The 144,179-nt window shown below is 44.8% G+C and overlaps 1 protein-coding gene and 1 long non-coding RNA gene across 2 annotated transcripts; one reads left to right on the top strand and one right to left on the bottom strand.

The window, feature by feature from the left end:
• Positions 1–53,115: 53,115 nt before the first annotated feature.
• UGCG (UDP-glucose ceramide glucosyltransferase) lies at positions 53,116–89,240 on the bottom strand. Its single transcript, XM_039543185.1, has 9 exons — positions 88,991–89,240; positions 67,288–67,429; positions 65,705–65,807; positions 64,377–64,478; positions 62,967–63,079; positions 59,842–60,020; positions 58,782–58,868; positions 58,085–58,274; positions 53,116–55,569 (listed from the first exon to the last, which is right to left on the bottom strand). The coding sequence occupies exons 1-9, from the start codon at positions 89,086–89,088 to the stop codon at positions 55,399–55,401; spliced, it is 1,185 nt and encodes a 394-aa protein (XP_039399119.1). The 5' UTR covers positions 89,089–89,240; the 3' UTR covers positions 53,116–55,398.
• A 14,534-nt stretch (positions 89,241–103,774) lies between these two features.
• LOC120407533 lies at positions 103,775–143,874 on the top strand. The gene is made up of 3 exons (XR_005600091.1): positions 103,775–103,791; positions 115,259–115,359; positions 143,843–143,874. It is a non-coding gene; the product is annotated as an uncharacterized LOC120407533 (long non-coding RNA).
• Positions 143,875–144,179: the final 305 nt, after the last annotated feature.

Here is a 144,179-nt window from a genome sequence, read left to right as displayed (position 1 = left end):
GGAGGTCATCTAGTCCAACCCCCTGCTCAAAGCAAGACCAATCCCCAGACAGATTTTTACCCCAGCTCCCTAAATGGCCCCCTCAAGGATTGAACTCACAACTGTGGGTTTAGCAGGCCCATGCTCAAGCCACTGAGCTGCCTGGGAACAGCCATGTATATGAATTTGCCACTTGTTTTAGAATAAATCCTGGCTAAAAAGGAGCAATGGATTAAACTAAGGGAGTTAGGTACCAGCAGAATGATATTGAGGTTTTCTCTTTATGGTGAAGGTTAAGAGATTACTTCTGAAATTGAAGCTTTGGGTTTCAACCAGTTATTTGGATTCACTTTCTTTTTTCAACAGATTCCACACTGAAGATCACATTCACTTACCCCCTCAGCTGATGATAGGATTAGCTAGAAGTAGAATCTGGCCCTAGATTTTCAGAGCTTGTATATATTTGACTCAAGCCCATCTCTATTTGTTCTCTATACTAGTGCTCTTTCAGGGACAAATCTTTGAGTGAGAATCCCTCTTGCAGAGGACACAGATGCTTATAATTGCAGGCATAATGGCCCCAGTCTGGAAAAGAGTAACATGAAGGTATTCATCCTTAGGGGCCAAATTCTGTTAAAAAAAACAACAACCCCCCTCCCACACACACACACACAGCTCGTGGTCTGGAATCTTTCCACTGCCTTCAGTGGGCTTTAGATCTGGGACTGCACATGAATACAGGCTCTGAAACTGTGGTTGGTCAATGCAAGGTGCCTACATCCTCCATGCATCATTGTAATGGCCAATAAATGTATGTGAGTCTCTTTATATGGTATTTATTGCTTGATAAAATAGTGTGGCTGCATATGTTACTTTTAGCAGTGACTGCTCTAATAGCTTTGCGCATTAAATATAATTGGATGCTTCTGTGACTCTGCATGTAGTTGACAGTGGGAAGGCAGTAACCAATGTCTCCTGAGAAAGGCTATACCAGCTGAGGCTGTTTGGGTTTGTGTCTGTAATCTGTGCTAAGATAGCTGGTGTGGATAATAAATGGGAGTGCTCAGTTTTGCATATTCTTTGGATTGCTGTCATTCTTCACTTTTTGCTCTTAGGGCAGGTCTACACTGGGGGGGATCAATCTAAGATATGCAACTTCAGCTATGTGAATAGCGTAGCTGAAGTCGAAGTACCTTAGATTGAATTACTTACCATCCTTATGGCGTGGGATCGACATCCACGGCTCCCCATGTCAACTCCGCTACCACCGTTCGCGTTGGTGGAGTTCCGGAGTCGACAGAAGCGCGTTCGGGGATCGATATATTGTGTCTAGATGAGACGCGATATATCGATCCCCGAGAAATCGATTGCTACCCACCGATCCGGCCGGTAGTGAAGACATACCCTTAGGCAAACATTTATGGAAATAGTATCTCACACTTATACAGCCCCAAAGACCTTTCCAGAGATGAGTATCTGCTCGCTCACAACTGAAATACAGTCGTGTGTAGGACAGAATGTGGCAGCTGTTCAACAGCACACAACATTGCTATGCAACAGTCTAGTGCAGGAAATGGAGAACACTCTATCTAACTGAAACTGCAGGGCAAATTTGAGGAGGGAGAATATAATTGCCCAAACTAGAATTTGGCTAACACCTCCACGCTTGCAAAAAGTGACATGGAATCTTTAATGGTCACAAGTGGGGAACAGGAGATTAGTTCTATGTCTTATCCAAAAGAGGACAACTCTAAACATACAACGGGCCAGATTTGCAAACGTGCCTGCGGGATTTACAAAAGTACCTAAGTGCCTAAGTCCCATTGATTTAAAACAGGAACTTCACAGGGTGGGAGTCTCCCTACAGCCTTGTTCACCACAGAAACTGCTGAGACTCTCTTCTTTTAGTGTTCACTTCACATAATTTATTCAAGTCCCCTGCCCCAACACCTGTAGAGTGCACTACAACAATTCTAGTACCTATGACCTTGTTACCTTCAGCCCCTATTTGTCAGGGCTCCTGAAGGAAAAGCACTACCTTCCTTGGGCTTGCTGACCCATCTGTAAGGCCTCAGCACTCTGTCACAGGGAGTTCTGCACCTAACCTCCTAAATGCCACACCCCTGACACTCATCTGAAGTATGGTTCTGTATTGACTCAATGGAGAGGATGGGCACATACTGAATTACCAGCACTGCTTTCTGAGAAGCCTGAGATCAATTTGGAAGGCTCCCATCCAAGAACTGACCAGGGCAATCCTCCTTATCTTATAGATTGAATCCCAAGGTTGTGGGGCTACCCCACATGACAAGGGACTACTGAAAGCAGCAGGGGAAAAGGCTGATCAACAAGAGACACCATCCCATCAAATTCAGTAACAAATCTTTGAGTAACATGGTGATTGTGACCAAAAACCTGTCCAAAGACTGTACAATTGTTAGTCTGCAAGTCTGTGGCCTATTATGCTCACTCATGCTGATGAATCTTCTGACACAGGAGGAATAAGAAACAGAAGGTGACTGTTGGGTTGCTGAGTGGGATGATAATGCTGAATGATTTGATGGTGGTCAGGGCTAGAAGCTGGGAATTTACTTGCAACCTTTTCCTCTACAAATCTAGGATTTGCAATGCCATTGTTTATAAACAGCTGCTTTAATATCTCCAAGTTCCAAGACAAAAAGCAGAACACAAATGGCACAACCCCTGGGAACTGACCATAAGTTAGCGTGACATCATTCCTTGCATGGGGTTACACTTGCTGATCGCATTTGCCTCTGTAGCAGAAAACCTACCACTGCACAGGACCCCTGCTCATTATTGTTATTTGTATTGGGGGGGCTCCCTCTAGGTGCTAGGGATGAGGATGCAGTCAGAGGTATGGTAACTTGTAGGGATACCTACAGCTGAAAGTCTGTTTGAACAGAGCATTTGGCTGAGAACATGTACATATAAAAAGAACAATCTACTGTAACTCTATAAGCATAGATCTAGAGGCTTTGGGCTTCATGAAATGACTACACCTGCCCTGTTGAATTCAGTGCTCCTTTGATGTTCCTGTTGGTGCCTTTAAATGTCCATCATCATTGCTGCTCTTCCATGGTTCATTTTCTCTTCTTTCGCCCCCACTCGATCTCTGCAAAGCTCCTATACATGCAAGGTGAACAGCTTCCCATTTAATAACAATACAGCATTCTGCGCTTCTATGCCACCCGCCGACTGAGGATCCCAAAGCGCTTACCAACACTGACTAATTTAGCTGCGCAACACATCTATGAAGTAAAAGTGTTATCTCCATTTTACTGATGGGGGAATTGAGGCGGAGAGAGATTAAGAGACTTGCCTATGATTGCACAGTGAGGCGATGGCAATGCCAGGAATAAAACCAAAAGACTCTGATTCCCAATTCTGCACTTCAATTTTTAGTTGGTTGCTTAGTCATTTACTTGAAAAAAGCTCAGAGTGCAATCACATGTCTAATTTGCATGCACAATTGCAATTGGGAGCACAACTATGTGTTTGCCTTTATTTCTGTAGGATGTATCTTTGGCTTGAATAACATCTCAAACGTTGCCATTTAACCATTTTATTTATTTTGTTACTTCTCATCTTGCTTCCTTTCCTGTTTCGGAGGTATGCCTGTCTTCGCTAAGAGCTAGGCGTTGCTTAAGTAGCCTCCATGCTGAGTCTCAGGATTTTAATTTCCTCAATGGGCTTCTTCAGCATCCTCAGATTTCCCTTAATCAAGGTTGGTTTGTCAGTCCTGGCAGCAAAATCACTGAGGACTGTTGTTGGGGTTCAAAAGTCAGTGCTTTAGTGATATCTGTGTGTTGAGAGGCTGAGATTACAGAGTGGAAATTTCTAATGAGTGTCAGAAAAACAGCAGTTGTGATTCTTCTCACGGAACTGTTCTTGCCTGAAGAGTTGTAGTAGCCATGCTGGCCCCAGGATATTCGAGAGATAGGGTGGGTGAGGTAATATCTTTTATTGGACCAACTTCTGTTGGTGACAGAGAAGATTTCAAGCTACACAGAGTTCTTCGGGTCTTTCCATCTGTTCTTGTAATGCTGTAATACTGTAACAAGGTGTGTGAATAACAGGAGGGCAGATAAAACAAAAACCTTGTACTTTGGCTTAACAACATGTAACTTTACCAGTTGTACAGGCTCACTTTTCTGATAAATGAAAACATGGTTAAACCTTAAAGAAGAAGAATAGAGCTGGATGAAACATTTTCAACTTTTTTTTTTAAATAACAAATGGCTTTTTGATTCATTCTGGGGGGGAGAGATCACCAAAAAATCTTATTTATTTTTTCTTTTTTTTTGTTTATTTACGTTTTCAACAACTGAAAAATGCTCAGTTTGGGGGATTTTCTTGACAAAAATCTGAAACATCCCATTAAAAAATCTTGAGGAAAACAAAAAAAAGTTGTTTCCTTCCATTTTTTTCTTGGAAAATAAGATACATTTTTCTACCAGTTCTAGTTAGTAAACACAATAATCGATCATATGGAATTGTCTGCAGTGGTGAGAAGAACTAAATAAGAAGAAATTGAAGTAGGTGTAGGTACCATTTTCTCTGTGATGGATTGGATGCAGTTAGGATTGATAGAGAGCACAAAGTATACTTCATTTTTGCAGAAATCCTTCATTTAAGAAAGAATTAAGTAGCTGAAGAGAATTAAGTCCAAAGAAATAACTGCATATGAAAGATGTTACATGAAATATGATTATTCATCATTTCTATAGCATCATAAATGTACGCATCCCTGTACAGTGATTAGTCAGTGCCAAAGAAACACCAGGATCCTGACTCAGAAGACATACAGTCTAAGGGCAAGATTTTCAGACTTGGGAGAATTAAGATAGGCTCCTAACCCCAAATATGAGCAACTTCATAAGTGGCCTGATTTTCAAACAGGCTTAGCATGAGGCAGCGTCCATGGAAGCTAACAGAGTTATTCTGGATTTATGCCCGTGCAACTGAGCTCATAATTTGGCCCCTATCGAACAAACAAGACAGATCACCCCAAAGTGGGAGTGGGGCTCCCATAGCTCCAGCATGTCCTGGAAGAGATGAGTTGTCAGTAGTGCCCAGAAGGTGGGAATGGAAAGAGATCGGTGTGCACTAGTGGAGGGTGGGAGGAGGGCTGCTCCACTCATATGGGGTGGCATGGCAAGGGGGGTGCAAATAGGAGGAAAATACCTAATCCAGTTCCCTTTCAGTAAGTGAAGAGACTGTCATTGATTTCAATGGGAGTTGGCTTGGGCCCTAAGGCAAGAAGCTTGGGCAGAGTGTGAGGAGCCGGAGGAGGTAACGGCACAGAAGTACATGGAGACAAGTTATGGAGCAGCCACAACTCCAGCTGGAGTCCCTGGCAGCTGTGGCAAAGCAGCACCTTTGAAAGCTGGCAGGGATAAAAGAGGAGCAGAGTTGCCTTTACAATATCACCAAGACTCATGACAACAGAGACCATGGGAGCACATACTGGTTTTAAGTACACACCTTCCCCTTGATTAGATCTGTATTTGGATATAATTGCCAGGGACCAAATACTCATGGAAGACCACAGAGCAAGGATTCAATATGTAAGCCTGCATATTTTGCATTCATCCAGACTTGAAATCCGCAGGAAAAGAATCATGCTTTTAAAATGTCATTGTCTGAATTGTGCTGATTATTGTTGCCATTGCTGGGTTGTCACCATGCTAATGCCATTGCTAAACATTTCAGTTCAGGAATCCCATCTGGTGAATTGAAGAAAGAAACAAAACCGGTGCAGAAAGAATGTGATGTCTCTTCTCATAATATCCTCACTTGTGGCCTGTTGGAAAATGAAATTGACTTGGAGTCTTGATCTCTGTTATGGTTAGAGTCTATTTCCATACAGCTGTGAAATACAGCCAGGTATTCTTTGCAGCACTGTCAGCTTCTTTGCAGGCCACTCTCATTGTAACACAGCAAGGGGAGGGAGTGATGATAACACATCACCATGCACTTTCCTTTGCTGGATTTCTCAATTGGGGTAAGGTTCTGGAGGAGTGACAGGAGAGCTCAGCTAAGCATGTGTGGGTGGTGACTTGGAGGGCTCCATGCCAATACCTAGCAAGAAAAAACAATGCACGGCAGAAATGTACCGACCAGAATACGGTGAAAACAAAAGCTGTTGCCAGCACAGAAATATTGTGTATGCAGACAATACAAATGCAAAGCCTGCAAAGATATCACCATCTGAAACATTGCAAAACAGAAATGCTGGGTGGGGAAAAGCACTGGTTCAATGATTGTTTGGAACACAACAAAGGTTAGGAGAGGCAATCAGGTTTATTAATTGCAGCCACTCATATCAGATGCTGTCATTGCCCCATCAAACAAATGTAAATAAATGATTTTCAAGGTGGAGATAGGGTTTAATTAAAATGCAAAGTGCATGCAGCTGAGGAGTGGTGGAATTCCACAAAGATAATAAAATGAGCCTCTGTTTGCGTATCATTATATATGCATAAAATTCTTTCCCGTGGCATCTCTGTCATTTCCTCTCCCAAGTTTTTCTCCCGCAATGAACAGTTGGACTTTACGTTCACTGAACAAAGACTTTGGCACAAAGTTATCCCTAGGGTACCGTCATTTCCCACCACACTGATGATGCACCTGGCTCTCCCGCCGCTTCTGCATCACATTCAAGCTCCATCTTTAACATTCTAGTATTATATACCTCTGCCTACTATCTCTCAGCTTTTGTTAATTCCCAGTTGCTTTCTTGGGCCATATACTTTGCTTTCACTGTAATGTTTCCTTCATTTTTACTTTCTTTCACCCCAACCCCAGTGCCAAGAGATGCTGCCTTCTTCTTAGGTACCAACCACATTCCACCTTCTGCTTCAAAATGTTCCTCTTTCAGCTTGCTGTCCACTGCTAATTCCAGCTTGGGCACTATCTGATCTCTCTGTGTCATTACTAATGGCAATTAAATAACAATAATAAAAAAAATTCAACATTTAAAAATACATACAACGTGTAAAGGAAAAACCAGGTGAGCACGAAACAACACACATTGAGTCATAGATTCTAAGGCCAGATGGGACCATTGTGATCATCTAGTCCAGGGGTTCTCAAACCGGGGGTCGGGACCCCTCAGGGTGTTGTGAGGTTATTACATGGGGGGTCGCGAGCTGTCAGCCTCCACCCTAAACCCCGCTTTGCACCCAGCATTTATAATGGTGTTAAATATATAAAAAAGTGTTTTAATGTATAAGGGGGGGTTGCATTCAGAGGCTTGCTGTGTAAAAGAAGTCACCAGTACAAAAGTCTGAGAACCCCTGATCTAGTCTGACCTCCTGTCTAACACAGGCCAGAGAACTTCCCCAACATAACTCCTAGAGCAGATCTTTTCGAAAAACATCCAATCTTAATTTTAAAATGGTTAATGATGGAGAATTGACCACAACTTTTGCTAAATTGTTCCAATGGTTAAATACTCTCACTGTCAAAAATTTACACCTTATTTCCTGTCTGAATTTGTCTACCTTCAGCTTCCAGCCATTGAATTGTGTTATACCTTTCTCTGCTAGCCTGAAGAGCCTATTATTAAATATTTGTTCTTCATGTAGATACTTATAGAATGTAATCAAGTCACCTCTTAACTCATGTTAATAGTTACATTTCCCTCCTTTTATTCTTGACTAATTGAGTCCTGTATTAGCTGCTCCACTATCTTGCCCAGGATTGATGTCAGGCTGCCAGACCTATAACTACCTGGATCATCCTGTTTACCTTTTCAAAAATTGGCACAACATTAGCTTTCTTCCAGTCTTCTGGAACTTCCCCACTACTCCAAGAAAATCAACATTAATGGTCAAATGAGCTCCTTGGCCAGCTCTTTTAAAACTCTTGCATGCGAGTTATCTAGACCTGCTGATTTTAAAATGTCTAACTTTAGTAGCTTTTCTGTTTACCATCCCCCATAGATACTAGAGGAATGGAAAGAGTGTTATCACCATATGATGAGACTCTATCATCTGTTTTTCCTCAATACAGAACAGCAGTATTTATTGAACACTTCAGATTTTTCTGCATTATTATTGATAATTCTACCATTTCTATCTAGTAATTGACCAATACCATTGTCAGGATTCTTTTTCTTCCTAATATATTTTTAAAAACCCTTCTTCTTATGGTCCTTAGCTCTTCTGGCCATAGATTTCTCCTTGTGTCCCTTGGCTTCCCATATCAGTTTTCTACAGTTCCTAACTTCTGATTTATATTCATTACTATCAACTTCCCCTTTTTTCCCATTTGTTATATATGGGAGTAACAAATTGTTCAGAATACTGGTGGACCTAGTTCTGCTCTCACTTATGCTGGTGTAAACTAGAACTAACTCCACTCACATGAATCTGGAGGAAATGAGAGAAGAATTGAACTACTCTTTTACACTTCCTAGAGCTATTTCCCATGTTCCCATTCCTTCTGTTTCCCTCCTTCCCACTGATGTGTTACTCTTCTGCTACCCCAATAGAAGGAAAACTTGGAGTGGTTTTCCTGCTTCTGATAGACTCTTATTTCTCCAAGCTTCACTCCAATACTGCTAAGTCATCCCAGCCAGAAGTGATGTAAGCCCCGATCATGCAGCTGACAGCATGGTCTGCTGCATCCACTTAACTCATTATTGTTTTACTGTGAAAAGGCCTGGGCACTGTTGAAAGACTGGAGTATAAAAAATACTTTGAAGATCTTTAGAATGAACCATCTTGCACCGAATCTCTTCAAAACCATTTCCCAAGATAGGCTACCTCTTTGTCCCTTTACAAAGTATTCATCCTCCCTCTTCTCCTTCAGCCAAATTACAAACCTGTGTTAGACTGCCACTATACTACTTTCAGGGTCAAAGTATTAACATATCTAGCAAAGTGCAGCTTAATGTAAGTCTGTTGCCTTTGTCCTTGCGGATGGCTGTGAGAGAGGTGTTTTAAATGAGAAAACAATGAAATCCAGTACAGCTCTCACCTCCTCTTGGGATTTACCTGTACATAGAAGTTGCACAGGTTTAATTTTTAGGCTCTCTCTATATAGGAAAGTTGCATTGGTGTAACCAAAGGTGTGAATTTAAACCTATATAGTTAAACCAGTGCAAATCCCTGTGTGGACACTATTAAATGAGTTTAAGAATGGCTTATTTTGGTTTAGCTTAAATGAATGAGGAATAGGTTTAAGTTAAACCAAAATAAACCACTCTTACACCAAAATACTATGGGTATCTGCATGGCCCCACACTATGCCAACATTTTTATGGCTGACTTAGAACAACACTTCCTCAGCTCTCATCTCCTAATGCCCCTACTCTACTTGTGCTACATTGTTGACATCTTCATCATCTGGACCAATGGGAAGGAGGCTCTTGAGGAATTCCACCATGATTTCAACAATTTCCATCCCACCATCAACCTCAGCCTGGATCATTCCACACAAGAGATCCATTTCCTGGACACTACATTGCTAATAAGCGATGGTCACATAAACACCACCCTATACCGGAAACCTACTGACCACTATACTTACCTACGTGCCTCCAGCTTTCATCCAGACCACATCACACAATCCATTGTCTACAGCCAAGCTGTAAGATACAACCGCATTTGCTCCAATCTCTCAGACAGAGACAAACACCTACAAGATCTCTATCAAGCATTCTTAAAACTACAATACCCACCTGTTGAAGTGAAGAAACAGATTTACAAAGCCAGAAGAATACCCAGAACTCACCTACTCCAGAACAGACCCAACAAAGAAAGTAACAGAATGCCACTAGCTGTCACCTTCAGCCTCCAACTAAAATCTCTCCAGCGCATCATCAAGGATCTACAACCTATCCTGAAGGACGATCCCTCACTCTCACAGATCTTGGGAGACAGGCCAGTCCTTGCTTACAGACAGCCCCCCAACCTGAAGCAAATATTTACCAGCAACCACACACCACACAAAAAAAACAGAAACCCAGGAACCTATCCTTGCAACAAAGCCCGTTGCCAACTCTGTCCACATATCTATTCAAGGGATACCATCATAGGACCTAATCACATCAGCCACACCATCAGAGACTCTTTCACCTGCATATCTACCAATGTGATATATGTCATCATGTGCCAGCAGTGCCCCTCTGCCATGTACATTGGCCAAACCGGACAGTCTCTACGCAAAAGAATAAATGGACACAAATCAGACGTCAATAACTATAACATTCAAAAACCAGTTGGAGAACTCTTCAACCTCCCTAGTCACTCAATTACACACCTAAAAGTCACAATACTCCAACAAAAAAACTTCAAAAACAGACTCAAATGAGAAACTGCTAAATTGGAATTAATTTGCAAACTGGACAGCATTAAATTAGGCTTGAATAAAGACTGGGAGTGGATGAATCATTGCACAAAGTAAACTGTTTCCCCATGCTAATTATTTTCCCCTACTGGTACACACACCTTCTTGTCAACTGTTGGAAATGGGCCATCCTGATTATCACTACAAAAGTTTTTTTTCCTCCTGCTGATAATAGCCCACCTTAATGGATTAGTCTTGTTATAGTTGGTATGGCAACACCCATTTTTTCATGTTCTCTGTGTATGTATATCTTCCTACTGTATTTTCCACTGCATGCATCCGATGAAGTAGTTTTTAGCCCACGAAAGTTTATGCCCAAATAAATTTGTTAGTCTCTAAGGTGCCACAAGTACTCCTGTTCTTTTTGCTGATACAGACTAACACGGCTACCACTCTGAAACCTGTCACCAAAATAAGAGTGTCTGTACAGATCATGACCCACCTGTCTCAAACCTGGGCCAACAAGGCTCATGGGAGCAGCCGTGCTCCAACCCTTCACCTAGTAGCCTGCTGGCAACAGTTGATCTGAGATTGGAGACCCATGAAGTCCAGCCCCAGTGTAAGGCTCCGCCCCTGAGGTCTGATTGGCCTGCTGGCCCTACTTAAGCTCTGACTCTGGCTCTGACTACTAGGTCTGGCTGCTGTCTATGACCTGTCCATGACAATACAAGGGTTTGCATCAATTTAACTATATTGGTTTTTAAAAAGTGATTGAAGTTAAACTGGTGCAACTTGTGTAGACAAGGCCTTACATCTGTTTTTAAATTGATTTAAGTGCTGCAGAGCCCCCTATGTAAACACTCTTATTTAGATTCAAGAAATGCTTTTATTTTTTTTAGTTTAGTTTCATCCACTTTTTAAAAGCAGATTAAATTAAATTTAAATAAGTCACTCTTAAACCAAAATAAGAGTATCTACACACAAACTCGAACCAGTTTAATTTAATAGGTTTAAAAACACACAGTTAGGTAGACCAGTGTAAGTGTGTATATAGACAAGGCTTTCACTATAGGGTTTATCACAAGATGTATAGGGAAAATTCTGCCAATCCTTGTGTTAAAATACTGATTCCCTTCCACTCTGGTGTATGGTCAGTTTTCATTATGTTATCCAAGTCCAATGGCAAGGCCAGAAGGCTTGTCTTTTAATTTATCTGGAAAGAGCCATGCACACCTATTTAATAATTATTATAAAGCTAGTTAGGCACATGTTTGTGGCTAGTGTTAAAGAATCACTACATCAAAAAGTGAGACACTACACTTTTCTGGTCTTGCATATTTAAAGGGACATCACCAACTTAAAATCCAGTCACTCTTTTAAAAATAAAAATAGTTCAGAGTTTCAGCTGATAAATTGTCCTGGAGTCCTCTGCCCAATCAATTTTTAATAATAGTTTTCTCTCCTCTGTTGCTGTGTGAACGCTTCACACAGATAACAGGGGCAACTGATTGACCATAAACTGTAAAGAGTGAAAATGACTACACACACAGAGTTGTCAAATGAACACAAACTGGAAAAATTAGAGGAATTATTTTATTTCTCTACTGTCAATTATGCTGATGTGAGGTGTTTCTTGTAAAAAACATAGGGAAAACTATTTCAGACAGAAATGTGAGGTTTTTTTAAGTTGATGGTTTTGCTATAAATTAAATTAACATTTAATTTAAAAAAAACGTGTATGGGTCCGTGACACAGAGAAAGCCTTGATCTAAAAGAAGATTCTCCTCTTTCCGACATTGAACCATATCAAGAGACATCATTAAAATGCATAACTTTTGTTTAGATAAAACAGTCGCCCTTGAACCAGACAAAGACTAACTATTCTACTGTCTGAAGCAGCCATTAACTAAAATGCCCCTGTAAATCCCCATCATTGTAAAAGCAAATGCAAATTGTGCAGAGCGAGCAATTGCGTGTAATGAGCTAAGTGTGGTTTGAAAATTAGAGTCAGAGAAATAGCCACTGTTCTGCAGGCACCAAAGCAGCAGTTACTGTAACTAGTGCACACTATTCCCACACGCATGACTGCAAATTATGATCATATTAACAGCTAAATGAGTGATCAGCTTTTTAGCTTTTAAGCAGATTTTTGTTATTTGCAATCCAGCAGCAAATTTAATATTAGCAATGATTGTGGCCGCAGCTGCCTGTGTGATATTTTTGTTTTCACTGTGACTCAGCAAATGCTCTGTCTACCATTTGAAGAGTGAAGGGCGAGGCCTAGGGGGAGGGGTGAAGTGGGGACAGAGCTTAGGGCAGAGCTGGGGGTAAAACACCCCCCCGCCCCGGCACTTTGTAAAGTCGGCGCCTGTGCTTTTTGGAATCTGAATTTTCCAGTCCATTTCAGGCCTTTATATCCACACCCATCACTGAACTGCCTGAGCACCTTATACATTTAGTTAGATGGATCCTTATCTTTGCTCCCCTTCTCCCCATTCCCTTTTGGTTTGTTATTCTGGGAGAGCTAAGCCATGTCTCTATTCAAACTGCCACTGGATTAAATAAAGGTGTGATTTTTAAATGCATTGGCTAATATCCACTGAACTTGAAACTGATATAAGCCGTGTTTTATAGCATGACATATTTTGCAGTCTATATTTTGTATGCTGCAGACTAACTTCTGAATTACTTAACTCGGGTAATACAATCAGAGGGGAAATGCTTAGTCCCTCACTCCCTTTTCACTTAACCCTTCGATGGCAGTTTTGCCTGAGTAAGGACAGTGATACCGAAGCACAAACCTCAGGCTCCGGCAGTAGGTTTTTCACTTGCGCTCTTTCTGAATACAAGGTCTGGGAGTGTTCTGATCTTGGACTTTGGTTTACGCCCAGCCCCAGTTACAACCTAAAGGCAAGATTGGCTCTTTTCCCCAAGCAGAGGAGTAAGGGCTACATGTGAGCGATGCACCCAGAAGGTTTTCGCATGGAGGGAAGCAGCCTCAGCAGGGCCATTTCTCTTCCCACGCAGGTGATCAGCATGTGGGAAGGGGGTAGGGAATGGGCAGAGCCTTCGTGCCAGCCTGTGCAGCAAAGCCAGCGCAGAGAGGGAAGTAATCTGTGACCAGCCATAGGTCACTTCTCCCCTGGAGCAAGCGTGAGCCAGGGAAAGACCAGTGACTTTCAGGGTCACACCAAAGCTCGAGTCAAATAAACTTACAATCAAGCCCTAAGCTGCCTTTGTATTTCAGGCTAAGGAATGGTGTACAGCAGCGGTTCTCAACCCACGGCCCCCGGGCCGCATGTGACCCAATTAGCACACGGCTGCAGCCCAGCTCAGTTGTGTGCTCAAGGCCGGCCTGCGTGCCGGGGTCTGCCAGGTTCCCAGCTGCCTGGCATGGAGGGGCCCGGGTCAGGGCTGCCAGCCCGCCCCGTGGGGCTGGGGGCCTGGGGTCTGGGGCAGCCATCTGGCTAGGGTGACCAGACATCCTGATATTTAGGCGTTTGTCCCGATATTTTGTGGCACTCCACTTTTTTTTTTTAACCACCGGTGGGCCCCCACCTCCCACATGTGTCCCGATATTTTCTTCCTCTCATCTGGTCACCCTACACCTGGCCTCGCAAGCTCCAGGGTCAGGGCAGCCAGCCTGCCCCATGGGGTCTGGGGCTGCTAGCCTGCCCTGCGAGGTATGGGGAAGCCACCTGGCCCCCACAAGCTCTGAGGTCTGGGGCAGCTGCGCGGCGGGAGTCTGGGGCAGGCAGCCGGCTGGCCCTGCATGGCAGGGGTCGGGGTCCACGGGTAACACATGTACCACTTTGACTGTCAGTTTAGAAAAACAACAGTCAAATCGGTGCAACCCCTCCAGTGAAGAGGCAGTTGTACTGAAATGAAGGTGCTTACACCTGGTATGACTGTATGACTGCTTCCGCACTAGGGGCTGTACCCGTTTAAATGTACTAGTAAATTAAAAAATCACAGCCCTAACACACACGGTTCAACTAGCAAAAGAACTGTGTGTAGCCGAGGCCTAAGAACTACTGGGTCAGGTTGTGCGTTGGACTGCAGGTCTCAGCCAGGCAATAAGAACTCCCCCCCACCCGCGTGAGCAGGCTACTCTGCTTGGGTTTAGGTGAGTCGGAGTACACAGGCGTTGCATGCCTGCTCACTCACCCTGGAGTGGGTGGGCAGGGAATGGATGACCTAGGCAGCTCCCCTCACTCCCAACTCTCAGGCCAGCACAACTGAGCTGGTGCGTGCAGGGGGGGTGTTGTAATTTGCTGCTGGTTTCAGTCAGCAGTTGGCTGCACATAATTACCCTGCCAGAGCAAGGAGGATGCACGGCTGGAATTGTTCCTCAATGGGGTGTCCCTGACTCTGAGGCACAGCGATTCTCAGGGCTACTGGAGATGGGGAGCGATGCTGCTTTCACACCCACCCTTGCTCAAGGCTGTGCCTAAAGGCACAATTAATGCATTTTTATTTTGCCTGCTCACTCCATCAGCTGGGAGCTGCTGAGGAGACCCTGTAAAATGTACAGTTAAGAAACAATCCCCATACACCTCGAGATAGTCCATCAGTGTAACAGACTACTCCCACCCATGAGACCTCCGAGCTTCAGCAGCATTTCCGCACTGGTCATGCTGTCATCCCCCTTCATCACTCCCACTGCAAACTCCAGGACATACATCAAGTGACAGAGTATCTTAGAGACCCCTCAGGCAGCAGCTGCTCTGCTTTCACTGGGCCAATGTCATTGGTATCCCCATTGAAATGATCTTGCAGAGATTAAATGTTACATCAGTGGGGTATTTTCTGAACCCCTTTGGAAAAGAATTACCTGTGTTCCATCCTGAGACAATTCTCCCTTGTGGTTTTCTTTTCAGTCCCAGACTGAATAAACACATGGTCTTTTGTGGGTTTAGTTATCACGCCCTGACCAGAACCTGCCCAGACCAGAGTGCTTATTTGGTTCTTTATTCACTGTCATGTTAAAGTAACCAGATGCTGAAGCAGATACAGAAGGGCATCTGAAAAATCACTCCCTGAAATGCGCTGGCAAATGAGTCAGTCCAGGTGGTAATAAACCTCCCAAAACAGATCAGGTGACATCAGTTCAGCCCCAAGCTGACTTGGGGTGGAAAGTCACATATAGGGGCCACGCCTGTAACCACTGAGCTCAATGGCAAACCTTGCCCTAACTGTGGTGACAGCAAAATCGGCCTCTCCTTTTCCTGGCGAGAAAGACAAAAATTCTCATCACTGATTTCATATTATTTACTCTTGCAATAGCCTTCCTGTTTGAATTCTTTGGCTTTCCCATAAGTGGGCTGCTGTTAAATGAATGTGCTCAATTGACAGGTTGGAGACGACTTAGGAGACACGGCATTCTGAATCAGTCATTCACCCAAGTACTGAACAACTCCGAACAACTGCAAGGCAGATTGATGTGTGGTCTTAGCCACCTCTTCTGTGCCGCCAGGGGCATTTAAACAGGACTGTTCTGCATCGTCAGCATGTCAGCCTGATTCCAGCCAACAGCTGCACTGGCAGCTGGATGAAACGTGTTTTATTGACAAGTCATAATTTATTTCTGGCTCATTTGATGAGGCGTTAGCATGATCCCGGTTTGGATCTATCCTGCTCTTATAGAGGCCAATTGGAGGAAGCCTGTATCGAAGTCAGAAGTTGAATCCAGATCACCTGAGTCAAGGTCCAGTGCCTTAACCCCAAGACCCTCCTTCTGCTTCCTATCATTAAGGCAACCATGTTGTAACCAGATGGCTGTAACCACTGGGTTCGTCTACATGGGGACACTCAGGAAAGTTAATTCAAATTAACTAAAGGATGGGAATTTAAAATGGATTCATTAAACCCATGTGGACACTTATTCAGAATTAAAGTGGCCTAAATTCAGTTTAGTTTAATTCACAAGGCCAGTTTATGAATTTTGAATAAGAGTGTACACACATGCATCTGAAGAAGTGGGGTTTTTACCCACGAAAGCTTATGCCCAAATAAATCTGTTAGTCTTTAAGGTGCCACCAGACTCCTTGTTGTTTTTGTGGATATAGACTAACATGGCTACCCCTCTGGTAATGGTCTTAATGCAGTTTAACTAATCCACTTGGAAAGCTAATTCAGATTAATTTTCCTGAATGTCCGCATGTAGCCAAGCCCTGTATTTGTAGCATAGTCAGAGAGTTAGGAGAAGCAGGGAGGAGACTGTGGGTGCAATTATCCATTGCATCAGTGCAAAGAGAATCTAAAATGCTATGCAGTCAGAATAACAGTGTTTAACACACACTTTACATTGGAGTAAATGACAATACAAAGTGCAGGGCACCAAAGAATTAGGATCTGTAGCTGTTTATTTAGATCAGCCAATGGATGCTTTAGTTTACCCCACCAAAACCAACAGCCCTGGATGACACAGTCTGCATTCCCCAGAGATCAGATGTGCTTCGCGTCAGGGGAGGCCCCTGTTTAAGTCAAACCAAGATGCTCTTTATTGCTGCTATAAATCAGTTCAGCACCTGCAAGTAAGTTTTGCCTCTCCACTTTCAGATGTCATCTTCCCTGCCACCACTGCTTCTGACAATCAGCCAGTTCATGGTTTCTGGCTTCTTGGATCAAAATCCACCTCACCTTAAGTAGTCATTGTTCACACTTCCCATATTAACACATGTATGTGCACTGCAGTTACCATAAGCTAGTGGTACACGAATACCAGATGGGATTTATATAACCCTCGCAGGTGGGCTGGAATCCTGCTGCTTAAGGGCTTGCCTACACGGGGAGTTATTCCTGATTATCTCCACATGTGGATGCTCTTTTCTGGAATAAGAGTGAGCATGCAGAGTTAATCAGGAATACTTAATCCGCTTTAAATTCATACCCTACTTAATTGTGGATTTGCTTTCATTTGTAGACAAACTCTAAATTCATTTCTGATATTATTTGTGTTATGGTAGCACCTAGAGATCCCTACCCAGACTGGGACCCCACTGTGCCAGGCACTGTTCCTACACCTGGGAGAAGGCCGTCTCTACTAGTGTAACCTTTTTGCCAGGGCTTTAACGACAGCCAGTGGTGACCCCGGGGGAGAGGGGCAAAGCTGGCAGCCGGGGAGTTGAAGGAGCAGGGCCAGAACCTCCTCTTCTGGCCACGCTGCCTGGTGCAGCATGCAGCAGCTGCACTCTCCCAGGCAACCTCTGGCTACACTGCTTGCCTGGGACAGTCCGTAGAGAGCAGCCGCTGCATGCCGCACCACGGGCAGCGTGGCCAGCGTGGCTCCAGGGTCCCTGGGAGAGAGCAGCCGCTGCGTGCCGCACCACGGGCAGCGTGGCCAGCGTGGCTCCAGGGTCCCTGGGAGAGAGCAGCCGCTGTGTGCCGCACCACGGGCAGCGTGGCCAGCGTGGCTGCAGGGTCCCTGGGAGAGAGCAGCCGCTGCGTGCCGCACCACGGGCAGCGTGGCCAGCGTGGCTGCAGGGTCCCTGGGAGAGAGCAGCCATTGCGTGCCGCACCACGGGCAGTGTGGCCAGCGTGGCTCCAGGGTCCCTGGGAGAGAGCAGCCGCTGCGTGCCGCACCATGGGCAGTGTGGCCAGCGTGGCTCCAGGGTCCGTGGGAGAGAGCAGCCGCTGCGTGCCGCACCACGGGCAGCGTGGCCAGCGTGGCCACAGGCTGTCTAGGAGAGGGCAGCCGCTGCGTGCCGCACCACGGGCAGCGTGGGCAGCGTGGCTGCAGGGTCCCTGGGAGAGAGCAGCCGCTGCGTGCCGCACCACGGGCAGCGTGGCCAGCGTGGCTCCAGGGTCCCTGGGAGAGAGCAGCCGTTGCGTGCCGCACCACGGGCAGCGTGGCCAGCGTGGCTCCAGGGTCCCTGGGAGAGAGCAGCTGCTGCGTGCCGCACCACGGGCAGTGTGGCCAGCATGGCTGCAGGGTCCCTGGGAGAGAGCAGCCGCTGCATGCTGCACCACGGGCAGTGTGGCCAGCGTGGCCGCAGGCTGTCTGGGAGAGAGCATTAGTGCTCCACGCATGCCAGGGGGACTGGAGCAGAGTTCCCCCCCACCCCCACACTAGGTAACGTGGGATGGGGAGGGGACGTGGAGAAGGCGGGGCCTCCAAGATGGGGGCGGGGCAGGGACTAGTCACATGAGGAGAGCATAAGCCCCACTTTAGCTGTTGCCCCCTTTGTGTCCCTCCCACTAATCACCTCAGCCGGGTTCAGTATATCTAGGGTACCACTGCTCAAGCCCTGACCCAGAAACCTGGGAGAGCTAATGCACCCTCCCTGGGTGCCCTTAATAGGCAGGACTCCCCCACTCACAAGCACTCCGAGTCTGTGTACAAACAAGGGAATCTTTGCTAGGGGAAAGGGAACACGGCCATAAACGTGGGAAAACCCAGCAATGGCACAGGTATGCAAATAAAGAGTAAAATATCCCACGCCCCCCAGTAACTTTGGCAGCAGTCCCTCTAACTCCCTGAGTTCCCACCCACCAGTGACAATGTCACTTGGCCTCACCCTTCCCCCAAACCCTACCCTCAGTTCATAGCAGCAGTCCCAGAGTCCCAAGGGAGCTCCTTGCCTGGTCCCACCTAGAGACACCATCACATAGTCCAGATTACCAATTCAACTTCATTAAGGTGCTGGGCAGGTAGGGCCTCAGTGGAGCCCACTCAGCTCAGCTACTGTCGTCTATGCTGTCTCACCGCAAAATTCTATTAGAAGGGGAACCAAAAGTGCTTCAGACCCTTGAACAGAATCCTGACAACTTGGAAATGAGCTCTTTACCAACAGATACGGTCGTCCCCCGTCCCCCCCCAACGCCCCCTTCAAGCCTCTCTTGGAGCCCACTGTCACCCAAAATCCAAGTTCATGTCTAGATCTGGTGACCTCCAAGTGTCACTAGTGGAATTGTGGGTAGGTAGCTTATGCAAATGACCATCTCTATGGCATCACTTTTACCCTTTTCAGCAATGGAAAGAGTAGAGGGTTCTTTCCTCTCAGACAAAGGGCTTACTGCTGTGGATAGTAAATGTAAATCAAACAAAGAGAGTGTTATTATCCCCATTTTATAGGTGGAAAACTGAGGCACAGAGAGGTTCAGGGCCAGATTTTCAAAGCTATTTAGATTCCTAAAGATGCAGATAGCTTCCCACTGAAATTCTTGAGAGTTAGGCACTTAACCTGCATAGGTGCTTTTAAAAAAACCACTAGGTACCTGTGGAGCATATTTAGGCACCTAAATAGTTTTGAAAATCTGGCTCTATATGACTAACACAAGGCAACATAAGAAATCTGCCCCCCCCACATGAAACAAACCCAGATATCCTAAATCCCAATGCAATGCACTACGCACATAACCATCCTTCTTTTGAATATGAAATGAGATAGAAGGGGGAAATTGTGTTCTCCCCAGATGGCACATGGGGAATTAATTACACACAGCTCCCATTAAGAAGAGAAACCCTAATAGCATTTGCCACAGTTCAGTTGCCTAGATAATCATGATGCATTGTCGTTACAGAGCAATCCGAAGGATCGAGGTAGTGGCATGATGACTTTACATAAGTAATGTAACAGACTGAGACTGAGTTCCACCTTTCACCACTCTTGTTAATTCCCTGCTGAAATCCAGGAATGTGAGCGACTAATGACGGGAAGCGGAGATGAACCTGTAAATAGATCGTGGTTGGAGAGTGGCTCCAAAACACAGGAAGAGTGCTACGCATGGCTCTGTGAATGCTGAAACCATGGCCAATGGTTTAATGTGCAGGGTGCTGCAGCCAGAGACAGAAAGGGACCTTTATCTTCACAAACTGTGGGGAGGATGGAAGGACAGAGACAAATCCTGACTGCTTCTCCACCACCAGGGAGGGCCGCAGACACAGCACAACTGGAACTCAATCCAATTGCCCCTGATGTCACTAAAAGAGTCCCAATGACTTTAAAGGGCACAGAATGAAGTACCTAGTCCCAGCCAGAAAGGAGGATCAAGTAGTTAGGACACTAATCAGAGATGTGGGTTTAATTCCCTACTCTGCCATAGACGTCCAGAGGGAGCCTGGGCAAGTCTCCTTGCCCCCACGGGTGTGGTGAGGGTAAACATATTAGAAGAGATTGTGAGGTTCTCAGCTACTACAGCATCATAACATCTTTAATAGGTGGTGGGGTTATTCTCCCCATATTAGCACACATTTTAGGAGGGACGCAGTGCAGCTATAGCAGCTCTGTTGATTCACCCACCATTGCCCCCTGGAGATAGGGGTACCAGAATTAACCGGGGCTAAAGTAGTCTTAAGGGTCAGTAGCAGCCATGCATTGCCCTGCTATTTTTCTAGGGGGTCAGGTTGTTCTGTGGGCAACATCGAATTATAGAAATGTAGGGCTAGAAGGAACCTCAAGAGGGCATCTAGTCCAACCCTCTGCAACAAGGCAAGACCAAATGTACCTAGACCTTCCCTGACAGGTGTCTGTCCAACCTGTTCTTAAAAACTTCCCGTGATGGGGACTCCACAACCTCCCTTACCCTTAGAAGCCTGTGCCTGCATGCAACTATCCTTATAGTTGGGAATGTTTTCCTATTATCTCACCTAAATCTCCCTTGCTGCAGATTAAGCCCATTGCTTCTTTTCCTAAATTCAGCTGACATGGAGAACAACTGATCACCATCCTTTTTATAACAGACCTTGACACAGTTGAAGACTGTTATCAGATCCTGCCCTCAGTCTTCTTTTCTCAAGACTTAACCATGCCCAGTTTTTTTAACCTTTGCTCATAGGTCAGGTTTTCTAAACGTATCATTTCTGTTGGTCTCCTTTGGACTCTCTCCAATTTGTCCACATCTTTCCTAAAGTATGGCACCAAAAACTGGACTCAGCAGTGCTGTGTAGAGCAGAGCAATTACTTCCTGTGTCTTAGATATGACTCTCCTTTAATACATCCTAGAATACACCCTTTTTTTGCAGCGGCATCACTTTGTCACCTCAGATTCAATTTGCGATCCACTGTAACCTCCAGATCACTTCAGCAGTACTACCACGTACCCAGTCATTCCTCATTTTGTAGCTGTGCCCTTGATTTTTCCTTCCTAAGTGTAGTACTTTGCACTTGTCTTTACTGAATTGCGTCGATTTCAGTGCAATTCTCTAATTTACCAAGATTTTTTGAATTCTAATTCTGTCCTCCAAAGTGCTAGCAACCCCTCCCAGCTTGGAGTCGTCTGCAGATCTCCTAATCATACTCTCCACCTCATTAGCCGAGTCATTAATGAAACTATTGAATTGTACCAGACCCATGATTGACCCCTGCGGGACCCCACTAGATATGTCCTCTCAGTTTGACAGCGAACCATTGATAACTATTCTTTGGGTGCGGTTTTTCAACCAGCTTTGCTCTCACTTTACAGTAGTTTCATCCAGACCACATTTCCCTAGTTTGCCCATGCAAATGTCCTGTGCAACAGAGTCAAAAGTCTTACTAAAATGAAGACAAATCACATCTACCGCTTCCCCCATCGATTAGGCCAGTAACCTTGTCAAAGAATGAACTTAGGTTGGTTTGGCATGATTTGTTCTTGACAAATCCATATATATTCCATATTCCTTATAACCCCATGCTCATCTAGGTGCTTACAAATTGATTGTTTAATTATTTGTTCCAGTTCTTTTCAGATTTTGAAGTTGGGTTGACTGGTCTATATTTCCCTGTGTCCTTTTTGTTCCCCTTTTTATAGATAGGCTCCATTTGTCCTGCAGTTCTCTGGAACCTCATCTATCCTCCATGAGTTCTCACGGATAATCACTAGCAGTTCCAAGATTGCTTCAACTAGTTCCTCAAGTACTCAAGGATGAATTTCATCAGGCCTTGCCAACTTGAATAAGCTGACTTACCTAAATATTCTTTAACCTGTTCTTTCTGTTCTTTCCCTATTTGGACTTGTATTCCTTCCCCCTTGTTAATATTAATTGTGCACAGCTCCCACTGAAGTCCATGGGAGCTGCATGGTCATAATTTAAGGGAATGATTGGTCATTTTAGGGAGCATTCATTCATGGATAGGACCCTAGGTCAGGACTCGAGACCTGGGGTTTACCCTGACTCTGCCACTACCTGCTGTGTGACATTGAGCCAATCGCATCATCTCACTGTGCTTCTGCCTCCTCTCCTTTCGTGTGGCTTGTCTATTTAGAGTGTTACTCTTCTGGGTAGGGGCTGTCTCCTACCATGTGTATGTACAGCCCCTAGCACAATGGGGCCCTGAGCTCAGTGTGCTCTACTGTAATAGAACCCATAATAACGGCAAGCCCCTGCTCCAAGCTCAGCTATTTGGTCTTGATGCAGTGAGAGAAAGATAGAGTTGAGGATAGGGGAGGAGGGGAATGCATTCTATCTTAACTGTCCAGGCCTTTATAGTCTTCTAGGTAATTTGCCATCTTTCTGTTTAGATGACATCTACCAGAGGTGGCAGTGAGGGCCAGCACTAACCAGCAGGATTTCACAAAGGAGCTCCTCTCGGCTTCAGCCCTCTGATCGGAATTTGAGGGGCAGCGCTTTGAAACAGGCAGACAGAACACTTTCTTGAGAGCGGAGAGTGACAAGAATGAACAGGAAAGAACAAAGAAACAGGGAATGAAGGGACAAGAAAGGCATCAGAAAGAACCATGCATGTGTGAGTGAGAGCAAGAGTGAGTGTGTGTGAGAGAGAGAGAAAAAAAGAGAGTATGTGTGGTGTGGGTGAAAGAGAGCGAGTGAGCATGTGATGGTGAGTGAAAGAGAGAGTAAGCGTGGGTGGTGTGAGCGTGAGTGAATAGGGGTGTGAACTTGTCTTTCCTAGCTACAGTCAGAGATGGTGGCCTGGCCCCTGATACTGTAGTTCCTCCCCCATGGGCACAACCCTGGGCCTACGCAGAGCTCAGCTGAAGTCCATCAGGACTTTGGCTCTCAAACCTCACTACTTGATGCTCAAAAGCTGCATCCCCAGCAATTTTAAGGACCCATCTCTGCCACATGGAAGATTACATTTAAAACCCTATTTCAAAGCCTGTTGGGGAAAAAAATGCACCGTGCAGTGTGCCCTGAAGGCCACCAAACTGGATCTAAAGCACTAAGGGAGGGCAAGTGATGTAAATGCTCTGCCACCTGGTCTTAGGGCCAAATTTGAGAAGTGCAAAACCCTTGCAACTCCCAGTAACTCTGGTGGAAATTGAACATGTTCAGCCTTTGGAGAAGGGGGGAGAATATAGGGTGACAGGCAACATGTCATATGCATGGGCTCAGGACCATTCAGGAATGCATGGCTTGTTGTAACCATGGATTGCACACACAACAACTAAAGGGATAGACAGTGCAGAACACTGGTGTTAAGGAGCTTGCTGTCAAACTCCTCAGTCAGGAAGTAGGTAGCAGAAATCTGCAGCAGCTGAAGCAGAGCAGACTGAGCCGACACTAATTCTCATAACCAGTTAAAGGCTTACCTTGAAGGACAGCCACCTTTTGGCAAGCCACGCTTGGGAAAATGAGCTAGGAGCCACGGATGCAGCTCAAGCACCTGGTCCTTTGAGGTGCCGAATTGAAGGAGGTGCTCAGCACCACACAGGATTGGGCCCTTACGAATCCCGTCAGAGGCTAGGTGGCCCCTGCCTGAGCTGAATCACAGTCTTTCATCCAGCTTCTAGTCTCGATCTACCTGAGGCACTTATCTGTGACTTAGACGATTTGCTGAAGGTCACACAGGAAGTATGTGGGAAAATCAAGAATGGAAACCTTGTTTCTCAATGCCTAAGGTAGTGTCTAAACCACTAGACCCACTTTCCTTTCCACTGCACTATCCTTCCACTGGTCTGTGAAGCAGAGAGCGCCTAGGAGGGCACGACGGCAATTACCACAGAATGTTTTCTACTTTCTCTGGCTGAGATTCTTTTAGAAAGTGGCTGCCTATAAGTAGGCTTCTGCAGCCCTACTCCAGCACCTAAATAAGAGGCTTGACAATGGGAGGCCGTGGCTGACAGTGAATTATTCATCGTTATTTTATCATTAATAATGTAATATCTTGTTTATTTATTGTCTTTGAGTCTGAAAAGCATTTTGCAATACATGTTTATGGAAGGCAATTTCCGGAATTAAATTTAGTGTGACCATTTGTTATTTTATATTTATTATGTTTTTATGGTCTTTGGCATTGTAAAGCTTATGGCCACAGAACAAGATGATAAACAGACTCTGTATTCTGCCTCAATACAACAGATCATTGTAAGCAGGCAGCGCCTGTCAAAAGAAATATATAATCTATGCATTCCTGCAGCTTTCATGGGAAAAGAAGCTGTTCCAGAAAGTGCAAAGGGGAGAAAAAAGGAAGGAGTTTGAAAGCCAAAAGAATTACAGGTGCTCCCTGGGTTACACAAACCTGACTTATGCAAATCCACACTTATGGAAAAAGTTCTGTAAGTTGCATGAGCTTTTTTTGTGTGTGTGTAATTGTTGGGCATACGTTCCCAAAGTATGCAATATTTGACTTACGCAAGGTGTTCCGGAACAGAACGCCTCGCATAAGTCGGGGAGTGTCTGTACTCAAAAGATTCCACCAGCCAGGACATGATGGTGTGTTATAATCAGCGCCCAAAGGAATGTAACAGTAGTTGAGTGAGCTCCTGTATGTAAGCTAGGCTCAGCTATGGACTTTGATTTTTTCCCTTCTGTTTATTACAAGTAAACAACGTGTGCACAAGAAGCAAAAGGAAGCGATTCTCTTGGATTCTGCAATGATTACCTGGACTTCACATAACCACCCAGTTTCAAAAGAAGTCATGCACTATTGCATGCATATCTTTGAGCAATTTATATACACCAAACTGCTGTGGACAAGAACAAATCAGAAGGCCAATCCTGCAGACTCTTCTCTGCTGACATGAGAGTGTCTAAGGGCTGCAGACTTTGGTCCAAGGTTTTTGTGTGGGGAGAACATGGCCAGCTAGGTGTCCTTGCAAATATCTGGTTTGCACTCACACGCCAGATATTTGCATGCCCAGTCATTTAGGTTCATGCACACATTACACATGTGCGAAGATATGCTAGCCATTGCTTGAAGGTTACCTACTTTTGTGATGAATTCTATATTCAACTGCTGAGCTGCTACCTAAACCACTTAAATTGAGTGCTGTTTTGTATGGGGAGTATATATATATATATATATGTATAATGCGTTATTGCCTTATTATATACAGGATTACATAAGGACATAAAATATATCCTTTTCCAGCCTTGCAGTTTGCATTTTAAATTGTTAGCAGATCGGTTCTCTCTTAAAACCTAGAATAAATGTTATAATCCAAGAAGGAAAACAAAAGATAAGGAAAGAAAAATAACAGATCGGAAGAGAGTGATATAAATAATGGATAGGTGGGAGTATCCAGCCGGAAACTGTAATTTTCTAAATTTCTCAAGTGATCAGCAGGTCAAACTCTCAGACACAGGAATGATTTATTGGTGTTCTAAATGAATCCCATGGAATTCTAGTATGATTTGCAATGTATGAATCAATACTTCACAGAAGGTCATATCGGACATGCACATGAACCAGTTTATCAATGTTAGGCTATGCCATCCATGCAGCCGGTTATTGGCTCACATTATTACAATTGCCAGCTATTTCCCCCCAAAGTCTTGCTATTTTGTGTAACACTGTGTGACCAGGGTCCTAGTGGGGAGCCAGCTATGGTCACTCAATTAGGATGAACTGCAAAGATTGGAGCGGGCAATCCCCATAAAGCTGGTGGATATTCCAATACTTAGATTTATCAAGCCAGCATAAAACAGCTTCTTTATTACCTTACTGGTTATTCAGATGTCCAAACAACACAGTTCCCTTAAAGTGATCCAGCCTCAATCATCCATCCAGGTACCCTGTCAAGGCTGAATCCCCACTCTGTCACTCCAAGTGCAGAAGGTGGGGGCCTGCAAGAATTCTAAAAATTAATACTGGACACTCCAGGCTGGTATTAAACTCCCAAGGTTACAGCTTTTCTCTGACCTTGGATTGGTAAATGCTGCCTCCACCCAAATGCAAAAAAACCCTTTTGAACCCAGGAAGGAGCACTTGCGGAATTCCTCCCTGTGGGGTATCCTCAAGCCCTTTCACCCCCCCCACCTCCTCCAGGGAAGAGCTGAGAAAAAAAACATCTGTGGCTATCAGCTAATCAAACAACATGCACAAACCTTTTAGGACACCAAAAATCCAATCTTGTTCTTTAAAAAGGTGAATTTTATTAAAAACAAACAAGGAAAAAATACATCTGGAACTCAGGCTTTTTGCTAGATCTTAAAAGAAACAATTACAAAAATTAAGCACCCAAAACAGTTTTCTTGGGGGTTCAGCTTAAAGGTTACAAGCAAACAAAAGCATCAGGGTTTAGCACTGAGGAGATCCACAAGCCTTAAAAAATAAACAGAAATAAACCTGATGGCGTCTAGCTAAACATTCTGACCTACTTACACATTTGGATTTCAGATAAATAGATCTAGGTATGATTTGATAATTTATTATCATACCTGGCTTAAAGCTGCTTATAGCATGGCTGCTCTGTCCCTCCAGCCCAGAGAACAATGGACAAAGGGAAAGTTTTTTCCCCATTAAAAAAAGTTCTAGCCTTCCCATTGGCTCTTTTGGTCAGGTGCCCACTTTTTTTTTTCTTTACCTGGGGGACTTTTTAACCCTTTACAGGTAAAGCAAATACCAAGAGGGATTTTACAGCTAAGTGGCTTGCTGGGTGTCCATCAAAGGGAGCTATCCCCCCACTTTATTTATCACATACCCACATTAAATATGATGAAAAATTCTGTAAATCTTATTTCATCATATAAAAGAAAAGTTTCTACCAATCCCAAAGGATTGGACACATCACCTCCCAGGTTATTGAATATTCCAGATCTTACCCAAATACACACTACAGCCAATTCTTATTAACTAAACTAAAATTTGTTAAAAAAACAACAGAGAGAGAGAGAGAGAGTATGGTTAAAGGATCAATATACATATAGATATGAGTTTAATTCATTGAGGTTCAGGCTTTGTAGCTGCAAAGAGTTCTTTCAGAAATAATTCATAAGTTATAGTCCAATGTCCAAATATCATATTCAGGGTGTACCAGAATAACTGGGACCTCTGTCTTGTGACTCAAACTTACCCTGATGAAGCCTAAGCTGATTTGAGATGTCAGAATCAGGACCTTTTAGATAATTTCACGTCTTTTGACAAGTTGGAGTTCAAAAGGAAGCATGACTTTGAAGGAGGTCCATCACCGGTACTTAGCTATAGAATTAACAAAGCTTGTTCCTCCACCATTCATAGATTATTTGCTATACATTTCAAAGAGAGATTAATACAGAGATATTCCGTGTTTATAATTAATTTAAATGATAGGATGTTCTTTTGACCTCTGAATTATCAGAATACAGCATAGACAGGGACTGTTGATTACATCCTTGACCCTACTCATACATATGTAAATATACTAAAACACAAACATTATTTCCCCACTTGTCTTTTGAGAGTTATTTATTTTGCAGGATGTTTAACCCTTTCTAGCCATGCGTCACACACGGAAATAACATAAATCTAGAGAGCGCCTCCCACTGCTGCATACCCAGTATATCTTCTTCAGTAGCTGTACAATAGGAGTTCTATAAGATCAGTTCAGAATGGCAAACAGACATCTAATATCACAATTCTCTCCTCTGGCACCTCCAACACACATCACTGTTTGCTAGGTCACACTGCTTAACACAGTGGTGGACTGGTCCAGGGTCCTGCAGATGCTAAGCATGTCCAGGCCTCTATAGCATAGAGCTTGTATATTTGGTGGCTGGGTGCAATGCACAGGGGAGCAAATCCATGCTTGCATGCACACACAACTGGGAGATCAATGCTTTTTTATTAGTATAGCTCCAGCAGTCTGCTCCACACCCTAACAGCTCATGCACTAGAGTCACTGCCAGGAGGGCAGGAATTCTCAGGTTACAACATGGTGGCCTTAAAGGGATGCCTAAATACACAGGGCACAATTTAAAAATGTGCCCAGCCAGTCAAAAGTATAGGTACCATTTACGAGACAGATGAAGAGCATGCATCCCAACAGTCCGGAGTTCCACAGGACTGTCCCGCCTTGCCTCCCCGACCCCCACTCCTCTCCCCAGTCCTGATTGAAGTACTCATTTTATGTAATCAGGGCCATCCAGGGTGGGTGTGAGGGAAGGCCTCCAAACTGAGTGCCTTTGAGACCTGGCACACTGGGAGGCAGTGCCACTCAGGTTTGGCCTGCCACCCCCCATGTCTGGCTAAAAAGGAGCAGACAGGCCAAATTTGAGTGGAATTGTTGCAATCTGGTGCACAGGGCCTCACACCAATCAAATTTGGCCCGGCCACCCCTCTGCTTCCATCTACGGAGGGGTGGGCAGGCCCAGCCTGAATGGCGCTGCATCCTACTTTAGCCACTTGAAATTTTGGGGTGTGTGGAAGAGGCCAGTTGGGTACCAACGGTAGGAAAGAAGCAGTTGAGGACTGGAAGGGCAGGAGAAGGCATTGTCTGTTGGGACTGTGCTTATAGAATGCAAATCTGACTTGTGGTCCTGTTAGTCTACATCTGGCCTCGTGCAAACAGGGAACAACCATTAAAATAAAGTCCCATCATCCCACATCATGAGGTGTTTATCATGCCGATCCCACCGTCCTTGACTTTCCACATCCCACCAGAGCAATCCCATGATATTATCAGCATCACTGAAGTGTCTCTAGGGCTTTCCTGGGCAACAGTGCCAGAGTTGCCACACAAGCTTTTTAAAAAGCACAAAGGAAAAAAAGAGTCTGTGGAGTGAGATGCTTTTTCTCTTCTACTTTGTGCAGTTTAATTATCAATAGAGTAGAATAAGGATTCCCACTAATGGAATTTTTAACACAAATGACCACTGGAACCATTTGAAGTCTGGCTATAGAAACGTAAGAAAATTTCATTTCTGTATCATAAGTGCTCAACTCAAAAGTCTGACTCTATAACCTGCCTCCTTTTGTTGAATCCTTTAATTTATTTCCTGTCTTTTATCAAATAATGCCCAAACTCTTTGCTCTTGCCCTCAAGACCCTCTTAATCTCTTTCAACCTCCGCTCTCATTTTCACATTCCTTCCTTTCTCTCTTCTCTCTTCCAATACTTTTGACTTATTTTGCCTTCATCTCCTCCCATTCTAACTTTCTTACTTCCTATGCTGCCCTCTACACTTGGAGCAATTTGTGCTTATCTGCCCAATATTATCTTCACCTTCCTATCCCTTTTTACAATCCAGTTCTTCCAGCAATGGCTTCTCATGTTCTTATCCCCATTGCACCCATCCTCAAATAATCCTTTCTCTAATCACCTCATGTTAAGGTGGATCTGGGCGCCGGGCACTTGATGTTAATCTGGTCCTGCAAAAGCCATAACTGGAGCCCATGAGATTAGAACTCTCACTCTTAAATCAAAAGAAAGGTCTCAGAATACAACAAATCAATTGTATAACCCCAGTTCAGTCTGATTTACACACTAGTGCCACTGAGGCTTATCTAAGAAATACACACTTAGCTAGAAGGGTGGTATGATGGTGCCCCCAATAAGGTTTTATGGAATATGCTTATGATTGTATATATTGTTTTAGGCTACATATGCCATGTAATATATCTATGTAAAGGTTATGATCTACTGAATTTATTCATCCTATTTGTATGCATGTGTCATTTTTGTATATGAAGTTATGAATATTGGCTGTGTACTGGCTTGATTTTAACTAGCCCTAGTAGAGCATTTGGTCAGCTTCTTGAGAAAAGTGCAAATTAAGTGCCCAATCAAAAACCACTTAAGCCAACAATGAATTTGAAGATGCCAATCCACATCGGAGCCTTCCCAGGAATGTGGCTTGGCTGGTAAAAACTGAGTCATGCAGGGACATGTGGCTTGCCCATGTGACTCCAAAACTCCATCTTGGAGCTGGACTTTGCTCCACCCACAAGAAAAAGTCTATTTAAACCCCTGGGAGACCCCTCCATTTTGTCTTCAGCGGGCTCAAGAGAGAGCCTCTCCACCCGTAAGGATACCTGAAAGAAACCGGAACAAAGGCCAGTAACTACAGGGGGTCTGAGTGATTGCTGGACCCAGACTAGAAGGAGACTGGTCTGTAAAAGGAAGCTTACTGGAATTGGTGAGGTTATATCTGTATTCAGTTTTCTTAGACATAGACTTGTGTGTTATATTTTATTTTACTTGGTAATTCACTTTGTTCTGACTGTTACTACTTGGAACTAATTAAATCCTACTTTCTGTATTTAATAAAATCTCTTTTTACTTATGAATTAACCCAGAGTATGTATTAATACATGGGGGGAAGGCAAACAGCTGTGCATATCTCTCTATCAGTGTTTTAGAGGGTGAACAATTTATGAGTTTACCCTGTATAAGCTTTATACAGGGTAAAATGGATTTATTTGGGGTTTAGACCCCATTGGGAGTTGGGCATCTGAGTGCTAAACACAGGAACGCTTCTGTAAGCTGCTTTCAGTTAAGTCTGCAGCTTTGGGGCACGTGGTTCAGACCCTGGGTCTGTGTTGGAGCAGACGGGAGTGTCTGGCTCAACAAGACCGGGTGCTGGAGTCCTACGCTAACAGGGCAGGAAAGCAGGGACAGAAGTAGTCTTGGCACATCAGGTGACAGTCCTCAAGGGGGGTTCTGTGATCCAACCTGTCACAGGTGGAAATCCAGATAAACATTCCGCTAGTCAAGCTTCAGCATATGGATTCCCAGAGATACAAAGATAGGTGAGATTTAACAAGCAAGGTAAATTGCAGAGTTCTAGCACATCAGATTAAGGTCCAAGTTGCTGTGTGCTGTGTTCCTCTTGCTGATTATTTATACAGAGTGCTAGGCACTTAATGAAGTGTATTTATCTAAGGCTTTATAATAGCTTCTACTAATGGATGTTTCACCCCTTGGCAGACAGAAGCAGCTCCAGACAGCTCTTCCCCATTTTTAACCTTCAAAGGCAGTGAAGGTTTGCTCTTTGTTTCAGGCCAAAAGAACAGAATATTAAGGCTGGTCTGTGTTGTGTAATTTAAAAAATGCGGGGGAGTGCTGTTTACCCATTTAATTTGTAACATAGGTTTATATATGTTCTAGACATTTATAGAATATTAAGCAAATTGCATTTAAAATCAGTAACTAACAGAAAAGGCCTCAAATTGTAGAACTATTGCAAAGTAGGTTTAAGGGGGAAAATCACTCTGCAGCATCCCAAAACAAACTCCCACAGCCAACTGCCAAGCATTTTATTCTACGTAGGTTCTGATACTGCCCATCACCATGGTATCTGAGCACCTTTAGTAGCTGTGAGTGAAATCTGTGTTTCCAGGGCAGACTAGACCCTTAATGCAGCCCTTCAGGCTTTCCAGCCACCTCAATCTCCAAGCTTCTGTTTCATACAGAAGGATGCTGCAAATGAACTCTATTACAGACTCTTGACAGAAGCTTTTGCCTCTCATTCTTCAGATAGCATCAGACTAACCAGAATTACAGACTAACCAGTGCAACACATGGAGCACAGGCATCACTAGCTCCCACAGTTGCAAACTTTTGGCAAGTCACTTCTGCAATGGTCTACACTCAGGGTTTCAAAGTTAGTCGTAGATAAAAACTACACTGTAGTAATCTGGTCTAAGTATTATCCCTTTTGGACTTGAGCAGTTGGCCATTTTTCTGCTGGGAGAAATTGATGAAAGAGTCAGGTATTTCTTTGATGCAATCCTGTGTATTTTCTGAAGACCTATTTTCTGAACACGTAGGAATCAAACAGTGGGAGATGGTTTTTGCTCACAGTTCCAAGGCTCTTTCTAGCCAACTTATTTGATGCATTTTTTAATTTTATATCTTTTTTTTTTTAAATTTCCAGTTGATCATGAATGAGCTGTTAATTGTGATTGGTCAGAAGTCAATGTTTCAATTTACTTGGATGAGCATGCAGCTGCTTCTGGTGAGAACACAAAGCTTGGTTATTCACCTGCCATAACCAATTGTGCCAACAAAGTGGAACATTTGAATTTTTGTAGAAAACCAACCTAAAAGGGGTGAAAACTCAAACATTTATGGGACTTTTGGGGGGAGGGAGAGGAGGCACATTTTTAACAGCTAGAGTAATTGTCTGTTTAAACAACTGACCAAGGGTTGTGCTGGATTCTCCATCACTGGTGATTTTAAAATCAAGATTGGCTATTTTTATAAAAGATATGTTCAAAAAGGAATTAATTCAGAAAAGCCTATGCCTGTTATACAGGAGGTCACACTACATTATCACAATTATATCACAATAATTATATTATTATCACAATTATAATCTATGAATATATGTCTATTTCCCTTTCAAAAACCTAATGCAGTGGAAAGTTAAAAGGGAAACAAAAATGTCTTGTCAGGATCTGTTCTGGAAAAGTTATCATAGCTTTTAAAGATGGCAGAGAAATGTTGAGCTCATACGTAGTTTCAATAAGGCATAATTTATTCCTCTATCTTGTTTGGAGGACTCTGACCTGGAGGACACATACTCTTCACAAAGGCTTCCTTTTCTTTTTCAGTGAATGGCATCCTGTACTATGAAAGCCCATGTTTGGGAGAGCTGTGCTCTTTGAAAGCGCTCATAGAATGTGCCCTTGTAGAGAGGCTAGAGGGAGCGGAATCTGTAGTTCCACTAGAACTTAATCTTATAACTACACCATTTATTGGAGCAGCAGCTAAGTTTAAACATTGCACAGAAGCATCAGGACCCGATAGACAAATGGATCCACACAAAGAAGAAAAGAGTCTCTAACCTGGCTGATTCCAGAGTGTTGTGCTGAACTCAAATAACCTTAGGAAAGCAGGCAATGGACTTCGGAAAGCATCTCTAGAACTGTGCCAGTGGACTGAGAAATAGTCCAAAATGGAAACAAAATTCTGAAACATGCCCAGAAAACTAGCAATTGGTTTCTTTCTGACTCTTCTCCCTCCAGCTGACAAGCCAGAAAAAATTTAGCTAAATCCATGTGCCAGCTGGAATTAATAGGTTTTTCTGTGGCCATTTTATATCCAGCCAGCTTGTAGGTGAATGACAGAGGGCAGGCCTATCTTTTTGTGGTCCTCCAGGAAACCAGATAAGCTTGTTGTAGGAACTGTGAGAAGAAATGTTTTTCTCCAGGTGCTATCATGAAACGAGATATTGTTCCTGACTTGGGTTTTATGTCCTTTGGACTGAGTTAAACTTAGGATTGCTAATGGTACTTAAGTGACCTTGGAAGAAATATTAAACCTTTGCTGGTTTTCTTTTTACAAAATGACTGGCGAGCAGCCTTGCCCTCTGTTTTATGTCTCTCTGCTGTTTGGAAATGGTTCTTTCTTTTACATATATCCAACACTGTTTGCTTTCAGTGGCAGCGGCATATCTTTTTCCCTCATGAAGCTAGAATGCTGGCAACTGCCCAGGGAGTAGAAGCCTTTAAAGATTTCATGTCTAGAGTGAAACACAGTATAAATAAATAAATGCATCATGCAGAGCTTCCTTTAACTTAAAAAGAGGGAAGATCTAAAGATTCGATAGAGCCAATGACTACCTGGCTAAGTCAATGTAACTAATTTGGAGGGGTTTACACTGTAAAGAGGCACCAATATAAAATCGGGAGAGATGTGAAGGAGACATGGGAGCCCTGCACTATACTGGGAACTTAGGAGGTAGGTGGTGTTGGTGTTTAGGCACAAAACCTATTAAAACAACCATTCTGTTGGGTTGGGGGTTTGTGCCATACAAGTATTACATGCAATTACCTCCACTGTCTTAAGCTATTGAGGTTGGATATTCACACTGCATGTATTAAGAAGTTTCTTTTCCCCACCCCTTTCTTCCAGCAGGTTAACAATGGAAAGTTTACGTATAGATTGTCATTGTTAGTGTAACTCTTTCTTGATTTTTGTAAGTAACTTGCCTAGTGAAAGGCTGTAAGTTTCATGTGGTTAATAATTATATAACATATTTTGGCCTTGAGAACTAGACTGTATTGCTGAACTAATTTTGTCCTTTTTATTAGCATGGTGTCCTCTTATAACTATAGATAAAGAGTTCATACACAGCCAGCGCTTGATCATTTCGGCCTTTTGGCTAAGATCTATTCTGGTAGTCTCCCATTGTGGAAGAATCTAGAGGTTCCACTTCCTTAGCCAGCAGCCCCCTGTGGGAGGCAACGAGTATCTGTGTGGCTGTCACTTGTCTTCCAACCCTATACAGTCTGTGTTCCTCTGGGTTGGCCTGACTGGCTGCCCTGGTAGATGCCCTTCTACATCGGTTTTCCAAAATGCAAAGGTGGATGGAAAAAATCAAAGTCCGTACAGCTTCAGATCCCCCTGTGTTTTATATTATTGGTGTCTGGATGGATGAAGAATCTGATAGAGCCCAGCTAACTCCTGTGACTCCACAATCTCCAACTCCATGGAGTGCCAATGCAGGGGCTTTTGTAGAGAAGGCAGGAGCATGCCGCGGAGGCAGAACTTCTGCCTTTCTGCAGCAGTAGGTTCCCCTCCACACACGTCCATATAGAGTAGAGTTTGGGTTGTTGCCCATCTACTGATTCCATCCATGAAGCACGAGAGGCTCCAATGTCCATAGTTGGGGATTTATTGTGCACGTTTTATCATTTTCTAAAACAGACTTGCTAAAATGTGTGAAAATATATTTGTCTAAATAGTATCTACAAAAGGGAGCTCTGAGAAGTATGTAAGGTTTATTGTTTAGAGTGGGGAGGGGAGACTAATTATATATTTTAATGAAGTCTCTGGAAAATTTTGAAAAGCTCCAGAAATTTCAGATAGCACCCCCTTTTCCCCAGAATACAGGCCTGAGCTGCAGCTTGGGTCTGGAGTCAGTTCTGACTTTTCCCAAAGTTTGGGAGTTTGAATTTGTGGATTTGGTTTGGATAGTGACATTACCTCAGAGCAAAATATTAGCAGTTCTAGTCTTGTAGCTTTCTGTGAAGGGTGAGGTTAGTAATCCTTTAATTTGTTACTAATACAAGTATTTTTGACAGAGTAGCTATTGTTTTCATCAGCCAAAGGACACTAAAGCCAAAACTTTCTTCTCAAATCCTTACTCATAATTTTTTAACTCTGATAGCCTACTCTCTGTGCGCAGAGATCCCACAAACTCCACACATGTAGAGTGTACATAAAACTGTGCAGGGAGGGAAGATCCACTGTGTGCATGGGAGTGAAAATTTTGCCCTAAAAGCAGACTCTATCTAATCCTGTTTGTGTGGTGTATAAAGTTTACTTCCTGATACTAGAAGGGAAAATTTCTCATTATCATCCAGAAATGTTAGGGTTATCCTAGGCACCATCCACACTGCAGTTATGATCATGGCTGAACAAATAGCATGGCAGTGGCCAGACCATAGCTGGAGTGTGTATGTGCCTAGATAAATAGATATCTCATTGCCTGTGTGGACAGAAGAAAATGTTACAGCTGGTGAGAATGAGGTTTGAATCCTGACAGAAGTGCACAGCCATATGTTACCGCCAGCATTTGTTGATAGCTGGTTCTTATGTGATTACAGTTAGGAGAATTTATCACCAAGCAAAGTGAGGCCCTGAACTCAACTTCATGGCATTTCTCTGTATGTCATTGTATTAGGTTGCTGACTCACCGCTGCAGTACCTCCTGCTGGTCATCAGGGAATTAGCTCAATTGCAGCACTCGGAGCACCTCCTGCTGGCCGGTGTCTCTCCTGCTTCAGGTCCCCCGTGTCCCTCCTGGACTCAGGTGCCCCTTACTTTGGGGTGCTGCCCCACAGCAGTGCCCCCACACTCTGGGTCTCCCTTCCCAGGGGAACCTCATCCCCCTATGTCCACCTTGCCTCAGTGGCTACTGCCAGTCATCATCTAGCCCCCTTTCTGTGGGGCAAACTGCAGTCTGTCGTGGCCACTCATCATTGGCAAGGGGGTTGGACCAGCTGCCTCTGCCTATCCCCGGCCTCCACCTCTGCAGCCCCAGTGCCTCTTTAGGCCTTTAACAAGGCCTCAGCCTGGGGAGTTGCCAGGCTGGAGCTCCCCAGCTTCTCTTGCCCATCCCCAGCACTGCTCTGCTGCAGGTACCCTGTGCTTATTAAAGAGAAGGTTCAGGGATGTGTGATGGGGTGTCCCTCCCACACAGGATTGGAAGGGGTTAAGATGGCCAGGCAGGCTAATTATCTCCCCAGGCTGCACCTAGAGGAGGAGCTAGGGAGCAGGGGTTGATTAAATAAGTCCCAGTTGGTAGGGTTGCCAACCTTCCAGGATTGGCCTGGAGTTTCCCGGAATCGGCATCGATCTCCTGGTCACTATTAAAAGCAATCCGGGAGATTTTAATAGGCTATTTTAAGAAAATGACATTGTCATGTTGCGGGAAAAAATCTCCTGGAATAGCTCCAGTCAGAGTTGGCAACCCTACCAGCTGGGCAGGAGGAGGAGGGGCCTGTGTGGAGCTGAGGAGCTGAGAGCAGAAGGGGGCTGCAGGGAGGTGGTCTGCAGTCACTCTCTGTGAGGAGGGAGGTCGTTAGGGGCTAGCGGACTCCCTGAGAGGAGGGAGTTGGGAGGCTGGTGAACCCAGGAAGGTGGGAAAAGCAGGGAGGTCTAGGGTAGTTCAGACCTTGGCTGCTGTTGAGAGGACCCTGAGCCGGGATCCAGAGAGGCTTGGGGAGGCTAAGCCTCCTCAAATGGGGCAGAAATGCCGGATGCAGTTCACCCCCCTTTGGAGGTGTGCCAGCCTGCCGCCCTTCGGAGTGCTGCCGTCAGAAGTTCCCGAGAAGGGTGGAGGCCACCGGCACCTGGACCACGGCCCTGCCCATGTGACCGTTTGGCCTCTTCCCCCGTGTCCCTGCCTGCACTTCACCCCGAGGCCCTGCTCCTGGTCAGTCTCTCCCCCCAAGGCCCTGCTCTCACTTCGCCTCTTCCCTCCCTATCTCAGCCTCTTCCCTCAAGGCCCCACCACTTGTTCTCCACCCTCTCCTCACTGTTGCTCACCCTTAAGGCAGGAGGGGGGGGAAGAGTGAGCAGTAGGTGGCAGGGCTTGGAGGAGGGGGCGGGCAGAGAGGAGCAAGCAGCGGTGGGGGGCTCAAGGCAGAGAGGAGCAAGCAGCAGGCATGGGGATTTGGGGGAGGGGGCAGGCAGAGAGGAGCAAGCGGCGGGCATGGGGATTTGGGAGAGGAGGTGGGCAGAGAGAAGCGAGTGGCAAGTGGGGGACTCGGGGGAGGGGTGAGCAGAGAGGAGCGAGCGGCAGGTGGAGGGGCTCAAGGGAGGAGGCAGGAAGAGAAGAGTGGCAGGTGGGGGGGCTCGAGGGAGTGCGAGGGCAGAGAGTAGCGAGCGGCAGGTGGGGGGGCTCAAGGGAGGAGGCAGGAAGAGAAGAGCGGCGGGTGGGGGGGCTCGAGGGAGTGGGTGGGCAGAGAGGAGCGAGCGGCAGGCGGGGGGGCTCGAGGGAGTGGGTGGGCAGAGAGGAGCGAGCGGCAGGCGGGGGAGGCTCGAGGGAGTGGGTGGGCAGAGAGGAGCGAGCGGCAGGCGGGGGGGCTCGAGGGAGTGCGCGGGCTGAGAGAAACAAGCGGCTGGTCAGGGAATTGGGGCAGGGGGCAGAGAGGCGCGGGCGGTGGGATTCGGGGAGGGGACAGGCAGAGAGAAGTGTGTATGGTTGCCAGGTGTCCGGTTGCCAGGTCAGAACGCCTGGTCGAAAGTGGACCCTGGCTGCTTCGGTTGGCATCGCCGACCGGGCCGTTAAAAGTCCCATCGGCGGCACAGTGGGGGCCCGGGACTAAGGCAGGCTCTCTACCTGCCCTGGGTCCGCGCTGCTCCCGGAAGCAGCCGCCAGGTCCCTTCAGCCCTTAGGTGCTGGGGCGGCCAGGCAAGGTCTTGGGGGCTCTGTGACCAGTGGGAGCTGAGGCGGGGCAGTGCCTGCGGGTATAAAGGCAGCACGCACCGCGTAGAGCTGCTTGGCCGCCTATGTGCCTAGAGGCCCAGGGACCTGGTGGCCACTTCCTCAGAGCCACGGTAAGCGCCGCCGAGACCCCACACCCCCTCCCACACCCAACCCCCTGCCCCAGCCTGGAGCCACCTCCTGTGCCCCAAACCCCTCAACTCCAGCCCCAACCCCAGCCAGAACCCTCACCCCCCACATCCTAACCCCCGGTCCAGCCCAGAGTCCCCTTCCGCATCCCAAACCCTTCATCCCCAGCCCAGAGCCCCCTCCTACACTGCAAACCCCTCATGCCCAGCCCTACCCCAAAGCCTGCACCCCCATCCCATAGCCCATACCCCCTCCCGCACTCCTGTCCCCTGCCCCAGCCTGGTGAAAGTGAGTGAGGGTGGGGAAGAGTGAATGATGGAGGGAGGGGGGATGGAGTGAGTGGGGCCTCTGAGAAGGGGCGTGGGGTGGGGGTTGGGCAGGGGTGTTCAGTTTTGTGTGATTAGAAAGTCAGGAACCGTAGGAGTGAGCTGGAATGGGGGTAGAGCTTTGGGGGAGGAGCCCAAGCTGGGGCAGGGCCTCTGGGTGGAGTGGGGGGGCCCACAGTCCGGGTGCCTGTGGGCCCCCCCCCCTCATTCACAGAGCTTCCGGTGCTTGTGCCCAGCCTCCACAAACACAAGAGTCACACACCACCTATGATTAGAGGGCAGGCCCAGGTCCCCATACCAGCCACCGGCGAAGTGGCACTGGCAGTGAGTGGGAAAACTACCTGAGCCCATTTGTGGTGCAGGACTGTGCTACCCTTGAAGAGGGGACCACGTACACTGACTCGGCCAGAGGGCTGAGTCACGAAGAGGAGGCTGCGGTCCCTGGAGTGAGATGGGCCACAGGGCAAGACAGAACAGGGGAAGAGAGTGCAAAGCCTGGCAGAGCTAATCCCCAGGACGGCAAGGGGGAGAGGCCACCAATAGTGAGTGGACCCTGTGACAGGGTGACTTGATCGCAGTCTAAGTACCAACACGGCAGGGGAACAAATATTTAATAATGGGCTTTTCAGCCTAGCTAACAAAGGTCTAACATATCCAATGGCTGAAAGCTGAAGCTAGACAAATTCAGACTGGAAACGAGGCATACATTTAAAATGGTGAGCCTAATTATTTAACCATTGGTATAATTTACCAAGGGTCATGATAGATTTTCCATCACGGGCAATTTTAAAATCAAGATTGGGAAGTATTTCTAAAAGATCTGCTCTAGGAATTATTTCGGTGAAGTTCTGTGGCCTGTGCTATACGGGTCAGACTAGCTGATCACAATGGTCCCTTCTGGCCTCAGAATCTAAGGGTATGTCTATATTACCCCCCGGATCAGCGGGTAGTGTTCGATGTATTGGGGATCGATTTATCACGTCTCGTCTAGATGCAATAAATCGATCCCCAAATAGATGCCTGTACTCCACCTCAGCAGGAGGAGTAAGCAGAGTCAATGGGGGAGCCGTGGCAGTCAGCTCACCGCTGTGAGGATGGCCAGGTAAATCCAGGACTGGTTCCAGGTTTTCTGCCGCCACAAGCGGCGCAAAAAAAAAAAAAAAAAAAAAGCCGCAACAGCACGATCGTGTCGCTCCACTCTTCAACAGCAATTCAGCGGCAAGTCCTTCACTCTGAGAGGGACCGAGGGGCCCACTGCTGAATTGCCACCGAAGACCCCAACGTGCTGCCTCAGTAGCGGCTAGAATGCCGCCCCTTGGTATTGGCTGCCCCAAGCACCCGCTTCTTTAGCTGGTGCCTGGAGCCGGCCCTAGGTAAATTGAACTAAGATACTTCGACTTCTGCTACCCAAATAGCGTAGCTGAAGTTGAGTATCTTAGTTCAAAACCCTCCCTCCTCCACTCCCCAGTGTAGCCCAGGCCCAAGAATCTGTACTTTTCTGTCTTGAGGTTGTCTATCATTATCGAACAGCATGCTAGTTCTTTGACAGGATAAGGAATTTGTGTCTTGAAGCACAAGGTGCCTATCATGTATGCAGGATCCATTTGAGGCTGACTTTACTGGAATTTGAAACCAAGGTCTAGCAAGGAATCCCCCAGGCAGCCTTACAGTGCTGAGTCTTGATAGTGAGTGCTCAGATCAAAAGTGCTGCAGCTGCCATGAGGAAACAAATTGTTTTCAACATAACAGGAGCGCCTGCCGAACCACACCAAAGCAGCTTGCTTCTCCAGAAAATTAGGCAGTCTTACTCCGTGTGAATGGAATTTCCTGGGTATACTGATGTCCTGCATATACACTGATTAAATCTTAAGACAAAATATTTTATAACCAAAAAGATGTACTGTGGTTTTATATAAAAGGCAGTTCCTGAATTCTTAGTTCAATGCCTCAGGCAGCTGACCTTTCTTTTTCTCCCAGTTATTTAAATATGTATCATGCCAGGAAGTTGAAGTTCTCACAGGAAATGTTTTGAATGCATTTTTCCTTGGTTTGTCATACCGCTAGGAAATTCAGGCTTCCTGCATCACGGGGTTAAACCTCTATGGGTCAAAGGTTTTGAATTCATTGCTGTGCAGTGCCATGACTTCACTGCCATGTGCTGATCCCTGAGCGCCTTCACATGCTTTTGCCTGAGCTGTATGCTGCAGCCATTTTTAACTTCTGTGTTGCACCCATGTCAATAGTTTTTAATACTGTAACTTGTGTATAAATGAATGAGCTTGTCAGTCTCTAATATAAAGGAAGGATATGGGCAGTATGGAGTCCAATCAGCATTTCTAAGGAATACTTACAGAGGGGCCCAGATTGAGGTTGGTGTATGTTATCCCTCTGCAGCACCTGAAGTAGGTGTTGTGTCTTGGACACACAAATGTGTGGCATGCTCTGGTCTTGCTGAAGAAAATATGCTCCAGCTGTTATGAAATGGAGAATCTCAGAAGGCATTAAAAAAAAAAAAGTGAGCCGTTTGCAGGAATCTATAGGCTGGGTGGAAATGCTCACCACAGCAGCGAGCATGGTATTCCAGCATCCCAAAGTGAAACAGCTTTTCATTCCCTCTAGTACAGTCTAGAGAGAGGTGTTTAGATCCTAGGCTCCATTTTGTACTCTCAGCTGAAACCTGTTTATTTTACATAAAGCAGACGTATTTCCCATTTGAATTGGTTGACTAAATGGAAATGGATAAATACACGAAGTATATTTATTACAAAAAGTATCATGGGGGGTGGAATAGCTCACTCACAATATTACTAGCTACTTCACCTCCCAGTCCAGTATCTAGCCAGTAGCAGTCTCCATAATCCCCATGGTACAGGAAAAGGAAAGTGATATCCTGAGGGCAGGAGGGCCAGCCTCATCAGGGAGCCAGAAGCTGCATATGCAAGAGCAGCAGCCAGGGCCGGTGCAAGGATGTTTCGCGCCCTAGGTGAAACTTCCACCTTGCGCCCTCCCCCATCCCCAAGCCCCTGCCCTGAAGTGCCCCCTCCCCGTGGCAGCTCCCACCCTCAGCCCTGAGGCACCCCCCCCCCGTGGCAGCTCCCCACCCCGAGGCATCCCCCCCACCCCAACTCACCCCTGCTTCGCCTCCACCCCGAGCATGCCGTCGCTGCTTCACTTCTCCCGCCTCCCAGGCTTGCGGCGCCTAAGCTGATTGGGAGAAGTGAAGCAGCCACACGTGCTCGAGGAGGAGGCGGAGCAGGGGTGAGCTGGGGCGGGGAGTTCCCCTGTGTGCCGCCCCACCCCCCTTACTTCCTGCAGGCAGCCCTCCCCGCGCTCCCCTGCCCCAGCTCCCTCCACCTAAATGCCAGGTGGTGACCGGGGTGGCCAAAGATCTGGCCGCCACAGTCACTGCCAAAGAAAATGCCGCTCTCCCCAAATCCTAGCGTCTTAGGTAACTGCCTAGGTCACCTAAATGGTTGCACCAGCCCTGGCAGCAGCCCAGGAATTGGCCACAGACCCATCCTGTTATCATCAGGGAGGCAACGACAGCTGTGATGGGGAGGTGACTGCAGGACAGTGGCCTGCAGGCAGGAGAGTGGTGCAGAGAAGTTATAAGACTTGGGGGCTGGGAGTTGTTGTTTTAATCTCTTGTACCCGTTAATGCCATTGTGCCTATTGCATTTCCACGTGTCATTTCTGCCAGCCCTGGAAAAAGAATCCTCATTTGCTGCCTCTGAATGGGAGTGTTTCTGGGAACCCACCAAGGGCTAGAACCTGAAGAGTCTAGTGCTTGGAGCCCCTCCAGCGTTTGCCTGAGAGTGTGTGATACTCCCAGCATGCTAGCAGCTATCAGAGGAGAGCAGGGTACCCACCTCTGTGCGGGTGCTTACTATGCACAAGGAGCAGGCGAAGTGTCCTGAGCAAGAAGGTGATGTTTTCACCTACCCTGCTCTCTCTCTTCCAATGACAGCTTTAATAGCAAATAGAGCCACAACTGATCTATCATGCACTGAATTGTCCCTTTCTGTTTTGTCTTACTTGTGTACCCAATGGGGATCTTCGGTACCGTAATTGGGAACGCGTAGTGCAGCACAGACCTTATCAGAGGAAAATTTCTTAAAGACTTCCTTGACTATAGGGACTGGCTTGCACCGAGGAGAGGAGAGTGACCCTGGTTTTCTCTGTCGCCTGGGCATTAGTTATAACCGTTAGCTGAAACATGCCGAAGAAAAGGGTGCTAGATAAAGCATGCCTGTCACAGCAGGTACACCAGACACACTGATCTCCATTGTTTCATCTACTGGCATTTTGTTAGAGCCAAGGCATAGCTAGTTTGAACAAAAGGGCCTGACAGTGCAGTTCAGGGCAGGAAAATAAATATGTTCAGTTGCATAGGAGCCCTAGGCTCAAACACAACAACCAAGAGCAAATTCAAGGTATCTAAGCTAGCAAGCTATTTGCCCACACTTGGTTTGGTTTGGTTCAGTCACCAAAATCTCAAACACTTGGCCATTCTTTAGGAGAGTCCCTCCCTGCAGTCCTCAGATTGGGCCGTCATCTTTTGTGACATCTGTCCCAGAGTTAAGTTCTGGAATAGGTTACTTGAGGAGGTTATGGAATCCCCCTCACTGAGGGTTTTAAGAATGATTTAGAAATAAATCTGTCAGGGATGGTCTGAGAGCAAGGCGAGTGAGGTAATATCTTTTATTGAACCAACTTCAATTGGTGAGGGAGACAAGCTTTTGAGCCACACACAGCTATTCTCAGCATAGTAGGGGTAGACTACCTCTGGAGGTCCCTTCCATCCCTACACTGCTGTGATTAGAGAATGTATTTTAGCTGTAATAACTTAAGCTGTTGAATTTGGGTTATATATTGAACTAAAGTGTAGCTTTAAGTTAAGCAAAGTTCACAATGAGAAGCCTATTATGTTCACATGGACAGTAGTCACTATTAATTTTCAAATGCTCCAATTTTTCCTTAATAGTAGAAGTTTATTTTAGGTGCTCTTCATTATAAATACAAGGGGTGTGTGTGTGTGTGTGTGTGTGTGTGTGTGTGTGTGTGTGTGTGTGTGTGTGTGTGTGTGTGTGTGTGTGTGTGTGTGTGTGTGTGTGTGTGTGTGTGTGTGTGTGTGTGTGTGTGACAGAAAATGTTCACCTTCTATAAACCTGAAACTTGTATTGATGTTTGAGTGCCTACATCTTATTCACCCTATTCAGTATAAAGACCTTTTGTTCAAACACACTATTCCTTCAGCAGTGTGCCAGATGTTTTAGAACTACAGGCAAATTGAGACCTTATTCTGGGATGTGTTCAAAGAAACAAAAAGTGGCTTGTGTCCCTCCAAGTTGAGTAGGGTCATTATTCTTCTAGAAGTCACAGGGCTGGATTCCCCATTGACTTAATTTATCCTAGCACAAAGTGGGTGCAAAATGCTAACATTTTGATCTGCTTGCATTTTATATCTACTTTGCACTGCTGTTGATGGCTTCGTGAGGTGCAGGGCAATGGACAATTGGGCCCACTATGTCGAGTTTTAAAAATAATACTAAAATTAGTCAGGTAATGTTTTAACTGCTGTTTCCTAACTAATGGCCCCATTAAGACCAAAATTCAGTTTCCTCAGGGATTTATGTTTTTCCAGAGTCTTCTCTGGATTTAGCTCTGCTTATGTGTACCTGGGACTCACCGATTTTGCCACAGTGTCAGCCCAGCAAAGAGAGCAAAATTTCATGCCTCTTCCTCTGTATAGTCTCAGGCTCTGGGCACAGAGGTGGTTCATGCTTAAGAGCTTGGATGGAACCTTCTGGATATTGTTAAGGAAAGAATGAATACCCGGCCTAAGGAAGGCCCTTGGAAGCACATGTGGATGTATATATTCAGACATGAGCTAAGCTGCACCCAGGTGGTAGGGTTGCCACTTTCTATTTGCTCAAATCCGAACAGCCGTGCCCCGCCCCTTGCCCCGCTCCTTCTCCGAGACCCTGCTCACTGCTCCCTCTGTCCTCCCCTCCCTCTGTTGCTCACTCTCCCCACTCTGGGGTGGGCTGGGGATGAGAGGTTTAGGGTTCAGGAGGGTGCTCCAGGCTGGGACTGAGGGGTTCGGAGGATGGGAGAGGGATCAGGGCTGGGCAAGGGGTTGGGGCCAAGGAGGTCAGGGGTGGAGGCTCCGGGCAGCGCTTACCTGAAGCAGCTCCTGGGAAGCAGCTGGCATGTCCCCCATCCATCTCCTATGCAGGTGTGTGGCCAAGCAGCTCGACACGCTGCCCTGTCTGCAGGTTCCTGGCCACTGGGAGCAGCAGCCGTGGTCCTTGGGGCAGGGGTAGGGTGACCTGACAGCAAATGTAAAAAATCGGGACAGAGGGTGGGAGTAATAGGAGCCTATATAAGAAAATACCCCAAAATCGGGACTGTCCCTATAAAATCGGGACATCTGGTCACCCTAGGCAGGGGCAGCGTGCAGAGCCCCCTGGCTACCCCTATGCATACGAGCTGGAGGGGGGGACATGCTGGCTGCTTCCCGGGAGGTACACGGCGTGGAGGCTAGGAGGGAACCGGCCAGCCCCGCTGCATGGCGCCACCACCTGGACAGTCAATGGCCCGATCAGCAGTGCTGACTGGAGCTGCCAGGATCCCTTTTCGACAGGTTATTCCGGTCAAAACCAGAACCGTATCAGGTGGTGTGGGGGGATAGAACTCAGGACCTGTTGCTGGTAATGATTAAGTACCTGAATGGACTTCATGATTTGGCAAAGGAAAGAAAACTCAGGCCCTTTTGTTCTACAAACACACAAGGAACTGTAGGGGCTATAACACATTACTTCAGAGTCACTGCTGCATAATACTGTGGTTCACACTCCATAACTATGGTCTAATGTGCCTGTTGACTGTAGCAGAGACAGACTGAAATTGGGAAGCTCATCTCTGGATCAAAACTTTGAGTATCGTTCAGACCCAAGATACTGGTTTGATTCCGTCTTTAGAATATAGTTTGGGTCCCTTTCTGATAATCCCATACAAAAAATTACCCTATCATATTCATTACATTTATGAATAACTTCTTGTTCTTTTTACTGTCACCTGGTGTTATCTATTTAGAAATCTAAGAAACATTAAGGGAAGGGGTCCTACCTGACTACCTGAAAACATTACTAAAACATATTTGAGGGACCAGGAAGACAACCCCATAATTAAGGATTAAATTGGTAGATGTGTATTATATGCCTTCTAATCCTAAATCATCAGATTTCCTTCTTATAGTCAGCTCTTTGTTCGGCAAAGATCAGGTCGGGTAGCTCGATCCAATAGGTGGGTTTTACCATGAGAAGTCTTGATTTCTTCTGCCCCACATGGAAGGACTTGGTTGCCATTAAAAAGCATTTGCCAGAAAAATACCACCGCACAGTGATCTAGATGATCCCCTCCCACAGTGACCACTTATTTGCGTTGAGATGGTGCCTGAGGCCCCATTGTGCTAGGCGCTATTGAATGAACAAATGATTTCCTGCCCCAAGAAGCCTACAATCTATGCATATGATGAGAGAGACAAGAGGCGGATACAACAGATAGAGATAAGGGGAGCAGAAGGGAACAGGGAGAGATGAGTTTAGATTTCTAAGGGGATAAATAATTTGGGCAGAATTTGCACCAGATGAGGCTATTTTAGCTCCATTGTCTTCAGTGAAGCTATCACAAATTTACACCAACTGAGGATCTGCTGCAGGTGAGTTTGTGTGTTAGTGAGTTAGGCCTCTGCCATTCCCCAGCCTTGGCACCAGAAACAAGCCAACAACAAAAATGCTGTCTCTGTGTATGTAATATAAATTTAAATCGGAATCAGAATTCAGCTATAAGCTATGTGTGTCACTGCCCTTTACTGAGTCAGATGCCACCAGCAGGTTGATTTTCTTTTTTGGTGGTTCAGGTTCTGTAGTTTCCGCATCAGAGTGTTGCTCTTCTAAGACTTCTGAAAGTATGTCTACCCCTCATCCCTCTCAGATTTTGGACGGCACTTCAGATTCTTAAACCTTGGGTCAAGTGCTGTAGCTATTTTTAGAAATCTCACCTTGGTACTTTCTTTACGTTTTGTCAAATCTGCAGTGAAAGTGTTCTTAAAACGAACATGTGTTGGGTCATCATCCGAGATTGCTATAACATGAAATATATGGCAGAATGCAGGTAAAACAGAACAGGAGACATACAATTCTCCCCCAAGTTGCTCAGTCACAAATTTATATTAACACATTATTTTTTAATGAGCATCATCAGCATGGAAGCATGTCCTCTGGAATAGTGGATGATGCATGAAGGGACATACGAATGTTTAGCATATCTGGCACGTGAATACCTTGCAATGCCCACTACAAAAGTGCCATGAGAACACGTTCTCACTTTCAGGTGACATTGTAAACAAAAAGCAGGCAGCATTATCTCCTGCAAATTGTAACCAGACTTGTTTATCTGAGCAACAGGCTGAAATAGTACTGAGTTTTTTGGAAGGTTTTACATTGTTTTATTTTGAATGCAGTTATTTTTTGTACACAATTCTATATTTGTAAGTTGAACTTCCATGATAGAGATTGCACTACAGTACTTGTATTAGGTGAATTGAAAAATACTTTCTTGTTTTTTATAGTGCAAATATTTGTAATCAAAAAGTGAGCCCTGTACACTTTGTATTCTGTGTTGTAATTGAAATCAATACATTTGAAAAAGTAGAAAACACCCAAAAATATTTAAATAAATGGTATTCTATTAACAGCATGATTAATCACCATTCATTTTTTTATCACACGATTAATTTTTTTCATTGCTTGACAGCCCTAGAGAATGGCCCCGCTAAACTGTGTTCTTCTGAGGCAGAAGTACAGTTATACAGAAGTGAAGAGCACCTGTTGGAGTTGTTCCATGTGTAAGTTTGTTCTTCTTTCCCATCCATTATGATGTTTTTCCCAGTGTGGGGTTGTTAAGAGGAAGAGATTTATATCCTGAAGTCTTTATGTTGTAACTATTTAATCCTCACCACATCCTTCTGAGGTAGGCAAGGGTTAACCACATAGGGAAAGGGAGAAGGTAAGCCACATGGTGGCTACATCTACACATGGAGCTGCGGTGTGATTCCGAGCTTGTCATCATACTTGTGCTAGCTCTCATTGAGCTAACACGCAACAAATAGTAGGGTAACCGCGGCAGTGGTGAGTGGCAGCACGGACTAGCTACCCTGATTACATACCTGTGGGGCCGGGTCAGGAGAAAGTGGTACTCGAGGCAGCTAGCCTGTGTAAGCTAGTGGATGTGCCAGACCATTTTGTTTAACAGTAATGCGGACCAATCACTGCAGGTAGAAAATATTCCATTGCTTGAGCTCGTATTTGTGTTCACTGATGCAACTTGAGCAGGGGAAACCAACCTCAAAAAGATACAGGTACTTGAATGAATCCCATCTGGGTCAAATTCTTTCATTTTTTGCTGTGCTCAGGATGAGTTGCAACCCAGATTTATGAAAACTGAACGTAGAGTAGGTGGCTAAATTCCACTGTGCAAGGCAGAATAGATTCCTAAACACCTCTAGTCACTGATGCAACTTGTAATGGTGTGTGAGAATACACATATACAGTTATTAGCTACTGTTATGGGATGTCAGTGTTACTATAAGCCTTAATACTGGCACACCTAAAAGTGAGCCTCTTAACTCAAGTGGTTGGATCCTGTGTTTTTTGGAGCCAAAGGACCTGAGTTCTATCCCTGCTTTGCAGACTGCTTACAAATCTAAGGGCCACATCTTCAAATCAGGATAGCACTACTGACTTCAAAGGAGCTATGCTGATCACACCAACTTAGGACCTGGTTTTAAGCTGTTAAGTGGATGGTCGTTTACTACAAAAATAAGAACGGCTATATTGGGTCAGACCAATAGTCCATCTAGCCCAGTATCCTGTCTTCTGACAGTGGCAAATGCCAGGTGCTTCAGAGAGAATGAGCAGAACAGGCAATCATCAAGTGATCCATCCCCTGTTGCCCATTCCCAGCTTCTGGCAAATAGAGACTAGGGGCACTTCAGAGACAGATGGGCAGTCTTCTTACAGGGAAAGATAAATACATAGAAAACAGAGCTATACATAGCAGATAAAGATAGGGAGGATTTGCAAAAATTTGATCTGGGTTCAGATCTGGGTTTTCACTTGGGATGGGATATTCCAGATTTGAGACAATCTCACAAGAAAGTTGCTTAAAGATATATCTACTGGAAGGGCATTTGAATGTGCAGAATTTTGAAACTTCTGTATCACATCAGACCTAACCACATTTTTCATTGCATCACTATGGAAAACACTCCTGCATTCTGAAGTCTAAATATGACCTCAACTATTCTCATGGAGCAACTCTATAATATGGCCCAATGCTCTCATCTGGCAGCTGGGTGTTTTTGTTGTTTTTTTTTTAAAAATAAAGAAAACATGGTATTCCTGACTAAAATTCTGGCTTGGCTCAGACTGTCATTGAATGTGGATGATTCTGTCCTTGGTGGTTTTTCAGTACTACTTACTTCCAGGAAAATTTGGAAGCAGCCACCTCCTGCAGTTCTCTGCTAGGATCACTGCCAGACTGAGATTCAGGCAGATTCATTTGCTCCACTTTCCCAGTGATTCAGTTTTCTTCCACCACCACCTAATAAAGCTGTTTACATGCTGGTAAAAAACTGGTCGTCATTTCCTTCTGACCCCAGTCACATGACAAGTCAAAGCTACGAACTACCAATAGTCAATGGCTCTGGTGGCTGCTGTTATGCCTACCCGTAATCCTGGTGGATCACTGGCAAGGTTCCCACTGTTGCTTCACCGCAGACATAAGGCCGCTAGTGGAAAGTAGCCAATCTCTAAGGCAGCGTACAGTGGCCACAGAAGGTGCTGTTGCCCATGGACTGCAGCAGTGGCATTGGAACGATTTTTATAGTGGGGGTGCAGAAAGCCATTGAACAAAACTACAAACCCTGCATTCGATGGAAACCACTGCAAGCGGGGCGGGGGGGGGGTGGTGTTCTGCCACATCCTTAGTTCCAGAACCCCTGGGTTGCAGTAATGGCCATGGAGACGCTCCACAGGTGTTCATGAGCCTGGAGGAAAGTGGGGTGGGGACAAAGTCTGCCTGTCTCTTTCGCACTCACATCCCCTTCCCATGTGCAAAGCCTGTTTACAGGATCTTTGAGCAGCTGGAAGGATTTGCGTTACAGTGAGCACACAACATAGGAGGTGGTTGTAATGTCCAGGAAGCTCTTCCCTCATATTGTGACACTTTACCCTGTGGTCATGAAGCTGACAATCTGTATCATCTTCTCATAAGATGCAATTTCCCATGAACCGGAAACCAACCCTTAATTGTGGTAACGTGTATTTTGCAGCATTCATGCCACTGCTAAAACTGGCCATCTCTGGATTGTGAGGGGCTGGCTGACCTTTAAAAGCTCCTAACAGTATTAAACTGTCAGAGGTAGGTGATTCAAAACAAACTAGCTTAAAAGTGTAATATCGCTACTTTTTATCCATGTGCTGCAATACAGTAGCGGATAGGTGGGCATTCCTTCCACTTCTGAAATGAAGGAAATACTTTACCTCCTTACTTCCAGGATCTGATCCTGTGAGGCGATGAATGCCCCTGAAGGGACTGAATAGGCTTGGTTGAAAATTAAAAAGAAAATATATATTTAAAAATAAGGGACTTTTTTTTTGCAAAAAGTTTCATGCAAAATGTTCCTGTTATTCGATCTGTGAATAATTCCCTCCACTCCTGCCAAAGAGAAGAGCCATTGTTATACAGTTATGTCTACACTGCAGCCGAAAGTGAGCCTCCCAGCCCTGGCAGATAGAGTTTTGCTAACAGATCTTGTGCTCTCTGAAATAGCCGTGTTCACCAGCAGACGCTTAGGATAGTGTCTAGTTCAAGCATACTCTACCCCCGAGTCTGAGCTTGGGTGGCTATCCTGAGCCTCTGCCAGTGCCACAACCAGGGGCGGCTCTAGCGTTTTGGCCGCCCCAAGCAGTCATGCGCGGGAGGCGCCCCGGAGCCGCGGGAGCAGCGGACCTCCCGCGGGCATGACTGCGGAGGGTCCGCTGGTCCCGCGTGGCTCGGCTGGACCCCCCGCGGCTGCGGATGGTTCGCGGACGCGGCGGCTCCGCTTGAGCTGCCGCAGTCATGCCTGCGGGAGGTCCAGCCGCGCCGCGGGAGGAGCGCCCCCTCCGCAGTCATGCCTGCGGCCGGTCCGGTCATCCCGGGGCTCCGGTGGACCTCCCGCAGGCATGACTGCGGCAGGTCCGCCTGCCCAGCCTGCCGCTCACCCCTGCCGCAGGGGACGCCCCCTAGATTTGGCCGCCCTAGGCACCAGCTTGTTTTGCTGGTGCCTAGAGCCGCCCCTGGCCACAACGTTCACAGCTATTTTTAGCACGCTAGCACCCGCCACACCAACACAACTCTGCCTCCCTGGAAATGAAGGCTCACTCCTAACTGCAGAGTAGACATACCTTTGTGTTAAAATACTAGGAGGGGCGGGGGAGAAGCCGTTTCTGCTTCGATTTCCACATGTTCTATGGGGATGATACCCATCTTAGTACAATACAGTAATCAGACTATAGCAAGTTCAATACATGTATGAAAATAGAACTATTCACAAAACCACTCCAGGAACCAGCACAGATCTCCACATGGTGTTATGGGACAAATGATGGGTATTATTCAGTCCCATAACTTGTGACCTTTGTTCTAAACCCCCATAACTAAAGGAAGACAATGATGTTTTAAGAAGTGTATTACATGATCATATTCAAATAAATGAGCACTTTAATTAAAGTGCCATCATAAACAGACCCCATAGGTATGCAAGCTTCAAATGTCCAACAGCACAAAACCACAGATGCGTATCTCTGAAGCAGGAGCGGCGCCAGGGTTTCTGGCGCCCTAGGCAGAATTCGGGGGGTGGCATTTTGTGCGCTCCCCACAGGGCACATGGGAGCTTCCAGTTCCACTCCCATCGCGCCGCTGAAGGATCCTCCGTCAAAATGCCGCAGGCGACGTCAGTCATTGAGCTGCTCAACTGCCTGTCGCTGTTTTCTGCGGCACGTCGGCAGAAGGTCCTTCTTTGGCGGCGCAACGGGACCGGAACCGGAAGCTCCCGTGCGCCCTATGGGGAGCGCACAAAATGCTGCCCCCCCCCCAAATCCTGGCACCATAGGCTACCGCGTAGGGTCGCCTAATGGAAGCGCCGGCCCTGCTCTGAAGTCAATATTTAATTTTAGTAATTGCAGGCTTGCTTATTTTAATACATGATCATACTAAATCTGTTTACTTTCTGGTTGGGAAGTACCCACTTTACAACCCTGTACCTTTTTCACACCATGTTGTAGAACTGAGTTGCTTCTAAGAAAACTAGCATGTTTCTGCAACAAACCTTCCACAAATGAACTGTTAGGTTGAAATGTGTTCAGAAGAAACTCCTTAGCAGAGTTCAGAATACACTTTTTGTAAATTTTGTTCTTTTGTTAAGAAGCCACGTGGAATTCTTTAAAGTAGTTCAAAGTTGTAGTATGGACAGATTTCTAGAAATGATCTGCTATGCACATTTACCAAAATTAACTGGATCATATTTGTTGTAGTAATCTGGATTCAGTTACTACAGAAGCAACAAAGAATCCTGTGGCACCTTATAGACTAACAGACGTTCTGCAGCATGAGCTTTCGTGGGTGAATACCCACTTCTTCAGATGCAAGTGGTGGAAATTTCCAGGGGCAGGTTTATATATGCAAGCAAGAAGCAAGCTAGAGATAACGAGGTTAGTTCAATCAGGGAGGATGAGGCCCTGTTCTAGCAGTTGAGGTGTGAAAACCAAGGGAGGAGAAACTGGTTCTGTAATTGGCAAGCCATTCACAGTCTTTGTTTAATCCTGAGCTGATGGTGTCAAATTTGCAGATGAACTGGAGCTCAGCAGTTTCTCTTTCAAATTTGCAGATGAACTGGAGCTCAGCTCAAAGAGAAACCTCGTTATCTCTAGCTTGCTTCTTGCTTGCATATATAAACCTGCCCCTGGAAATTTCCACCACTTGCATCCGAAGAAGTGGGTATTCACCCACGAAAGCTCATGCTGCAGAACGTCTGTTAGTCTATAAGGTGCCACAGGATTCTTTGTTGCTTTTACAGATCCAGACTAACACGGCTACCCCTCTGATACTAGTTACTACAGAGAATAGCACCACAGAAATGCTATGAATTAAAGTTATATTTTTATTTTACAGCAAGACAACTACTGGTAATTAACACAAGTTTTTTGTGTGTGCGTGTTTTTAAGGCAATGTTAGTTCAGCTGAATAAAGTAAAAACAGATTTATATTCCAAACATTTGATTTATTCAAAATTTATTTTTTTTAAACAAAACAAGACAATGATTTTAAATAATAAACATGGTATATTCTGTTGATCAAGACTTTTAAAACTAACCACATTTAACCATAACTTTTATGCAGTTCTGTTGTGGTGCCCTCTGCAGTACTCAAAAGTATTGGTTTCCATTTCATCAACTCAACTTTCTAACAGTACAAGAAATCAAGTGTTTGCTTAAATGAAGCATCATCTTTTTTTAGTGATGAAGGCTCCACCAATGCAAAAAGCACATCAACACAGTTATTCTTCACACCTACAAACTTTTAAAAAAATGAAGTCTGTTCAGCCTTTTTGGTTTTTCTTTAACACTGCCCACATGGAGAACAGCATAAAGCTAAGTAACAAGCTTGGCTTCACTTTAGCAGTGCAATGAATGGCGTCAACCAAACTTCATGAAACAAATAAAATATACACATTGTCAGCAAAATTCAGCTGTGTAGTAGTGATTTAAAAAAGCAACCTTTTAGTGGGTCACAACTAGACTGGTTTTCAGCGTGCACCTTTCCTCAGGAAGAGTTTCTCCCTGATTCACATGTAAAGAATGGAACATGCATCAAAAAGCCTTTGTTTTCATGTAGAAAAAATGCCCTTCAAAAACAAATTCAGTGATGTCATAAGGCAAAAGAATATGAAGCTGGGTGAAGCATTTTGCCCCAGAATATGTATATATATACACACACACACACACACACGTATATCAGATAGACAAGTAATGGATTGGCTCAGTAAAGTGAAAAATTGTCCATTTTTTATAAATACATATAATTATTGCTAATATGCTACACATTATGCTTTGACATAGGCGTGGCGTATAAATTAGGATTTAAAGCTGCCATAGTGACAATGCTAGCCCTGCATTTAGCAGCAGACATTCATCCCATTCTCAAGAAGAAGCAGTACACAGTTATAAAAAACCATAAGGCTTATGCAATGTCCCTCTCCAATTTTGCTTTGTACGGTTTTAAATTTGTTTTTAAATATTTAAAACAAAAAAACCAAACAAGTCCAGTTCACCACAAGTTAAGAACAATCTCATAATGAGGGTGAAAAACAGGCTCATAGGAGCAGAGAGGGAAAGAGTACAGCATGCATTTACAACTTGGTTATAATCTAGTCCTTAATCATACCATTGGAATACAAAAAAATCCAATTTAAAGACTAGACTAACAGTAGAAGGCAAAAAGCCAAGAGTGTAGACTTAGTTAAATTAAGGTTACAATGTAATCAGTAACAGCAAATTCATCCTGCCCGTTAATATACTCACAATATCTACTGCAATTTAATATTTATTCATGACTAGTATAGGTATATTATCTGCTCACTTAAAAAAAGATATTAAATACCTGCATCATGAAATTACATTCTTATTAACAATAAGACATTGTGTAAGAAAATAGCTCATGTGTGAAATGTTTTTGAAATGCATTTCCCCCCCCACCACACACAATTATCAAAACATTCACCCACAGAAACAAAAACCTCCTTAAAGAGGACGGGATTGATGAAGGGGCTTAGCTAGGCTAATTACAGCACAGTGATAACAATGGTTCAAGACAGAACCAATCAGAGTTGGCCAAAAGATGCCCTCAACACATGGCTATCAAACTCAGCCCACTTTTGGTTCATTGCAATGAGACAAAAAAAATAGTTTTAATATATACATATAAATACAAGACTCCAGCTTTTGTTTTTTGCAAGGCCTAGTTATCTATTAATTTATATTTGCTCTGCAGCAACTACAAGAGGTAGGCATGAAGCATCTAAGGACTTCTCTCCTAGTGTTCCGCTACTAGCGCCATCTTTCAAATGCTGCAGAAGCCTGTTGTACTTCTGTAGTGATGTTACTCTCCAGTGTGCTGCAATCCAATGGACAAAGGCCATTTTACCTCTCAATGTACTGAGATAGCGTACCACAGAGCAAGAAGCTTTTCCTGTACTGAAGGATACTGTCTTTAGAGAGTTTACTGCAGAACATTCATAAAGAAAATGGATCCTGGGACCAATTCTCTTGATTTCCTTTTGTACATAAAAAAGAAGGTACCATTTGGCCAAAACTACAGATGTATTTTTTCACAGATGCAAGTGCCATGCAAAAATAAATTAAAGAACAAATACCAAAACATACAAGTAATAAAACTATTGAAGGTAGATTTTTTTAAAAGCATTTATATAAACATAATTTATAATACTTTTTTTTCCTCCTTTTTTTTTTCTTTTTGAAATACAGTCACAAAGCTGGGGCTATACATCAAGGATTTCCTCTGCAGTGCCTCCACAGCGTAATCTGTAGCGTCCTGTCCTCCAACTAATAGTGGGGTCCCATAAGGCAGATAGGAAAATGTATATTGTCATGGATTCTCTGATGAACCAAGCTACTGCATAATCAAGTTTTGAAAAACACAGAGCACCACCCTGGGAATGAAACACAGACATTAATATTTAATGCAACTACTAAATTAAATATTTATTTTATGGGCACATCTTGTCTAAATAGAAGTGTATTATCACATGTGTACAGTCTTTTATCAATTAAATTGTGTTTGGTTAAGCAATTATCCTCGAAATATACAACAGCATCCATTTTGCGAACATACTGTAGCCTGCCCAATTTCAAAGCAACCCATTTAGTAAATATTTTCAATACTGTACTTTCAGCCACAGTGGAATGCTTTGGGGCCTGATTCAACACCCAATGAAGTTAATTAACTTTACTGGGAGATGATCAGACACTTAGAAACACACCACAGTAACAACAAGAAGATACAATTTCAAAAGTACTCTTGGTCAAAAGAAAGCTTATATTATTTTCAAATACACAGTCTGAAAATTGTTGTACTTCTCGAACAAAAGTTAACTATTCACCTGCTGTGATGAATACTACATATTAAATGATAGGTTCATGGCATGATCACTAGCAGGGTCTGAGAAATCAGTTGTGTACAGAAGGAGGAGATGGGGGGGAAAGGATAATGGCTCAAGTTTCTCATTAGTTAACTGTCTCTTCAAATGAAAGCTATAAAAAGAGACCTTCAAATAGACATTCCATTTTAGGCAACAGAGATGAGTTGGAAAAGTATCTCACACATACTAAAGTAGTAGTTAGTGGGCCAGATGTTTGGGTACTCCCAAAGAGTGAAATCCATCCTATACAGAGAGTATGGCCTGCAGAACAGGGCCCAAGGAGGATGTAAATAGTGCACAGGTCCTGTGTGGTCCCTCTGCACAGGGGTTTATTTCATTCCACATGAAAAGCACATAAGATGAGGAGGATGGAGGGCGAGAGGGGAGTGCAAAACTGGCACAAAGCTCCCACTGGCACTACCCAATGCTAGCCTTGCTCATGGTGCATGCATTCCACCAGGTGCAGTGAGAGAACAGCCAGGGAGGTTTCTAAGGGCAGGTCTTCAGAACTTGCTGGATCAGCGGGTAGTGATCAATCTATTGGGGGTCGATTTATCACATCTAGTGTAGATGTGATAAAATCGATCCCTGACTGTGCTCCCTGTCGACTCCGGAACTCTAACTCATGAGAGGCAGAAGCGGAGTTGATGGGGGAGCAGTAGCGGTCAACTCGCCGCCGTCCTCACGGCCAGGTAAGTCGACCTAAGATACGCTGACTTCAGCTATGCTATTCATGTAGCTGAAGCTGCGTATCTTAGGTCGAACCCGCCGCTACTGTAGACCTGGGCTCAGTCATATCAGCCTATAAGGGCCACATGGAGCCAAGGCACCTACACCAAGGTCTATGAAGTGCAATGGGGCATGTGGTTCTGCTTCTTCCTTCCCCACTACAGCGACAGCAAAGAAGGTGTGTAGAGAATAAGCCCCATAGTCAGCCATATGCTACTGCAGGATCATCCTTATACCAGATGTTCCTCTCTGGGTGGAAGTACACTGATCGTGTGTCCACGGAGGGTGAAATGCTCCTGAGGATTTGGACCAGAATCACCAGAACAAAGGTCAGATGGCAAGCTGAAGAGAGGTAAAAATGTCCAGGATCCATGCAGTGGTTTCCCACATTTGAAATTCTGTTGAAGTCCTCTTGCTGCTCCCTCCCCCCCAGTAATAAGTCCCTCATTGCATTTCTGCTGCTGATTTTATATTTTTCTGTACCATTTTCAAGCTAGGGTGAATGTATAAACAGCTCAGCTTTCTTAAGTCACAGGATATGCCTACACTTAGAGCTAAGGGCGTGACTCTCAGCTCAAGGAGACGTAACCACACTAGATCTGACCAAACTAGCATGTTAAAATAGAGTGCAGCCATGGCCGAGCAAGAGGTGGCAGGGGCTAGCCATCCTAATTTCGTTCCTATGGCCTCAGACAGGATTGTACTTGAGTAGCTAGTCCTTCCCCCAGCTCATGCCGTGGCAGCTACACTCTATTTTTAGTGTGCTAGCTCAATCAGAGCTAGTGTCTCCTCAAGCTAAGAATCACCACCACAGCTCACCTCATAGACATACCCAGAGGCTTTGCAGCTAAAGCATGTTAAAAACAAACACCAATCTCCTCTTGCATCACCAGGAATAAGCTAGGTTTTAGGCCATGAGTAGTTCATACCTTTTCCCTCCCTAGGCATTTGAGAGCATAATATCTTGAAGGGAAAAGGGAAGGCGCAAAAGCAAACATCTCGAGAAGATGCTTGTCTTTCAAGTATCATATTTCAAAATTCCCTGAGTTTGCAGAGAGAGGCAGTGTTTACAAAGAACAAAACTAGAACAGAAAGCAAAATTCTGTCCTGCCTTACACTCCAATTTAAACTGGATGAATGTAAGATAGCAGAAAATGCATGAGGCCAAATTCTATCCTATCTCCCAGAATAGTGTTTTATACAAGATTCTCAAGTGAAGTCAGTTTTAACTGTAATAATGGCATTAGCAATATCTGTCAGTATAAGACGCAGGTCAATATGGACTCCAACTACATACCTGGACGCCCCTTAGCTGAATGTAGTCAAATATAAACCATGCCAAACAGTGACACATGAAAAATACCATTATATCCCATCTGAAAACATGATGAGCAGCCCATCCAATAATTAAACTGGCAACAAAACATTCAGAGATTGGCTCACAAATTATCGTAGCAGGCAGCATGTTAATTCGCAGCTTGGCCCACCTAAAATTAAAAATATAAGGTCTATTTTTAGTGCCAGACAAACTTTGCTGCATAATACATAGTTAAAATTCTGTTTTCATTTCCTCCCCTTTCCCTCAGTAAGTTGTGCTTTAAGCTTCTTTTCAATGAAACACTCCTCTAATCTTTTGCTTAATACCCACTCCAGCAAATATTGGCATAAACAATAAATGTTATATGGTTACTGCACACAAAGTCCAAAACTTATCTACTGGAGTATACTGAAGTATTTAGAAAAATGCTTGCTTACATTTTTATATTTGTTCTATTAAAAGCTCTTCAGTGTTTATTTCTCTCTCAATAATACATTAGAAAGCTCTCCCACATGAAAGCTGCATCAGAATGTAAACTGATACTTTAGCGGTTCTATTTGGGCTACTAGGTCAAATAGTGAGTTCGGAAAAGTGCATTATACCTTATAATTGTGAACTGATTAGAGGCAATGACAGAGAAAGACAGGAGGAAAATCTATATAGTTAGAATTTTTACCTGATCATTCTGGATTGAAACTGTGAAATGGAATATGAACCAGAGTTTTGCATTGCAACTTGTGTGGCCATTGCAAATTTCCAACCTCTGAAAATGAATGCACGTCATAAGTAACTTCCAAATAACATAAGTAAAGAACAACTCAAGTGTTGAAGGACATGTTATCATTGCCATATATGCTGTAATAAAATGGTTAAACTACCATGCTTAATATAAGCAATAATTTCTCTCTCCACACACAAGAGAGTTGTAATTGAAAAAGGAGTCACACATTACTATTTCAGAAAACCTGAGACAACAGCAACAACACAGATTATGTCTGTGCCGTGTTCACAGAAAAACTGACCCCTTGTAGACTTCTGAAAGTGAGATGCAAGTTTAATTACTTCTCAAAGGATCTATTCATATAGGATAGATGGACACACATTTCCACCATTGTTCTTAGTTATTTGCACTGTGGCAGTGTCTAGAAACCCCAGTCATTCACAACCTCTTTGGGGCCGACACGGCACTAACACACAGGCACATACCTTGCCACAAAAGAGCTTGCACTCTTATTTGAAATAAGATGCAAAGAATGTGACTAAACAGTAGGAGAAAAGGGATGAGCATGGTAATGAAAATAAGTTTCCATGATTCCATAGGTTAGTGTGTGCATAGCTTGGGGGTTCCAAATCAACTGAAAGGTTGTTTTTTTTAAAAACAATAAAATCATACATCCCCAATGCTGCACAATCTGGCCATCACTTGTTTGCTAACTCCTTGCAGAGGTCCCAGAAGAAGTGGCTCTTCAGGAGGTACTTGCAGGAGTAGAGGGTAGTAGCCCTACAGATTAATTCAGAGAGGACATTTCATGCACAGAAGAGTCGGGACTTATGCTGCTACTTATGCACTACATGGGAACACCTACCATAGTTTTAAACATACACATTGAATGTGCCTCAGATCAAATACTTAACCAAGAGGCATTAGTTTTATCTTACAAAAACAAAGGATCTAAGTATAGAACACACTGTAAACTTAATATTGTCTAAAGAAGACTCACTGGAAGTTATCTTACCGGTCAGCTATTGCTTTGGCCATAAAGTAATCTTCAGCAATGTACTGTGCAAAAGCAATCAGTCCTCCAGCTTGGTCTAATACATCCTTTCTCATCAGGCAAGACATTCCTGTTACACATTTGAAGCCAGTTACATTGGCAGAAATATATGATCTGGGATGTGAAGTGCCAAAATATACCTACAAAAAGATAATAGTAATAAATTGGGCTTTAAAACTATGCAATTTGTGCAAGTTATTTTTCTAGTCAAATGACTTTCTACTTCACTTATGGTATCTTTACTATCAGATTTATTTCTCTAAAAGATTTTGACAAGACAATGGCTAGCTAGCAGCGGCTGACTTCACTAAAAGAAACTTGGCAGAAACCTTTCAAGCAGCTACAGTTTTTGTGTTGTGCTATCTATTTGCTTTGAAACTCCTCTGCCTGCACAGTACAGAAAGCATAGAAAGAATCAAAAACTACACTTTCACTTCTTGTCCTAAACTGAAGAAAACAGCTTTGTTTGAAAAGTTTTTCACTTTAAAAACGCAAATATCAATCTCCCATCTTGTATTAGGCACAATGGGTTTACTTGTTAATGTATTAATATTTGTTATGTCACTGCCCTATTACGAGTACATAGTCCAAGAACTCAGACTTAGATAAAACAAGGTTTTATGACACAGGAGACCAGAACATATTACCCCTTCTAGAATTCTGCAACTATCCATTTGAATCTATAACACTGGTGCAGAACACAAAACACAGCAATTTTGATGAACTGTCTCAAAAACAACTTGATCTAGAATAAAATAAAACTGTGGTCTCACGAGTCCTCAAATCAGAATGCTGTACAGTATTGATTTTAATAAGTGTAGATGGAGAATTTTGGAGTTATTTATTATAAAAATATTAAGCTGAGGTTTCACCTATAAACATCATAATCAGCTTAGAACTTCCTAGGGCCTATGAGGAATCCAGCAGAGCTTGTGTCACCAGCCCTATCCACCATTTGTGCTCATTTGCAGACAGGCACACACACGGTAGTTAATAGTTAGGCTTCGAAGGATTCGATTTTTAGGTGGTAAGTGTCAAATTCACTGTACACACAAACCAACAAAAATATTTGTCAATAATAATTGAAATGTATAGATAGGCAAGTAAGAAAAATGTTGCTTGCAAACTTACAGTTTGATTTAAGGATATTTATGCAGTATATTTTGACATATGTTGACCAATTCTGCTTAAACGGTTATAAAGCTTTAATTTTTTGCACCTCAATGTCTGTCATTAAGTAATTATTGTCTGATCCCCACAAAAATTTCCCATAACTGTGAAAATTCAAAATCAATAAAAATAGAAAATGCTTAAAAAAACATCTAAATTATCTGTTGAAATTATAAAAAAAATAAAAATTGAGTTCTGCTAAGCTTATCAATAGCACATCAGAGAGACTAAGCAATTATCAGTTTGTAAACTGAACTTTGCTCTGCCAACTGCCAGCATCAATTACAATGTAAAAAACTGGCATCATTAAAGTTACTTGACAAAATATTAACATTGCAATTACAGTTCTCCAAAATCAAAACACTAAGTTGTGGAAGTTACGAAATCAAAGTGTGTTATCAGATAGCACTAAGGCTGGAAATCTACCCTAAAGAACTGTCCACTGGAATTCTGTAAAAACAAGCAGAAATGTTTGAGAATCAGGACATTTGGAGTTTCATACCTAGCAATAATGCACTTAATAGGGTCCTGGGCTTTAATTTAAAAATATGCAAAGTTGTTGAGTACAAATTCAGATTTTAGAAGAGGGTAGCATACACGAGTTAAGCTAGATCTTTGTTTATCTTGATGGCACAATATCACTAGTAACATTGAATTAGGAGGGTAAGGAAAAGAGGACAGTTGATATCCTAGATAATATATAGTGTGAAAAGTGGACTGAGTCATAGGACTACTCATTTCACTATATGATGGAGAATTCGGGGCAGCGTTTCTGGACTACACAGAGGTATTTCTCAGTTATGTGGTGGTTTGGGGGGGATGAGATGGTTCAGTACTGGACGCGTAAAGGAAGCCTGGTGATTGGTCATGAACGGGTATCTAGTGAATAGCTAAAGGATGTGCTTTGGCAAGGCAAAAAATTCAGGGTTTTGGTTTGTCTGTTTTTTTTAAATAGAAACTTTACTTTAGATTTCCTGAGATTTTCAAGTTTTGTTTATTCAAACTAGAGCATTTTAATGTGATCCTTTTTATTTACATCATAAATGTGTCCAACCACTCTAAATGAAGAATAGTCTTCAGGAATAAAACATGCACATTATCACAGTTCCTATAAATGGCCCATTAGTGGTTTTACAAAAAAATTACTAGAAATAAAGTGTTTACTATCAGATCACACGGACTGCACCCGTGTCTTACCTTAAGCCATTACTGTTCCTTTGTTCACAGCTAAACTAAATGTTTTTACCCTAGGGATGGTTCTTCAGAAGAGGTGGCGTATAATATTTCTGCTTACAATTATATTAAAGTAACTATTTATGAAGGGTGAAACTGATCCAAGGGCAAATACTCACAAGTCTCTCCAAACAATTTTAACCCACAGTACCCCTCCGGGTGGGACCGGGTGGGCAGAGGGGCCTTCAGGGCCAGCATGAAAGCCCTTTTGGCAGCAGAGTTGTGACTAGGCTGCTGGGACATCAAGGGAGGGGCTATTTGTTCTGTAATACATGGATCCAATAGACAAGAACTACCGCTTAAACAAAGGGCAGTAACAGTCTCAATTCTAGTTCACAGCAAAGAACTTGCCCTGCCAGCACAGAGATGAAGTCAAAAGCTTCCCCCACCCCATAAAACCACAGAGGAAGCTCAATCAATTGGGTGCGGTGCTAAAAGCAGTGACTTTCCTGGTCAGTTCTACAAACTTTATAATAAATCTAAAACCTTTATTTTATATAAAGTTGTAATCTTAGACACTGAACCACAGGCTGTCAACACTGTTACAATTTCCTGTAAACTAAGCTTAACGCATATGCGAATGTTATAAAATATTTTTTTTAATTTACATATAAAAAGCTCATTAAAGGTAAAACATATTGTTGGAAAGAAACCACAATAAAAGAAAGTAATATTGCACTCACCTGTTCTAAAGTGGCAGCAAAGCCCTGTCTGTCTGCTACATAGGGCAAACCATGGACCAAACCAACTTTCTCTGTCATTTGATTGGCCATATCAGTTAGGGTGTCTGGTGTTACTATGTAAATGATAAATAGATTATTAGTATGCAAACACTGTATGCCATTTGTTCTGTAAAACCATTTGTTCATTATTAGTAGTAAGTTCACTCTATAAAGATATATTCAAGCTTATATTCTACTACTAAAAGTGCAGAAAAGGTTAGTCACGTATTTGGTGAACTATATTTTTGTGTAACAAAAAATTCCACTAAGACTGGGAGCTGTCAACATTTACAGTCTAGCATAAGTTTCTAACAATTTGCAGACTGGCAGCAGTGGGACAATAAAAACTGACACCAATTTTTTAAAATTAGATTTTCTGCAAAAGGAGAAATAGTTATCATTGAGACCTGAAATTAGAGTACTAGTAACTCAATCACTAGAAATATCAAAATACTTGTTTCATTTTTAGAAGTGCAAACATCCTCTAAATCTATAAATTGGCTGTGCTACTTTAACTGAAAGACATTACTTAGGATTGAAATCTCATTTTTTAACTTGTACATTACAGCAAGAGACATGCCTCATCTTAGAGTGTATGTGTGTACAAAACCACCAATCAATTATTCAAGTAGCAAGACCAATGCTATGGCACTTACTGCCTGTGTCTGTGCAGAGCTATACACTGAGCATTAATCACACAGGTGCATCTTAATTTAGCTTTGGAGTGATCAACAAAAATCCACTAAACTGAAGTACAGACAACATTTCATATACACCTCTACCCCAATATAACGCTGTCCTTGGGAGCCAAAAAAATCTTACCACGTTATATCAAACTTGCTTTGATCCGCCAGAGTGCGCAGCCCCCTGCCCCCAGAGCACTGCTTTATCACATTATATCTGAATTTGTGTTATATTGGGTCGCGTTATATCGGGGTAGAGGTGTATTTGAATTCAGAAGCCATGTCATTTAAGATCTCAAATTAACGCAGACCGTGTCCTTTAATAGTTGTAACTCAATTGGAAATCAATCTTAATGTATAGTCTTATGAGAACTAAATTGCCTGCCTAGTGGTACAGCCGAGAAGCAACTAGTATGGGGGGAGGGATAGCTCAGTGGTTTGAGTATTGGCCTACTAAACCCAGGGTTGTGAGCTCAATCCTTGAGGGGGCCACTTAGGGACCTGGGGCAAAAATCAGTATTTGGTCCTGCTAGTGAAGGCAGAGGGCTGGACTCAATGACCTTTCGAGGGCCCTTCCAGTTCTAGGAGATAGGTATGTCTCCAATTATTATAGTAGGCAGAACTGTATTTTTAAAGTAAACTATTTCAAGAGAACATTCCAAACACCACCATCACACCATACACCTACCTCTGATTCCACTGTCACAGATCCATATGAGATCATACTTGGCAACTTCATACCCTGGCATTAAATTGTTAATTTTTGGGTTGATGCCAACCTTTTTTCCACCTTAAAAATAAAAAACAAACAGTTACACACATCATGCATGTTTCCAAATCCAGAAGCTATTTTACAAATATGTAATAGAATACAGACTCTATACCCCTCCCCCTCCACAAAAAAAAAAAATAAAAAAAAAATAGGGCGGTAGAGGTAAATGCTAACCTTCACCTCTGAAAATCTATTCTGGTCTTCTTAGCCAAACAAAGACGACAGTTGAAGCCTGTATTACATGTGACATACATTCCTCCCATTAACAGATACTGTAGTTTTTCCAAAGAACATTTTTATTAAATTTTGTATTGAAGAGACAATATTATAAACTCACTAAATTACTGTTTATCACACGAAGGGCCCTGTACGTACAAAAGCAGCTCAGCTATCTGCTGGGGCTTAGAGACTGCATTCTAAGGGGTCAGAGTCCCCTTCTCCTGAGTTTGCCAACTCAGCTGATATACGTGGCAATGTCTCTCTTGGGTACGATCTCTTTTTTTTTTTTTTTGATTAGGTGGGAGAGTAGAATTAAAAGTTCCTTGGTGCAGGGACCAATTTGTTGTTCTGTGTTTGTACAGCAGATAGTACAATGGGGTCCAGGCCCATGACTGGAGAGCCTAGGCTAGGCACTATGGTAATACAAATACAAATAACCACCTCAGCATTTTTGTCCCTAGCTGACATCATTCAGTTTGTTCAAAGTTAGTCAGGGAGAGCAATAAAGATTGTGGGCACTAAAGATCCTTTCCCCTCCTTTAAACACAAAGCACATAGAGGAGAGGATGTGGCCCTATTCTAGGAGTGTGTGGAGCAGGAACATTTCTTAGGAGCAGCCCTACTATCACGAAGATACATGGGAACACTCTAAAATCATTACTGGGCATTCAGGCCTAGCCAACTGGCATCGAAGTCCAATGCACAATTGTTTTTTGCAGTCTTAAGGCTGAAGTAATTGATAAGTTGCACAGCCCTAGCACTGAGAGGAGTGATTGTGGAGTAGAAGAGAGTGGCAAATATTCATTCGCACAAGCTATCCTCCTGGAGTTTGTTTTTTTAATGGGTGTCAGGATGTCGATGACAAGCTTACATTTCCTTCGAATAGGCTGTCCTACTACAGGACCAGCATCCACAGACAAATACAGGTTTCCCAGTTTAGAAAACTCCATACATTTTTTTGCTGTTAGCTTCTTTACGATCCATTTATAAAGGCATGAATTGTGCCATGCAGTTGTATTACTTACCTATAAACAATCTAGCATCAACATTTGGGTATTTGCCAAGGAGCTTTTTACACACATCGATGGCTGGATCATCATGATCTTGTACACACAGGAGCACTTCATACTAGTAAAACAAGATTTGGTGCAAATGGGTGTACAACTTATTAAAATAAGGAAAATTGTTACAGTCCACAAAACTCTGCCAAAACTTGACACAGGAAGCAGTGTTACAGAACTGAAGGATTTGCTTTTACAGATCGATAGCTACAAGTACTGTATTATCAGTGAAGAATGCTGTGGTTAGAGTATACCATCAGTACTTCTGAAAAAACATATAGCCTCAGCCCCAGAGAACATTTTTGTACTTGTAAAACATTAAAGAATTTTCTTTTGTTTTACTGGAAAGGTATTTTTATGCAGGAAACAAACATCATTCTTGTACAGGAAAAGTTAAATGTTTGATTCTCTCTCCCTCTTCCTCCCTCCTCCCCATACACTGAAGAAAACCAAATTTATTTTGCAATTACATTTTAAGAACCCCAAAATATTAAATATATTTTTAAGGCTACAAGTTATCAAATATTCTTTCAATTATTACTACAGTAAGACAGAAACCAGCTATTGTGCCTATCACAATACTGCCTTTCACCAAAAACTTGAGTTCCCAACAATGCAGCTTGCGGGAGCAATGCTCTATTTAGTCCCTTTCCTGCAGAACTTAAGGCACTTTGCCAAGTTCTTGCGGAAGAAAGTGTTTGAAGGCCTGAACCTGGAAAGGAATCCTCAGACAGCCTCTTACGCCCACTGGGAGTCCTGGCAAAGCCTCATTTGTAATGTCACTACAAAATTTCTGTTTTACTTCTTATATACATAGCATTGCAAAACACACTGTAATAATGCCTATCGCAGTATTTCAGAACAACTCTAAGACTACACCGCTCAATTAAAGTCCCAAACCTAACATTCCCAGGCCCACCATATAAAACTAAAAACAATTAAAAACTAAGATAGGTCTATTGGTTGTATGAAAAAAAGGGGAAACCAAAGAACAAATGGGACAAAAATGGCAACGTAAGGTGGCCATAAAAGAGTGGTTAGCCCACTGCATTATGCTTCACCAAAATGATGGGTAAACATCCTCCACATTTGAAAAAAAAAAAGCTGCAGGGAACGTAGTAGAGCGAGAGCCTGAAGCACTGGGCATGGTGCAAGATTTGAATCCTGAACCAGAGACTGTAAATCAAAGTCAGGCCATGTATTAAAGTAAATGCTTATAAGTACACGGTTTGGTACATAAACTTGGCACTGTTGTTGCTAGTTTAGTGCGCACAAAATAGTTATGTAAATATATTGCAGAAGGCTAGTACAGATACACCCCAATCTAGTACAAGATAAGATGGTTTGACAGAATAATGAGTAGGGATGTTATGTCCGAGATATCAGGAACAAGGGGAGGTAACAAACAGATGTCATGAAATACGTAAGGAGGTATGTAAGTTGTTTGTGTCCATCTATAGTGTAAAAATAAAAATTCACATTATACTCTGATAGCTCTAGCACAGGCCACCAATTCGACTTCTGAAAAAAAGTAAACTCAGACATACCTTTGGATAATCCAGTTCAAAGAAGGTCTCTAAATTGTTGATGAGGTTAGGATCTACACCTTTTAATGGCTTTAGAAGTGAGACACCAGGAAGCTTGCTATAGGGTTGTTTGTCTGTTGCTTTCTTGTTGAGGTGGAGACGTCTGCAAAAAAGTCGAGATATATATAGCTATCTTTGAAAGTATTTCTGGTCTTACAAGTAAACTACACACCAAACCTCATACTGTACATTTGATCTAGTTAGTTTCAATTCTCCCTTGAATCAATCAGCCTGAACACCAAGTAGTTCACAATATTAACTTAGAAAAAAGCCACACTGAAAAATATTGAAACTAGTTTATTTTGTGCATTTGATTTTATCCAATCAGTTTCTCTGCTCTTCTGTGTAGTCAGTTTCCCCTGTTTGTATGGGTCTTTCACACAGCAAGAGAGGAGAGAGAGGAAAAAAGCTATGTATATAAATAGGTCATAAATTAAGAATTAAAAAAAAAGCAGGGGCTCTACAGCTGGTGTGCACTTGAAACTACTTCTCTTTTTTAAAAAAAATTGTCATCACAATCTAGTCAGTGTCCCTTTAAAGCAACATAGTGAAATGAGGATCAAAGCATGTCAGACTGAGCTATTAATGGGAGTTAAAAATGTTATAATTTGAACTGTATTTCTATGAAGTTCTACGACACATGGCAACCAAGCTACGCACTTCATAAGGGTAGGCATATTCTAGGGGAAATAATTACATCAAAACACATTTCAACTACATAGGTGACACTATGTCTAAATTTCACAGCCTGAAAGCTGTAATAGTGTAACTTACCAGTTAATGTTTTAAATAAAAAGGTAGCAAACACCATGAAAAACGAGCACAGAAATTCTGCAGGAGAGCTAAACCTATTTTCCACCAGTTTGTCTTCTAGTAAGAAGTGTACTAGAACAGCAACACAGCCTTTTAATGTTAAGAAAAAAGGTTTTTGAGATCTACATTTTCCCTTAAAGCGCTGAGACCACCAGTATTTCAGCACAAGACTCAGAAAGAGAAACGGACTACAAACAAGGGTGAAAATGACTTGTTTACTTCACTGTCCAAGCTGACAAAAAATATAGAACGTAAACAGCACAATGGGGTAGGGGGAAAGCTTTTTAAGTAGTTTTATTTCATCAGGTAACAAGGATACTGTAGTTTTACTGCCAAGTAACAGAGGGGTAGTGTGTTAGTCTGTATCCACAAAAACAATGAGGAGTCCGGTGGCACCTTAAAGGCTAAGTGATTTATTTTGGCATAAGCTTTCCTGGGTAACAAAAAAACCCAACAAACCACTTCTTCAGAGGCATGCAGTGAAAATTACAGATACAGGCATAAATATAGGCACATGAAGAGAAGGGAGTTACCATACAAGTGGAGAACCACTTGTCAACACTGGTTCTCCACTTGTATGGTAACTCCCTTCTCTTCATGTGCCTATATTTATGCCTGTATCTGTAATTTTCACTCCATGCCTCTGAAGAAGTGGGTTTTTTACCCATGAAAGCTTATGCCCAAATAAATCTTAGTCTTTAAGCTGTCACTGGACTCATTGTTGTTTTTATAGTTTTACTGTATTCAATTAGCTTGACCAAATTCCTTTGAAAAGCTGTGTATATGAGCCCCTCTGGAAATCTACTAGCACATTATGCCAAGAACAGTAATAATCCAAAAACCAGAATTGCTTCAGAAAATGGCACAGGATTGCACAATAGGGTTTAGTGCCCTTGGGGGTCACCTACCTTTCAGACACTAGGGCTATGGCTACACTACGCAGCGTTTAGCGACAGAGCCTGTGCTGCTAAAAGACGCTGTTCACACCGGCGCTTTCAGTCGGTAAAACTTGTCGTTTGGGGGTGTGAGTTTATTTAAACACCCCGAACGACAAAAATTTTGATGATGAAACACCAGTGTAGACAAAGCCTAGGTGTATGACCCACTCCCAACCCTGTTCCCCCTGCTTTTTTTTTTTTTAAAAAAACATCTACACCATAAGCAAGAGAGTGTTGACAGTGACAGTCTGCTAGTGTGTAAATGGCAAAAGTGGTAAAGTAATCTAATTCAAGTGGGTGTTCAAAAACCAAAGTCTCATCTTCAAAGTTTTAGAAGGAAGTGGCTGACTTCATAGTGCTACTGTGAAGATTATAGAAAAACAATGTTAAAAGAATATTATGGTTGCATAGACAACCACTCAAAAGTCAGTAAGTGCCAAAATTAAGGTTTCTGGTATAACTTTAATTCTGCCACTGTGTGTGTATGCACTCTTCAGATACTTGATCACATACTATTCCTCCCCCCACAAATGCCCCTGCCTCCTTATTCAGTACACAAGATGGATGATGCTCAGGGGACAAATCAGATTGGTGTAATAAGCAAGGCTGTCATCTCTTGCTTCATTTACTGCAGAAATTGCAGATGTCAATCTCTAGTATGATCAAGAGGGTCCCAGGAGTCTCATCTCGAAGCCATTATGGGTAATGCCAACACTGCAAGAAAACACCCACAGCTGGCCATGTCATCTGATTCATGCTCAGGCTGTAGGGCTATAAAACTGCAGTGTAGATCTTCAGTCTCAGGCGGGAGCCCAGGTTCTGAGACCCCGGGGTGGGGGTGGAGGGGAAGGGGTGGTCACAGAGCCCAGGCACCAGCCTGAGCATCTATACTGAAAATTTATAGGCCCAGAACCCAAGCCCAATGAGCCCAAGTCAGCTGATCTGAGCCAGCTGCAAGCATTTTATTGTACTGTAGACCAGTGGTCCCCAACCTTTTCGTTTGGCAGGCGCCAGACGAAGGACTGTGGCGGCGATCGAGCATCTGCCGAAATGCCGTCGAATTTCGGCAGCATTTCAGTGGTGACGCCTCTCAATAACGTCGCTTGTCAGTGGCATTTCGGCGGATGCTCGACCGCTGGTCAGGAATCGGGCACATTTAGATGCCCCTGTGGGCGCCACGGCACTCACGGGCACCGCGTTGGGGACTCCTGCTGTAGACATTCCGTATGCAGTTCAGAACCCCGTTGGTCCTGGTCCGGGATCAAAGGCTCCTGGACTAAGGGCTAGCTATGTACACAAAGCTATCTTATACCATTCTACACCAACTATAGGTATCTACTATTAATAATCTAGAGTAAGGGAAGACCTCGCCTGAAGAGACCAAAGAAGAGTCTGGTAGCCCCCTGCAGCAATACATAAGCTGAAGTAGCTGGAGGGTGCACTCCCTTATACAGAGTAGGCTGATGTCATCCTTACATATGATCTCTAATGCACACGCCAAGAGACGCAGCTTTTCAAGGCAGTTGTGCAGCTTGACCCCAAGACAATCACATCCCACAGGTGGGAATGCACAGAAGCCCTCAAAGAAGGGTCTAGAGAGAGAGTGGCACTGGAAAGGCAGTGGGGCTTACAAAACATCAATGAGGTGGAAAGAAATTTGGGGAAGGCAAAAGAGCAAGAACAAGACAGAAGGACTAGGGGTAGGAAAGCAGTGGCTCATACAACTTGGGAGAGAGTGATGACAGTTCTCCAGGTGGTCACAGAGCCCAGGCACCAGCCTGAGCATCTATACTGAAAATTTATAGGCCCAGAACCCAAGCCCAATGAGCCCAAGTCAGCTGATATGAGCCAGCTGCATGCATTGGACAGGGTGGACAGAGCCACCCTGTCCAAGCAGGGGTGAGACTGGAAAGGCCTGTGGAGAAGGGCAAACTAAAGGCAGAAGATGCTGGGAAGCAGAAAGACAGTCCCTCAAGGAGGTGGGACTGTGCCCATCTGAAACTGGGATGAAGACTCTGAGTTTGTGTTCTATTTCTGAAAGACCATGGTGTTATTTTGGATTATCAGGAAAGCCAGTGAACTGGGGTAGAGGCCCAGAGTGCCAGTATGCATCTGAGGACTCAAATCGGACCCCAAGGGGAGACTGTTTGAAACACTTTTGAATTGAATGAGTTTTTAAAGTACCGGGGGGGGGGGAGGCAGGAAATAGAGGAAGGGTGCTTTTAAGTGACCTCTGGCCATGAGGGGGATCACAGGAGGTGGCTGCCCATGAAACTTACACACATACACATGGAGAAAATAGCCATGTGAAAAAGATTATCCTGCATCTTTGCCTGCCCACTAATTAATATCCCAGGATGTCAACATTCCAGCCCAAGAGCAGCTTTGAACAGTCATCATCCCAAACCAGCCAGATAAGATTTCTTCCTCTGCACCTCAAACACAGACTTCTACCCGTCCCCAGAAAACTATTTCTACCCGAGGCCCAAAACAGGCAGGATTCAATCTTAGGCCTGTGTCACCTTTTTGTACATAAAACTGTTATGAGTCTGAATTCCTGTGTCTCATGTTCTTCCACAGCTAGAAAAAAGTGCTGTGTCTCCTTTTAAAAACTGCAGATTACTCTTTTTTCCACCGAGATACATTTCAAACGTTTAGCCCTACAGGACCACGAGATACCTAGCTTTGAGGTAGTTATTTTTAAGGACAAAAAATGTCAACAGTGGCCCAGGACTCAATCTTGGCTGACCTGGCCTGTGGGGGCAAAGGGAAGGGTACTTTCAGGGGAAATTACACATTTTGGGGAGAAGGAAGAAATACTTTTGGGGCAGATTAATTTAAAACAAAGTGGTGGTGGTTTGGACTATTAGAATGAGTAGCAGGATAGATTACAGCAGAGTGGACACGAGGTGGTCCAAAGTACATGATAAATTACAGATCCCTGTGATAATTACGGAAGTAAGTTCCTGATATAATAGTAGATGGAGGATATCATATCTGTGGGGGCATGAGGCTTGCAGTGTTGATAGGGTCCTCATCAGAGCAACAGAGACAGAAGGCATTTGTAGAGGCAGCTTCTTCTTTCGTGGAAGCTAAAGTTACTCTATTGCTAATATTACTGTAAAAAGCATGCATGTGCACTCTGGATGATAAAGAGACTGGAGCACACTGTACTAGCATAAGCCTCATGGCTGTCAGTGCCATGTTAGTGTTGTGAATGTACAGACAGCCCTATTACAGTACTACAGGAGATTTTAAAATGCCATGACGACTTCCAAGCCAATAACCACACAGACAGGTTTTCCCAGTTATGTAGCACAAGAATAGAGAGACAGATTTGTTTGTTTGTTTGTTTAAGAAATGTTTTATACAACAGATTTGAACTGCTCGTCCTGGGGAAAGCTTGTCATTTTCAGAATGTAGTAATGTGCTTGAATTGGCAATGATAAAAACAATTAAAAGGTATTATTTTTTATTGGAAATATGGCATAAACACACTCTAGGAGATATAAGAACAGGCTTGTTAAAGAGTAGCCATTGAAAGAGAAGAGTGAAGACAATTGGGGTGATTAGGCAATATTTACATTTTTAAAAGTATTTTGGATCTGGTTTTGTGCATTTTAGAATGTTAACAAGATTTAAACTTAAGTCACATTTATAGAAAAGAGTGCCAGTAGAAACTTAACTGGATTTGAACGTGCTTTCTCTAAAATATGAAAAAGACACTTTTACCCACTAGGCTATAATTATGAGAACTGACATCTATTAAGTTAGCCATAATAGAGCTACCCATTGCCTTTGACTGCAATGAATGAAAGAAAGACATTGAGATTTACAAGGGGGGGAAGTTGCTAACTGTCAAAAGCTATGAAGTTCTATGTCTAAAACTTTAAGCTCTTTGAGACCAGAGTGGTGTTTTTCTTAATAGTTTGAGAACATGGCTGCTGCATTTTGGGCACTATATCACAAGAACAACTAGCTGTATAGCCAGTTATTTTTAATCAAATTTAAGGGCCAACATTTCCTTGTGATATGTAGTGGTGAACTGCTGTTGTAAGGGTAAAGTTGACAAAATTCTTTAAGCTTGCTATTTTTTTTTTAAATTAGTGCGCACAAAGCTAATCATTCTTCTCTCTTTAGATAGGATACCTAAAGTAAGTATTTACCTTCTTCCACCTTCCTCAACTCTCAGAGCCTGTGCCAAGGGCTGTACCAAGTTTGCTCTCCTTCCACAATGGAGTATTTCCTAGGTGCCTATTGTGGAATATTATTATCTGGGAATAAACAATAATGGTTTCGTTCCAAGAACACTGTGTGCACACATTACTGTAATTCTCTGGGAATTTAGGTTTTAAGCTTTAACTTCAATGGTTACTAGTTTTCTTTTTATGAATTAGATATTTTCCTCAGTGTGAAGTGAGTGCTTTGGAAGAACAGCTTGGCTTTTCATCATTTTTCTATGTCAACGAATAGCCTTCCCCTCCGCCAAAGGTAATTGTCATTTCTTTTCTCCAGAGCCAATATACAGTACTTTACTGATATCTGTATAATCAGTCTCTAAAGCATTCAGTTGAAATAGACGTCACAGATCTTTGACAAATGTCTATACCACATCTACAAATTCTCCGGGACAGCTTATTTGCAAAGCCAAAGGCTTGGCATGACTCCATATTAAAAAAGCCACAGTCAAAAACGTAATACACTGTTTGCTCTGTATGCCTGGAAGCACCCATGGTGAACTTCATTTCCTTTTGCTGACTGCTCAACAACAGTTTCACAGTGTTTGAAAGATAGATCTTTTCTAGTGTCTAATTTTTTGTGTAAGTCACACTGTCAATCCCATGAAGTGGTAACTTACTGGAGCAGCATTTGCTGCCAACAGGTGTCCAGTAAACCCATCCTCCCCAATACCATTCATTGCTTTGGGGGGAGGGGAGCATCAAGTAACTCCTGCCAAGCTGCAGCAATGGCCTGACCTGCTTGCGGTTATCTAAATTTCAGTCACAGAATGAGTACAACTGTCTGAGTCAATCAGGTGACCACAGAATTGAATCTGAGGACATCTGCTGTTTTCCATAGCATCTTTGCACACAAAACCTGCAACTTTTCCTTAATTTGTTGTTTTCTAATCACTTTCACTGTAGTGCAACACATGAGAAGACAGTGTTTCAAACAAGCATGTTATCCCTTTCTCAATGGGTAACTTAGTTCAGAAAGAAAAACCAAGGGATGGGAAAGACCTTTAAGCCATCCAAGAAAACAAGAACAATAGATCTTCTGTAATTGTTTTTTTTCTCCAACTTAAGCAAATTCATTCTTCAGCAACAGTTCTCATGATAACTCAAGTTTTTGACAAGTACGGTTCAAAACCAGTTGAATAGAAAACAATCCTCTCATGAAGCTTGCATGGTGTACCTAACACTTTATAGTCATTTGCACTGAGTACTGAAATTCCTCTTGGTTTGTTATGTTATTTTCTGATTAAGAGCCAGGAGACTTGAAACATTTAGCAGCGTCAAAACCCCACTACTGGGTATGTTATTGTAATGACATCTGCAACATTTAGCCTAACCCCTGTCTTAGCCCATGGAAGGAACCACTATTCATCTTGCTGACTCCAAAGTAGCTTTAGTTTTCTGAGAGTGAAAAAGGACAAATGCTTTAGAGGGCAGATTTCTGGGTAATAAGATACCACTGTCCAGTCCAAGACACAATGAATTCCCTCTTTCTAAATGGTTTCAGAGTGGTAGCCGTGTTAGTCTGTATCAGCAAAAAGAACGAGGAGTCCTTGTGGCACCTTAGAGACCAACAAATTTATTTGGGCATAAGCTTTCATGGGCTAAAACCCACTTCATTGGATACGATGAAGTGGGTTTTAGCCCATGAAAGCTTATGCCCAAATCAATTCGTTCGTCTATAAGGCGCCACAAGGACTCCTCGTTCTCTTTCTAAATGTTACTCAAGCCACCCCAACAAAAAAGTCTAAAATTAACATCCCCATTTTAAGTCTAACAGAACATTCTTTCCATAAAAATGGAAAAAATTGTTGGGGCAAATATAAGAAACTTGCCATAGCACAATGGCTACTAAGTCTTTCAGCTGGAGCAGTAACCCACATGCACTTAATAATGATACTTTAAAAATGTTTGAGAGTTTTCATTACAAGATTATGCTATTCCTTCAGAAACTATCCAAAATACAGATGGTTTCATCATGCTTCGCAAATAATCTTTAAAGAACAGTTAAAAGCATCTGTCGACTAATGTCAAGATATCAACACTACTAGCATAAGGTCTGGAAGTTTTACAGACATTGATTCTTAAGTATCTCTAAGGCACCTAACAACAAAGTGATGTCTTTCCAGAGTTACATAAGTAGTACTTCTAACATACCTCACTCATAAAATGCACTATGTCACAGGGCCAGGGAATAAAGAGCACTGAATTGGGAATGCACATTCAATACCATAACTTGAAATTAACTTTGGAATTTGCTTAAGGATGGCTTTTCGGTAGAATCCTTTGCTTAACTGCAATAGCTGCTTTTCACAGTGAAAAGTGGGAACAGTAGAAGACTTATTTGTAAAGAATTCAGAATTTCATCAATGAACTGATTATGCAAAATAGTTCTGCACTTGGGAATGTAGATGGTTACTAATTCTACGTTTCAATATCCCACATTAACTCTGCCTTAATAACCTATACATGTGACTGTTTTGTAGTAAATTGCCTAATAGCCTTTATATCTAATTCTATTTGAAGTCCACTGGATCCAAAATACAGTAATCAATCGCTCAGTACACTTGGTAGCTGCACTACAAAGGGTTTGTTTAGTTGGCTGGTTTTCACTGAAAGGGGGAAGGGCAGAAGAGGTTGGCAACATCTGCATCAACGCCTTATGTATTGGCACTCATGCTAATAATGATAATCTAGCTTTGCTTCCCAAGCAGAGAAAGACTATTTGCAATGACACAGTTACACTACCAGTTATTTCCTTTTCAACTTTGCTAATTTTCATTTTGCTACACCGTGCTTTCCAACAAATTCTGTTGGCATAGCAATGCTGAGTCATGCTACTTTGCTATAAGAAAAAGAGCATGGCAGACCTTCAATTTCTAGATTCCAGGAAACTCCACTGTAAATTGCAAACTAAGTGTTTAGAACATATCACTTTTACAAAGCTGCTTGCTGAACTTTAGAACACCCTCAAACCAGCTGTTTGCTGTTTTCAAACCGATCTGGTCACTCCCCTATCAGTACAAGGAACAATTCTCAGAGTACACTACTGTGGCTACATCAGCTCATTTTAAATGTACCTAGATTAAATTACTCCTGGGGGAATTCTGTGTCACTGCGCCTATGCAGAATTCATATCCTCTGCAGATTTCTTTGTGTCCCTGCAGAAAAATGACTTTCTGATGGGGAAACAAAAGGGAAGCCACAAGAGTGGTGATGTGCCCCTCCTCAGCTCCTCTTTCCCTATAAGGAGCAGCTGGGCCAGATTAGATCCACCCTCAGAAACTTCTTTTGGCTACAGGAAGCTTTGCACCCCCACCCTTCCTGCCCCCCCCCCCCATCACTCCTCAGCCACAGGGGGAGGCCTCTCTGTACAGGGAGCTGCTTCCCCTTCCACCCAAACCCTAAGCATTCGGACCCCCCCCCCACACAGACCCCCCTGCATCCAACCCCTGCACCTAGCATCCCCACCAAGCCTCATCCCCTGTACACAGACTACCACCCACTGAGCCCCCCACTCAAACCCCACCCCAGAGCCCCACTCCCTCAGCACCCCTTCCTGAGCCCCATCCCCCAATACCTAGACCCCCTCCTACAGAGTTCTATTCCCCTCTGCACCCAGAACCCCATAACAAGCCCCTGTGCATCCAGATCCCTCCTGCACCAGATCCTCCACCAAACCGCCAGCATTCGGAATGCCCCACACAGAACCCTCTCACCCCACACTAAGCCCCTCCACACTTGGATCCTGCTGGGCTGAGTCTACCTGAATTGGGGGCCAGGGCTGGGCGTGCGTGCAAGCCTCTTTCCCTCTTGCTTGCTATCTTGGTGTGCCTGGCGCAGAGGAGCAGGAAGGGCCCTGGAGAGTTTCTGGGGTGGGCCCAGCCCTTGCACTATATCAGGGTCAGGTGCAGCCTCATCACTGAGTCCATGTCCCGGGGGGTGGGCTGCAGGGTGATCTCCCACCTCCATGCAGCCAGTGGCCTGTGCTCCCCACTGTCACGCTGGAGCCTCCGTATTTATTTACTGACAAATAAAATATGCAGCATTTTACAATAGCGTGCAAAATTTTTATTTTTATGGTGCAGAATTCCCTCAGACGTAAGATTAGTACTAGTGATAAAGAGCAACTAAGGCAAAAACATATGCAGAGGCCATTATTCTATCACATGATGTCTCAAATCCAAAGTGATGATTTAACCTACAATATTTTCCAAGAGTTGTGAAGTTCCCAGATCTCTGGTCTTCATTCCATAGTTTTCTTTTCAATTGCTTCAAATGGATAGTTAGGATTGAGGGGGAAGGGGGGGCTGAAGAGAAGGAGGCAAACTTTCCCTATTGTATCCCATCCTACAGAGATGACTACAGAAGTGTTAGAAAGACAGAAGTAGAGGACAGCATCAAGGAATCCAACTTCTGCAACACAAAGCACAAACAGTTGCTCTGGCTACTTTCCAGGATCAAATGGCCACAACCAGATTATTTTTAAGGGAGTGAGGGTGGTTGTTTTTTCAAAAATAAACAGGCTCTTAGATGAAATCTAACTAGAAGTTCCTGTTTAACGAAAGCATCCTACAGTTGATCAACACCTCCTCACATAGCAGTTACAAAGAAAGGGTGGCCCAGAGTCACATTTTATGATTCCACTATGACGACATTCTCCTCTGCCACATGTTACATACCCAGGTATAAAACGAAGAGGTAATATCTGAATGGAATGCACTAAAGCCAAGACTGGAAATAAAATGCAAGAAATCAACACATGGAAAAGACAAATGCCATGAAATAGATGAGATACAGAATTAAGGTGGAAAAACATGAGAACAGAAAAGAGTGGAAAGACTACTTAACATTTAATATATAGCTGGAACAATTCCTATCATCCACATAACTGAAAGTATACAGACTAACACGGCTGCTACTCTGATAACTGAAAGTGTTTTTCAAAAAGTAGCTATTATTCCCCAAAGCGATTTCCCCAAAGCGTCAAAGCACAGATGAGAATCAAACCCAAATTTCCTGACTCCTAGGCCTATGACCTAACCACTGACTTGTGTGCAAAGATAAATGGAAACAGGGGGATGTGACAGAGAGAATAGAAAATCCCATTAAACAGGATTTTAGTGAAGAGAGATTTCTTAATTTTAAATCCTCAGATAGGGCTGATATTCTTTAAAGGAGACTGTTCCAGAACAACTCAACATATGCTGGGCATTCTGGTTCTAAGTCAACCTGAGACTTGGCACAGAGAGATCTGATCTTATTTTGAGTTCTCTTTTTATTACCAAGTATTGCTTAGCATACAAAAATTGCTATACAATTTAATAATATTCCATTCCAAAAAAAGTTAACACTGTACACTCCCCCCCCCTACAATTTATGCAGAGATTTTTAATTGAGAAATCTCTTCCCTGTTCAATCAAGTATGATATACAGACACAGGAGAAACAAGTAAGGTTGCATATAATAAGCTGTACCAGTATTAAAACTAGTGGGAGCCCCAGCACTTTTATCATGTTAATTAAGTGTATTTTACAGCATGTAAAACAGGGAGGTTAAAAACAAAAAACAAAAAAGACACCCCACCCACCCAGAGTGGCTGAACCAGAAGGCTTGTGTACCCTAGAGCTCTCACCAGATCAGAATGTGCAAAACTAGAGGGAATTTACTTGCACATTTTCTGATTGTAGGAAAGTCCTGTGTGTCTTCAGAGAGTTGTCTCAATATACTGAAAATAATGTTGTTGTTTTTTAATCTACTTAAGAGGAAATCCCCAGAGGACAATACAGGGCCCCATGTGTTCTGTGGCTGCAGAATCTACCCCTTGCAACAGATCTGTGCATACAGAATCTCCAACTTTCATTTAAAAATCAGAATTGTATCTAACGCTTACCGTTAGACACAAAACTTTAAAACAGAAATAGTAAGCCAATGCAGTGTTCTCCAATTCTGCGGAAAACCTGAAATAAGAGATCTGAAAAATATGAACTGCCCCTTTCATCTTAATGAACTAATAAAGATGACAATTTAAATGACAATTCAATTATTCTACTGTTCACCGCTCTAGCAAAAACTCTAGCTAGCCAATGTGTTTATCTCACAGTCTAAAGTTGTCTCTTAGTACTCCCTTGGTGCCATCTGCCTCCTACTCAACTGTCAAAGCCTTCTACTTCATCCCCCTGACAACTTCCATAAAGTAGGTAAGGATTATCAGTACAAATATCTTTGCCATACTGAAAATTGTAAACATGGGGACCTGGTGAACCGAGCATCAAAAATAGACAGACACTACTATACTGACTGTGCTATACACTTTTAATGAAGGACACTCAATTTTTATATTTAATATAGCTGCTACAATATTTCCAGCGTGCTGCATTATAGTTCCATAGAACCGAGAAACTTAGCTGCAATTTAGGTTCAGACCTTGCTCTTAATTCAAGAGGATTTTAGATTGGGAGCTCTTTCATGGTCTTACTAAACTGAGTGAATGAGACCGTCTTAATTGGAACATCTCTCTCAACTCTATTCTGTAGCCACAAATTGCTAGATTTCTGCTTTAATTTCTGATGTCTTATGGACAGGATGCACGTTAACCTTTCCTTATGGATTATGGAACATTGTCTTTGTGGCTGCATATTAGAAAGTATAAGCCAATGGAAACCGTGTCAGGTTAAAGTGTTTCCTTGCTAACGTATTATTAAACTCGAAGTTTCAGAACTTTCACTCTTCATTATTATTGGTTTGTTTTTGCATTTACTCAGTATGGACAGAAAACTAGACTTAGCTTTACTTGCTAGTTCTTAAATCCCAATACAACAAAGCACAGTTTACACTGCAAACCCTACAAAGAACGTTTAAATCCACCACCATTTGACATCCCCCCCTCACCAAATTTAAACATCATGACAATATTTCCATTTTTCTTTACAAAATCTAAACCACGTGATTATCTCTTTGAATAGTTTTTGAAAATTATTATTGATTTTAAGACTTAAAATTTCAGGAAGTTCATACATGCTATCTTTCTGCCACACATTACACTTCAACCACAGAGATGTGAAGAACACTAATTCTATGCAATTAATCTACCTAAGAAAAGTCTGTTGAACAGCCTGTGAAAAACAACCAGGTTTTCCACAACATGGAGGCAGAAAGCTTAAGACTCCAAAGATTATTGTAAAAAGAAAGCATTCTCCCTTTGGAGAAGCTATAATTGTGCTTATAAATCAGTTATTTGCATGACACCCATGGTCTTAGACAGGAGATGCTGTGACACCATCTGACTCATCTTTTTGTTTTATCCTGGAATATCACTCCTTCAGCTAAATTTATGACATTTCAAAGATTTCTGAAGGAACAGGAAAGGTTGACATTACATATTCTTCTTTCCACAGAAAAATAGTTAAGGCGCTAATTCTGCAAATGATTGGGTTTGGCAGTCTGCCTGTCCGCATACACTACCAATGCAGGATAAAGGCCTAAGTTTGTCCTTGACAGTGATCCCACAGTATTTTGGGCCAGCAAATTATTTCTCTGTCTTGGGTGTGGAACTGTAGTCTAGAATCCAGAAGCCAGTTTCTGAGAGAGACTGAGCAAGACACCAACACCTCCAAAAGCACAGACTATTCAACGTGCAATGTCCAGGCTAGCACAAACTATTAAAAACTATCTGCACAATTTTAACTACTGGTCCTAGAACATTCAAGTTATTTAATTTGTCATAAAAACCAAATCACAAAGACTTCACAGCCACATTCAAGACAAACTAACCCCAGCCTAGCCCCTGCAAAATCTGCAAATACACCTAAAATAGAGCAGGAGGTACAAGAGCACAGACAGCTGAAATTGAAATAGAATCATGACATGGAAAGAAAGGAGGCAATTTAATAAAATTTCTGTAGAACAAGTCTCAAGATTATAATCTTCTTTAATAAACCCCTAGAATCAGAGGACACATGAGTCTAGGAAGCACAAATGATTCTAGATGTCCAGAAAATGAAGTGTTCCATTCAAAAAAACAACAACAACAAAAACATGATTATATAATCACATTTAGTTGAATAAAAGGTCAGCTGCAAGTTCTTTGCTATAAAATTGTCACACTGCAGCAATATTTACATTAAACAAAAATAGGAAGCCATTATCAAATGCTATTCTGAAGTATATAACAATTGTTTGATTTGATATCACTTCCTTCTTCAACCAATCCCTACTCAGCACCCTGTACACACTATTGCCTGGCAAAGAGGCATGATAAACCTGAAAGATAGATTGGTTTAGTTTTGTGTTTGTTTTATGATGCGGGGCAGAAATCAGCCTTTAATTTTCATACTGGTACCTCTGAAAGGGAAAATATTAAATACGGAAGAAAATGACCTAAAATACTATGCAACAATAATAGAAATATTGTTAACTGATCTAACAGTCCAGCTGCAATATGGTAGTTTTAACAGAAGGAAAAATTCAGTAGCAATCTGGTCTTCTAGGAAGAGTTATGTTCATTACAGCAATTTCTGGAAACAGTTTGTTTTGGAGTTAGTTTAACACTGTGTTGCCAATGTATTCTAAATCATTATTGGGGAGTCCAAAATTAAGCAAAACACCATTTCATGATCTACGTTGTCCAACAGAAACATTTAGTGTTACTCACAAAAAGGAATTAGCAGATATATTGCTAGTTGCTCTGGGTACGCGAAAGACAACTCACTAACCTAACTTAAGATAGGCATTACTTTCGAACAAAACAGATGGGGAGGGGGTACCTAACTTATGCTGCCACTGAACATCATTAGCTATTTAACAGAAAACGGTATTAATTTAGCTCAATCCAAAAGAATAAAAATTCTCATAGTAAGGAACTTCTTGACACATATAATTACATTTGAAAGATACTCAAATTTGGTATTCCTGAGCCTCAACATCAGAGCAACAACACTACTGAAAAGTGTTATTTATGACAAAGCCATGTTTAGAGTCAAATCTTAGGGCTAGTCTACACTGGCAATGCTAAAGCGCAGCCATAGCAGTTCTTTAACGTGGCTTGTGTGGTCACGGCAAAAAAAACCACCTCCACAAGGGGCGTGGCTCCCAGCGCTGGTGCACTGTCTACACTGGCACTTTACAGCGCTGAAACTTGCTGCGCTCAGGGGGTGTTTTTTCATACCCTTGAGCGAGAAAGTTGCAGCGCTGTAAATTGCACCTAGGCCGGTGTAACTTACATTAGGGGGTGGCTTATTCACACCCCTGAGCAACATAACTTACACTGACTTAAGCTCTAGCGTGTACATAGAGTTAGATACAGTGGGACAAATCCTGTTTCCACTGAAATCAGAGGCAAAAACTCCTACAGAAGTCAATGGGAGCACGATTTGGCCTTAAATATATTTCCATTATATTTTAATATTGCACAGTAGCCTGGTGAACTAATAAACCAGGTTTCATACCTATACTAACTACTCTAAGAGTAGGATAACTACTTCAATCAAATTCCAGTGGTAGGGAAATCTTCCCCCGTTATTTTAGGTATACACACCAACAGTAGTATCAGTTTCTATGACCACAATGCTGTTTTATCTGAGCACCTTATAAACATTACTGAATTTATCTTTGCAATACCTCTATTTAGTATCAGTCTCATTTTATAGATAGGAAATTGAGGTGCAGATATTAAATGACTTGCCCAAGATCACACAAGGAGTCTGTAGAAGGGCTGGGAACTGAATGCAAGTCTTTAAAGCCCTGGTCCAGTGCCTTAACCGTAAATCCATCCTTTCTACCTTGTTTTCACCTCTCTCGAAATTTCTGCAGCATGCAAGAAAAAACTACAGGTGACAACATCTATAGTAAAAGCTAAACAGTCTAAATTTGGAAGAAAATCAGCTGTATCCAAGAATGACTTTAGGGAAAGATACATTGTTTCAGTCATTAAAAAGACAAAACTCAAAATTCAGCCATTTCCCTGAGATGCTCAATTGCCTCCCTACCCTGAAACAAGGACCTGAAATTTAGTAGGGGGTCATCTGGGTGATAGAAATGAGTCTCTCTCCTTCCTCAAGAAAATCTGTCCAGATTTCACCAAATTATAAAACCTGGGGGGGGGGGGTCTCAAATTACACATGCTCCACAGAGATTTTGGAGTCTGGCAGTGAAATTATCCAAAGATTGCATCTCCTTTAAGAATGTTCCACCCTTTCACAGCTTCTGTCGGCAACCAACCTGCACATACACCATCCACACAAAGCAACAGAGTGTGCACCATCCCAGAGCACAAGAGGATAAGATGGATTTTCCTTGCCAGACTGTTGCGGCACCAGAACTGAGCTGAAAGACTCTCTCCCCTGTGCTGCCAATGCTTTCCTTGCTGGTGCCCAGGCAACATGGAGAAGGAGTAAAGTGGCCTGAGTCAGATTCAGAAGGGTGAGGGGGAAGAGATGCAAGGCAGGGAGGGGAGAGGGTTAAGAACAGATCAAGATGAGGAGAAGGGGTGGGAGCTAGGTCAGAGTGGAGCAGGTGCATGAGTCAGACAGGAGTGGGGGAAGCTAGGAGCTGAAGGGCTGTAACCACTAGAGATCACTCCCCAACATAATCTGGAATCAAAACCATTATTCTTGAATTTCAACATTCCTTTGGTGTGTAGCAAAACAGCTGTGAAAGCCAAAGGCAAAGTGGGTCTCCAGCTCCCTCTAGAGGCAGGTCCACACAGAAGATGATAGCCTTTTACCACTTACTCTCTAGCTCACATGCTTGAGGACTGTGCCATGCAGCTAAAGATTCCAACCTCACTAATGAAACATGTGGGGAGTTTAAAGCTGAAAGTGCCAAATTTATTTTGGGTGCCCAATTTTAGAAGACTAGGACCCAATTTTTCAGAATATGCAGCATATTATGGCACTATGTATGTTCAGATCAGAGCTCCTACTGTGCTCCGTTGCAGGAGAACTGAGAACTCAAAACTGTAAATGCAGGTATCTCAAGTTGGGTACACAGAAAAGGAGCGGCCAACTGTGGACATTTTCATGTAAGTGATTTGCCAAGCACCACACAGGTACTCTACGGCTAAGGCAAGGATAAAATCCAATTCTCCAGGGTGGCATTCAATTTCCTTAACCACAAGACCATTCAATCTCTTCCTGCAATCCCCTGCCTCATTCACCACACATCTTCCAACTTCTGCAGCAAATGAGGCAGGCGTCTTACCAACAACACTGACAGAAGGAATGAATTTAAAAAAAAAAAAAGTATGTCATCATGTAATTAAAGACTATCATCATGCAAATACACGGTGACAAAGAGGGGCAAATTAAGGTAACACAGGCAATCTTAATTCAGGCATTTCTTAACTATATGTTTATAAATAAATAAATCTATGTTAAAAGAACATTATTTATGGATACACAATTTCTATCAAGATCAATGTAAGTAATTAACATTAAAATAGTACAACCATAAATCCAGTGTTACTCAGACTCTCACTCATTGGTTCAAAAGTTCTTTTTTAAGCATACATCTTGGAATGCTATAAATTTTAATATACCATTTTAAATGTTTCTTTTTAATTTTAGAGAGTCATTTGCACTACACTCTGGAAGAATTGTGAATGGATACCATTGGAAAACGTTACTTCACTAAAAATCGTTATATGTAAATAGATTGCGGGGGGGGGGAAGAAATCAAGAACTAGTCCTTGTTTTTTCCATGGTTTCCTATAACTTAAGAATGTATTATTTCAGCCAATATTTTCATTCAATCACATTTTTCCTCGGTACATCATACATACTGCAGAATCTAACTTCTCCTTTGCCATGCACTCATTTTCTGTTAAATATGTCCACCTTAGCTACTTATAGCATCACAAAGCTTCATGAATTTAAAAAGTTATTTCAAAAACAACATGTTTTAGGTTCTCAAATTAACATATTTAGATAGTCTACAGTGGTAGGCCACAATCCTGCCATTAGATCGGTAGACGGACCTGTGCCCCTATATGCAGTCCTTATTGACTTCAAATAGACTCCAGGTAGGCACAAGGGATTCATGGCAGATAACTCTGCATGGGGCTTGACTGAAATGGCTAAGATCTTTAAACCTGCCTAAAAATAATACATGCAGACTATATTCAACCTTTACTGTTAGGGGGCCAAACTTTGGGAGTCTTCCTGGGGACTGGGCTTACCTCAATGATCCTAGCAAAACCATTATTGTTTTATAATCACATGTATTAAGTAGATTTATAAAATGGACATTTGCCATGACAACAGCAGTAGCTACTTAAGATTTTTATCTTTGATGGTTTATTTAATTTCAAGAGCTATAAAGGCCACACTGTGACCCAATTTTTTTTTTTAAATCAAAGCCACTCAAATTTGAGAAAATAGTGACAGTTTCACTTCACCAAATATTGTGCATTAGAGCTGTTCCCTGACTCAAATCCTATATGCCAAAATTCATCCCTGTGGATATCACATACACACACGTACATGTTTTTAAAGGCTATGGCTACACTTAAACTTCAAAGCGCTGCCGCGGCAGCGCTTTGAAGCGCTAAGTGTAGTCAAAGCGCCAGCACTGGGAGAAAACTCTCCCAGCGCTGTCCGTACTCCACCTCCCTGTGGGGAATAACGGACAGCGCTGGGAGCGCGGCTCCCAGCGCTGGGGCTTTGACTACACTGGCGCTTTGTAGCGCCGCAATTTGCAGCGCTGCAGAGGGTGTGTTTTCACACCCTGTTGCAGCGCTGCAAATTTGTAAGTGTAGCCAAGCCCAAAGAAGCCACATCAAAAACCCCTGTAATAGAAACCTGCTGACAGGACTTTTACATTGGCAATTCCTGAAGGCACTAAGAGAAGAGGCCCCAATTCAGTAAGGTACTTAAGCATGTATGCAACTTCAAAGATGGGAATGGGACTATTCACATGCTGGAAGTTAGGCATGTACTTAAGTACCTTGTTGAATCAGAGTGAAAGACTTGTCCAATTGACTACAACTACAGAATTACAGGATGAAGGGCTGTTGTGGGTTGGTTTGTTTTTGTTGTTTTTTGAAGGGGGGGAAGAGGAGAGAAACACAGTAGAGTGCTTCAATCAAAGATACATTTAGCAGAAATGTAACTCTTTCCAAACAAGACTATGAGCATTCCACAATCTCCCAGGTTATATTTAAGTAACTTTCAGTTGGATAGACTGAAACCATCTGGTGTTTGATGTTTAAGGCTGCAGTCCTACAATCCCTTGCTTTCAGAACTCCCATTGACTTTGATGGGAGTCTTGCAGGAAAGTATCTGGCTCCTACAGGAACTTCAGAGAACAGTACACGAAGGGGAGTGCCATACCATTCCTGTACAGTTAACTTTCAAGGAAGGAAGGTATGGTTTCTTGAGTGAATACGGAAGCTAAATACAATTGAATTACAATAAAATTATTAATGCTCATATGTGGGTTTTCATAATTCAGTCATAGCCACAAATTCCAGAAATGAAATTCTGGCGTGCTGGCCACACTACAGTCAATGAGAGTTTTGCCATTGATTTCACTGAGGCCAGGATTTCACAGACAACTAATTGTGGTGTGGCTGAGTGAACAGCAAGACAGGAAACCTTTATGGCACAAACACCACATAACATGAAACGAAAAACACGAAACGAAGACTTGCATCATTTACTAACAGTAGAACCTTTGATACTCTGTTACAGTATATTCTGCAACAGCTACAGGAAAACCCATTTGCAGTAACCAATACATTGCTGTAGTCATTATAAGGTAAATTTAGACTGTTATTTGAACAATACTGATTGCATTCAAAAGTAACCTCTCTCTTAATATTCTCTCCCATTTTACATACACACATCAATTCCTGCACACAGCCCAAGCAGAAATGCTTGGTCAATCCTAGTAATAAAAAAAGGAAATAAACAGTTGCAGGGAGCTATTTTTAAGCACCTCTTCTCTTCAGAGCTAGAACAATAAATATACAGCACATATTTATACCTGCCTACTGTATTTTCACTCCATGCATCTGATAAGGTGGGTCATAGCCCACAAAAGCTTATGCCCAAATAAATTTTAGTCTCTAAGGTGCCACAAGGACTCTTAATTGTTTTTGCTGATACAGACTAACACAGCTACCTCTCTGAAACCTGTCTTCAGAGCTAATTATCTAGGCAGATCCAGACCAGAATTCATTCCCCCTGCCATTATAAGTTATCTTGAGAAAACTTATCAGTGTAAATATCACTAAAATTAAGACTGTTCAAAGTTGTGTACTATTTAAGACTGAGCTGTTGTCTGCAGCCTTCTAAAGAATGCTCAACGTAACATTTTATGACTGCTGTCCCCAAGAGACCCTCGCAAGAAACCTAAAGTCCCTCCCCCAAGGCTATGCCTCCAAGCAAACATTTTAAATCTAACAATAACAACAACAACAACAACAAGAGAATGAAAAGCACACACCTATCACTGCAAATCAGTACATAAGAAAGGAAGGTATGGTGGCGAAGGCCAGGAGGTAATAGAGCCCCAAACAAAAGGCAAACTCACATATTTAACAATTGAGATGTGTTAGGGCAGGAAGAGGGAGGTAGGGGTGTGTGTATTCTGGGGGTGCAGGCTAATGTGTGTACGTGTGTGTAAAAACAATGAGGGCAGGCTCACTGGTGCCTATATGTTATGAAAGGGAAGGTTTATGGGAGTGTGCAGGTATATGCGATGTAGCAGCAGGGTTATGGGTGTGCATATATGACAGGTGTGAATGTGTTGGGTGTCAACAGGCAGAAAGCGTGGGGATCCCCGTGGGGCATGTGGGGGGTGATCGGGTTCAAGGGGATTCATGTGTTGAGGGCAGGCTGGCAGGGGGTTCATGTGCCAAGAGGGAGTAGGCTTGGGGTGGAACAGCTCGGGGGATCCATGTCACATGTGGGGGGGGGGGTGTCCAGCTCATGGGGGGGAAAGGAGACTACATGGGGAGGTGGGTCTGGCTTGTGAGGATCCATGTGTCCAGTGTCCATGTGTCGGGAAGGTTAAGTGTGGGGGGGATCCAGCTCATGGGGATCCATGTCTCAAGGGGTCCAGTCTGGCTCATGTGTCGGGGAGGGTCGATGTGTCAGGTGAGGGCTAAGTGGGCAGCGGGTCTGGCTCAGGGGGACCATGTGTCGGGGGGAGGCTGAGTGGGGGGGGTCCAGCTCGAGGGGGGCATGTGTCGGGGAGGGTCGATATGTCAGGAGCGGGCTAAGGGGGCGGCGGGTCTGGCTCAGGGGGCCCATGTGTCAGGGGGAGGCTGAGTGGGGGGCGGGTCCAGATCAGGGGATCCATGTGTCAGGGAGGGTCAATGTGTCGGGGAGGCTGAGTGGGGGCAGGTCCGGCTCGGGGATCCATGTATCAGGGAGGGTCGATGTGTCGGGGGGAGGCTGAGTGGGGGGCGGGTCCGGCTCGGGGGGGGGGGGTCCATGTGTCGGGGGGGAGGGGCAGAACGGTTCCCCCCGGCCCCGGGGAGTGAGGCTGCCCAGGCGCTAGGCAAACGAAGCTCCCCGGTGGGACGTGAATCATCCAGCAATGCCGCCCCCCTTCTGTACAGGGCCGGGGCGCGGAGGGAGCTGCGGCGAGTCCACCTCAGCGCCCGGGGCTGCAGTCGGGCCAAGCCCGCTCGCTGCGGGGCGGCGCCGCCCAGGGGGAAGCGGCCGCACTTACGTGTAGATGATGGACATGAAGTGCATGAACCACAGCACGACGAAGAGGATGAGCCCGAAGATGGCGAGTCCGTCCAAGGCCAGGGCCAGCACCGCCATCCCCTCCCCGGGGCCGCGCACGCAGCGAGAGGCGCTGGCCGGGCCGCTCCGACCCCCGCTGGCGGCTCTGCCCGCAGTCCCCTCCTCGGTCCGTCCCTGCCGGACGCGCCGCGCTCCGCCCTGCCGCTGCTCGCGCACTAAGCGAAACGGCTCGCCGCGCGCTGACAACCCTGGGACGCCTCGCCTCGCCCCGCCCCTCTCTCAGCCGCTAGCCACGCCCCCTCGCCCCTCCCCTTCCCCGCAGTGACGCCATCCGCTTGGCAGCCCCGTGCCGCCCTCCTGTCTCTCGCCTGCCGCGGGGTGTCGCTGGGAGGAGGGAAGGGCGGGAATGAGGGGGCAGGATTCCTGCGGGGGAGGGGTGAGTCACGGCGAGGGCGTGAGTGATGTCACGGCCCCGCCAGAGGCAGCCGCTGGCAGGAGAAGCTCCTCCCTGCTGGGAGGGGTGAAGGGGGATTGGGGGCGGAGAGCTGGGAGGGGCCAGGAAGGAGAGGAGGGGGAACTGGGGAGGGAGGAGGTTGGGGCGGGAGCTGGGACAGGAAGGCGAGGAGGGGAGGTGGGAAGGGAGAGAACAGAGGAGGGGAGGTGGGAAGGGAGAGAACAGAGGAAGGAGAGGAGGGGAGGTGGGAAGGGAGGGTTGGGGAGGGAGCAGGGAAGGGAGGGTTGGGCAGGGGAGCTGGGAAGGGAGAGAACAGAGGAAGGAGAGGAGGGGAGGTGGGAAGGGAGGGTTGGGGAGGGGAGCTGGGAAGGAGAGAACAGAGGAAGGAGAGGAGGGGAGCTGGGAAGGGAGGGTTGGGGAGGGAGAGCTGGGAAGGGAGAGAACAGAGGAAGGAGAGGAGGGGAGGTGGGAAGGGAGGGTTGGGGAGGGGAGCAGGGAAGGGAGGGTTGGGGAGGGGAGCAGGGAAGGGAGAGAACAGAGGAAGGAGAGGAGGGGAGCAGGGAAGGGAGGGTTTGGGAGGGGGAGCAGGAAGGGAGAGAACAGAGGAAGGAGAGGAGGGGAGGTGGGAAGGGAGGGTTGGGGAGGGGGAGCTGGGAAGGAAGGGTTGGGGAGGGGGAGCTGGGAAGGGAGGGTTGGGGAAGGGGAGCTGGGAAGGGAGAGAACAGAGGAAGGAGAGGAGGGGGAGGTGGGAAGGAAGGGTTGGGGAGGGGGAGCAGGGAAGGGAGAGAACAGAGGAAGGAGAAGAGGGGAGGTGGGAAGGAAGGGTTGGGGAGGGGGAGGTGGGAAGGGAGAGAACAGAGGAAGGAGAGGAGGGGGAGGTGGGAAGGAAGGGTTGGGGAGGGAGCTGGGAAGGAAGGGTTGGGGAGGGGGAGCTGGGAAGGGAGAGAACAGAGGAAGGAGAGGAGGGGAGCTGGGAAGGGAGGGTTGGGGAGGGGGAGCAGGGAAGGGAGGGTTGGGGAAGGGAGCTGGGAAGGAGAGAACAGAGGAAGGAGAGGAGGGGAGGTGGGAAGGAAGGGTTGGGGAGGGGAGCAGGGAAGGGAGAGAACAGAGGAAGGAGAGGAGGGGAGGTGGGAAGGGAGGGTTGGGGAGGGGGAGGTGGGAAGGGAGAGAACAGAGGAAGCAGAGGAGGGGGAGCAGGGGAGGGAGGGTTGGGGAAGGGGAGTTGGGAAGGGAGAGAACAGAGGAAGGAGAGGAGGGGGAGGTGGGAAGGGAGGGTTCGGGAGGGGGAGGTGGGAAGGGAGGGTTCGGGAGGGGGAGCTGGGAAGGGAGAGAACAGAGGAAGCAGAGGAGGGGGAGCTGGGGAGGGAGGGTTGGGGAGGGGGAGCTGGGAAGGGAGAGAACAGAGGAAGGAGAGGAGGGGGAGGTGGGAAGGGAGGGTTGGGGAGGGGGAGCTGGGAAGGGAGAGAACAGAGGAAGGAGAGGAGGGGGAGCTGGGAAGGGAGGGGTTGAGAATAGGGCTGCCAGGTGTCTGGTTTTCGACCAGAACACCTGGTCGAAAAGGAACTCTGGCGAGTCTGGACAGCATCACTGACTGGGCTCTTAAAAGTCCAGTCACTGGCGCAGCAGGACTAAGGCAGGCCTCCTGCCTGCTGTGGCTCTGTGCAGCTCCTGGAAGTAGTGGCATGACCCCCCTCCGGCTCCTGCGCACAGGGGAAGCCAGGGGCGTCCGTGTGCTGCCCCTGCCCCAAGTGCCGGTTTCACCGCTCTCACTGGCTGGGAATCACGGTCAATAGGATCTGCGGGGGCAGCGCCTGCGGACAGGGAGGTGTGTAGACCCTCCTGGCCGCGCCACTGTGTAGGAGCCGCTACTTTCCGAAGCTGCCTGAGGTAAGCACCACCCAGAGCCTGCACCCTGACCCCCTCCTGGACCCCATCCGTCAGCCCTGATTTCCCTCTTGCACCCCAAACCCCTCATCCCTAGCCCCACCCTAGAGCCCACACCCACAGTCGGAGCCCGCACCTCCTCTTGCACTCCAACCCCCTGAGCCAGCCTAGTAAAAATAAGCGAGTGTGGGTGGGGAGAGCATGCGACAGAGGGAGGGGGGATGGAGTGAGCAGGGGTTGGGGCCTTGGAGGAGGGGAAGGGCAGGGGGCAGGGCAAGGATGTTTGGTTTTGTGCAAGTAGGAAGTCAGCAATCCTAGCTGAGAAAGGGAGAGCTGGGAAGGGAGGGACAGAGGAACAGGAACTGGGAAGAGGGGTGGAGGCAAGGAGCAGAGTGAGCGGAGGAGGTGGAACTGGGAAGGCATGGGTAGGGGAAGCTGGGTAGGGGAAGAGAGGGGGCAGAGGAAGCAAAGGAGAGGGAGCTGGGAAGAGGGGTGGAGGCAAGGGGCAGAGGAGGTGGAACTGGGAAGGCACGGGTGGTGGGAGCTGGGAAGAGAGGGGATGGAGGAAGCAAGGGAGGGGGAGCTGGGAAGGGATGGTTGGGTGTAGAGAGGGAGGGAAGGGTATATGGCCGAGGCCCTAGACTGGAGTGGGGGGAGATGGTCTGTGTCCCACTTCTTCCTCTGCCACTGACTCCCTGTGTGACCTTGGGCAAGTCACTGAATGGCACCGGGTCTCAGTTTCCCCACCTTTACAGTGGGCTTAATGGTACTTGGCAGTCCGTGGGGCACGGGTCACGAGGCTGCACTCATCGGTGTCTGTGTGGTGCTCTAATATGCGGGGACGGATGGCAAAGCCTTTGAACAAACCAGAATTAACTAGAGGAATGGAAGGGGGAGGCAGGGGTCACAGGCTGTGGGAAGCTAGAGAGTGAGAAAGGAGAGACAGAGTGGGAGCTGGGTAGGTGTGACTGTGAAGGATATTCAAGCAGGTAGTTACAGCATGTTAATCATTTCTAAAGTGACCTTTTAAAAATCTTTATGGGAGGTTTTAAAATGACATTTATTGCAAGCGAAGGGTGCTGGCTTGGCAGCTGAGGAGAGCGAAGGCTTCTACGCATAGAACAGGTGCAACGCAAGCACTAGGGTTTTGAGTTTGCCCAGTGAATGGGATGATCGTTGATGTCATCAGATCACATGACAGATTTTTATTTGAAAGCAAATTTTGAACACTGCTTATTAGATTATTCAAACAAAATACACCTGAAAATAAATAGATATTCGCTAACCTATGCCATCCTGAATGAAGTAAACACTAATGGGAATTGTGTGATTATGGGAGACTTTAACTTCCCCGATATAGACTGGAGGACAAGTGCTAGTAGTAATAATAGGGCTCAGATTTTTCTGGATGTGAGAGCTGATGGATTTCTTCACCAAGTAGTTGAAGAACCAACAAGAGGGGATGCCATTTTAGATTTGGTTTTGGTGAGTAGTGAGGACCTCATAGAAGAAATCGTTGTAGGGGACAACCTTGGTTCAAGCGATCATGAGCTAATTCAGTTCAAATTAGATGGAAGGATAAACAAAAATAGATCTGGGACTAGGGTTTTTTATTTCAAAAGGGCTAACTTTAAAGAATTAAGGAAATTAGTTAGGGAAGTAGATTGGGCTGAAGAACTTGTGGATCTAAAGGCGGAGGAGGCCTGGAATTACTTCAAGTCAAAGTTGCAGAAACTATCAGAAGCCTGCATCCCAAGAAGGGGGAAAAAACTCATAGGCAGGAGTTGTAGACCAAGCTGGATGTGCAAGCATCTTAGAGAGGTGATTAAGAAAAAGCAGAAAGCCTACAAAGAGTGGAAGATAGGAGGGATTAGCAAGGAAAGCTACTTTATTGAGGTCAGAACATGTAGAGATAAAGTGAGAAAGGCCAAAAGCCAAGGAGAGTTGGACCTTGCAAAGGGAATTAAAACCAATAGTAAAAGGTTCTCTAGCCATATAAATAAGAAGAAAACAAAGAAAGAAGAAGTGGGACCGCTAAACATTGAGGATGGAATGGAGGTTAAGGATAATCTAGGCATGGCCCAATATCTAAACCAATACTTTGCCTCAGTCTTTAATGAGGCGCTTAGGGATAATGGTAGGATGACAAATGGGAATGAGGATATGGAGGTAGATATTACCACATCCGAGGTAGAAGCCAAACTCGAACAGCTTAATGGGACTAAATCGGAGGGCCCAGATCATCTTCATCCAAGAATATTAAAGGAACTGGCACATGAAATTGCAAGCCCATTAGCAAGAATTTTTAATGAATCAGTAAACTCAGGGGTTGTACTGTATGATTGGAGAATTGCTAACATAGTTCCTATTTTTAAGAAAGGGAAAAAAAGCGATCCTAGTAACTATAGGCCTGTTAGTTTGACATCTGTAGTATGTAAGGTCTTGGAAAAAATTTTGAAGGAGAAAGTAATTAAGGACATTGAGGTCAATGGTAATTGGGACAAAATACAACATGGTTTTACAAAAGGTAGATCGTGCCAAACCAACCTGATCTCCTTCTTTGAGAAGGTAACAGATTTTTTTAGACAAAGGAAACGCAGTGGATCTAATTTACCTTGATTTCAGTAAGGCATTTGATATGGTTCCACATGGGGAATTACTAGTTAAATTGGAAAAGATGGGGATCAATATGAAAATTGAAAAGTGGATAAGGAACTGGTTAAAGGGGAGACTACAACAGGTCGTACTGAAAGGCTGGTAGGAGGTTACTAGTGGAGTTCCTCAGGAATCAGTTTTGGGACCAATCTTATTTAATCTCTTTATTACTGACCTTGGCACAAAAAGTGGGAATGTGCTAATAAAGTTTGCGGATGACACAAAGCTGGGAGGTATTGCTAACACAGAGAAGGACCGGGATATCATACAGGAAGATCTGGATGACCTTGTAAATTGGAGTAATAGTAATAGGATGAAATTTAATAGTGAAAAGTGCAAGGTCATGCATTTAGGGATTAACAACAAGAATTTTAGTTATAAATAGGGAACACATCAGTTAGAAGTAACAGAGGAGGAGAAGGACCTCGGAGTATTGGTTGATCATAGGATGACTATGAGCCGCCAATGTGATATGGCCGTTAAAAAAGCTAATGCAGTTTTAGGATGCATCAGGCGAGGTATTTCCAGCAAAGATAAAGAGGTGTTAGTACCATTATACAAGGCACTGGTGAGGCCTCATCTGGAGTACTGTGTGCAGTTCTGATCTGCCATGTTTAAGAAGGATGAATTCAAACTGGAACAGGTACAGAGAAGGGCTACTAGGATGATCCAAGGAATGGAAAACCTATCTTATGAAAGGAGACTCAAAGAGCTTGGCTTGTTTAGCCTAACCAAAAGAAGGCTGAGGAGGGATATGATTGTTCTTTATAAATATATCACAGGGATAAATATTAGGGAGGGAGAGGAATTATTTAAGCTTAGTACCAATGTGGACACAAGAACAAATGGATATAAACTGGACACTAGGAAGTTTAGACTTGAAATTAGATGAAGGTTTCTAACCATCAGAGGAGTGAAGTTCTGGAACAGCCTTCCAAGGGGAGTAGTGGGGGAAAAGACATATCTGGCTTTAAGACTAAGCTTGATAAGTTTATGGTATGATGGGATAGCCTAATTTTGGCAATTCATTTGGCAATTGATATTTGATTATCAACAGGTAAGTATGCCCAGTGGTCTGTGATGGGATGTTAGATGGGGTGGGATCTGAGTTACTACAGAGAATTCTTTCCTGGGTGCTGGCTGGTGAGTCTTGCCTACATGCTCAGGGTTTAGCTGATCGCCATATTTGGGGTTGGGAAGGAATTTTCCTCCAGGGCAGATTGGCAGAGGCCCTGGAGGTTTTTCGCCTTCCTCTGCAGCATGGGGCATGGGTCACTTGCTGGAGGATTCTCTGCAGCTTGAGGTCTTCAAACAACAATTTGAGTTCTTCAATAACTCAGACATAGGCTAAGGGTTTGCTACAGGAGTGGATGGATGAGATTGTGTGGCCTGCATTGTGCAGGAGGGTCAGACTAGATGATCATAATGGTCCCTTCTGACCTTAAAGTCTATGAGTCTGTCAATATGTCTCATCCTTGTTCTGCAGGGTAACTTAGTCTTCAAATATGCTGGGTTTTCTAAGAAGGGTGAAAATAAATGTCAGTTATAATGTAGACAAATAAGAACTGCATTTACACTATTAATTTATAGAGTCACAACTAAGGCTGTGACGCAATTAAAATCCCAGTTTTAATTGCCCTGTTAAACAACAATAGAATACCATTTATTTAAATATAGGCTCGTGGGCTGGGCTTCAGCCCTCCTTGGGGAGCTGGACTTCAGAGCCCTAGGGGTGTGCTCTGTGGGGCTCCAGGCTCCAGCCCCGCTCAGGATATAGGGTATGGGGCTCAAGGACTTGGGCTCCAGCCTCCCTTGGCACAGAGGGCTCCAGCCCTACCCACGGAGCTGCAGGCTTGGACTTTGTTCCCTCCTCCTGCACCCTGCAGAGCAGGGATTTGGAGCAATCACATTTTTGAATTGCTCCATTCCAGCTCTGGGCAAAAACCTACTGGTCCACGCTCCGATCCAAAGCCCTGCTGCAGAGCTGTGAGCTTCTTCAGCCCCCTTGCCACCAATGCGTCCCTCTCCGCCCAGATGCCTCCCAGAAGTATGAAATTAACGCATTAATTTTCTTTTCAGTTAATCGCAGATGTTAACTGTGATTAATTGACAGGCCTAGTCACAACACATGGCTGTTACCAGCCTAGCTAGATTTGAACTGATGCCCTGTAGGTAAAAAGGCACTTTAGCACCATACTAATCCTCTGGCCCATCCAGTCTCTCCTGTTATATGGTATTTATATTTGCTCCCTCTTTTGTTGTAATTTATATCTTTTTCAAGGGGTCTTTATTCTGCATCCAGCAGCTAATCAGTATGTATATCAGTGGTCCCCAACGTGGTGCCCATGGGTGCCATGGCGCCCGCCAGGGCATTTATGTGTGCCCACCTAGTGCCCAGCAGGGGACCTGCCGGGGATAGAGAACCCAGGCTGCGGGCGCGGTGTTCTCTGTTCCCGGCAGGCGCGGGGCCTGCCTACTTCCCAGCAGGGGAGAGAAGCCGCGGCCCCACGCCTGCCAGGACAGAGAACTCTGGGGCTGCAGGCTGCGGGCACCGGTGTTCTCGGTCCCTGGCAGGTGCGGGGCCACAGCTTAAGCTGGAGAGAAGCTGTGGCCCCACGCCTGCCGGGGACAGAGAACTCTGGGGCTGCAGGCGCTGGTGTTCTTGGTCCCTGGCAGGTGCGGGGCCCACCTAGTGCCCAGCAGAGAAGAGAATCTGGGCCCCGCGCCTGCTGGGGACAGAGCACTCCAGGGCTGCGGGCACCGGTGTTCTCTGTCCTCGCGGCTTCTCTCCAGCTCCTCTCTTCTCTCTGGATTCACATATTATGTAATATTAAATATGTTTTATTGAATTATTTAATGTACAAATACAAAATAAGCTTTGAAAAACTGTTGGCGCCCGCCCCGCTCTTCTGAAAACATGAATGTGCTACTGGTCACAAAAAGGTTGGGGACCACTGATCTATATCATATACTTATATTTATACATGATGGATACAGTGACAATGGAAGCTTTATTCACTTCCTGGTCCTGAGGTCGGAGAGGGCCCTTGGGAGATAAACTGAACGTGGAGCACTGAATGAGCAGGGGCAGAGCTACAGCCCTATTTAGTATAATTTCTACAACATGAAACCTTAGAAAATGCAAAATGGGGAAGGATGGGCTTTTGAACTGTGAGTTAGGAGATTAGGGTTTAATTTCTGGTTCTGGCATAGACTTCCTCTGTGATTTTTGGCAACTCACTCAGTCTCCCTTTCTCCCAGTTCCAAATCTATCTATGAAATGGGGATAATAGTACACCCCAGCGTCACATGGATATTTGTGAAGATAAATTGGTTCATTTTGGTGAGACACTCAGCTACCATGGTGGTAAGGACTATATAGATAAATAGGTAGTATTACTCTGCAAAGTAACAATGTAAAAATGTTAGTGTTGGTTTCCATGGTTATTGTTTCTCAGTTATTTCTACATCAAACATACTCAATTTAAAAGTAACTTTTTTTTCTACCTACCAGCCCCAGAAACTCAGAATGATTCAGGATGGATTCTTTCCCTCTCACACATCATCACCAGTAATAATGGTTCAGGCTGAACTAAGCATTTACATACACCTGTAGAATCCCAGGGTGAGATTGTGAGTCCTGTGACAGCCCCTGAATACTAGTGCTGGGGCTGTAAAACCCCTGCAGCGAACCAGAAATAATTCTCCTGACACAGGCTTATCAGTCCTTCATAGGCTCCACTGCAAACAAACCCTGCCCAGGGACATGTTGTGAATAGCACTGGAGGACTGTGGGTGGTACTGGCACTGCTACTTATTTGCAGTCCAACACCGGCTGCCATAATTTACACTGGGGGCCTTTGCAGCTGCCAGAGCAGCCTGGAATCAGGAGAACATAAGAACATAAGAAAGGCCGTACCGGGTCAGACCAAAGGTCCATCTAGCCCAGTATCTGTCTACCGACAGTGGCCAATGCCAGGTGCCCCAGAGGGAGTGAACCTAACAGGCAATGATCAAGTGATCTCTCTCCTGCCATCCATCTCCATCCTCTGACAAACAGAGGCTAGGGACACCATTCTTACCCATCCTGGCTAATAGCCATTTATGGACTTAGCCACCATGAATCTATCCAGTCCCCTTTTAAACATTGTTATAGTCCTAGCCTTCACAACCTCCTCAGGTAAGGAGTTCCACAAGTTGACTGTGCGCTGCGTGAAGAAGAACTTCCTTTTATTTGTTTTAAACCTGCTGCCTATTAATTTCATTTGGTGACCCCTAGTTCTTGTATTATGGGAATAAGTAAATAACTTTTCCTTATCCACTTTCTCAACATCACTCATGATTTTATATACCTCTATCATATCCTCCTTAGTCTCCTCTTTTCCAAGCTGAAGAGTCCTAGCCTCTTTAATCTTTCCTCGTATGGGACCCTCTCTAAACCCCTAATCATTTTAGTTGCCCTTTTCTGAACCTTTTCTAGTGCTAGAATATCTTTTTTGAGGTGAGGAGACCACATCTGTACACAGTATTCGAGATGTGGGCGTACCATGGATTTATATAAGGGCAATAATATATTCTCAGTCTTATTCTCTATCCCCTTTTTAATGATTCCTAACATCCTGTTTGCTTTTTTGACCGCCTCTGCACACTGCGTGGACATCTTCAGAGAACTATCCACGATGACACCAAGATCTTTTTCCTGACTCGTTGTAGCTAAATTAGCCCCCATCATGTTGTATGTATAGTTGGGGTTATTTTTTCCAATGTGCATTACTTTACATTTATCCACATTAAATTTCATTTGCCATTTTGTTGCCCAATCACTTAGTTTTGTGAGATCTTTTTGAAGTTCTTCACAATCTGCTTTGGTCTTAACTATCTTGAGTAGTTTAGTATCATCTGCAAACTTTGCCACCTCACTGTTTACCCCTTTCTCCAGATCATTTATGAATAAATTGAATAGGATTGGTCCGAGGACTGACCGTTGGGGAACACCACTAGTTACCCCTCTCCATTCTGAGAATTTACCATTAATTCCTTCCCTTTGTTCCCTGTCCTTTAACCAGTTCTCAATCCATGAAAGGACCTTCCCTGTTATCCCATGATAAGGAGGGTACACTTCCTTCTCTGGGTCTGCACAGGGCTGCCCGGGGTGGGGGGGGGGGCAAGTGGGGCAATTTGCCCTGGGTCCCATAGGGGCCCCCACGAGAATATAGTATTCTATAGTATTGCAACTTTTTTTTATAGAAGATCCCCTGAATCCTCTGGGCAGCCCTGGGTCTGCAAGGATTTTTGGAGATGCAGCACAGAATCTCACCCTCATTGTCTTCAAACGGATTCAAATCTAATAAACATGATGCACAAATAGGAACAGACTTCAGTTTGCGTTCCTTTACCTGTGTTAGTCCTAAAGGGTTCACAGAAGTAAAAAGCAGTAAATATTTATTTTTGTCACTAAATTTGAAAGATGACAGTGATACATCTAGGGAACAGGTCTGTTGACTAAGAAGGTATCGTGGGTGACCAGGTGGCCGGTTTTGGACCGGAACACCCAGTCAAAAAGGGATCTTGGCAGCTCCAATCACCACCGCAGACGGGGCCGTTGACTGTCCAGTTGGCGATGCCATACAGCAGGGCTGGCAGGCTGCCTGCTAGCTGCCGCGCCGCATGGCTTCCGGGTTGGGAAGCAGCCGGCATGTCCGGCTCCTAGCCATAGGGGCGCCCAGGGGGATCTGTGTGCTTCCCTGCCCAGGCACAGCTCCCATTGGCTGGCTCAGGGCAGGGGAGGAATGAGCGTGACTCACAAGCAGGCAGCTGTTGAGGGGTCGTGTGGCATGCGCCTCTCCCACTACTGCCCAGCCATCTTCTCCTTGCGTGGCTGGGCTCAAGCTGCGGCGTGTGCCCTGTGGCGAACCACCGTCTGTCACCCCATTGCCGGCACCCAGGAGTTCAAGGTATGTGTATACGTGTCTCTGAATACTGGGAATGGGGCTGCACCCCCCCCCCCCGCATCCCCATCCCCCTGTCACTGCATCCCTCCCCGCCCCAACCCCCCGCACCCCCATCCCCCTGTCACTGCATCTCTCCCTGCTGCAACCCCCCCGCCCCCCAGTCCCCATCACTGCATCCCTCCCCGCCCCAACCCCCCCACCCTCTCAATGCATCTCTCCCTGTCCCAACCCTCTAGTACCCCCACCTCTTCACTGCATCCCTCCCCACCCCAACCCCCCGCACCCTCATCCCCCTGTCACTGCATCTCTCCCTGCTGCAACCCCGCCCCATTCCCCATCACTGCATCCTCCCGCCCCAACCCCTACCCCTCATTGCATCTGTCCCTGTCCCAACCCTCTAGCACCCCACCTCCCACTGCATCTCTCCCTGCTGCAACCTCCTGCGCCTCCATCCCCATCACTGCATCCCTCCTGCCCCAACCCCCACCCCTCAATGCATCTCTCCCTGCCGCAACCCCTGCATCCCCATCCCTGTCACTGCTTCCTCCTCCCTGCCCCAACTCCCCATCCCCATCACCACATCCCTCCCGCCCCAACCCCCATCCCCGTCACTGCATTCCTCCCCGCCCCAACCCCACCCCTCACTGCATCTGTCCCTGTCCCAACCTCTAGCACCCCACCTCCCACTGCATCTCTCCTGCCGCAACCCCGCCCCCATGCCCTCCCCATTGCATCCCTCCCCATCCCAAACCCAGTCACTGCATCCCTCCCGTCCCAACCCCCACCCCTCACTGCATCTGTCCCTGTCCCAACTCCCGCACCCCTACCCCTCACTGCATCCCTACCTGCCCCAACCCTCCCGCCCCCATCCCCTGTCCCCGCCCCAACCCCGCCCCCTCACTGCATCTGTCCTTCTCCCAACCCCCGCACCTCCACCCCTCTCATGCATCTCTCCCTGTTCCAACCCCCCCCCACCACGCTCCTTCACTGCCTCTTCTTACCCCCACCCTGTTCTCATCCTTGGCCTCTTTCCCTCCACAGCCTCTCTCCTCCATTCCAGCCCCCATCTTTTCCCTTCCAGCCCACCCTCCTCTGTTCCTGGTCGGGTGATTTAGGCAGCCCCTGGAAAAGTGTATGAAAAAGTGTCCGTCTCTGTGTAGGCAAGTGTGTGCATGCATTGTATGTGTGTAAGAGACTGTCTCTTTGTGTAGGGAGGTGTTTGTATTGCCACATGTGTGTGTACCTGTGTGAATAAAATTTGCAGCCTAACTCTTTGACTTTTATTCCCTTTGCTGGCTTGTGCACACAAAAAATTGATGACATAAAATATGCATATTTTCATTTCATAACAAGTTTTTAAAAGAGACGGGAACTCTAAAAGAAATGTATTATTTTTTAGAAAGTGAATGTTGTTGACTAGTAATTGCAGAAGAGCCGATGGATCAGACATTTCTCCCCACCTTTGTCTAGCTACATTACAAACTCTTTGTTGCAGCCTCTCTCTTTTTATGTGTATGTCCAGCACCTACCACCCTGGAGCCCTGATTGCCCTGATCTTATTTGGGGACTCTATTTAATATTACAATTGTTGTTTAGTGCCTAATGTGGAAGTACATGTGTTAGTGCATGCTAGAGGTGTACACATGAATACACGTGTGTATCTGCACGTAGGGGTGAGAGTCAGTTTCTACAGATCTATTTATATAGGTATCTGGACAGGTGCATTTCTGTGGCTGTACTCTATGGATTTGTACTTGGGCTTCAGGAATGGCCTTTAATGGACCCACTGCAGCTATGATAATGTGTGGTCCTAATTCCACACATAAAATTACAATAACTTTAGTGAACAAAAACGATGGAGCTGGTTACGAAAAATGGGAAGAAGGGAGGGAAAGAATCATGAAAACCATTTTGAAATTTCATTTTTTTAAAATTACCCTTTTTGACTATTTTGCTGCCAGCTCAAGTGTCCTGTAACAAATAAAACCTGAACTTAGCATAATATATCTGCCAAAACAATAAATATGCCTGTTTGGGCCTTGCAGTGAAAATTAGTCCATGAGCGAGGGTGGGAGAGAGCGAGGGAGGGAGGGAGCGGGGGCGGGGCCTCAGGGAAGGCAGGGGGCAGTGGGCAAGGATGTTCAGTTTTCTGGAATTAGGAAGTCGGTACCCCTCTTTGTGACCTGAAGAAGAGCTCTGTGTAGCTCAATAGCTTGTTTCTTTCACCAACAGGAATTGGTCCAATAAAAGATATTACCTCACCCACCTTGTTCCTCTTGTTTGTACATAGATACTTGTCAGAGCGGAACCACCCTTTAGTACTTTAGGTTTGAAATTTCTACAATCTGAGCCCGAAGAGAGTTGTATTTACCAATTATACACTCCGGTCCAGAACCACAAACTAAAAGTTATGAGATTTTTTTTTTGACTTCCACTTCTCTAGGTGTATTTTTCCTTTGTCATCTCAGGAACCTCAATTATTAATTTAGATTAAAGAGTACCTATAAATACTGCATAAGAGCTCAGCTAGGTTTAAGAATATACTTTATTTATTTCAAAGGTGTTTTTTTTTCAAGCTAGGCACCATAACACTTTGAAATTTAGCATGAATGAAACTTAAAGGTGTTCTCATCATTAATGAGAAGTAGGAAATAGAGATTTCACAGTTATTACATATTAAAAAAACAACAACTGGGATCTCATGTGTTGTTGACAGGAGAAAGGTTGGTTGGCTGAATTTATTTTTAAAAGAATTAAAAGCTGTTAACTCCAGACATAAGAATGGGTGAAGAATCAGTTGTTCATGGAGCCAACAGCACTATAGTATACTTCCGATTATCTGAATAGAATGGAGGATTTGATTTGCATAATTGGAAGTTCAGATAATTGAAAGAGCAGGAGCCATTCAGCAGTGGCGCAGCATTTCCCTCCTCCTGCTTAACCTCACAGTCCTGGCTGGGGGTCTCTGCATTATCCAAATCCCTTGATTATCCTCCAGTATGAAATATATGCTGCAGAGGGCATGTGTATCATGGTGGGGGACAAGGAAGGGACTTGGATAATGCAGAGGTTTGGATTATAGAGTTTTGGATGACTGGAAGTATACTGTAATTGTATCTCATGTCATGGTGGCAGTTTAATGTGCAGAAACCCATCCTCAAACCAACCATGGTATTTTCTTACAGAAACTTTGTTATGATAGGAAACATTTTCAATTAAAGCAAATAACTTTAAATTATCAGTTTTACCTTTCACATGTCTTTTGTAATTATTCTTACTTCATTTGCTAGTGGAAGCTGCTTTTTGCTTAAGTGGTCTTCTGTTTGATCCTGCATTTAGAGTCACAAAACAAAAACTTACGTTGGTGTAAGAAACTTTAGCTCTATTTAGATCAACGCACTACACTCGCATACGCTGTTGAGATGAGTTCCTGTCTGCATCCTGTAAAACTTGCCCATACCGGTATTGCCCTGGCCTCTTCTTTTGTCATTCAGTGTTGAACGCATTCTAAGACAATATGCATTTCCTCACCTTTTGGGGGCAAAGCCAGACTTTAAGGCACCTGCTCCCCTACTTGGTGTAAACTTTGCTTGTGCCAATCAGAAACGAACACAAACAGGTTTTGGGCCCCGTCCCCTATGACACTTCTATGATGTCATAGTTGGTACTTTAGGCCTGCCTGCCATGTGCAGGCAGGGAGAGGAGAAAGAAAAATGAATCCTGTGTATCCTGTGTACACCCGTAACCAAGCCTGATCACCTCGAAGCCTCTCTCTCAGCTCACGTGTTTCAAACAGAGCTTCTACGTTTGCCGGTCGTTATGTGTTGGTTTGTATTTGTAAGTATCGGTTATTACTAAATGCTGCATCTTTGTATATAAACATTGTTAATAGATATTTTAGTCATTGTGTGTTTTAAGTTTCATTAACTCTATTAGCTAATCATACGCTGCTCCCTTACCCCTTGTAATTATCCCCAATAAAACTTTAAATTGATTAATTTTAGTCGTGTGTGTGTCTGCAGTTTGCATCGTGACCCATACTCTCCTTGCATCCCTTACCAATATAGTCTATTGCCACGTGCAGCCTGGTAAATAACAGGCCTGCATTTTTCTTTCGCCCCTGTGTGCCCGTGGCAATTTACAACGCTAGTGGTGAATTTGGTGCATAATGTTGTATTTTTAAATCTGCAATATTTTCTGCTGCAAAGGATTGTCATGAAAACAGGATTATGACCTTAGTGAAATATTTAATGAAATGTTTTCCTTCCTTAATTAGAGGGAATGGGAAATAGCTTTCTGTATTACCCACCCTTACCCTGCAGAAGAAAAGAAAATAAGATAATATGGTGGATTTAGGATGTTTGAGGGCTTGCTAAAACAGGGGAATTGACCAGAATAGCTACTGCAGAATAAGATATTCCACTATAGCCATTCGAGAATAGCTCCATGCGTGGACACTTGTTCTAAAATATAAGTGCCTTTTTTTATTTCCAAAGTGGATTAAGTTAATAGGGAAAAGGCATTTTTATTCTGGAATCAATATCTAGAGGGAGAGTTATTCTAGAATAGCTAGTCTGCAATAGCTGATTCCAGTCAATTTTCCCATGTAGACAAGCCCTTAGGTGTTTTTTTCTATTAACTGAGGGCCATGTTTAAGAATTGACTGTGTTTAAATAAAATACCCTTTATTGGTTCATCCTAACACTATATCTCTTATTTCATTTAAGCAGACTAAACCTGATGAAATAGAAATCTAACTCCATTCCCACAGAAATCAAATTTCATGCCATTAATAAACACCACCACCACCACGAATTTCTGTTCTTCTGACCAAAAGATATCAAAATGTATGGTCAATACACAGTTGGTACAAATAACTTCAGGTTAGCAAAGGAGCCAAATTCTCCTGTGTTTTTACTACCCAACAGAGATCTAGCCACCCTACTGTGCGTTAGAGGGGAACAAAAGGGCCACCTCCTGATGCATGATTTCTACAGAGAAGATTGATTTAAAATATTTGAACCATTTAATGGGGACCTAATATTTCTCAGGGATGGTCTGGATTGGTATCAATATGTAACTCCAATACACTTTTTAATTGATTCTTTGGGAGCATGGCTAACAATAAATGGTAATGTTATATGCAGGACATCTTTTCTGTATACATTCTTTACTAGCCACTGCTCCTGGCCTCTGCAACATGGATTCTATTAAGAATGCATGACCACTGGATTTAGCAGTAGTAGCAGGATATATTTTCTCAAACAAGGCATCAGATTCTCAGTTGCTGAATCATTTGGAACTATGACAGCTCACAGAAACTGAAGATCTGCCCCAAGGTCCATTGTTAGTGTGAAATGTAAATATTACATTTTGTAAAACACAGTACTTCCTCTGTTGCATACCTGCCAAGATTGCCTCCTTCACACAGGGTGGTGGCTCATCAAGCTGACCTAGAGGCAAAATACACCTTGGTGTGAGTCAGATGCTTTGGGTTTGTCCTAATGTATGTACTATGATGGAATGTTAATTCCATTTTGTTAGCAGCTCTTGGGACACAGCTGCCACTCCTGGCTTGTATCTTTGTTGAAGAGGTCTGTGAAACCTCAAAAGTCTCTCCCTCCCCCCAACAGATGTTGACCCAATAAAAGATATTATCTCACCCATATTGTCCCTGCTCTATATTGTTTATTGTTTTGGTGTCCTATTGCTAATTAAATATAGAAATGTTTGAATATAGCTTTGTTGGGGCCTAAAGAAACTAGATAATGTTTTCACCTCTCTTAGCCAGAAGGCCGATATTAAATCCAGTGGTAGTCCCCCACACAGCCATCCTAATGGTGGATTGTGCATGTACGGGAGCAAGCAAATTACAGACCCTAAACAAACTTGCAGGACTTTGAATTCATAAGAAAACTATTCTTAGAACACAGCAAAAAGAACATCATGTATGTGTAGGTGAATATACACATATATTAAATGACAAGGGTGACTGACATCCCTCGCTAACCTTTCTGTGGGATGCTCAGAATTTTGGACCGTCCAGGTTCCTTTTCACCTATCACAGTGAGTCATATTCTTGTTTGGGGCTACACTTTCACATATGTCTGTAAATCTGTTGCCACATGAAGAATTGTGGGTGGGGCAGAATGGTCCCCAACATCCTCCTGGTCCATTTTGGCTCCCTTTCACACTTGGGGAAATACCATTCCACAGCTTCTCCATACCTCTGGTTGTAGAGGGTTGTTTCAGGGTGCCATTTTGGAACATACCATACTCCTTGTGTTTCCACAACTGCTTCCACATATTACTACTTCTTGTGGTGGGAATAATGTGCAGAAGGAGTTGTGCATAGAGTTGTGGGGAGCCAGAATACAGACATCAATTAACATTGTGTCATGTTGATTTCTCTTTTTGAAGGCAACAGGGGGAGCAAAGAGAGGTAGAATTTTGTCCTAAATATAATTGTTGCCCACTGCTGACTATTCCTCTTGTGCTGTCTTCTCCTTACCCGACCGCAGTTTCTGCTTTAAAAGATCATCACAAAGTTTATGCTTTGCATTCTAAGTAATGTGATGTGCATACACATCTATTTAACCTTCATCTCACCTTTCCCTACTCCTTTTGCTTTGCTTTTCTAAAATCTGTAAGGTCTTTTGGGCAGGGACCATGGCTTCTTTTTAAATCTATGTGAAGTACTGCCAGTATTGCACTAAATACATGTATATTATTAATACTATTATTAAAGGGTCTTACACAGTTTAGTTCTGTTGACAGCAGCCAAGCTACTTCCAACTTCTGTTCATGGGGGAACAGGAGCAGCCCTGTGAGTCATTTTCTTGTGATAGGCAGGACCTTTGTTAAAACACTGCCCTCTGAACATTAGCATCCATAAATAGCTGCTGTACCTACACGTCACCTTGTTTCATTCCCCATTTCCAAGAACAGCTGAAAAGAAATCAGCGTTTTCCTTCCCAGACAGATGCGGTAACTACTTCACTATCATCTCAAAGATGTAGACTAAATAAAATGAGTTTCCTTGTGCTCTTAAGCTCAATGTAAGGAACAAACGTTCTTATTAAATCATTTCATCATCTGCAGCAAACAACGACCCCACACAAAACCCAGCCTGGGAGAAAACAGAACACCTGGCTGCAGCCTCAGCTTATTGCCAGCATAACTTGTTCATTAGTCAGCACAATGACAAAAGAGGTGAAGCAGAGGCTGGGCCAGGGCTGTCCACGTAGTAATTGAAATCACATGGTAGAGACTGCTGGAGAGACCTAATCTTTTCCATGGGAGACGGTTGTTTGTTTGTTTGTTTTTTCCCCATGAGTTTCACATGAATGCTTCACAGGTAAAGAATGAGACCGGAAGTATGCAGCTGGATGGGAGATGAAGGCTAAGGTGAATAGGAGAACATTATGTACTATTCCTTCTCTCGCCTTTTGGTTAATGGAATAAGTTTTAAAAAACATTCCCTTGCTCCCCAAGTTTGAAAAGTTGACCCTTGTCCATTTAAGGCTCTTATAAAGCAAACAGTCCCTTTAATAGCCAGGTCCATTTGCAGGTGTATCCATAGAAGTCTGAATGCTGAGAAGAGGCTATGAGAAAATGTAATTCTATTTTATTTCCTTTTGTGATTACAAAGCATTTACATTGATTATAGGGAAAGCTGTGAAACCAAAAAGAGAGATGGGGGAGGGGAAGTGAGGGCAGCTGAACCTTGCTGCAATTGCTGTAGATGGGGGATTATTCATAGCACATAATATATTCAATATTAGCTCTTTTTTTCTGTTCATGAATTAGCCAAAGAACAGTCTTTCATTTTTTTTAACACGTTTGTTTGTTACCTGAAACTATTCACTGTCCTGCCTAATATGGATTATCCATGAATTATTTACTTTGACCATTGGCTTTTTGTTATTTGTGCCATGTGACTGATCACATAAGTCACATGATATTGTTTCAACTCCCTAGCTGGATGACTCAAATATCCATGTGTGAGATTTTCACTTATTGCAAACATTTCTGCACAGAACATCACACACATAAACTTTTGCAGAAAACAAATTAAAAGGGTTGCTAACACTGACAGAGCAAATTCATGGGTTTCACTCAAATTCATTGGCGGCCCACTCCTGATCCCAGCTCTCCTGGCTCTTGGGCCCTCTGAGCCTTTTCTGCCCAGGATTTGAACCTATCCCACTGAGGTTAACCAATTGAATTCCCAGTCAAGAACCTTACCTCAAAATCTACTGACTTTCGCCTTATAATGAAGAAGGTCTTCTGGTTGGTCATGGGGGCAGGAACTAAAGGGGTATAGTAAGGGCTGGAACGAGAGGCAATACGGGTTTGGCTTAGGACAAAGAGGGCAGGGGCTGAGGCCACGCACCAGCAGGGGAAAGGGTGAATTGAAGGGAAAGGCCAAGGACTGAAAGGGGAGGATCAGGTGTGGGTCCAGAGAAGTGGTGATATATGGCTGGACATGGCCTCATTGGATTTAACATCATTATCTTTTATAGCAATCAATATTTTATCATCCTGTCATTGTGATTTGCCATTTCTTAGCGCTGTTAACCTATGCACCCTTCATGAGCATAAACAGTCACGTGCTAAATATCTTTCTTAAAATTCTGCAGATGTGTGTGCACTGACTTTGTCTCCATGACTATCCACCTTTGTAAGTTCTGAGATGGGCATTCCAGAATGTGTTTTCTAAATACATGTGCTATTAATTGTTATTGCTAAGGGTTTTAAATAGTTCAGTTACTGAATAATAGTCTCCTAGAATTACAGGGACATTATGCATCAGCTGCAGGTAATGACAGAATATTGCATACAAAATAAGTGTGTTCAGTTGTTTGGTTCTTTTTTTTCTCCACTGTGAAATTTCTATATTCATATTTTCCAATCTTTGCTTTTCCTACATTAATTAAAATATAAAGACAATTTATAACATAGCCTGAAGTAAAAGGACACTGTCATGGTTGTGAGAGGAAAGCTGCAGTATTCATTTGGCTGTCCAAGGTATTATATTTGTTACACCAAAAAAATCCATCTAAATATATGTTTTAAAAATATTTGTAAAAACACCAGAGCTACTGTCATATTTTAATAAAGCATGAATGGTTCTAGTGTCTCTCAATGAGTGAGGCCATTTTAAGCTGCTTTCAAGCAGGAATTCCACTTAAGCTCTTAACGTCTCTGTGCTTCAGTTTCCTTGTTGGCACAATTGGGCTAATAATATACTGCCATACCTCACAGGAGAATTCATGAGAGTAAATTAATTGCAAAGCACTTTCTCTCTTGGAAGATGCCACTGAAATCAGGGGCGGCTCCAGGCCCCAGCACGCCAAGCGTGTGCTTGGGGCGGCATGCCGCGGGGGGTGCTCTGCTGGTCGCTGGGATGGTGGCAGGCGGCTCCGGTGGACCTCCCGCAGGCGTCCCTGTGGAGGGTCCGCTGGTCCCGCGGCTTCAGTGGAGCATCCGCAGGCACGCCTGCGGGAGGTCCACCAGAGCCGCGTGACCGGCAGAGCGCCCCCTGCGGCATGCCGCTGTGCTTGGGGCGACGAAATGGCTAGAGCTGCCCCGACTGAAATGCAAAGTATTATTTACTAGAAAAGCACCCACAGAAAATATTTATATTAAACTTTTTTTAAAAAAATGCATTAAATGACAGAACTTACCTGAAAACATCTGTGAAATTCTCTAGCTTCAATCCCGCACTGACATTCCTTTGTTCCAAACTGCCGGCTGAAAGTCAAGATGGCAGCTTCCTCCTTCTTGAGCAACTTTCCATTTTCATTATGCTTAACAATTTAAAAATGATTGGTGATTTGCACACTTTTCTACCACCACATAAAGTGATAATATGGTTTTAAAGCAAACATAGGTTTTCCTTCACATGAACCTTCCTCAACAAAACCTTAATAAGGGAGAAATTCATCCCTGGGCCAAGGGTTAGCACAAAACCTGTGCACCACTTAAGGACTGTTTTGAGGGTTTACGTGGGACTTGAAGTGGTGCATAGACCTTGTGCTGGGTCTTTCCACAGGGGTGAATTCTACCCTCCTCTCTTCACTGGAATAGAGCAGACTGAGTCTCCAGCTCACCCCTCCATGGCAGGACCAGATATGGACCCAGGGCCTCCCACTTTCCAGGAGCAGGACCCAACTCCCTCCGCCCCCAAAGATAAAATGTAATAAAACAATCTCCCCCCTTCAAAATTTTATTTAAAAAGTAAAGAGAATTTCACTGGCCTCTCTCACTCCCTCATAGTGGCAATGCATGTGTTACGGTCTGAAGTATGGATATCTTCAGGGTCCAATCAAGCCTTGAGATCCTTTCTCCCTCCACCTACCACTACCACCCAGTGCACCTCAATTAACACCACAGCACAATTCTCACCTGGTGAGGAAATACTTTTTCCACACAACACGTAATTCTGCTGTGGAACTCATTGCTGCAGGATGTTGTTGAAGCCAAAACTTAGTGAGATTCAAAAAGGCATTGGCTAGAGCTATGGATAACAAGAACACCCAAGGTTACGATTGTTAATGCTAATGTAAATTCTGGAAGGGATATTAAACCTCATGCTTCAGGCTTTACACCAATCTCTAACTATCAGGGATCAGAATAAAACCTAGTGTGGGGCCAGATTATCCCACATCTGCCTAATGAGAGGTTTCTTGCATCTTCCTCTGCAGCATCTGGTGCTGGCCAGGGTCAGAGACAGGAGACTGGATGGACCTTGGGTCTGATCCAGACCAGCAATTCCTATGTTCCTATGTTCAAAGGAGAAGCAAGTAAGGGGCTACTGCACCCACTTTGCTCCACAGCCCCAGGGCTTGTGGGTTGCTATCTGGGAGGCTTGGTCAGCCTCTCACCATGTACACTGCAGCATGTGTTAAGCTGGGATGGAAGATGCTCCTTCTTAAAGGAATGTCAGCTTGTTCACTAAGAGTCTGATCCATGGTCCACTGAAGTGAATGGGAGTCCTTCCACTGACTTCAATGAGCTTTGGATCAAGCCCAAACACATTTTCCCCAGGAGCACCCTGTGCTATTCTGTCCTACAGCAGCAGGATGTCTGAGAATTTACTGGCAGCTTGCACCCCCCACACACAGCCCCCCGTGTTCCCTCCAGACACCTTGGGCAGGATTTAAACGTTGGCATTTACGACTGTTGGGTCCATTCAACGTTCCTTCTTTTCCATTTTTTTAAAGCGCTATTATTTAGGAGCCGCTGCTGGGTGCTGAGGCAGTCTATACTTTCCATCTGCTGGGGGACACCAGCTCTTTGACTGAAGAAGGGCCACAATGCAGCAGCACTGGGGTAGTTTCCCACGCTTGGGTGGGAAGCAGGGATGCTGCACAGGCCCGGGGCCTTGGAGATAAACTCCACCGCAGCTCTCTGGGGGAGCATGGACAATGGGGAGATTAAGCAAGAAGAGGGGCAGGAACATAGCCACTGGGCTCTACTGGTGGCTCTGTTAGCGAAAACACTGTCCCCTACCCCACAGAGGACACAGTGTGGGCGGGGGCTGCTATAGGGCCAGCCTTAGGGAAAATGGTGCCCTGGGTGAACTTGTATTTTGGTACCCCTGGCCCCTGTGGGTGCAGCACCACCCCTTTGCCCTGGGCCCCTGTGGGCTTCTCATTCCTCTTTTGCCCCAACCCCTGCACTCCCCTCCTGCAACCCTGCCCCCTAACCCCTGAACTGAGCTCCCTTTGCCACTAACCCCTGCACTCCCCCCTTAACCCCTGCATCCCTCCTCCCCCCATCTATGTACCCCCCTCCTGAGCCCTCCTGCCCCTCTCCTGCACCCCAACCCCTGCACCTCCCTCCTGCCCCCTAACCCATGTACCCCCTTCTGCCCCCAACCCATACACCCCCTCCTGAGCCCCCAAGTCCTGCACCTCCCTCCTGTCCCTCTCCTGCACCCCAATCCCTGCACCTTCCTCCTGCCCCTCTACCCATGTACCCCCTCCTGAGTTCCCAGTCCTGCACCTCCCTCCTGCCCCCTCAACTCTTGCACCTCCCTCCTGCCCCCAACCCATGCACCGCTTCCTGAGCCCCCAAGTCCTGCACCACCTTCCTGCCCCCTCCTGCCCCCAACCCCTGCACCTCTCTCCTGCATCCCCAAGCCGTGAACCCCCTCCTGAGCCCATGTGGGGAGACTGACCAGCAGTGCTGCTCGCTCCCCCACGCCCCCAGAACACTGCTCCTCCCCGCAGTCCTAGGGGACAGTGATGGGGGAGCGAGGAGCGACATCAGGGCTCCCTGCACCCAGGTCACTTTCCCCACCTGGGCTGTGTAAGGGGAGGGCAGGGCAGCAGCTCCTGATGCTCACTTCACAGCCCAGCCCAGCCTAGGTGGGGAAAATGACCTGGATGCACGGAGCATTTGGTGTTGCTCCTCGCTCTGCCCCCTCCCAGCCCCTGAGTGGGGTGCAGAGGAATGTGGGGGGGGGGAGCAGTATCTGTCACCAAGTGTCACCGCTCCCGCCCCATGTTCCTCCACCGGGAAGAAGCAGGGAAAAATCTGGGTTCCTCTCCAAGTGGCGTGCCCCAGAGAGCAGTTTCTGACACTACACTAGAACCTCACACCTCTGTCCTGCCGCAGGGCGCCCCCTTGACCACCGGGCACCCTGGGCAGCCACTGCGTTGGCTCATGCCTAAGACCGGCCCTTCCAGCAGCTGTTTGCTCTGACTTTGCACTGGATGTCAATTTCACCTAAATACGTCCTACTGCCTAGAGCTGGTGTGACTTCTCTGGCCTAATGATCATAGGAAGTTTCAGTGAACTACTGAGACTCCCTGTGGTATCTTGAAACTAACTCAATTTTATGTAATAGAACAAATTTCCTTATTCATGCGAATGTACAATTACTGTGTATTACGGGCAAGGGTGAAATGGCTTAGAAGGAAACAAGTAAGCATTTGGTCTAGACACAGGGGCGGCTCTAGACCAAATTTTGCTGCCCCAAGCACGGCAGGCAGGCTGCCTTCGGCGGCTTGCCTGCGGGAGGTCCCCGGTCCCGCGGATTCAGCAGCACACCTGCGGGAGGTCCGCCGAAGCTGCGGGACCAGCGGACCCTCCGCAGGCATGCCGCCAAAGGCAACCTGCCTGCTGCCCTTGTGGCGACTGGCAGAGTGCCCCCCATGGCTTGCCACCCCAGGGCACGCACTTGGCGTGCTGGTGCCAGGAGCCACCCCTGTCTAGACATGCAAAATTCTAAAAATAACCAGCCACAATATTTCTGAGCCCCTGGTTCTACTTCACATTTACACCTCACTGCTCTATTTGAAGTGCTTTGCAAACTCAGGGTCAGATATGGCCACCCTTAATCATGTACTTTAATCTGCAGGTGTTTCCACTGACGAAAATGGGATTGCTTACAGAGTAAGCTACATCCTGAAAGTGGAACAGTAAACTGACTGTCATTGGGCGATATTGCTGAGAACAGAATGAAGCAATGGGCTTTCTCAACAGGCAACAAAACCCCAAAGCTGTCTGGCCAGATTCAGGCATTTGACCACTGACTTACACACAGGTGGCAGTGTGCTTAAGGTAGCTCCAGAAATGATTGTCCACAGTGCCTCCCATGGCTCCCCAGTGAACAGGGACCTGGTGCAGGTTCCCCCAGGGGTGGAGCAGAAAAAAGTGGGATGGGATCATAGCATGGAACCAAACTGCAGAAGCTCTGATTCTAACTTAGCTGTTGCTCAGTGAGTCTAGGAATGGGGGTTGCAATGCAGAAAGCTTGCATTCTCTCTGGGGACCCAGACAGGTCTGCGCCCAGGGCGCTGTTTGGATTGGACACATGGTATGGATCTCCTCCCTAACTGGAAGAGTGTAACTATTAGAAACAAGTTTCCAGTGTGATTCTTAGCTACACATTTGAAACTTGTGTCCACAGTAATTCAATCATATTTGAATACAATTTGCTGATTGGCTCATAAACCTGCTCACTAAAATATTAACGGACAGCAAACGGGAAAGGGATGTGAACAGTCAAAGAAAATTTGGTTCATTTTCTCCAATGCAGCTATGTCATATTATATCAGCTAAGGATCTGGCCCAAAATTTAAAAAAAAATTGATATGAAAAAAGCATTCCCAAGCCATGCACCTAGAGCAGAGGCTCTCAAACTGTGGTCTGTGGACCGCCAGTGGTCTGCGAGCTCCATTCAGGTGGTCTGCGGAAAGTTCCCTCTAAGGTGCATGCCTGGGCGACTGCAAACAAGAGAATGAAGGCCCACCCACCTAATTAGTGAAGTCGCACAGGCATGGCTCCACTAATTAGGTGCCTGGCCTCTGAGAAGACGTACATGTAAGGTGAAGTAGTGGCCTTGGGGGGAATAGGAGGTAGGTGGGAGGGCGCAGTGGGGTGAGGAGTGGGGGAATTTGGGACGTGCAGGGCTGCGGTGGCCAGAGAAAGAGGCGACTTTCCCCAGCTTCAGGGACGAGGCTGCCTGGGAGAGACCCCAGTCCTTCCCAGCCCCAGCTCAGGGGGCTGTCGCGGCATGGGAGAGAGGGCACATACATCCTGTTAGAAAGGTAAGACTACCGATATTAAAATATGAGTTGTGTGCTTTTATTTGCAGAACAAAAAAAAAGTTATTTTTATTTTAATATAGCGCTTTTATCCAAAGCGCTTTACGCTAGTTAGCTAATGGTACAAACAACATTTAGAAAGATCATGAAGTGGTCCGCCACGACCCTCAACAATTTTCAAGTGGTCCGTGAAAAAAAAAGTTTGAGAACCACTGCCCCAGAGCATCCCTTTGAAATTTTCTGGTTTCATCCTCTCAAGTTTTAAAAAAGCTTCAGTAGATATGCTCTATGGATACATTTAAAGCACAGCAGATCCATAACCTGCTTTTGAGCTCCCACTGATGTCAGTATCTGAACTGCAGGAACTGGTCCTCATCTTTATCTAGCACTGATCATTATGGCTTTTCTGTGATCCCTTCCCACTTCAGCTATATTAATAATTATAAATCAATTTCCCATACAAATGTAATTGAACAATGACCTTTCACTTAACAGATCACGTCATTTCCTTATTGACAGTGAACACTTCCAGCTTTTCATGTATGAATTTCATTTATTTGTAGTTTTTGTGGACTATAAGGAAACTAATTCCCAAGTCCATACAATAACCAATATTTGATAAATGTGATCTACTAAAATTTTCTTTATTGCAACAAATATGCTAATAGTATACAAATCTTCTGGGTTCGTTGTAATTATTATGTATTTTGAGTCTACTCAAAACTGTATCACACACTTTGCAGAACAAGTCAGACTGCTCCATGCCTCAAAGAACTTCCAGGCTAGATTTTAGATATGGCACAACATGGGAGGACAACAAAGAAAAGGAGTCTTAAAGGGAGAGGTAGGATATAGATTATTACAAAAGTATTATTTTTTTATATTACATTAGTGCTTAGAGGCCCCAATAGAGTATCCGGTTTGCTAAATACTCTGGAAACATATAGGAAATACCCAGTTATGCAGATACCTACACTGAATATCTTGATAATTCTAGTTCCAGGAATTCCTGTAGTCCCTTAAATATGATTATTGACATTTCACTCCATATTCTTGATGAAAATATGCGTATGATATTAATATGACATAACTGATGCAAGATGGGTCTTGTAAGGTATCATTGGAAAGGTTATGATTTACTTAATGTGATTATCCAATTTGTATGCATGTATCATTTCTATATCTAAAGTTAGAAATATGGACTATGTAACAATTACAACTGGGTGTGTATTGGGAAGACACCTACCAGAGGACAGGCTATCAAATTTAATGAGCCATCGGGAAAGAACAACAAAACCATGAAGATACTAATCTCTCTCCCTCCTGAGGCATCCGGGGACATAGCTGTGAAACTACTAGGTCCACCTTACGTAAATCCTATTTAAGGGTGGGGAGGAAGGCAAACGTGACTCCTCCTCTCTGTGCCTTGTTTGCCCAAGAAGTAAGACTGCTAAAGCCACCTGAAGGGAAGGCCCTACCTATGTGTGTGCTGCAAGAGGCCGGAGAGCCTAATCCAGCAAAGCAGGGAGGGGGAGCCCAGGCTGATTGAGCAGGGGAGGCTCAGTTAAACCCCAGCACATCCGGTGACACCCCAAAGGGCCCAATCCCATCATAATTATTATTTGTTAAGAGCTGAGGATGTGCTCAGCATCACACGAAGACACACCCAAAGGTAGTCTGTGCCCCAAGGTACTTACAATATAAAATCAAACTTCCGTCCTTTCCAACACATCAGTAGTGTAGGGTTGTTTTATTTCAGCACATGTGGTATGATTAGACAATTCAGCAAACAACTAATACATGTAGGTCTCCTTCTTAAGAAAACAACTTTATTCTTCACTCACTGTCCATTTGGATTAGATACATCATTGCTTTTTTATTTTCTTCTTCTTCTTATAAAAAAAAAAACCTCAAGGGACTGCATCCTCATTTGCACTTCCTAACAGTTGAAAATCTCCCATTGACTTTGATAGGCTTTGAATCAGGTCGCTATTGCATTATTGCCAGCTTTTTGGGTTTTGTATTTTGTTTAGATTGTTGAAACACAAGTTTCTGGGTACATGAAATGTAAAATTCTGTAACAGTAGATGTAGGGTGACTTCCCGGTTCTGGCTCTCCATTGGGTATTCTAACAATGCATTTCGTTGTCAGAGCTGTCCCTCAGACTTTCCAAGAAAGCTTCTAAGGTTCACATCTTCAGGCACCAGTGAACTGTACATTATTTGAAAGAAATGGATATTTAGAACCTTTTAGTTTTTGCTAGTAACCTACGGATTGTTGTCAGCTTAGCTTTTCCCTGCTTACTCACACCATTTTTATCCTATGGAGTGCTTATGATCTTTTAAGTCTTTTCTTCTGTGTTTCCAATGCATGTTATTCTTTGCTGTCTCTTTGAACATGCCCATTTCTCTGAAAGCCAACTTTTCATTGCCGTCTTTGACCACTTGAGTTCTGCCTATTGTACCAGCAACGGAGACCAAAATGTATCTCCAGTGCTGCCCCATGTATTTGGCAGAGCGCATTGTCTTTGAGGTCTCACTTGAAAAACAGCAGCTAAAAGACCACTGCCATGCAAAGGTTGAACTTGTATTCAAAAGCAAAAGGGCAAACAGAAGAACACATATCATTAAGTGGCAATGTAATTTCTTCCCAAGAGTCATCCTTTGTGAATTGATGCTAATAACAATCATCCTCTTCTGTACCTCACACTGTATGTTATGTATTGATCCAGGTTTTGGTTGGACCACCTAAGAAACTTTTGATGTTCTCTACAGCAATCATCTCTCCCTAAAAATTTCACTCTTCCTAGTGTCTTTGTGCTCTTTTCTGTTACCTTCTTCGTGAAGCTCATTCCCATACATTTATTGGTTCCAGGATGCAGAACGAGATCCTTTCATCTTGGAAGTGACTTCCCATTCTGTCTCCTCAGGCTGATACTGCCCCAAAACTAATTGTTACTTGCCAATTCTGGTTGAGCACACTGCAAATCCATCTCCTCGGTCACCATGCTACCTTACAGCCATGATCACAGGTTCAATGCTCACCTTGAGGCTGAAGGAGCTCTATCACAGGGCCAATGGACATCAGTAAGCTTGATCAAAGAAAGAAGGTGGGGAGTCCTATATTAAAGTGTGGGACTTCAGGGTCTATCAGTTCCTCAGTGGGAGAGAAATTCACAAAAGAGATTTTGCATAATCCTCCTAGTCTGTTCAATTTACACCCTGCATGGGATTTGGAGGGAGGACTACAGGTATAGAGGGGAGGGGGGGGCGGCGGCGGCCACCGGCCCCGGCCTCCCCTCCCCCAGGGAGGGGAGGAGGAGGGCGGAAAAACCCTAAGTGCGGGGGAACAACTAATAAAGAACAGACAGGGGACAGGAGTGAGGTCAAAGGGTCATAAGGAGGGAGCCTGATGGGGACACCGAGCAGAGAACCCCGGTTGCAGGAGGGAAGAGTTCGGAAGCAGCATCAGAAAGTCAGTCTGTATGCACATAGCTAGAACGCTAGCTGCTCTTGCATAATCTCTGCAAATCGCTCTCATATTAAAGAGCCAATTTTGTTTTACAAGCATGGAGTCCTTTAATGTTATTACCCAACACATGGTGCATGAAACACACGCTATGCAGACAAGCCCTGCTTATCTTGAACAGAGACAGCATAAACAGCAGCAAAGCTCCACAGAACCAATTCCACCTTCAGGGTTCTAACTACAACACTTGTGTTCCAGTCCTTTTACCTACACCTTTCTTGTCTAAACCTGTATCTAGTTTCTAGCACTCAATCCCGGAAACTCCTCTGCTCACTTCCCACCACTGTCTGGATCCTTTTGTTCCTGTTACTGTTCATAGCTTGGTCCTGATCTTGCCAGGGATTTCCCCAGTCATTTTGCCTGGCAAGAAAAAGAAGCATGGACGCCGGCCAAAATAGGCAATACTGTTCTCATCCTCCACCCTAATCCTCCTCAACCTCTCTGCCATTTTCAGTACTCTTGATCATTTCCCCCTCCTAGACAGCCTGTCCTCCCTTTATTAGTTACTTGACCACACTGAGTACGCAGTGTATTACACAATAAAAAGAGACTGCTGAGTATGCATCAGTGTTACTTAGCACTTACATTGCAGTTGCACTCAGAGGCCCAAGTCAGAATCTGGACCACACTGTGTTGTACAAACATACAGGCCTTGCTGATTTAAGAAGACAATCAACATGCAGAGGATGTGGGGGAGAGGGAAGAGAAGACGGGTAAAATATATACAATCTTTACATACATATGTACATTTTCATTATCATTATTATAACTAGATAAAGCAAGTGTCAATTATCTCCAACTGCCCCTCAACCAAACCATCATTTGTAAGCTGATTTCTTATAAGCATCCCTGCAGAAGTGGGTCTTGAAGAGGGATTTGAAGGAGACGAGAATAGTAACCTTACAGCTCACTTCTGGGCAATGGGGAATAAGACACAGAGGTGGTCATGTGACAAGCTAACAGGGAGATACTGCTGGCATTGTTGGTGGTTTGGTCTCCAGCTCTGTATGTGGAGCCTGGACCTGAAAGCTAAGAGGAGGTTTGATAAACTCGCCCCATAGAAATCTGAAATATCTCACTGTGGCGCTTCGCTCCATATTCTTTATGAAAATATGCTTATGATATGAATATGACATAACTGAGATGTACTTTACATAAGATGGGTTTTGTAAGGTATCATTGGAAAGGTTATAATTTACTGAATGTGATTATCCAGTGTGTATGCCTGTATCATTTCTGTAGCTGAAGTTAGGAATATTGACTCTGTATCTGTATTTCAACTATGCTACTTTGGGTGACCCCCGCTTGCTAACACTTAATGTACAACAATGAAAAAGCCGGACAGTGCTTATGGCTCATCAGCAAGAGACAATGGACTGTAAAAGAGCTTAGTCTTCCTGTGAACATGTGGGTCAGCCTGTGAAGAATGACTACAGGGGCCCTACGGGGGCAGGTGACCATGTCACCTGATACTGGAACCCATCTTGAATTCTGTACTTTTCCACGAGAAGCTGGGGGGGGGATGGAGGGGTCAAACTAGGAAACAGAGGACTCCCGCCTTATGCAGATCCTATTTAAGGGCGGGGGGTGAGGTAATACAGGTCGTCAGTTCTCCCCGGCTACCCCCACCCAAGATGACTGCTGGAAACAACTAAGACTGAACTGTGGGAAAGAACTGGACCCAGGCTGGAAGAGCATCTGGCCTGTGAAGATTATTAGAACCACATTTAGGGTGAGAAGTTACATGTAACCAGTTTTTTTAGTGTATTAAGCTTAGTTTGCATGCTCTGTTTTATTCTCTTAGTAATCTGCCTTGTTCTGTCTGCTACTTCCTTAACTACTTAAAATTATAGTTATAGTTAATATATTTATTTCTGATTTACAATATAACCCAGTTTATGTGATTTCTAACTGGTGGGGGGGAGGGGGAAGAAGTGTGCATACCCTCCTCCACATTAAGGGAAGAAGTGAATTTCATATAATTTTGGGTTTGTACTCCAAGCGAGGGTGGCCATCTGGGTGCTGTGGCAAGCCCCTTAAGCTGAGTCTTCCCAGAATGGATCTCTGTCGATCTGTGCAGCTGGGTGTGGCCCTGCCTGTGTGCTTGGCTGGAAAAGGCTGAGGAGCCTACCCCAGCAAGACCAGGTAAAAGGGGGCCCAGGCTGGCAGAACAGTCTGACTCAGTGGCATCCCAGCACATCAGGAGACATCCCAGAGGGTCCCGCCCGTCACACCCATGAATACTAAAATGCCAGTGGAACTATTTGCAATAGTAAGTGCTACTTAGGCTGAGTATATGCTTCAGATGGGCCCTTAGTCTATAAACGGGAAATTTCAAAGAGTGGGAAGATAACATGATTTCAGCAAGATCCCTCACAAGTGAATAAGTGCTACTGACCATGAGCTAAAGTCTGGCTCTGTGCATATAGGAAGTGCCTTGTGTTACTGTAACCTGCAAATTTGCATAAGCAGAAAGCCAGATTTGCAATCGTTCTATTTGTGCCAGATACATCCTGTGATGATATAGCAAGTTTTTCAGTCATATACATAATGTTTCTCCACACGCAGGTTTGTCAGGCAAAAGGACTTGTTCATAATCCTTTCAACATCCAGCCATAAATGTTTTAAAACTTGAATAGAAAAAGAGAAACAAAAATCTAAAATATGCTAAAGGCTAAGCACTGCTTTCAACAGGGGCATTCTCTCAAAGCCTAATCCAAAGCCCAGCACAGTCAATGGAAAAACTCCCATAGACTTCAATGGACTGTGGTTCAGGGCCCTAGATCTGTGCAACCCTGTAGCACTGCATGCCATCCTATTGATGTATCGTCCTTACTGTGTAGATGAGCTAAGGCCTTGTTTTTCAGTGACAACTGCTCCTCAGAGCAGCAGTGCAAGAAATGAAATGACTTTACTTGAGGATGACATCTGATGAGGAAATTACAACACTAACTAGACCTAGAGGAGATGTTGTCAAGTTATTTGGGCTTCCTGAAATTGCCTCTTTCTGCAACATTTCAGGCGCAAATGGTTATTGTGTGTGTGAAAATTGCCAGAAAGACAAAAAGCCACCTTTACTTGAAATTTGGTACCCACAAAGTACCAAGCGAATTGGTACTTTTCTTTGACATTTTTCGAAGTGTATTGTAGGCAAGGACAGAGGAAGGCTACAACTGCTGCCCTGCACTCCACCTTCTCTTTGTATAAGCTTCCTCTCCCAAAGCTGATCCCGGACTGTCCCCACAATACATACTCCCACACACAGAGTCAATGGTTCCATAGGGTATCCAAATCATTACTAATTCTTACAACCACTAAACTGCACAGAGACACGACACACAGGAGAGATGACGATCCTTAAAATTTTCTATGAAAGGGCTCATCTACACTTAAGATGCTAGAGAGGCAGTAGCTAGGTCAATGGAAGAATTCTTCCGTTGACCTTGCACTGTCTACATGGGGAATAAGCCCAGCTCAACTTTCACACCCTCTGACTGATGTTGTTAAGCCAACCTAATTTTCTAGTGTAGACCAAGCCCCAGAGAAGAAACAGAGAGACCTCTAGGCTTATCCTCTGTTTTAATTCCCATTGAAGTCAGTGGAAGCTGGATCGGGCCTTACATGAGTAAACAAAGCATTACTGAACCTCAGCCATGTAGTCCTATGCTGCGCTGGACACATGGCCTCGGTACTCCTGGTGGGGTAAACAGGGCAGGTACTCCTCATAGGCACTTATACTACGACTGGATACAGTCTTCCCCAGCTTAACTGTGAATCCCAAAGTGAAATAACAATGGCCTATTCTTACTGACTAATAACAGTTATAATGATATTAACTCATTTTTAAAATAGCCAGCCAAGACACTCTGGCTCTTGTGACATACATTTAAACTCCTGCTTAAAATCCAGGGGTGAGATTCTGAGCCTCAGGGATAGCCCAGAACTTGCAGCCCTGGGAGATGGGGAAGTCTGGTGGTTTTAAAGCTTGGGCAGCTCCGAGGGCCTAGACAATCCTGGGGGTTTATATAAGTGACAGCAGCCTCCCTGGGCTGCCCTATGGGCCACAGTACTGGATGCTGGAGTCCCAAAACTGCCCTCCCGTCACTGGCCCGGCCCACACCATGACAGCTTGTGAGAGGGTCCTTGGAGAGGCCCTTTTAGAGCCCCTGTAGAGTGACAATCTCATCCCAGAGAGATAAAAGGACAGGAGGGGTCCCAGTACAACCAGATGATAAAATGGAGGGGGGAGTACAATAAACATACAGAGAGCAGAGGTCATAATAATTAATAAAAAGCAGCTTTGGAAAGCCTGAGGTGCTTTTGAAAGCAGAGAGATGCTGGTTTGGCTGGCTGGCTCAATCCACTCTATAAACCTCCCTTAACCTTATGGTCCAAGCACACAGGCAGGCCGAGCTCCAGTGCCTCCGTTCCTGGCTCACCTCAGAATGCTGATAGCACACTGATATTAGAGAGCCAGCATGGGTAGACCATAGTGAGAGCACCACTACTCCTAAGCTGTGGCAGTGGCCAGAATAAACAGGATGACTGTGTCACAGGGGAAAAAAAACGAGGAAAATTTGTTGGAAACCTTGACCACTGTTTGCTGCATGGATCAGAAGGCACTGGCATGCAGGCATTTTTACAAAGCAAAGGGGTATGTATGTGTTCTGTTTGTGATAAGCTCTGCGCTTGCTGCTTGCCACACAGATATGCAACACGTTGAGCCATGTTCTGCTTTAGGGCATGCAGGTGGGTACACTTATGAGAGCTGTGCCTCTCCTTCCTCCTTGGTTTTCTCTGCTCATGCTGGCTCAAGAATGTCATTGTGTTATCAACGTTCTGACCCGTCGCTCCCAGGTTTTGGGGAATGCTGACGTGAAAGTTTAAAGATTCTGTTGCCCTTTTTGAACGACAATAAAGCTACACATCTGAATTCAGAGTTTGTGGCTCACTGATTTATAAATTTCAGCTGATATGTAACAACCTGCAGTGCTGCAAGTCCACAGTGTTTTACTGAGATGAGACTATCTGCAGTGTACACTGACATATCTGTAAGTATTATTAATTATCATTCATTTGCTGAGCAACAACATGTTCAGTGCTGTAAAAGACATAAAATACCGTCCAATACCCCACCCTCAAATAGCTTAGTATCTAAACAACCTTCCACTAGGACACTACCTGCATGTGTTTCCTCTTGTTCATAGCAACATATGTTCCTTTTCCTCTTCCAGCTGTATGCTCCTAAATAGCCCAGTTTCTACAGAGACAATAGCTTGCAGAAGTAAGACAAGGTTGAGATGCTCCCAGTCCAGTGTGCACTAGACTATCTACTCCCCATCCACATGCTAAGGCCTAGTGTTGGGGTTATATCAAATGTACCACTTGTCCATTGATTTTGCTGCTGTACTCTGGGCAGGATGAATATAAGACTGAAACAGAGTGTCAAGGCTGAATCCCCACTCTGTCACTCCAAGTGCAGAAGGTGGGGCCCGCAAGGATTTTAAAAATTAATAGAGTCAAACCTCACAATAACGCGCCCCGCCATAACGCGAAATCGCATATAACGCAATCATAAGTTGGCTCCCCTTTAAGGTCTAATACCAGTGGTCCCCAACGCCATGGCGCCCGCCGGGACATTGATGTGCCCCCGCTTAGTGCCCAGCAGGGGAGAGAAGCTGCGGCCCCGTGCCTGCCAGGGACAGAAGTCTCCAGGGCTGCGGGCGCCGGGGCTCTCTGTCCCCGGCAGGTGCAGGGCCGCGGCTCCTCTTGAAGCCGGAGAGAAGCCGCGGCCCCGTGCCTGCCGGGGACAGAGAGCCCCGGCGCCCGCAGCCTTGGAGTTCTCTGTCCCCGGCAGGTGCGGGGCCGCGGCTTCTCTCTCCTGCTAGGCACTAGCGGCGCTAGGCACCAGGCTGTGCACATCAATGCACCGCATTGGGGACCGCTGACTTAAACTGACCGGCTTGAAACCCCACTATACCGCGTCCCCGCATTTATCGCAATGGAATTTTTTGGACCCCAAACATCGCGTTATAGCGGGTTTCACTGTACTTGTCACTCCAGGCTTGTATTAAACTCCCAAGGTTACAGCTTTTGTCTCTGACCTTGGCTTGGTAAACGCTGCCACCGCTCAAATGCAACAAAACCCCCTCTGAACCCAGGAAGGAGCACTTGGGAATTCCTCCCTGTGGGGTCCCCTCAAGCCCTTTCACCCCCCCTCCAGGGAAGAACTGAGAAAGGAAACAAAGGAAATTAGCCGTGGCTACCAGCTAATCAAAAAACATGCACAAGCCTCTTAGGACACCAAAAATCCAATCCTTTTCTTTAAAAAAAGAAAGTGAATTTTATTAAAAACCAAAAAAAAAAAGAAAATACATCTGGAACTTAGACTTTTGCTAGATTTTAAAAGAGCAATTCCAAAAATCAAGCACCCAAAATAGCTTGCTTGGGGGTTCAACTTAAAGGTTACAAGCAAACAAAAGCATCTGGGGTTAGCCCAGAGGAGTCTGTAAGCCAATAAGAAATAACACTAATCGCATCTAGTTAACATTCTGATCTATTTACACATTGGAGTTCAGATAAGTAGTTCTAGGCATGATCTGATAACTTATAATCATACCTGGCTTGGCAGCTTATAGCATGGCTGCTCTGATCCTCCAGCCCAGAGAGAACAGACAAAAGGGACAGTTTCTTTCCCAATTTTAAAAAGTTCTACCTTCCCATTGGCTCTTTTTGTCAGGTGCCCACTTTTTTTCTTTACCTGGGGGACTTTTTAACCCTTTACAGGTAAAGCAAGTAAAGAACAGCTAGCAGGAGGGATTTTACACCTAACTGGCAGGCTGAGTGTCCATCAAAGGGAGCTATCCCCCCACTTTATTTATTACACAGGAGCATAACTCTGCTCTGACAATACCAAGAAAACAAGCGGCCAATCTCTGAAATATTTCACCAATATTATACATATCATAGTAAATGTATGTACAGTAACGAAACAGCCCTACACTCCTGGAGCCTTAATATATCCCCTGGCTCCAGAACTGTACCAGGGGATATGGAACCTACTCCAGACCTGGTTGCTGTCATCCCAACAAGAGTCTTTCCTAATCCTTGCCCATGATTTGAGTCCTAGCAGTGGGATATGTTAGCTCCTTGAGCTGAAATCGTAAGTACCTACAGCACAGCATTGCCGATACTAGTATTGAATGGGACTGAATTCTCAGAGGGTTGTTTCTTATTATAATATGTCCATTGAATGTTATATTGTCTTTATGTTGTATAGTGTCCTTAACATGTTGACGGGGACATTTTGTAAATCTATTCCTTATTACATTCTTGTACTTGGTGAATGAGTACAAGTGGATTTTAACTGTGGCGTTAGAATCACCATCCAGTTCTTGAATGAATCAGTGCCTGTGGAGATGCAGCAACATGCCCTGCTTACTATTCATACATCTGAAGCAATCGTGCCCCTTCACCTGATAACGTGTGAAGCTATACATATACCTTTGGAGTCTTATCTGTTCCTACAGCTCACCAAGAAGTATGTACTGACTACAGCATCTTGTGACTGCTCCATATAAAAACACACAGGTGCCATGGCGTATTCAAGGAAGCATAGGAGAGATCCTGCACAAGCCTACACTGCTATGCAATTGTAAATAAATGAGTTGCATTCGCTTCTCTCTGTTTCAGGATCCAAACTTTTGAGCTCCTATAAAAACGTCTCTTTATTTTGCATAGATTGTTCTTGACAAGTCGATGAAGCATCCGGTGTGGTGGTGACGGTGGGTGCTGAAAGTTCTGTCAGCGAGTGTCATAACATCAATTTCATGTGCCTTGTTTTTTCTATCCTGAGGAAACTGCTGTATTGGATTGGCAGAATGTATACCATTAGAGGTGTCTCCAAAATGTCTGAGGAACTTTCTGCAGATAATTGTCTCTACTTAGTCATAATGAAAGTGACCTACAGCTCATCCTTGACAGTCTCAGAGACACCTAAACAGTTTGGACTTACCATCAGCATGGAAAAAAACCAAAGTCCACTGCCAGCCAGCTCCCTCAACCACTACCACTGAGCCAAACGTCGCCATCAGTGGTGTAGAATTAAAGAGCATCAATCACTTTACATTCCTTGATAGTACTATCTTGAGTGACAGTTCTCTGGACCAAGAAATATCAAACAGAATACGAAAGGCAAACCAGGCCTTCTGAAAATGTTACCGTAGGATCCTCAACTAGCGTACTATCAAACAGTCAACAAAAATGATGATATACAACACAGTGGTGATAGCATCCCTTTTACATGGGTGTGAAATATGGACAATTTACAGCAGACACATTAAGCAACTTGAAAAACTTCACAAGCTCTGTCTCCGTTCTGTTCTGAAGGTCCACTGGTGAGACAAAGTCTCAAACATTAACATCTCTGAAAGAACAAAAGCAACCAGCATCAAGGCAATAATCATCAAAACTCAGCTTAGGTGTACAGGTCGTGTTATCAATATGGGTGGTGATAGATGCCAGAAAAAAGTTCTCTGTGGTGAGCTGAAACTCAGAGAGCGCAGGAGGGGTGGTCAATGAAAACGCTTTAGAAACACTCTTATGCAGAATCCCACACCATGCAGCATAAATAATGATAACTTCGCAGACATGGCTGAGGACAGACCTGAGTGGAGAGTAACTATCAAGGAAGGTTGTAAACACTTTGAGAAAAAAATAGATGTGAAGAACTGATTGAAAAAAAGTCTTCAGTGGGAGCCTTCACATTCCTGTGTTCCATGCAGAACCAGGCACACATCTCCGCGAACAGCCAAAGCATGGTGAGTGTTGGCAGGGTGGGGCTGGGGTGCTCCACATGGGGAAAAGAGCACACACTCTCTGAAAGGGTTGTGGTGCAGCATTCTATGGAAAAAACTCTAAAATTTTCCCACACTTTTCCACAGGCAGGGGTCATTCTAGCAGACATCTCACTGCTAAGGATAAGCAGGGAAGCAAGGGTACATCTACTCCACACTTGTGACTTCCACCCTGCTCCTATGCTGCTCGCCTATGTGCCGCATTGGTCCCCGCACAAGTGATTGCCGAATGGTGCGGGAAAGTTTCCTACAATGGGGGAAGGAATAAAGCTGCTCAACCTGTGGCAGAGGATTACCGAGTACCTCCAGGAAACTTTCCTGGAGATCTCTCTGCAGGATGCCCGGCGGGAGATCTTGGCGTGCATCAACACCCTGTTCCGCTGTACTGATTAGCTACACAGGGAAGTGTCCAGCTCACAGAAACACAGCCAGCCGCCCACATTTCTATACTCTGAACCCACCTCCGTGCTACACAAACCACAGCCACTTGCCAGGCGTCTCATTTCCTGCTTCTTGCTCCCTGGAGAGTGACTGCTGTGACTGGCTAGCCGCTTCTGGTGTGGTGCACAGTTCCTGGCTGCCTGCCCCACCGGGCGACCCCGCCAGAAGCTGCACATCCTCATCTTCAATAACTTTGTCCTCTGGGTTAGGTCCTCCCTCCGCCGCCTCCGTTCCCTCCGAAGTATCCAGGGGGCTCTTAGCAATGGATTGGGATCGCCACCAAGGATAGCGTCCAGCTCCTTATAGAACTGGCAGGTCTTAGGTGAAGCACCGGAGCGACGGTTTGCCTCCCTTGCCTTATGATTAGTCTGCCTCATCTCCTTTAACTTTGCTCTGCATGCAGCGTGTCCCGATCATAGCCCTTTTCGCACAAGCCTCAAGAAATGTGCCTGTAGGTATCCCAATTCCTACAGCTCAAGCGCAGCTGGGATTGCACAGCCTCCTCTCCCCATATACTGATCAGATCCAACAGCTCCACAGCGGTGCAAGTGGGAGAGTGTTTGGTGTGATAACCTGCCATGGTAACCTGGGAAGATGCGAGGAGACCTCTTCACATGGAGCCAGCAGGAAGTGGAATTTCAAAAATTACCAGGACTTCTAAGGGGGAGGGGTGGATGGTTGTTTACCTGGCTGCAGGGCAGCGGAGTTCAAACTGCTGACCAGAGTGGTTACAATGGGCATTGTGGGACACCTCCTAGACGCCAATAAAAGCAATGAAATCAAGCGTGGTGTCTGCATTGGCACTTTGTCCAGAAAAATGTAGAGGAAAAAGACGTAAGTTTCACATCGGGGTGGATGTATTTAGTCGCCAAAACCGGGCATTTTTCCCGACAAAAGTTGCATCACACTGTGTATGCACGCACTGTTTGGTTGACAAAAGGCAGTTTTTGGCGACAAAACTTGGTAGTGTAGATAAGGCCTTAAAGTTTCCCAAGATCTTTTTGAATGATAATAAGGATTAGCACTTTTCAGCCTCAAGGCAAACAATAACTAATTCATTTCACAACACTCTTGTGTGGAAAAGTAGTACAATTAGGCCCATTTTATAGGTGGTATAATTGATAAAGTGATTAAGTGCCATGCAAAGCCATGCAGCAAATAAGACCTTGTCTATATTCAAAGTTGCACTTACGTTAACTTAACAAAGGCTTAATTTAAAATTTAAATGGATTTTGAAAACAAGTTAATGAAACCAGTGCAAAATCCCATGGGATTATCTTCACTTGATTTAAACCTGGTTTATATCTATTCACTTGAACTTGATAAGGAATTGACTTAAAGGGATACTAGCCAGATTTAAATCAATTAAAGGAGTTTGCACTGTTTTAACTAAACCAGTCTAAAAATGACACCTTTAGCTAAACCGGTGCAACTTTGATTATAGAAATCGCCTAATCAGGATCGTGACAACCATTAGAGGAGGGTATAGCTCTGATGTCCTGGCCAAACCTCTGTGTGAGAAATTGCACCCAAAGGTGCTCCTGGTGCCAGTAAAGGCATTGCAATATCACTACCAAACATATTTCTTGCTAAAGCTGTTTGAGATACAGCCAGTATGAAAAACACTAGATTAAACAGATTTTATTCTGTTGTGGTGGATCAAAGGGGAAAACTCAAGTCTTTATCAGGGAAGGGATAGCTCAGTGGTTTGAGCATTGGCCTGCTAAACCCAGGGTTGTGAGTTCAATCCTTGAGGGGGCCACTTAGGGATCTGAGGCAAAAATCAGCACATGGTTCTCCTAGTGAAGGAGGGGGCTGGACTCAATGACCTTTCAAGGTCCCCTCCAGTTCTAGGAGATAGGTATATCTCCTATTATTATAAGGGGTCAGGGTACTAACCTTGAATTTTCATATACCTAAGGACCTGGCAATACAGTTAAGAAAACATCAACACACTGGATACCCTCTTGGTGTAATTTCCATTAACGCTAATGGGAGTGTGGCAGGCACACTGAGGGAACGGTGTCATCAGTACTTACTGTGGTCTCTAATTTCCAAGTAGAATAATTACTGCCTTATAAATTTCCAGGATCCAATCATTAGAGCCCATTAGACATACTCTACAGTAATGAATGATCTCAGTGCTCGAGTAATTTTTTTTTCTTTAAATGAAAACAGATTCAGTCCATGGAGTTGTTTATGGACTATACTTGGAGTGCCTTTTGTTTCTATTTATTATCTATTCATGACATTATCTTCTCTGTACTAGCTATACATTAGTGGCCCTGTTTCTTTTTGAGGTTGTGTATGCTGCAGTCCGAGGTGTGACTGCAGCATGTGTAGATATACCCAAGCTAACTTTGATCTGGCTAGTTCTAACAACAATAGAAGTGAAGCCACGGCAGCGTGGACTGTAAAACCCTGCCTGGGAGCCTGGGTACATACTCAAGCAGCTAGGCCATGCTGCTGCAGGCCAGATTTGCTGCTATTATTTTTTAAGCAGGGATATGTCTGCATGTGATGCACTCACACCTCTGATTGCAGTGTGGACATACCCTTGGAGTCACAGCTTAACTAGGAGGGAAATTCACTCCAGTGCAGAGGGCCTTGCAAGGTTCTGTGCGATACTTTAGTTCCCTCAGGGTGAAAATTTATGAAGGCCCAGCCCTACTGCTGTGCCATGGCGGGAGAGCAGGAGCAAAGCTGCCATGGACTGTGGGGACAGTAGTCCCTGTGTGATGCAGAAGGCAGTCTGCCTGGGCACCACATAGGCTGACAAAAGGGAGTGTGATGGGGGAGAGCCTAAGATGTAGGCTGGAGTAGTGGCTGCAGCCCCACACTCTGGCCAGGGACTAGGCATGGATTTTACCTCCTAGACAGCAGCACTCTACCCACACAGAGCCTTAACTCATGTTCTTTATGCAGTGAAGTAAATGTCCTTAATTTCGCTTTTAGTGATACATGGGGTCATTGCATGTGCCTTTCACCCTGGAGTGAATTTTGCCCTCAAAGAACCAGTATGCTAACAGCCCTAACTCATCCCCATCTCCTGCTGTGTGGTTTACTGTATGCAGATTTGTTTGGTAACACCTCATTATCTTCATCCATCCTATCTCCTGCTAAAGCTACCCTGGGTCTGGCCTCACTCAGCCAAGTTAGCAGCTTGCAGCCCCTCAGTCACTGCCATGAACCACATCTGCTCAGCCACGCTCTGTAAATCTTGTCTTTTCCCTTGTCTATGCATCTGAGAGACATAGCTCACACAGAAACTTCAGGCTGTGAAGGATTTACAGACTGAGCACTACTGAATGGAAGCCTTTGTTTTGTAGTTGTTTAATGGCTAATGCTTTGAACTACTGTATGCAGTGCTGTTGTAGCATGTTGGACCCAGGATATTAGAGAGACATGGTGGGTGAGGTAATATCTTTTATTGAACCAACTTCTGTTAGTGTGAAAGAGACAAGCTTCCAGACCTGAAGAAGAGCTCTGTGTAGCTTGAAAGCTGGTCTCTCACTCTAACAGAAGTTGGTCCAATAAAAGAGATCACTTCCCCTTTTCTTCCTCTAAATGCTTTGAATAGCCATAACTAAAGAACTATAGTGCAACAAATAAATGGTAACAGACTGGCCCCTCTAAATTAGCTGTGCATCCACATTATTGTTTGGCATTGTTCAAGGCGAGTTACGTGTTACTTTTTTTCCACTATTGTTCAGTGCATCCTTGTAATCCTTAAGAGCTATTATATTTTACCCATCTCCATAGCAACATCTGCTAGTGAGGCAGAACTGATCAACTTCATTCTTTATTGCTGCAGAATTCAAGCAAAAAAATTTTTTGAAGCGAAGATGTAAAGGGGATCTTGTCTCCAACCCACGTTTTTGTGCTGCCTATATGATGGGAACATAAAGATTAGGTAAAATGACCTTCTGTTCCCAACCATTACATTAACTTTATCAGAACCACTGAAATACCTAAAGTTTCACAATCTTGTCTTTTAAAAATAATAAATTTAATCCTCATTTACCCTCATTACTTGTGTCTCGCATTAACACGCCGTAAACTCAATACTAGGGATTTGTGCAGATTCCAGTTCACTGCAAATCTGTTCCACCCGTAGGCCCCAACCTTGCAAACACTGACTCACATGAGTAGATTTAACACATAACAGTAGCCGCATTGAACTCGATCTGCATCCCTGAATAATACTTTGCTTCCTGCCGTGGTGGAGCTGGGCCAGAGTCATAGAGGACCTGATTCACAGCCCATCAGTCAGTGTGAGTCTTTCCTCTGCCTTTAGTGGGCTTTGGGTCAAGTTCATGGAGCACTGGGCGAACATTTAAATAGGGGACTAACACTCTCAACCTCCCCCCGCCTCCCCTCTGATTGTGAAATCAGAAAATGACTGCCACTAAGGGGCTTCTTAGGAGCTGTGGCTGCAGGGTCCAGTAGTGTCTTGGGAAGCATTGCTGGCGCAGTCTCTTTCATCAAGTGTGTCTCATGAACATTGTCAGGGCTTGAACGTCATCAGTGCCACGACAGGAGTCAGCTAACACTGGAGCTGTGTAGAACTACCATATTCTATCCCCAAGCATTCGGAGGGGGGAACTGATGCTTTTGTGGAGTTTTATTCCCAAATTTGATCTGGGCAAAGCACTGCCATTTACAAACGCACATAGATGTCTGTAAAAATAAATAATTAAAACAATAAAATGTTACTGTATAGGCAAAATCCTGATGTCAGATCTCCCATTTACGTAGCACAAGGATTCCAGAAAGACATAAAAACGACTCCTTGAAATGCAGCTCCCTAGAGTGCAGGGCAGCAACCCAGATGGACAACTAGAACACAGTGTTACTATTTATTATTTGCAGTTTGGTAGCATGTAAGAACCCCAGTCACGATGGAGGACTCCACCATGGTAGCTGCTGTATAAGATGATGGTCCTTGCCCCAAGAAACTTACAATCAGGAGTGCTGCACAACAGTGTGGGCCAAGGACAGTGGGCCAAATCCCCAGATTTTAATTTTATGGGGACTTTAAAGTGTATGTGGGACAACAGGACCTCAGTTTTTCAGACCATAGTGAGAGACCCCAATGCAATCAGCTGCCTGGAATGCAATCTAGGAGGAGGAGCAAAGGCTGAATAGACCCTGCTGAGGTTTGGTTGGAAGGATTGTGAGAATTTCAAGTGATTTCGAGACCACTAAACTATGCTCTCCACCTTAGGGAGTATAAAGGGAAGATTGATTCAGACTGATGTTAAAGTAAGGCCTGGTCTACACTGGGGGGGGAGGGGGAGGAAGGGGGAAAATCGATCTAAGTTACGCAACTTCAGCTACGTGAATAACGTAGCTGAAGTCGACGTACTTAGATCGACTTACCGTGGTGTCTTCAGAGTCAACTGCTGCCACTCCCCCATTGACTCCGCCTGTGCCTCTCGCAGCAGTGGAGTACAGGAGTCAACAGGAGAGCGCTCAGGGATCGATTGATCATGTCTAGACTAAATACGATAATTCGACCCCCGCTGGATCAATTGCTGCCTGCCAATCCGGTGGGTAGTGTAGACATACCCTAAAATTGGTTGATTCCATGCCACCCTTAGACTCCCTGAGCCAGCTAAGGGCTCTCACATTCAAGGTGGGACTCAGCCCCACGAAGACAGGGGGAGTCAGACCTGCTTTCCTATTCAGGGATTTTCAGAGGTAGGGGAGCCTTAATGTGTGATCCTATCCTGAAGAGTCACTGCATAAAAGCGGCAGCCCGAACTTATATGTTTATTATCTCTCAGGGATTTCCAGTTTAAACCTGTCCCCTTTGCAAGTGAGAAGATGATTTTCTAACCACCAGTCCTGCAAACTCATCCTGGGATCTGAGTCTCTGGACTGGATAAATAAAGTTTAAATAAATACTGGTATTCAATTAGGAGACCAAAGCAGAGGAAGGTTTTTTCTATTCAAAGATCTAGACTGACTCTCTCTTCATCCCCACAGTATCCGAGCATCTTACAAAAATACATATTTCACATTCTTATCTTTGTCTCTCTCCTTCCCCTGTTGGTGGCAGAATCTTCTGTTGTTGCTGACCACAGGCTGGGTCAAAGGCAGTTTGGTTTTCTGTTCTGAAGATGCTGACAGTTCAGTTCAGTTGTTCAGTGGAACGTACCTATTGTGGGAGGCCAAGGTGTCAGGAATGACCCTCGAATAGCATGTGTTAATTGCCTGGAGGGCTTTGTAATAGCAAGCAAAAGTTAAGGACTTGAAGCAGCACTCACTGGGTGAGGGTCTATGGCCTGTGATAGGTCAGACTTGTGGGTCATAATGGTCCCTGCTGGCCTTAAAATCTCAAAATCTAATGAAATCAGAACCAAGACAGGATCCTGTTTTCCATGGGGATCAGTGCAGTGAGCAGAGCTCTGGGTGAGAGCTCTCAGCAGCCTGATTTGCTGAGAAAACAGGCTGCTGGATTCTAAACCAACTGCCGCTTTTCTATGGCTGCCAGCTTCATTGCTGGGAACCGAGAAGAGAGATAATGAAGCCTGTAGCTTTCATTTAATGAAAATGGAATAACAAGTGTACGAGTCACCATGGCCAAATCTGAGTTTGACTGGAAAATGCACTGTGCTAGATGGGAGACCATGTTTAGAGACAGGTATAGCTGTGGGGGTATCCACTAGTAGCAAACAGTCCAGAGGGACCCCTATGCTGCAGACCATCTTGAAGACTGGAGTGCAGATACCCTGGATGGAGGGCGACGCTATGGAGCAGGTGAGTTCCTCAAAGAATTTCCAGCTTCACACCAGCATCTCCTCCATCTTGCCCAGGTTCAGCTTTAGCCAGTTATTCTTTACCAGCTCCTGAAGGCTCCCACACACTGGGGGAGCGCAGAGATGGTGCCATTTGTGTTTTAGCCAACGGATAGATAGAGCTGGTGTCAGTTGGGTGTGGCTGGCATTCTACCCCATGCTGTTACACCACCGCCCCCAAGAGCTCCATGGATATATTGGGAGGAGTAGGAGAGAGGAGTGAGTGCTGCAGAACTCCAGAGTTGAGGGGCACCAGATGCAGGTCAGCGATGGAGCAACTTCTTGGAAATTGCAACATTTGCATTTACAGGACATGTTAAGCCTTATTGATAAGTCCTTCACATCGCTGTATGCTGGTGCGCTCAGCAATGCATGTGGCCATGATAATCCACAGAAGATCTCTCCAGGAATGGTAACATTGAGTAAGCAAATGTGATCATAATATGGGTAGTTTCATACTGATAGACTCTCTTCTTAGCACAATTGGTCTGGGGCTTTTAGGTGTTACCATAACACAAAATTGATGTAATATGATTATTCTTGTAGTGTAACGCACCGTAAAGTCACGTTGCAATAAACAGTAAACACAACACTTGGGAGTCATTGGCAGCAATCTTCCTATGCTTTCGGCAGTCTTCACACAGCCTTGAGAAGTGCACCATACTGCATCCCATCCAGGCAGCCATCCCTACCATCACATCACTCATCCCCTACCCCTGGTGTCAGTCCCTGCAACACTTGCTTTGGCAATCTTCCTCTGCTTATCTAACCTGAAAACTCAAGTTTTGTTCATCTGATTGTCTTGCTGATGTCAGGTGTCACTCTGGTTATGGTGTAAATTTGGGCAATTACCTCTTCGTTTGTCATGTGTAAGGTATAGCTAACATGCCACGATTGCCAGTAGCATTTCAATTTGAAGGCAGATTGTCTCTTCATGTCCTGTTTCCTCGGTGTCCATGCCTCACATGCACATAGCAAGATGCTGACGACAACAGACTGCAGCAATTTCAGTTTACACTTCATAGTACAATTGTACAAATAATAATGATCCTAGCCTATGGTTCAGTGACAAGCTAGACAGTGTTTGACATTGCTAGTGAACTCTCTCTCCACCAGGGCCGCCCAGAGGGGGGGGCAAAGGGGGCAATTTGCCCCGGGCCCCGGGCTCCACAGGGGCCCCCAAGAGAAGAGCGGAAGCTCCCGCCTCCGCCCCTCTCCTGGCAGGGCCGCCCAGAGGGGGGGGCAAAGGGGGCAATTTGCCCCGGGCCCCGGGCTCCGCAGGGGCCCCCAAGAGAAGAGCGGAAGCTCCCGCCTCCGCCCCTCTCCTGGAGCCTCAGCGCATCAAGCGCCGAGTCTCCGGCCGAGCCCCTGAGCCAGGGGCGGCTCTAGAAAATAAGCTGCCCCAGGCAGCGCGGTGTGCTGCGCCGCCCTTCCTCGGTCCCGCGGCGGGTCCCCTCTTCCCGCGGCTCCGGTTGAGCTCCCGCGGCAGGTCCACCGGAGCCCCGGGAGGAGCGGACCTGCCGCAGGCATGACTGCGGGAGCTCCACCGGAGCCGCGGGAACAGCGGACCTCCCGCGGGCACGGCTGCGGACGGTTCGCGGGTCCGGCGGCTCCGCTTCAGCTGCCGCAGTCATGCCTGCGGGAGGTCCAGCCGAGCCGCGGGACGAGCGCCCCCTCCGCAGTCATGCCTGCGGCAGGTCCGGTCGTCTGCGGCTCCGGTGGACCTCCCGCAGGCATGACTGCGGCAGGTCCACCGGCCCAGCCTGCCGCCCCCTAGATTTGGCCGCCCTAGGCAGCAGCTTGGTTTGCTGGTGCCTAGAGCCGCCCCTGCCCTGAGCCCCGCCCCGCTCAGAGCCGCGTGGTGAGGGGGCGGGGCTGGGAGCTCCAACGGGGCCGGAGCCTGAGCCCCACCCCGCTCAGAGCGGCGTAGGGAGGGGGCGGGGCTGCGAGGTCCGGGCTGAGTTCCCAGCCCCGCCCCCTCACCACGCGGCTCTGAGCGGGACGGAGCTCAGGCCCCGCCCCCCGCTCGGGTAAGGGGGCGGGGCGGGAAGCGGGACCCGCCGCCGAAGCGCAGCCCGGTCTTCGGCGGCGGGGGGCCCCTTCTGTTCCGGGACCCGCCGCCGAAGTGCCCCGAAGGCCCGCGGCGGGGACTCCCGCCACCGAATTACCACCGAAGACCGGGCTGCGCGTCCCGCTTCGGCGGTAATTCGGCGGCGGGGGGCTCCCGCCGCGGGTCTTCGGGCCACTTCGGCGGCGGGTCCCGGGACGGAAGGGCCCCCCGCCGCCGAAGACCCCGGGCCCCCGGAATCCTCTGGGCGGCCCTGCTCTCCACCCCTTCGATTTAGCAGGGACTAGCTTACACAGAAGATGGGGCAATTGTAGACATATTTTGTATTTTCCCTATATTAAGTACCATGGCTATAGCAGTCCTGTGTGTTTGCAAACTGATATTTGCCACCACCACTAAGGGTTCTGCTTCCTAATATCACCCTCTGGAAACAATATGGCACCTGTACAATTCCTTGCTACAAGGAATCAAACCGAACCCAACTCTGATGATGTTCAGACCATAGACACCCCTTTTTGATAAAGCCTCCTGCCAGAAACAGCACTCTCTCAATGTGTCGCCTTCTGCATTTGTAACACACCCATCAGCCCAGGATCGAGACCACTGTCCTCAGAACACATACAAGCTGTTAAAATGTCGGCATTTCTTTTCATACTCAAGTCAAACTCTCACAATCAGAAGTGTAGCTGTTCGAAATGTCTCTTGAGAAGCAACATTTCTCCAAATAGACATTAAAACAGTCCAGACATAAGAACTTCAAAGGCCCCTTTTCCTATGAAAATCACAAAACATTTTCTGTACATTCAGTACATAAGAGACTCTAGACTAATTCTGTTAACTGCAGAGCAGCCTAAATGCTGTTTGTCTTTCACTTGTTAAAACCATAACAAAGAAGGACATGCACCTGTCTTTTAATTTCATTTCCTATTACAGTAATTTGTGGATGTGAAACTACTGTTAAAACAAGCGATAAAGAGTACAGAGCTCTGTACAAACAGAATGTCTGTGTAAAATAATGGATGTCCTTCCCAGGCAAAGAAACTGGGTTCATCCCTGGTTTAACTCCAAGGACAAGCTATGGTCAATGCGGCTATGGTCCTGTCTACACACGAAAATAGAGACAATTGTATTCTCTCTAGATCCCTTTGCTCTAGAGTCCAGACTCAAGTGGAGTTCTGTTCCTTGCTGGTGTGGACAGGGTCAAACGAGTGCAACACTTGATTAACAAAGCATCTGTCATGTGAAAGGGTCAAAAGTGTCTGGAAACATCTTTTCCTTCCAGCAGGCTCAGTTCTCCACACTGCTTACCTATTTTAACAGCACACTGATCTTTTATATATGACAGCTTCTCTACTTCTAAGGTCCCATAATGGGATTTCCACCCAAATAACCTCTCTGCTGAGCCACAGGCTGACTGCTGCACTCAAATCTCTGTGGCACTGTGATTCACAGCCAAAGGCTGGCAAGAGCTTCTAAGGCAGAGCTGACCAGAGACGCCTCACAGCAGGAAAGGTTTGAATAGAGTAGTTGGCGAAGTGGGGGCTTGTCAGTGAGGCTGCTCAAGCAGGGAGCAGGCCATGGGATCAAAGAGAGGGTGCCCTCCTAGGAAAAGAAAAAGGACTTGTTTGAGCTGGAGGGAAGGTGTGAGAAAGGCAGGAAGCACTGAAAGGGGAGAGGGAGTGAGAACTGAAACCAGAAAATATTTGACTTGGTGAGATAACAATCCAAAGCTTATCCTAACAAAGAGTTTTGCAATGTGCCCATCCCTACCACAAAACGAGCCAAACCCACCCCCTCTGCACTGCTGCCAACTTATATAGTAAGGGCCTGATTCTCTCACACTCTAAGGGCCTTTCATACCACGCTGCCAGAACTAGACTTCTGAGGATACCCTCTGCAAGTGGGGCCTCCCTTGCTAGCTAAAGGTTCTGTACTGGCCCTGATCCCAGACTGTGGCATAGGGAACAGATCAGGGCATAGCCAGAGTGTATTGCATTACAGCTATTCTCTGCTTCCCAGGGCCCAGAGAGGGTCATGGGTGTATCATGATTGGGGGAACAGGAGTCAGAGGCCCATGTGCTCTGGAGGGACTGTTATTGAAGGCACACCAGGGAAATAGAACTGGTGGAAGCAATTCTGCTACCTGGACAGAGCAGAGCAGAGGGTTTAATAAAGTTCTACTTGTTCAAGTTAACCAGCATTCGGCATCACTCTGCAAACAGTGGGAAGCAGAACTGAAGCTGGACTTGGAACAGCTTTGAGGCTGTTCTAACTTTATAGAGGAGGCCAGGCAGGCCTTGGTGTAGCCCCAGAACAGAGAGGTTGCACAGATGCTTTAAAGCCCCACCTTTCCCCAGACCTATTGCTGCCCCATGTGCAGGAAGGGGATAAATGAGAATCTGAGCCCAGGTCCCCACAGCCTGTCCATTCATCCGGAGTGTAGGTCCCTACCCTGCCTTTCCCTCCACTCCTGCCCCTTCATGGAATCTGTAAGGAACTCCTGTGTGACTGACCAGCTCCCATTCACTAGCTTCTCTAGCTGAGCTAACGTTCCCCAGCTGGTTTTGTACTTGTCTGTCACAGCACAAAAGCCATTTCCTGTGCCCAAGCACCAAGCCTGCTAGGGTGCATGCATCAGTGGTCAGACAGGCCATTAGCACGTGCAGGATCTTTGGAGGCAAGTTGCAGGTGCCGAGAAGAGGTGCAGCAGAGGGAGCGGGAAACTAAAGAGATCCCCAAAAGAGGAAAGGGAGCACACCGGCACCCAAGCCTGTCCTCCCTTTCTAAACTCTACAGATGTGGCAACACCCTCCCACTTGCTGACTGCTCCACCTTTGCCCAGAGGTGCAGACTGTACTGGGCTGATTTAGATAGTGAGCTCTGCTGGGGACCTGCCTTCTTGCACGTTTGTGCAGCACCACATGCACCTAGGGCACTATCAAAATAATCACAGATGTCATACCTAGAGAGCCACCTGCTGCGCTCCTCTCAGGCAGCTCTGGGAAACCACGTAGAATAGAATTATTCTGTCATTATTCAAATAGCATTGCCCCTCTTTTCGGACACCAGCCCATCTTTGTAAGTGTGACAGAGTGCTGGGAATTAACCAATGAGCCTGCACTCTGATTAGTCTGGCCCCTGTTAGTCCCCCCTCATCCTCTTCCCCCCGCAAGAAGGTTGACTGGGGTAATGGAAGTTAATTATCTAATCATGTGGGGGACCTAGGGGAGATAAGGATCCAATTAGCCCATCAGCTCAAGGCTGATAAGAAGGGTGCAGGAAGGAAGTGGGGAGAGAGGACTAGCTGACCCCAGTCTCACAGAGATCTCAGAGAAGGGGGACCTCTGCTCCTCTCAGGCCCTGGGGAAAGGGCCAGCAGCACAGGGGACACTCTAAACAGTATTGCTGCAACAGGCTGTACAGGTGTTGGTGGAGGGAAGATAAATAAATGGCACAGGTGGATACACAGCCAGTGGAGTCGGCGCAGGAGTGGAGTGCGCCCGGTTACAAACAACAATAATCAGAGATACCATTGCTCTCTTACTGTTACTGTTTGTTGTTTAGCAGAAACAACGTGCTCAGCCCTGTACCAAACTCAGAGCCAGTGGCAGAGCCAGGAGTTGAGCAGTGAGCACTCCCTGGAGCATTGGAAAGTTGGCACCTGTAGCTCCAGCCCTGGAATCGGTGCCTATATTAATTTCTGAAGAGCCGCATGTGTCTCCGGAGCCACAGGTTGGCCACCCCTGCCCTAGGCTCTACAGTAATACAAATGATATTCTTCTTCGCCTTCACCTTGTCCCATTAGTCAGAGTCTGTGGCTCTTGTTCTCCATCTCCAACCATTCCTATTGTGTGCGTAAACGGATACTGTCCTCCTTCAGTGTCCCAAACCACCTTTTTCTGGATCTTCCTCATGGTCTTTCTCCCGTGATTAATTGTACTCTCTGGTCAACATGTCCTGCATCCTATCTCCCATGATCCAACTGTCTCAGTTGATAGTCCCTCAGCTTTTCCAGGATGAGGCTTCCTTCATCGTGGCTTGTACTGTTTCATTGCATAGCCTGTCCGCTCTTGTCTTACCCTGTGTCCACCTGAACAGACTCATTTCAGCAGTGTGTAGTAGTAGTTGTTCTCTCTTCCTCACTGGCCAGCATTCCGACCCATATGTCATGACTGAATTAATCATGGTCTTATACACTTTACTCTTTAGCTTACTTGGTATATTCTTATCACAGAGAATTCCCGTCAACTCCCTCCATTTGCACCAAACACTCTTCATGCAATGTCCAACCTCCTCATCCACATTCCCATCATGGCTCAACTCTGAATCAAGGTATTTGAATGGCTGCACAGATTTTAACTCTATGCCGTCTAGTTTTACTGGCTTCTCATTATCCCACTCAATGATGCATCACATGTGTTCTGTCTTTGCCAGCTGATTCGTAAACCATTTTCTTCTAATGCAGTCCTCCATAGTTCTAGATCCCTTTCCCATTCACATTTATCTTTGCGGCACAACATAACTTCATCAGCAAAAAGCATGCTTTCTGGAGTTTCTCCCCTAATCCTCTGCATCAAGATGTCCGTCCATTACAATCACAAATAGGAATGGTTTTCAGACTAAGCCATGATGTAGACCTACCCTCACAGTGAATGACTGTCGCTGCAGCTGCTTTCCACTACTGTTAAACTACTACATGTACATGTTTACATGTCCATAATAACCTCAACATATGTCTCTGGCAGATTGGGTGACCACAGGCACCATAATATCAATTCTCTAGGAACTCTGTCTTAAGTCTTCTCTAAGTCCACAAATACTTAATGCAATTCTTTGTGTTATCCCTGTATTTCTTCTGCAATATTTGGACTACAAACACCATATCCATTGTTGACCTTCCTGGGATAAACCTGAATTGGTTGTTGCTTATTGCATGCTCAAGTTCCTCACAAAGACTTCTCTCAATAATTTTCTCCTGCCATTTCATTGTGTGACTCATTAACTTGAAGGGTTGTTAATTACTACATTCTTGCACATCTCCATTGCGTCTGAAGACAGGAACTAATGTACTCTTCCTCCACTCATTAGGCATTTTTCCAATACAGAGGATTAAACTGAAGACGTTTGTCATGACCACCACTCCCTCGTGGCCTAATGTTTTAAATGCTTCAATTAGTACACCATCCAGTCTCACTGCCTTCTCATATTTCATCATCATGAGCACCGTCAGAGTCTCCACTGCAGTGATAGGTCTTGTGATGTTATTGCTTATGCACACCTACCTCAACGGTTTCCTCAGATTCTCTTCATTAAGCAGTTTCTCATAAAACCACTGCAATTTCCTACCAATTTCGCCATCTTCCACCAGTACTCTTCCATTTTTTTCTTTGACATACTTCATAGCTCCCAAGTCGTACATGGTTCTTTGCCTGATCTAAGCTAATCTGTATATTCCTTTCTCCCTTTCCTTTGTAAGTAGCCCTGCATATAAGGCTTTAAGTACTTGACTCTTGGCTTCCGCAACTGCTCTTTTTTCCTTCTTCTTCATCAGTTTGTATGTCTTACAATTTTCTAACATTCTTATTTTCTACTACCACTTATGCCTTTCCTTCTTCTTTACTGCCTCCTACCTCAGACCATCACCATGTCTCCTCACCATGAACTCTCTCTCCTTTCATTTGGCCACAGGCAATGTGTGCATTTTCTGTAACATGTTTGAGTATTTTTCTGCAAGCCTCATTGGTGTCCTCGTGGTTGGTTTGGTTGTTATCCAACCTCCATAGAACTTCATCCTTAAATGTCAGACTAACTTCCCTAGCTGCAGGCCTTCACCACTTTCTCTTTTGTTCTACAACACATCTTTTGTCCCCGTTAACCCCTTTTCACCCCAAAGTCCATTACAAACAATCTGTGTGCTATCCCAGAAATCACTTTACAGTCTCTCACATTTTTTAGATCTCTTCTTCTTGTCAGGAGTTAGTCAATCAAGGACCTGCTGGCATGGCTCTTGTATGTAATTAAGTGCTCCTCCCTCTTTACAAAGCATGTACAGGCAACAATCAGCCCATGGGCTCTGGCTAATTGTAAGTTATCCTCACCAGCTTTATTTCTGATTCCAAAGCCTTCTCCTCCCTGGCAGTTGTCCACGTGTCCATTGAGATCTGCTCAAATAATCCACTTCACATATCACTTGGTCCAGCGCTATCGGGAACTCTTCCTCCTCCTCTGTTATTTAGCCAGCCTGCAGTGTGTAATTCTGCTTAATGTTATTTTGGCTCTCATCAGCCGATCACTCTTCTTTCCTTCCTTTATTATACAGCAATACAAATAAAAAAATAATAAAAATACTACTACTAATAAATATATTATCCAGTAATGTCAACCCCAAGCATTCGAAAATCATAGACTTTAAGGTCAGAAGAGACCATACATGAGGCCCCAATATCATGAGGTCCCTGAGATAGATATAGATATATATATATATATATAGAGATATATATATATAGATATAGATATATATATAGATATATATATATATATATATATATATATATATATGTTGGGTTCTTTTTATTTGCCTTCCGGTTTTGAAGCTTTAGATCAGACTCGGGTCACATTTTCAAGTTTTACTCAATAACCATGAAAGCTAGACACTTTTTTTTTTAAATGACAGCTGAGATTCTCATGAAATAACACGATTCTAGGAGCTCGGGCTTTTGAGAAAAAACACCAAGTATTGCAAGACACACAATAAAATCATGAGTGTTGTCAACACTGACAACCTGATAATTACTGTTCTTTCTGTGCAGACTCTTTCCTTGCCAAAGTCTCCCATTTGTACTAGTGATTTTATGGCTAGGATCCGGTTTTAACCATCTGATCCATCTGCATTGTGCTACATCTTATAGCCAATAAAGCAAAAAAGCAGTTTCCCTGACAAAATTTTCTGTTCACATAGACCACCAGTTCAGAAAAGCACTTAAGTACCTGGGTAATCCCACTGACTTCAATGGGATTATTCACAGGCTTGAAGTTATGTATGTACTCAAGTGGCTGGTCTTTCTGCCTCTTCTCCCCTTCAAGAAAATGGACAAGTGTAATAATAGGTATTATGAGAACCTCTCCTTTTCCCCAATTTCTGCAAAAGTTGTGCACATTTTCAGCACAGCTTGTCAATCAGTGTGTATGTGGAGCAAGTGGGTAAGAACATTTAAGTTAAAATATGCAGCATGAAGTCATAGCCGGAGCGTTCTGGATTCAAGGAGTCAGAAGTGTCTAAGGGCTGTATTTTCATGATATTTAGGTGCCTAAAGATGTAGATAGGCACCAAGGGGGATTTTCAAAAGCACGCAAGCAAGCTAGGCGCCCAGTTCCCACTGACTTCAAAGAGAGTTAGGTGCCAGGCACTTTTGAAAACCCCACTTGATGCCTACCTACATCATTAGGCACCGAATACCTAAAAAATCTGACTCTCAGGCACTGTTGCCAATGTCCCCTCAGAGCCTGGCTGTTGTTAGTCTGTGTCTATATACATTGGAGTAGATGTTATAGAGGAACAGTGTCCAATACTAGTTTACTTTAAAATTTAACAAAAAGGAATAGAAAAACCAGGCTAGGTTGTACCATTTGCAGGGGCAGAAGTACAGGCTGTGTTTTAAGTGTCTATCATGAAGGCTGAAAGTTCCTCATTTGCTGTGTGAATTGGAAACATTCCATCCCCAGGGTGGTCAGCAGTGCTGGTTTCCCAGTTCCCATAATCACTTGATGTTGAAAGAACAAGGTAAGTGAATAAAACTGCACATGCTGAATAGGAATGATTACGCTCCCTGCAGAATGCAACGGCAGCGCAGAAAAGCAGAAGCAGGAAGGAGTTGGACATTAACTTTTTGTGAACAGAAGACTCAGGAGCCTTTTGTTACACACATCTAGGCCCATGTAATGGCTGTTGATTTTAGGGTATGTCCAGACT

This window comes from Mauremys reevesii, linkage group 6, assembly GCF_016161935.1.
Source record: "Mauremys reevesii isolate NIE-2019 linkage group 6, ASM1616193v1, whole genome shotgun sequence".
NCBI classification, from domain to species: domain Eukaryota; kingdom Metazoa; phylum Chordata; order Testudines; family Geoemydidae; genus Mauremys; species Mauremys reevesii.
This window is presented reverse-complemented; position numbering and strand designations above follow the sequence as displayed.

Bases quoted from the DNA above. Each gene is read 5' to 3' on its own strand.
- UGCG (XM_039543185.1), bottom strand. From the start codon at position 89,088: ATGGCGGTGCTGGCCCTGGCCTTGGACGGACTCGCCATCTTCGGGCTC. The intron at 65,808-67,287 runs GTATGTCTGAGT...TTGTTTTACTAG, and splicing joins TTGAACTGGATTATCCAAAG to TATGAAGTGCTCCTGTGTGT. The intron at 55,570-58,084 runs GTATGTAGTTGG...TTTCATTCCCAG, and splicing joins TTCAGCTAAGGGGCGTCCAG to GGTGGTGCTCTGTGTTTTTC.